The sequence below is a fragment of the Dromiciops gliroides genome, chromosome 5, assembly GCF_019393635.1.
Source record: "Dromiciops gliroides isolate mDroGli1 chromosome 5, mDroGli1.pri, whole genome shotgun sequence".
Classification (NCBI taxonomy): Eukaryota; Metazoa; Chordata; class Mammalia; order Microbiotheria; family Microbiotheriidae; genus Dromiciops; species Dromiciops gliroides.
The window spans coordinates 65,549,609-65,693,787 of record NC_057865.1 but is presented as its reverse complement, the minus strand read 5'-3'; the positions used below and the strand labels follow the sequence as shown (position 1 = coordinate 65,693,787).

At 40.0% G+C, this 144,179-nt stretch overlaps 1 protein-coding gene across 6 annotated transcripts; it reads left to right on the top strand.

The window, feature by feature from the left end:
• Positions 1-34,932: 34,932 nt before the first annotated feature.
• Positions 34,933-141,198, top strand: MKX (mohawk homeobox). 6 transcript variants are annotated; one of them, XM_043965038.1, is made up of 7 exons: positions 34,933-35,601; positions 39,379-39,648; positions 42,058-42,217; positions 59,583-59,736; positions 60,511-60,846; positions 138,365-138,398; positions 138,527-141,198. In XM_043965038.1, the coding sequence occupies exons 2-7, from the start codon at positions 39,458-39,460 to the stop codon at positions 138,711-138,713; spliced, it is 1,062 nt and encodes a 353-aa protein (XP_043820973.1). In that variant the 5' UTR covers positions 34,933-35,601; positions 39,379-39,457; the 3' UTR covers positions 138,714-141,198. The 6 variants fall into 6 exon arrangements, with proteins under 6 accessions (XP_043820973.1, XP_043820968.1, XP_043820970.1 ...); XM_043965033.1 differs by lacking the exon at positions 34,933-35,601 and adding an exon at positions 35,616-36,358; XM_043965035.1 differs by lacking the exon at positions 34,933-35,601 and adding an exon at positions 37,098-37,208.
• The last annotated feature ends 2,981 nt before the right edge of the window (positions 141,199-144,179 follow it).

Sequence of the window (144,179 nt, the reverse complement as noted above, 5' to 3'; positions counted from 1 at the left end):
TCTCTGCCTATCTTTACCTATCAAAGTCCTGCCTATCATGGGAAGGGAATAGGATGGAGGGAAATAGTTATGATGAATGACTACAATGGCAAAATGTATGGTACCTACTTTGCTGGGCTACTGGGAAGAAAATTCTTTGTCAAGTTTAAGGTACTATATAAAAGTTATGATGAACAGGATGCTATCAGAAAAACCTGGAAAGACCTACATGAATTGAAGCAGAGTGAAATGTACTGTATACAAAATAACAGCAATAGTGTAAGGTGAACTGCTGGGAAGCACATGGTTATTTTCAGTGATGCAGTGATCCAATATAGCTCTCAAGGACTTATGAAGATTGTAATCCATCTATAGAGAAAGAGCTGGTGTTGTCTGAAAACAGATTGAAGCATATTTTTTAATTATAAAGTATTTTTATTATTTTCCAGTTACATGTAGAGATAGTTTTCAACATTTATTTTTATAAATTTTTCTCCCTTCCCTCCCTTCCCCCTCCCCAAGACAGTAAGTAATCTTATATAGGTTATATATGTATAATCACATTAAACATATTTCTGCATTAGTCTTGCTGTGAAAGAAGAATCAGAGCAAAAAGGAAAAACCTCAAAAAAGAAAAACAAGAGCACCAAAACCAAAAGAAATAGTATGGTTCAATCTGCATCCATATTCCACGGTTCTTTTTTTTCTGGATTTGGAGAGCATTTTCCATGATGAGTCCATTGGAACTATCTTGTGCTGTTGTATTGCTGAGAATAATCAAGTCTATCACAGTTGATCAACACATAATGTTGATGATACTGTTTACAATGTTCTCCTAGTTCTGCTCATCTCACTCATCATCAGTTCAGAAGCATATTTTCTTGACAGTTCCTTAATCTGAAGTTTTGTTTTATCTGTTTTCTCTCACAACCTAGCTAATGTGGAGATGTTTTCATGACTGCTCATGTATAGCTTATATTGAATTGCTTGAGTTCTTGGGGGTGGGGGGGTGAGAAGAAAGGGAGGGGGAGAAGTTGGAACACAAAGTTTTAAAAAATTGATGTCAAAATTTGTTTTTACATGTAATTTGGAAAATAAAATTCTAAACAGAAAAAAAGCCCTGTCTATCCTTACAGCTCAGGTAAAATACCACTGCCTCCATGAATTCCCATACAGATATTGATCCCTCCCTCATTTAAATTATGATACCATCTAGTTTGTACTTCTCAAATAACACTATGTATTGACCTGCATTAGAGCTATGTTGCTATTAGGTTACTTTTCCCACTAGTTCTATCTGAGTCTCTTCATATTCCGTTTACCCCAACCCCAGGTCCTAGCTTTGTATGCAGTTAGTATTCAGCTGTTAAGTCTTAAATGAAATGAAATATTGAGTTGAATGTACTCCCCATCTACTATCCCTCACCCTAAAAGTTTCATATAGTGAGGATAGGGTATTGGGCTTGGAGTCAGGAAGATTTGGGTTCAAATCTATCTCCAGATAATCATTTAGCTGTGATCCTGGGCAAATGATTTGAACTCTTGATGCCTCAGTAATATGAGGGGCAAGATTCACTTGGCTTCTAAGATCCCTTCCAGCTTTAAATCTAGGAATCTTTGATTCTCTATAAGTTCTTCCTGCTCCCATCATCAGTTTTCCTGAAGTTTGGGAAGATAGTTCATCCTCCCTCAGGCAATTGCTCAGCTGTGTTTTCCTTTGTTTTACTGTTGCTCCAATTTGAACTGTAAACATTTGTCATTTTTCTTTTCCATCTTCACTCCAGATTTATGATCAACACAGAATGTAGCCATAAGGGTTTCTTTTTGTGATGCCCAAGCAGAATTGTGTTGCTGTTACACACACTTCCCAGGCAGTGTCATGCCACTAAAACTTTTCCAGAATGTTCCTTTGGGCTTTTTTTGTTTAGTTACAGCACATAAACTAAGAGTTAACCACGTTGGTGATCAATGGCTGGTGAAAAAGTGATAAGCCACAACCTATCAAGGGAGATAGAGACTGGAAATGCCATTTCTTTGCTAAAGGGAAGTCTCAGATAATAACTCCCTCTACAATGCGGGGCTATTCTTTCTCTACAACTTGTAGTCTTATAAGCACATCCTAGAGAAGTGAAAGGTTAAGGAACTTGACCAGTATGGGACTTCAGGTCTTCCTGCCTCCTAGTATCCATTACACCAGTGGAATCACTTGAATAGAAATGGGGACCCCCCAAATGGTACATAAGGATCTCTGTGGGTCACATATTGTCTTAGAAAAGTACCAATGAAAATGGTCTATGTTCTATTGTATATTTATGTATTTTGTTAAATACTTCCCCAGTTACTTTTGAATGTAAGTTCAGGCCACACTTAGGAGTGTTGTAGTCCCCAAATATGGCCAACTGACTTCTTTGCCACCTTTATCAAACCAAACCATTGAGTAACTTTCAAATTATTTTGAGGATACCAAAGTTATCAAGGGACAGTTGTTGAAGAAGCTCAGAGAGAGATGATTCTTGATGGAAGTGACACCAAAAGGTCAATGTTCAGGATCCTAAAGAAAGAAAGTAGACAAGAAAATCCACTTCAGAAAAAGCAGATTTCCACAAGCTTAGGGCCTAGACCCCAGAGGAAGAAAGTCTTCAGACAAAGGAGTCCCTGCAAATTGAATACTTTTAAAACAAAGAGTGCTTTGGTCCCAGAAAGAAACTCAGTGCATGGGAAGAACAGGAAGGTAATAAGATGCCAAGTTGGCCAAAAAGAGAACTGGACAGAGACCTGAAAGGCAAATAGGAAAACCATTAGAAGTGGAAATTTGGCCAGGTCAGAAGGGAGAAATACAAAACAAGAGCACAATACCCCAGGGACTACATCAAGGGTACTGAAGCAAGACAAGAGATAGCATTCCAGGGCCACCAAAGGAAAGATGAAGAAAATCATTGTAACAGGAGGTGAAAAAGGAGGAGCAAGATAAATTCCACACCTTTTCAAAGTTTAGGAGGCAAAAACCTGAAAATCAGTAATTTCAAAAGTCAAAGGCTAAAACCTTTTTTATTTTGATGGAAAACACAGTTATGATTAGGGAAAGATCTCTACCAGTTATGGGAAAGCGGGAAGTCAAACTACAAAAGAGAAATGGTCAAAGAGTAATCAAATTATTGTGAAATAATCATGTCATCAGAAATGATTTATTATACCTAGTAGTCATTTGTTTTGATAAACAGTGTAAGAGGCACCTTTTTTTTTTTAAGTGAGGCAATTGGGGTTAAATGACTTGCCCAGGGTCACACAGCTAGTAAGTGTTAAGTGTCTAAGGCCAGATTTGAACTCAGGTACTCCTGACTCCAGGGCCGGTGCTCCATCCACTGCGCCACCTAGCCGCCCCATAAAAGGCACCTTTTGAAGAAGAAAACAAGGCAGGGGAAATGTAGTACTCTGTGTGTGTGTGTGTGTGTGTGTGTGTGTGTGTGTGTGTGAAATTATATATGTCTGTAATTACAATTATATAATTGTATATATAATTATATATAATATGTAACCATAATATATAATATTATATATACATTATATATAAATCTATTTTGAAGGGCACAAAATTTGAGTTAGTAGCTTAAAGAACATTGAATTGAATCAACTTTTTTTTAACTAAATATTTTCTTGAAAACCAAATATTGAATATCAGTACAACCAATTCTATTTGCTTAATAGGTACTTATTTTCAGTTATTTAATTTCAATCGCTAGCATATCATTATAACTTTTTAGGTGCTCCAGCTCCCCATCAAGGCTTTATTTATTGTCATCCATTTTTCCTCTTATATGGCCATAGTTTATACTTCATTCCCTTGTCAGTTTCTTTTTTGCCTTTGCGATATTTTATAAAGGCCAATCCAGTTTTCTCTGTATTGCTCACACTCATTTATCTTAAATGCACTGTCGAATTATAGTATTCTATTGAATTAATATAGTACAATTTATTTAATCACTTTTCTGTTGTTGAACATTTATGTTGCTTGTTGTTGTTTGTAATTATGTAAAATGCTACAGAAAAAAATCTTTGAAGGCATGCCTCTGAATATTTTACTAATAACAGAATGTTGGGGTCAAGCATCATAAATTCTTGGAATTTAGAGGTACTTTGAAAGTGTTCTGAACCAACTACCCTCCCAAGGTAGTAATCTTTTCTATATCATTAATGACACATCACCATCCAGCCTCTGTTTGAATATTTCCACTAATAAGAGAATCATTACTTTGAGATATGCCATTTGATTGTTGAACATTTATCTCACCAATAGTTCTCCCTATGATGTCTACCAATTGATCTGACCTTTGCCCTCTGGAATGTGGTCAGTTAGATAGCATTTATTAAGGCTTTACTATATGAAAGGCAATGTGCTACATACTGTTTTAATGGATAAGAAAACATGGAGAAAAAAACTGTGTTCAAATAAGATATACACAGGATAAATTAGTTGTTGTTCAGTCACTTCAGTCCTGTTCAAATCTTTGTGACCTCATTTGGGGTTTTCTTGGCAAAGATACTGGAATGGGTTGCTGTTTTCTTTTCCAGCTCATTTTACAGATGTGGAAACTGAGGCAGACAGGGTTAAGTGATTTATCTGGGTTCTGAGGCCAGATTTGAACTCAAGAAGAGGAGTCTTCCTGACTCCAGGTCTAGTGCTGCTGTGTCACCTATTTATCCTGTAGGTTAAATTGGAGATAGTCTCAAAAGGAGGGCACTAGAATTAAGGGGAATGAGAAAGGCCTCTTGTAAAAGGTGGGATTTTAGCTGAGAAGTGAAGGAAGCCAGAGAAGGTAAGAGGCAGAGATGGGAGAGAGCCAGTAAAAATTCTTGGAGTAGGGAAATGGAGTGTCATGTTCAAGAAACAGCCAAGGAGGCTGGTATCACCAGATCAAAGGGCATGTGGAATAGGCTAAGATGTAACCAGACTGGAAAGGTCGTGAAAGGCCAGGTTATAAAAGGCTTTAAAAACTAAATAGAGGATTTTATATCTGATGCTGTTGTTGTTGTTTGTCCTTCATTCTCAAAAAGGACCATCACATCTGGGTGATATGACCTGCAGTGAATTAGATTTAAGTGAGGAAGGACTGTCAAGGTCACCAACCTCACCCTCTCTTCTAGAGCCATCTGGGGCTAGTGACAAGATATACATCAGGATGACTGAAGATGGCCCTGGATATTTTAAGGCAATTGGGGTTAAGTGACTTTCTCAGGGTCACACGGCTAATAAAATTTCTGAAGTGAGATTTAAACTCAGGTCCTCCTGACTCCAAGACCAGTGTTCTATCCATAATCCATTGCACCACCTAGCTGCCCCATTTGATCCTAGAGGTAATAGGGAACCACTGAGAGTTTATTGGATGGTACTAGGGTGGGTAGTAGTACATGGCACAATCAGATCTGTGAGTTAGAAAGATCTGTGATGGATCCATGGGAATGGGGAGAGACTTGGGGAAGGGAGACCAGCCAGAAGACTTTGTGCAGTAGTCCAGGCATGAGGTGATAATTTCCTATACTGGCGTGGTACCAGTGTTAGAGAAGAAAGGGAGCCAGATAAGAGAGAGGTTACAAAGTAGAAACAACAAGCCCTAACAATCCAATGAATATAGGTAGTGAAGGAGAGTGAATACATACGATAATTGATCATCTACATGGTAGCCTTTCAAATATTTGAAGATAATAACTTTTATGCCTTTTCTTTGCAACAATATAAATGTAAGAACAGCAACGACAAAACAATGCAAATTCAATCCTGTGCAATTGTAATGGCCAAGCTGGAACCTAAAGGAGATATATAAGAAGGAACATCCCTCCCTCCTTTTTTTTGTAGAAAGGAGGAACTGTGGGTATGGAACATCATATATAATGTTGAACTCGATTGATGTGTCATACAGTTTTGTTAAACTGCTCTGATATGTTTTCCTTCTTTGTTATAAGAGATGTCTATCTAGGATGGATATGGGAAATATAGGTGATATAAAAACAAAGAATATTCATCATCTTTTTTTTAAAAAAGAGAAATCCTCCAATGTTTTCAAAATTATATGACCTATAAAATGGATTTCTTATGTGTGTACTCAGTAGACCAGCTGCTCCTTCTGGCTTCATTTTCTTAATTGCCAAGGCCATATTGCAAGTGGTGATTCCCTGGTCATTGTTGTTGAAAATAGTCTCTTTCAAAAATGTTAAAGGATCTAGTCCATTTTGCATCTGTTTTTTAAATCATTTTTGAAGACTCTAAGGATGATTTTGCTCAGTTTAGTTTCATGGGGAGCTTTATGTAACTTTGTTTCTCCTTCCATTTGCATCTTGCTATTTTATTAGTCAATACAGCTCATAACCTATCAATCATCTTTATATGATTTTATAAATGATTGCATTAACAGATGTTTTTTCTTGACTCCCATGAATCTGCACTTGCAAAGAGATTAAGCATTTGTTGGCTGGGGCAATTTCTGAGCTTGTTTGGCCTCTTTGTTATGACCATTGCTTTATATTGGTAATATTTCTATGGGTTCATCGGTTCTATAGCTCCTGGAAGAGAGCTCCGAGATCATCTAGTCCAATCTCTTCATTTTCAAGTGGATGTGATATAGCCCACATTGACATTTCTTGTTCGCCCCCATATTGTTTGGCATCATCATTTTATTTGAATAAGTAAGGTTGGAGCTTTTGAAGTTGCCTGCAGTGTCTTCTGGGTATGCTTCACCAGCTGCCATCTAGAATAAGACTAGAGGGCTAGTGCAGTGCTGAATGCAGATTCAGTCTGACCTGGGAAACACAAACACTAAGTAGTTATGGACCCAGATCCTCTGGGAGAACTCCCTCCTGCCTCTCCTCCCCACCCCCCACTCCCACCCCGCCACTAGTAAGTTTCCCACTGTTTGGAGTGCTAAGTCATGGAAGTTGTTACCACCATACCTGCCTTGCTAAACCATCACAGGACCCTGGAAGGTGGGGCACCTGATCAACTGGTCCTTCCCCCAACCTAGAGCAAGCCAATTCTCATTTCATGCTCCCCTTTTCTGGTGGTACAGATTCTTCATTTTCTAAGGCAGAAATCCTTTTCCTCTGATGCCCCTGCCTACTCTCTGTTCTCTATCCACTCAGCTGTAACTCTCAGCAGTCTGCATTCTCCTCTGCTCTCTTGTTCCCTTATGCCCTCTGAAACCTGCATGTTGCATTTAGCAAACTCCCCTTCATCCTTAATTCTTCATTTCACATGTCTTACATCTACTGGTACTCATAGAAGCCTAGCTCCATCCAGAAGATGCTAATTGCATGGTCGACTCTCTCAGATATTATATGTTCCTTTTCTTGTGACTTCTGATACACTAAATGTGCATGTGTCTGCACCCCAAGAGAAGGGGTAGACCTATCCTTCACTCTTCACTGCTGCTTTCAAATTATTATATAACCAAAAACCACAGTAACTCCTCCTTCTTTGAGGTTCATTTGCTTTATGGGTACCTTCCATTCTAGCTCTGCATTGCTTGCTCAACTGTTTCATGAATCTAATCTAGCTTGTCATTCTAGGTCATTCTCCTTCCCTTTGCAAGGAGGTCAGCACCTCAATGAGCAGCCTTCCCACTCTGTTCTACCCCACCCTCATACTTGGGGACTTTTATATGCATGGTGAGGCCCCTTTGAGAACTCTGAACTCCCAGTTGATTGGCTTCCTCAGTTCCTATGGTCTACATCTCCACTTCATGTCAGCCACCCACCGAGATGGTCGAATCTTTGATCTCACTATCGTCTATAACTCTTCTATCTCCACCATCTTGAACTCTGAAATTCTTCTCTCTGATCATAATCTCCTATCCTTCTACCTCTCTTTCCAGTACCTGCATCCCTTCCTATTCTACCCCTATTCTACCATTTTATCCCTGGACTTATTTTTCCTCCCTTAATAGTAGTAACCCTAAGGCTGATCAGTTCAAGTACATGGTATTCATAGCAGGCATTTAATAAGTATTTGTTAAATTAAGTTGAATAATCAATGCAGTATTATAAGGACACTCTTTATTCAGTATGCATGCTCTACATTTTATTTTTTTTAGATTACCAAACCCCAGCTAAAATAGAAAGCCCTACATAACAGTGATGGCAGCTTAAGCACCAACAACCATTCTTAGAGCAAATTAGGAGAATCTAACATCCTCAGGCTCTGTCTTACTGAAGAACTCCCACAGGGCTGTTTGTTAGCCTTTCAGCCGGGAGCCTGGCACCCCCTCTATACACATTCCCCAGTCATAACATTGATATTGATAGGAGAAGGATACCAGGGCCTTTTTCCTTCATCAAAGGACTCAACAGCTTCAACATCGGTTGGGAAACGTTTGCTCTCTAGCTTTTCCTTTCTTCATGGGTGTTTGGCTTCCTGATGAATTCATGAGCACTCCACCAGACCCTTTCTGCTGCTCATATTCCCTTTAGCATATTAAGTGACAGTTTTCCATAAACTCCCAATTCAGTGATATCTAACTGCACAATTTATTCCATTATGTCTCAGAGAAGGAGTCTTTCTGCCCTGATCAGGCTGATCATCAGAAAAGATTTCCCCACTGCCCTCTCTTCCTGTATAGTTTTCTCTGCAAAGTCAAAATCTTACCAACAATTGCAAACTAGTTCGTTTTTGATCATGAACTATGTCATCAGCTGGGAAGCCCTGCTCATTGGCAATCTCCTCAAAGCAGCAGCATGTGCACAAAAGAACTTTGGACCACAGCACTAGTCAGGAGCCCAGTTAGTCTGGCATTGGCAACAGTAACTGTGTGACCTAGGGCAAATTGCTTAACCTCTCTGAATTTGTTCCCACATTCTTAAAATGAAGGCATTGGAGTATAATAAGAGCTCTTAACTTTTTTGTGTGCCACAAACCCCTTTGGCAATCTAGAGAATGTTTTTAAATGCATGAAATAAAACATGAGGATTACAAAATAAAATTAATGATATTGAAAGATAGTCATCAAAATGTTTTAAAAATAAATTTCATGGACCCTCTGGTTAAGAACCCCTAATAAAATGATGCCTAATGTCAATTCTATCTATGTTTCCATGAATTTCTATCTCATCACCTATGAATTTTAAAACATGATGATGAAAAATGAATAAGAAGAAGCACTATGTTAGATTAAGTAAAATGTTTCCAGCATAAGTCAGCTTAGGCAAATATACAACACACAGTTCAGTATAAGAAGAGAAAGCATTGTGAATTTTTTATGGATATATCCAGATTGAGTTGTAAGTCTCTCAGAGAGACAAGACATTTTCCTATCAGTTAAATGAGCATGACAATAATTTCCTACATTAGGAGAAAACGAGTGGAACAATTTGAGCTCCTGTTAGTGAGGCACACTGTAAAATGGTAAATTGCTATTTTTATTACTATAAACTTCTTTCTGTGGAAACTTTTTAAAAGATGCAAAATTTTTCACGAATGGTCCCAGATATCAAAGACTGACCTTACACCTGATTGCATTGATTTTCTCTTTCTGTCCCGGTGGTCTATAGTACGGTATACTCTAATGATACATAAAATGAAGCACATTTTTGTCTCCCTTAGTACAAATTTACATATTGGGTCTGTGGGCTGAGAGAAAGAATGGGCTCTTCATGAGCACATTCCACAACAGTCATTTCATCTTGGTTGGCTAATTCAACATTGGCTCTCCAGGACCCCCATTATATAACCTGGGATTTCCACATTGTTTTTGACAGCAAAGTTTAACAAAAATAAGTTATAAATGCTGATGAAATTGAAAACACATGATGTGGAATTGAAAGGATTTAGTGATGAAAACATTGTCTGATTTTGTGGTAATTAAATCTTGAAATAGGTTTCTTCTTGAACAAGCAAACAGTTCTAAGTATCTGGCTATGCATCAGCATTTTGCAAGCTTCAAAAGATCATGTTGCTCCATCTTTCTCCTATAGTATGCCCACAGCTGTGCTGTGAAATTGATGCAGTAAACATTAAACTCTTATTTCCAACCATGGGTTACAGGATCCAATAAGCAGCCTCCATGAGTCCCTGGCTTTAACATCCAGATGCCAAGCACAGCTCTGTTGTCTGGAAGAAAAAATAGCAAGTCTTTGGAAGCCATGGAATGTTGCAATAGATGCTCTGCTTTGCTCATTCCAACAAGACGAGACTTCTGAATCTCTCTGATCTCCTTCCTTTGTCTTCTGATGTTGTGAGAGAGTTCAGCTTACTTCAGTCCCTGAGACTGGCATCTATTCTATATGTAGTCAATAGCTGGGCTCCTAAGAAGGCTCCCCAAAACAAAATGAAAAACTCAACAAAAAGCTTTCTAGGGGCAGCTAGGTGGCACAGTGGATAGAGTACCGGCCCTGGATTCAGGAGTACCTGAGTTCAAATCCGGCCTCAGACACTTAACACTTACTAGCTCTGTGACCCTGGGCAAGTCACTTAACCCCAATTGCCCCCCCCACACACACACACACACCAAAAGCTTTCTAAAAGATCTGGGTGAACTATATTCTCTTCTTTCTTTCCTGCAAAGTTACTTTAATGTATGTGGAGAAAAGATAAGGGAATATGCAGTTAAAGGGGAAAGGAGAAGAATCTGGTAGTCGAAAAGCTTTTTGTTTTTGTTGTTGTTGTTGTTGTTGTTGTTTGTTTGTTTGTTTATTTTGAAAGCCTTGAATGTAAAGGTTGTAGGAAGAGTTGTTGTTGTTTGTCTTTCATTCTCAAAGAGGACCATGACATCAGGATGGTATCATGACTTGCAGTGAATTGGATTTAAATGAGGGAGGACCTATGCAAGGTCACCAATCTCACTCTCTCCTCCACAGCCATCAAGATATATCTATATATCTATATACATCTATCTATATCTATATCTATATATCAGGATGAGTGGAGATGGCCCCAGATGTTTAATGCAATTGGGGTTAAGTGACTTGCCCAGGGTTACACAGCTAGTAAATATCTGAGGTGAGATTTGAACTCAGGTCCCCCCAACTCCAGGGCCAGTGCTCTATCTTCTATACCACCTAGTGGCTCTAGCAGGAAGGGAAGGGACTATATAAGAGAGTTAAAGGAGTCAAAGGGGTATTGATGGGGGGAGGCACATAAAAGCCATTGAACAAGACTAGGAGGTTAAATGCATTAATGCTGTCAACTTTTCATCTGGCATGCACCAGAGAGTGTGAAAGCATATTCTACTATTTTTCAATTCCTTGACCACAGGGATGTCTTAACTGAATTTTGTACCTCCTTTACACCTAAGATGGGGCTCTACACACACTAGGTGCTTAATAAATGTGTGGTCTTGTCAATTTACTAGCCCCTTCTCCCTAATGGTGCATTCTACTTCCTCTAAAAGCAACCACCCAATCCTATTGACTAGTTTTAATAAGTTTAGCAATAAACTAGTTTTAACAACTTAGCAAGTGAAAGTCAATTTCTCCTTTTGTAAATGTCCAATGTTCAAATTTCTCTGAAGATATTAGCATTGCAAAATAATGAGACTGAACCAATGTAGCTGAGAGAATTTGTAATAAAACAGCAAAACTGTTTCCTATTAAATTACCTAGATCAGCAATGAATAGTGTGTTTGGAGATTCTTGAGGGAATAAATTCATTGTAGTCAAATGACTGCTTAATTTAGATACTGTTTTACTTCCCTGAATTTGTCATTTCAGCAATTAACATGGAGATGTTGGCTAATCCAAAGGGTGAACCATGAAACTGTTTGGTTATAAATGACATGATGTAATATGTAAAATCATAAAAATGTACAGGCTACGCTACCACTAGTGCATAGAGAATCCAGAAACCTGACAACCCTCATAATCCTATTCAGCAATCTTGTCTTTTTTTTTTCTCCTAGTCTCCCCAGCCTTCTCTTTAATCCTGTTTATCTCCTTAGAAACCAAAATAAAAGGTCTCTTAGATTTGCCTTTTCTCCTTCAACACCCCCAAATTTGTGCTGGCTCTTGAACTGAGTAACCAGATACAGTTTTGTTACATTGTAAAAAATGTTATGAACTGACAAAGGTGCTTTGATACAATCTGGGTACCTGGGGAAATCACAACTTTGTTTTGGAATTTTGGAACCTTACCGACTTGTTGCCATATGAATGTTGAGACTACTCTCTCTTTTGATCCTATTACTAACTGAAACAAAGAAAACAAGAAACCCCTCTTCCTACTAATCACCACCTTTTCTGAAGTTGTGCTGGATCACAGAAGGTAGGAATTTGCAAAACTGGCTTAGAGTAGAAAAAAGAATATTTGTATCTTGAAAGATTCGTGATTTCATTGGAATCAACACTCCCTTCACCAATGCAGATTACAGCTCTTCTTTCCCTTTTCTTCCTGGGCAATCACAGTCTTGTTTTACTTTGAATCTTCTGTAGAAAACCTACCCAATATTAGTTTTTTTGAGGGTGCTGCTGTATGCTTTGCAGTGTTCTTGTGTGGTCTTGCATTCTCACTTCATTGATGATCTATTGCCTTTTACTGGTCATAGCCATCCTCTATTATGTCTTTTATACCACTTTTTGCACAAAAATCTTCACTGGAAACTTGATTCTGGGATGGTGATATTCAGATTTTTAGCATCAATAAACTCAGATTTTCTTTTTTTAAATGTACATAAATCAGGGGTAGAGCCAAGATGGTGGAGAAAAGGCAGTGATGGAGCAGCTAGGTGGCGCAATGGATAGAGCACTGGCCCTGGAGTCAGGAGTACCTGAGTTCAAATATGACCTCAGACACTTGACACTTACTAGCTGTGTGACCCTGGGCAAGTCACTTAATCCCAATTGCCTCACCAAAAGAGAGAGAGAGAGAGAGAGAAAGCAGTGATTTGTCTGAGCTTTCCCCCAAGACCCCTCCAAATAGCTTCAAATAATGCCAGAAGGCAATTACTAGAGCAGCAGAACCCACAAAAAGACAAGGTGAAATAATTTTCCAGCCAAAGACAACTTAGAAGGTTGGCAGGAAAGGTCTATTGTACTGGGGAGAGAATGGAGTGCAGACCAGAGCAGGCTGTGCCAGTACAAACCCAGCCCAAGTGCAAACCCAGCCCCAATCACAGCAAACCGGGAACAGGCCTTGGGAGCCTCTGAATCAGCAGCTGCAGCAACTGCTTCTGGAACTCAGTGCACAGATGGTAAGGGGGTCGAACAATTTGACAGAAGGAGATTACAGGGATCTCTTTGCTAGCAGTGAGGCAGGACTCTTGTTTTGCCCATACTCGGATACAGGTCACAGTCTTGGGTGGTGGTCCCAGGCCAGAGAGGAACACAAGCACACAAAAGCTTGCAGTCACAGTGGAGCAGAACTCTGTTCAAAGTTACAGGGCAGAAAAGCAGACCTGTGGTTGTTTGCAAACCAGAGCATAGGCCAGGAGAGTAGTAAACATACCTCTCCATAAATCATACCACCTTGGAAGAACTAAAAACTTACAAATTCCTAGAAGTATCTCTGAAAACAGCTGCACAAACCCCCTAAAACTTGGGACAGAATGCCCTGGAAGCAGGGCCCCACTTTAACAAAGAGTTAAAAGTCAAGAAATAGGCTGGGAAAAAGAGCAAAAAGAACAAAAAAATTCTGACTCTTGAAAGCTTCTATGGTGACAAGGAAAATCAAAGTGCACCCTCACAAGAAGATAATAAAGTCAAAGCTCCTACATCCAAAGCTTCCAAGAAAAATATGAATTAGTCTCAGGCCATGGAAGGGAACAAAAAGGACTTTGAAAATAAAGTAAGAGAGGTATAGGAAAAAATGGAAAGAGAAATGAGAGTGATGCAAGAAGATCATGGGGAAAAGTCAACAACTTGATAAAGAAGACACAAAAAAATACTGAAGAAAATAACACCTTAAAAAACACACTGGGGCAACTAGATGGAGCAGTGGATAGAGCACAGGGCCTGGAGTCAGGAGTACCTGAGTTCAAATCCAGCCTCAGACACTTAACACTTACTAGCTGTGTGACCCTGGGCAAGTCACTTAACCCCAATTGCCTCACAAAAACAAACAAACAAACAAAAACCACATTGGGCCAAATGGTAAAAGAGATACAAAATACCAATGAGGAAAAGAATGCCTTTAAAAGTCAAATTGTCCAAATGGAAATGGAGGTACAAAAGCTCTCTGAAGAAAATAACTTCTTAAAAATTGGGATTGAGCAAATGAAAGCTAATGACTTTATGAGAAATTAAGAAACAATAAAGCAAGGAGCAGCTAGGTAGCTCAGTGGATAGAGCACTGGCCCTGGATTCAGGAGTACTTGAGTTCAAATCTGGCATCAGACACTTGACATTTACTAGATATGTAACGCTGGGCAAGTCACTTAACCCCAATTACCTCACCAAAAAAAAAAAAAAAGAAAGAAAAGAAACAATAAAGCAAAACCAAAAGAATGAAAAAATAGAAGGCAATATTAAATATCTCATTGGAAAAACAACTGACTTGGAAAATAGATCCAGGGGAAATAATTTGAAAATTATTGGACCACATGAAATTTGTGATCAAAAAAAGGGCCTAGACATCATCTTCCAAGAAATTGTCAGGAAAAATTGCCCTGATATTCTAGAAGCAGAAAGTAAAATAGACATTGAAAGAATCTACCAATCACCTGCTGAAAGAGATCCTAAAATGAAAACTCCCAGGAATATTATAGCTAAATTCCAGAGATCCCAGGTCAAGGAGAAAATATTGCAAGCAGCTAGAAAGAAACAATTCAAGTATTGTAGAGTCACAATTAGGATGACACAAGATTTAGCAGCTTCTGTATTAAAGGATCAGAGGGCTTGGAATATGATAATCAGGAGGGCAAAGGAACTGGGATTACAACCAAGAATCACATACCCAGCAAAAGTGATTATAATCCTTGAGGGGGAAAATGGGAATTCAATGAAAGAGAGGACTTTCAGGCATTCTTGATGAAAAGACCTGAGCTGAACAGACAATTTGACTTTCAAATATAAGACTCTAAAGAAACATAAAAAGGTAAACAGGAAAAAGAAATCATAAGGGATATTAAAAGGCTATACTGTTTACATTCCTACATGGGAAGATGATAGTTCATAAGAATTTTCTCAATATTAGGGCTAGTGGATGGAGTATATTTAGACAGAGGGCACAGGTTTGAGTTGAATATAAAGGGATGATATCTTTAAAAAATAAAATTAAGGGGTGAGAGAGGAATGCACTGGGAGAAAGGGAAAGGAAGAGGTGGAATGGGGTAAAGTATCTCACATAAAAGAAGCAAGAAAAAGCTTATACAGTGGAGGGAGAAATGGGAGAGGTTCTGGGGAGTGAGTGAACATCACTCTCATCAGAATTGGCTCAAAGAGGTAATAACATACACACTCAGTTGGGTATAGTAATCTGTCTTATCCTGCAGGAAAGTAGGAGGGGGAGTAGATGGGGGGGGTGATAGAAGGGAGGGCAGATTGGGGGAGGGGGCGGTCAGAAGCAAAACATCTTTGAGGAGGGAAAGGGTGAAAGGAGATAAAGAATAGCGTAAATGACATGGGGGGAGTAGGATGGAGGGAATTTCAATTAGCAATAGCAACTGTGAAAAATTTTGAAGCAAGTTTGCTTCATAAAGGACTCATTTCTCAAACACATAGAGAACTGAGTCAAAATTGTTAAAATAAGAGCCATTCCCCAATTGATAAATGATCAAAAGATATGAAGAATTTTCAGAAGAAATAATCAAAGCTATCTATAGTCATCTGAAAAACAATGCTCTAACTCACTATTGATTAGAAAGATTCAAGTCAAAACAATTCTGTGGTACTACCTCATACCTATTGGATTGGATACTAGGACAGCAGAGGAAAATGACAATTGTTGTAAGGGATATGGGGGAAATGAGATATTAATGCATTGCAAACTGATTAAACCATCCTGTAGAGCAATTTGGAACTATGGTCAAAGGACTATTAAACCATGCATACACTTTGACATAGTAATACCACTACTAGGTCAGTATCCAAAAAGGGATAAAAAAAACCAAAAAGTTAAAGGACCTACATGTACAAACATATTTATGGAAGCCCTTTTCTGGTGTAAAGAATTAGAAATTGGGGAGATGCCCATCAATTGAGGAATGGCTGAACAAATTGTGGAATGAGATTATGACAGAACAGTATTGTGCTGTAAGAAATGATGTGAAGGATGCTCTCAGAAATACCTGGAAAGACTTATATGAGCTGATGCAAAGTGAGATGTACTATATACAAAGTAACAGCAATATTGTAAGGTAATCAACTGTGAATGCCTTGGCTATTCTCAGCAATGCAAAGATCCAAGGCAACTCTGAAAGAGTTATGAAATATATGATCCATCTCCAGAGAAAGAACTGATGGTGTCTAAATATAGATTGAAGCATAATTTTTAGTTTATTTTTGTTAAGTTTTTTTTGTCTGTTTACTTTCAAAACCTGACTAATGTGGAAATGTTTTGCATGACTACACATATATAACTTATATTGAATTGCTTGCATTCTTAAGGGGGCTTGGGGAGGGAGGTAGGAAGAAAATTTGAAACACAAAGTTTTAAAAATTGACATTAAAATTGGTTTTACATGTAATTGGGGGAAAATGAAATTCTATTTTATTATTTGAAAATAAAATTGTAAATAAATAAAACAAACAAAAAAAGAAAAAATATACATAAGATGGAACCAAGTGCAAGTAATAGTATCAAAACAAAAATGCCATGGACCTGTAGGAATGATATCAAGAAGGCTAAACATAAAAATGAGCTGAGGTTGGAAAAGAATTCAAAATAATTATAACTGTTTGTGGATCAAAAAGTGCTTTATACACATTATCTCAATTTTATAGAGCAGGGAACTGAGCCTCAGTCAGGTAAAGTGATATAAACATGACAACACAGCTAGTAAGTATCAGAGATAGAATTCAAACCTGGCTTTTTTGATTCCAAGTCCAGTGTTCATTTCAAAGGACAATTTTATCCATTTGGGGAGCAAGAGGGTGATCCAAGGGAGGGATGTACCATTGCATAGGGAAGATATTGCAAGGATAATGGATAATGAAGAAAATGCAGAACTATTTTTTTAAAATAAAAAACCCTCTGTTTGACTTTTTTGTATTTTTTTTGCAGGGCAATGGGGGTTAAGTGACTTGTCCAGGGTCACACAGCTAGTAAGTGTCAAGTATCTGAGGCTGGATTTGAACTCAGGTCCTCCTGAATCCAGGGCCGGTGCTTTAACCACTGCACCACCTAGCTGCCCCCAGAACTATTTAACTCTGTATGCTTCTGTTCTCTCTAACAAGGAGAATGATCTTTAGGAAAAAGAAAGCAAAAATGGTTGCAGGGGACTTGAAATAAAAAATAAATAAGATCAACTAGCTGCTCTCAATGAATTCAAGGCCCTAGGCCCAGGTGAACTAACTATATTGCAGGACTTTAAATAAACTTGTGGTTGGGATGGCTAAATTTCTGTCAGCTATCCCAGAAAAAAATCAAGTTGTATGAGAGGGGTCCTGCAAGACTGGAGATAAGCCAATGTCCCAATTCTGAAAGAAGTCGGAGCAGGGAACATCTTCATATTACAGGCTGGTGAACTTGAATTCCATTCCTGGTGAAATTCTAGAAAGTATTATTACTGGATAGGTTGTGAGAACTTAGGAAAGGAAAGTGTGATCATGATGAGCCAAAAAAGAACAATCATTAAGAACAAATCATGCTGAAGTAATCCTCCTTTTTCTTTTTTGATAGATTGGAAAATTGACAAATCATGGAAATGCTATAAATATATTATAGTTGAAATTTTCAAGGCACTGGGCAAAGATTCTAATGAAATGCTTGCAGAGAAGAGGAAGAAATGTGACTGACTGATATTGTACCATTCCTCCCACCCTTATCCAATGGCAAGGCGATCCATGGGTTTCTCCATAAGCTATGTGCACAGTCTGAGAATTGATACAGACTGAAGCTTCTTTATTTTGGCTCAAAATTTCCAGGTCATTTTCACAGAGCCATGGGTTGGTTGCCAGAGAAATAGGGAATAAGCAGAGAGGCCAAAGATAGGAAAAAAGGGAATCTAGATCAGAAGTGTACATAGATACCATGAATTTCAAGGAGTGAGTGAAAAGATGTGGTCTAGCTTGAAAAAGAATTTGCAGTTGCTAGGAGAACCTGAAAGATTCCTAGATAATTTGCCATACACATCATCCTGTGGGAAGGAGAAGTTGTTTTATCATTGTCATTGTTATTTGCATGACCAAGAATGTGAAACTGGCAGCTGGCTTGCACTATTTCATAAATGAGCTTCAGGGATGGACAGCTCCCTGCTGACACTAGTATTACCATTGTGGGGTGGGGGGATAGGATATGGAAGGAAAGGGACAAATATCCACCCCTAAACTACAGCAAGTAGTTTGTATACAGTTACATAGATTCAAAATTAACTGAATAGATGACTGATGTGTCAATGTCAGCTTGAGTGGTTTTGTCCTTGGCCCTACTTTGTTCAACTTTTTGTCAATAACTTGTATAAAGGCAATAATGTATACTTATCAAATTTATGGATGACAAATTTCAGAGGACTAGCTGGTACCTTGGTTGACAGAATCAGTATGACTACAGATTACAATAGGATGGAATTATGAACTGATTAATGTAAAGTCATACATTTTGGGTTCAAAGAATCAACTATGTAAGAATAAGATAGGAGTGAGGCTTTTTCAGACTATAAACTCAACATTTGACAATAAAATAACAACCTAAATCTTAAATTACATCAATATTCCTTCTGCACTCTGCCCTGGTAAGATAACATTGGTAAGATATTGTGTTTAATTTGGGGTCTAACATTTTGTAAGATGTCAGAAGATGAAGGGCCTTCATAGGATGATGACCTGAAAAATGAAGGAATAAAACAAACACAAGGATTAATTGAGGGAACAAGAAAGGTTTAGTCTCGAGAAGATATAAGAAGGGACATTTTTTCTGTGTTCGTGTATTATAAATGGATGTCACGGAATAACAATAATAATGACAACTAGTATGTATATAATGTCTTTAAGCCTCACAAACGTGATCATATTTGGCCCTCCCAACAGCTGTGGGAGGGTAAGTGCTATTATTTTTCACCATTTTACAGATGAGTAAAGTGAGGCAGACAGAAGTTAAGCAACTTGCCTGGAGTCACACAGCTAGCGGGATTTGAAATCAAGTCTTCCTGACTCCAAATCTGGCACTCTTTCCACTGTACCAGACTTGTTTTGTATGGCCCCAGAGGGTAGAGCTAGGAGCAGTGGATAAATGTTGTAAATAAACTGCTTTCATCTCAGTGACGGGAAAAATTTCCTAATAATGAGAATGATCCCAAAGTGGAAAGGGTAGCCTTATATCATCTTCCATGAGTTCCTGGCATCCTGATATGTGGGCACTGAAGTTGTGATGGAAGTGTTAAGTAAAGGCAGCTGCTGGAAAACACAGCTCAGAGAAACATAGGGATTATGTCTTACCTGATAAAGTTGGACCAGATGGTCCCTTCCAACTCTAAAATTGTAATATTCAAAGATAAAATAATAATTATAAAGCATGAATGAGTGGAAATTTGTTTTAGGTTTCCCCCCTTTTTTCACCCAGAACTTACTGTCTTCCAATGATGGGAAGGGCTCAGTTTCAATATCTCTGGTTAGTTCTTTTAGATCTGGAAGTAACCTTAGGTATCATTGCCACCAAACCCTTCATTTTACAGATAAAGAAACTGAAGTCAGAGAAATGAAATGATTTGTCCAATGTCACACAGCTCCTTGGGTAAAAAATTAAGGCTAGAACCCATCTCCTTCTTCTGTTTCATGTTTCTTTTATTCTACCTCATTGCCTCTTCACCTTACTGAAATGGCCCAACGGAATCTGAGACCTTGACTCAGGATCAAAATTAACACCTTCTCAGTACTCATTGGTCCTGGGGCCCCTCCCTCTGGGTGGAAGGGGTGGGAGGAGGGTGGACATTGGAGAGTTCCTCTCAAATTCTCTATCATTTAAGGAGGGCACCCAGGGAATCCACCTCATCATTTCCTACCTGACTATTCCCCTTGATTTCATGATCTTCGGAAACTCGTTGTGCAAGATGAAATAAACTCTAAAACACTCACCTTTCAGATCATTTCCCAGCCTGACTATAGGCCTTCATGATGACCCACAGGGATAAAGTCCCTCCCTCATCCCCTTCTGTTGTGATTGTTCTTTAGTCACATCCAACTCTTGGTGACCCCATGGACCATAGCACGCCAGGCCCTTCCATCCTCCACTATGTTCTAAAGTCTGTCCAGGCTCATGTTTGCTGTTTCCATGATACTACCCTTCTCATCCTCTGCTATCCTCTTTGCCTTTTGCCTTCAGCCTTTCCCAACAACAGGGTTTTTTCCAACGAGTCCTATTTTCCCATTATATGATCAAAGTATTTAAGTTTCAGTTTTACCTTCCAATTAATAATCTGAATTAATTTCTTCAAATATTGACTGATTTGACCTCTTCCCTGTCCAAGGGACTCTCAAAAGTCTTCTCCAGCACCACAATTTCAATGTGTTGATTCTGTGGGCACTCCAGCTTTCCTTACAGTCCAGCTCTCACAGCTATATATCGCTACCGGAAAAACCATAGCTTTGACTATATAGACCTTTTTTGGCAAAATGATGTCTCTTCTTGACTTCATACCTGGCACTCTATTTACTGTGTTACCTAGCTGCCCCCACACACACACACACACTCTTGGGCTTTTCAACTTCTTTGTATGTGTTGGCTTCACCATTCAATTGTGAGCTTCTAAAGGTCAGGGACTATCTTATCTCTTTCTTCATATTCCCAGTGCTAAGGACAGAACCTGGCACATAGTAGGTGCTTTAGTAAAAGTTTATTACTGGGGCAGCTAGGTGGCGCAGTGGATAGAGCACCGGCCCTAGATTCAGGAGTACCTGAGTTCAAATCCGGCCTCAGACACTTAACACTTACTAGCTGTGTGACCTTGGGCAAGTCACTTAACCCCAGTTGCCTCACTAAAAAAAAAAAAGTTTATTATTGACTCTGCCTCTGATTCAAGACCCAGAAAAGACTACTTGACCATCCCATTGATTAGTCACTTAAATGGATGCAGACCATGTCTTGCCACTTTCCAGGGCAAATTAATCTTTACCTATGAAGACATGGGTTCAAGTCCTGCTTCTGACATATACTGACTATGTGACCTTAAACAAATCACTTGGTCACTCAGTGCTCTATACAACTGACTATAAGCTGCAGAGGTGTTGACCTGAAATGGTGAAGGGAATTTCCTCACTCTATTATAGTTTCTTATACTACCAGAATTATAGGTCCAGTCTTTATCTCATATAGAATGTTAACAGGACAATAAAAAATTCAAATATATATACATATATGTATGTGTATACATGTATATGTATGTGTGAGAATATATATTATTCTCCCATCAACACACACACACACACATATTCTCCCAACAACAACACACTGTAATTCTGATCTGTAGTGTGAGGATAATTATGGTACCAATATCAGTAACATCAAAGGACTAATGATTTTCTACGAGAGAAAACCTGGGCTCAAAAACTACCTTTTACATGTAGTGGTTGTGTTACATAGGAAATCACCTAACCTCCAAGGGTCCTAGTCAATTCTCTAAAACTAAAAGTGTAGAAATGGCATGAGCCGGGGCAGCTAGGTGGTGCAGTGGATAGAGCACCGGCCCTGGAGTCAGGAGGACCTGAGTTCAAATCCGGCCTTAGACACTTAACACTTACTAGCTGTGTGACCCTGGGCAAGTCACTTAACCCCAATTGCCTCACTAAAAAAAAAAAAGAAAGAAAAAAAAAAAGAAATGGCATGAGCCAGGTGTTCCCTGTCCCAATGAAATCAAAAGTCCTGTTCCCATCCCTATTTTAAGATTTTATTACCAACTGATCCATCCCACTTTGTCATATTTGTATCTTTTTAAAAATATTGATCCTCTACTTGTTTTTGAATGATTGCAGAACGTTCAACCATATCTAATTTTGGAAGCACATTAATGTGAAATCACTTAATTCTTGGGAGAATTTGTTGATGTTGCATTTTTGTTGTTGTTGCATTTTGATGTTGCATAACAAATTAAAGTATTTCACAAAAGTAGCAAGGCTAGTATTTATCTCAGCCACTGTCTTCGCACCAGGTTGCTATAAACATCTTGAATGCCTGAATTGATTTTAAAGAAACTAGGTCATTTAAAAAAAACTCAGAAAGTAAGACGATATGGTTGGACTGCAAATGTTTCAGACACGGATTTATTTGACCTACATATGTAGAATACAGCAATTGCTGGTTTTGATTCCCTTCCCCCTTATGCTGGTGGTTTACTTTGGTCATTTTATACAGAGAACAAATGTAGAGGTCTCTCTACCCACTCCTGGGAGCATCATATTAGCACCCCAGGGAAGGAGGTGTAAGAAATGGCACCTCTTTGTCTTTGTAAAAGGGAAGGGGGAAGACTCACTCACCTTATCTGGATGGATATTCAAAAATATCAAGGTAATGTTACAAATTTGGATTTAAAAGCCCATGATTTTATCAAGGCTTGCACGGTGCAAATAAAATTGGCTCTTCTCTACCCCTCCTCCACTCCCTCACACCCTTTGTTACACAACAAACTCTCTTGCCCTTGTGAAAGCAACCATTATCTACACCTGCAAGGTCATCAATGAGGGTTCTGCCCCCTCAGAGAAACTATCTGAAAAAGTTCCAAACTTGAGCTCCCTGATTCAGAAATGTCAAGGCCTCAGACTGATGAATTTGTATGACATCTTCCAGTTTCAATGAATGCCTTGGTCATTTTTCAAGTTTTTTTTTTTAAATCTTGGAACCCAAAATGGGAAGGCCTCTTTTTAAAAAAATGTACTTCTTTTTTGGCCACCCGTCTTCAAGCATCTCTAAGGATATCAGGGTTCTAGAGATGGATTATTCTGGTTTCAGGCAGAAATTCCCCATGGCTACTCTTGTTGATCCCTCCAGGGTTTTTCAATAACTTTGGGACTGGTGGAGGACCTGCCTTTTACTGACAAAATTCTCCCTTTTGTCAACTTTTAGATTTGTAGGAAAAGGAGAGACTGAGCTAGAGGGAGCAAACAAAACAGAGGAGGGCAGCTAGCATGAGAACATTAGCACCATTATTCAGAAAGGAAATCGTGGGGACAAATCATACATGAGACACATCAGCATCAATTTTTCACTTCTGAAATATGGGCTGCAGAGATGCAGCCTGGTGACTTTATGCTTCTTTCCCTTCTTCCATATCTCTTTCTCTCTAGAGAGGTCTATGAGTCTAGTATTTCCAAGGGGTGTAGTGTAGAAGAAGAGGCTTATGTTTGTTCTTAAACATTTATCTTTCTGTATTTAAATGTTTACTTTGTCTTGTAGGCTGGTAAATGTGATCCAAAGTCTTAACTATACAAACTAACATTGTTCAAATGCAAAGGAGAGAGGTGTTTGGGAGTTCCTAGGATAATATAAAGAGATTTAAAACTGCTATATTTTGTTAAATCATGATTACTGGCTGGGGGCTCAGAGGTAGGAAATATGCAGTTAATGATTCATTTTTATAACTTACCAGTGAGTCAATCAACAAGCATTTACAAAAGGCAGAGACAATACTGATTCTCCAGAGTGATTTCTGGAATGAGTACTTCATTAACACCTGGTTCTTACAGTTGTAGCAGGTTAAAAGGACACCCAACCCCCAACATCACCACCATGTATAACAAAGTTTAGACATCATGTATGGCAAGGTTACAAATGATCAACCAACCTCATTGGTTGACCATCCCCCAGTGTGCTACTCTAATCATTCCCATCTTTAATCTCATCATCCTGCACTCTAGGACAATACAGGAGTATATCTGGATATTAATTACTAAAATTTCAACATATCTCTAAGTATATCAACTAAGCTCAGAGTCCCCACCCTAGTACTTCAATGATTTGCTTAACAAATTAAAGAAATCTCTTTTTGCCAATAGTAATAATATATTTTTATACATTGGATCCTTTAACCTCCAAGGATTAAATAAACACTAAAGTTGTTGAATATATAATTTATCAATGAAATTAATAATGAATTAAGTAATTATTTTCTGTATTTCAGCTATGAGAAAGAATACTGATATTTCAGATTCTCTCTGTTAACTATTGATGATTTTTCTTTACTTCTGAAGAGACATTCTCACACCATTAAGTTCACTCAGGATAACAAAAGTGCTCTCTTTTCAAGGATCCTCTTCATCTTTTTTGTAAGCTCAAGCTTCCCATTGTTTCACAAAGTAAGAAGAGTCTTCTTTGTCTCTGTTCTCTCTCAGTCTCCTTGCGATCCTTACAGGAAAACTTTATTTTCAACTTCTCTCAAACTTTCACTCTTAAAAATAGTGTCTTTCCACACTTATTCCTCATAAAATAATGTTTCTTCATAAAAATAACAGTTAAGAGTTCCAAATAAGAAAGAAATTTCTCTTCATCTTTCTCTGTTTTCTCCATGGTTTATCTCATAGATCCTCACAAATCAAAGCTAAACTCAAATTCTCTAACTCCAATGGGGAGAAACATCTTGTAGAGTGACATTTACAGCTAAAACCTCTAGCTTCTCTGCTAAAGAGATACTAATGGTATTTATAGCCTCAGTGAAAGAGGCTTTTGAACAGGCATGGGTTACATTGTATTGTACACTGGTCACATATTCCACTTCCAACAAGTTTTAAGGTTTACAAAGTACTTTTATATACATGATCTTATGTGATACTTACAAAACCTCTCTGTGGTAGGTAGTGTGTGTGTGTATGTATGTATCTGTGTGTATGTATATGTATATGTACATATATATACATATATAATCCACTTTTACTTGCCCGAGATCACACTATGTCAGAGTGTCAAAATGGAGTCCAGTTCTTTTAAGAGATAGGAAGAGGAGAGAGGGAGAGAAGGAAGAAAAGAAAGAAGAAAGCAAGTAAGGAAGGAAAGAGAGAAGAAAGAGACAAGGGAGGGAAGGGGGAGTGAGAATAGGAATTTTGTATTTCCTGTTTTTTATCAACATTCCTTTTCCTTCTTTCCACCAATTTCATTATCCTATAACATACCTGGTGATGATGTATGAGGCTCATTTCAAGTACTGGTTACCTGGAGTTGCCTACCTGAACATGGAGGACAGGAATTCCCCATAGCATCATTTAAACAGATATAGAAAGGCTGGGTGGTTTTACCAAATGGTTTAAGGTTTCAGCAGACATCCCCAACTGAGGAATAAAGTGACTGAAATAAGCAAAGGTCTTCACACTCTCCTAATTGACAACAATGTTCCATATGGTTAGAGAGTCTCAAGTTATGGACAGTTTCTGAAAGCTGTCCCAAGGAACTCACAAGTTTCTTCCAAGTTTTAGAGGGCCTGTTAACACTGAATCACATGAAAAAACCCCAATACTCTAGAGGGTGGATTTTGCTGTGTGTCATATGATCAACATCTGAAACTATTCATATTATATACTTCTAATCAAGAAAAACTTTCACAGAAAAGTGGTCTCCTGCATCCTAAAGGGATCCGGTGGAACTATAATCTGTGACTGTTATTGCCAGCACAATCTTTTTTTCTTCTTCTCAGTTTTATTCTGTAGGGTTTTTCAGTGAAATTGTTGGCTATGTTCAAGCTTCAGACTGTTGTCTTTCACATTGGTCATGGTGGATGGTGGAATGCCCTTTTAAGCATTACTCTAAGAGCAGTTCTGGTCATCTGATTGCAGAGCCCATGATTTTTCCATGCCATCTGAGTGCCTTGATACAGACTGATTCCTGGACTTTGTACACCCACAGTTTGCTTCTCCCTTAAGCCCGACCAGGCTTCACCATCTTTGGATGTTAGGTTTCTCTTTTAAACTTTCTTTTCTTCTGAAATAATGAGGGGACTGGTCTCATTTGCCTCTTAAGGTTTATTCCATCTCTAAATGTATGATCCTACAATTTCTGTATGCTTTGTCCCAGAAATTCAATATAATTTGGCTATTCAGGCAAAAGAAAAGTGAATTTAAGGGGCTTTCATGTTTGATATAGTCTTTTTCACTTTTTAGGGTGTATTTTGTGTTCAACTATGCTAATAGATGGAATTGGAGGCATGAATTCAGTTATACAGATGTTTTCTGAATTAAGAGATTCTTCTTGTCTATTTCTGAACCCTCTATTATCTTCTAATCCAATCCAACAAGCACTTATAAAGCAGTTACTATATCAAGGCACTGTTCTAGGCTCTCAGTCTACAAAGACAAAATGAAACCATCCCCATACCTCAAGGAATTTATATTCTGCTGGAGAATGCAACATGTGAATAGATAAGTGAATGCAAGATGATTTGAGGAGGTAACAACACTAGTAACTAAGTGGATGAGGAAACGTGTCCTAATAGGAGACTGCATATGACCTGAGCCTTGAATGGCCCTAATGATGATGAGAGACAAAAAGGAGAAGACAGAGTGCGTGGTAGGCATGGTGGAGAGCCTGAGAGAAGGCATGGATTTAGAAGATAAAGTGCTGAGTCTGGAAAACAGGAAAACCATTTTTTTAAGGCTCTGAGCCCCTTTGGGGCTTACAGCCTCAGGAAGGGAAGAGGGGAGGGAGAGGAGGGATAAAAATTGGAACTCAAAACTATAAATAAAAATGTTTATTACTTTAAAAATTAAAATAAAAACAAGAATAAAAAATAAAATAAAATAATAAGACAGAGATCTTAAAGTCCAAGAGCAGATTGACAATGGAGAATATTCAGGTACGTCATTTTATCTGTTGTGCCACTACCAGGTATTACAATGTAAAATTTGTTAAATACTGAAACCAATTCTAGCATCATGATGGTCTACTTCAGTACCATGTCCTTAGAATTGAATACGTGTCTTCTTTTAGTTTCTTCCAACCCTCAACTTTCTAAATGTTATTACAGGAAAAGATTTCCAATAAGTGGCTAAAGATAATGAACAAACAGTTCTCAAAAGAGGAATTTCAAACTATGAATGACCATATGAAAATATTGTCCTAAATCATTAATAATAAGAAAATGCAAATTAAAATAGTTCTGAGGTTTCATCTCATACTCAGAAAATTGGCAAAGATTACAAAATAGGAAAATAGGACTAGGGGGCGATAGTAAGATGGGAAGGTTGTTGGTGGAGCTGTGAATTGGTCTAATCATTTTGGGGGGCAAATAAAATTATGGGAGGAAAGTGATTAAAATTTCCATTCCCTTTGACAAAGAGATACTGCTTTATATCCCCAAGGAAGTCAAAGACATCATAAAAGATCTCACATGCACTAAACTAATTCTAGCAGAACTTTTTATGGTGCTAAAAAGCTGGGGAAAAGTAGGTTCCCATTGATTGGAAATGGTGAAACATATTGTGGTACATGAATGCAATGAAATGTTACTGTACTGTAAAAAAACACAATAAATGTGAATCATTCAGAGTATCATGAGAGGACTCATACAAACTCATGCAAAGTGAAGCAAGCAGAACTAGAAAAAGTCTATCCATAATGACTACAACAATGTTAACAGAAATAATATAATGTAACTGGATGTATCTTATTTATAATGACCGAGCTTGGCCTAAGAGAAGGGAGGGGAAAATGTGCATTCTTCCTTTTATTGGAGAAATGGGAGGAGGGTTAGGTTTATGAAACATTATATGTGTACAATGTATAGGTTAATGTTGCTGTATTTTAAAAAATCTTTGTTATGAAGGAAATTATCTGGATAGAGGGGAGTGGAGGAAGTGAATATGATATAAAAGCAAAAACCATCAATAAAAAAGAAAGTAGGAAAAAAGGACAAAATTTTGAGCTGAAAAGCACTCCTAAGAAACACTAACTTATACTACTCTATTGGCTTATTTAAACTCTAAGACTATCAGAAATATATGTAGTTCCATCTCCAGTTATGAAGAAGAAATTAAGGAGTTGTGTTACAGGATCTTTGGATACCCACAGATTAAGAGATTTTTAAGGTCTTTTTTATATTTATTATTTCACTTCATTCATTGGGACTTTAAAAAATTCTTACCAATTAGACAACCTATCACCTCACATCTGAAAAGTCTGAAAGCAAGACAAATGCAATCATTATTTAATGATTGTCTGAATTGCAGAGTTGAATACCATCAGGGACAGAATTCAGTACTGAATCTCTTGAATCTAAAATGCTATTATCATTTCCCTATGTGTTTAGGTTCACTATTGGAATATCAAATATCAGCCAAACTTACCTGACCTGATAAGAGTTTATCTCTCAGGTCAAATGCTACAGGATTTGCTCAGCTAGATTTTTCCTACAATTGAGTCAGGAAATTCCTGAATATCACCATAACATAAATAAAAATTGTTATTACCTTTCATTTAAAAAATGTATCATCTTAGGTATTTACATGTTCTATACCTATGGATTTCCACAGGTAATACCTATACATGTCCACTTTTCCCACTGATGGTATGTCTATTCGTGTGGGAAGGTATGCACTAGATTTATAAGAGGGATGTTCCACTGCTGTTTTTCTGCATGATTTAATTAAATACCTTACTTTGAATCACCTCTTCAGGCTGATTAGTAAGAGTAAATGTATGTATGTGTCTCTCCATGTGTATACATACATACATACATACACATGCATGCATACATACACACACACACACATACACAGACTTTTTTTTGGTGGGGCAGTGAGGGTTAAGTGACTTGCCCAAGGTCACACAGCTAGTAAATGTCAAGTGTCTGAGGCCAGATTTGAACTCAGGTCCTCGTGAATCTAAGGCTAGTGCTTTATCGACTGTACCACCTAGCTGCCCTCAACACACACAGACTTTCTAAGGTAAGACAGGGGTAGGATTTAGTGTATAAGTAGCTACTGAGTGAATGCTACAGCAGAATATATAATTGCCATGAATAGCCATTCCTCTGATCCTCCCCATTTACTTCCCAACCATAGGCTATACCCCTGTAAATGACCATGTGACCCACATACTCATGCTCAGAGCCACTGCAGTCACACATAGGATTGGGGAAGGGGGAAGGGAGGAGGATTCTCCACCCACAAGCCTAACAAATACTTCACTGGACATCCAACATGTTTATATATAGTCCAACTCCTCTCATTCCCCATCCCCACCCCCATTCCCAGGCGTACATATGCATGCAGTGGAAGAGGGATAAGGTGCGCAAAGTAACCCTGATAAGTGTCACCAACTTTGAACTTGAGTAATGGCATCTTATGCAAATATTAGCCCTGCTATATAACCCCAGCAAGTCACTTCCTCTCCCCCCCCCTTAGTTTCCTTATCGGTAAGAAAGAGGTTGTACTTGATAACCACTAAGTTCCATTCCATTTCTAAAAGAAGGTTCCTATAATGTATGAACTCCTTAGACATCCCTTGTGAAACCCAAAAGTTCCTTGGAATATAGCTTGAAAAACACTGATTTAAGAAGCAAAAATGCTGTTTTTAAATCAGGTTCAAATTTCTGGAGTCATGTTTCCTTGTCACATGCTTTCAGGAAGGAAACTGATAATAAGTTTATAAAACTTTATGTGCCCAGGCACATAAAATGGTTATGCTATCTTTGCTTTTCCTCATGTAGTTCCACAGATGAGTTATAGATTTGCTATATTAGATGGAATCATTATACCAGATACAGTATAATTTTTAGATGCAAGTTTTATTTTTGGGGGGTCTTATCCACAGAGTGGTGTGCTGAGGTAGTGATACTCAGTGGATGTAGTGATGGATTTGGAGTCTGAAATACCTAGGTTCTCCTCTTCTCACTCATACTTACTGAGTGATCCCTGGAGAGAAATCTTTGTACCCCAGGCACATCTCTGGCTCCTATTTCCCAAGTCACACATGGGTTTGTGGGGGGGAGTTATCCCCTCTGTGATGAAATTCCAAGTCATTCTCTATAATACCCTTACAAGTTCCCAGTAGACAAGGATTGAGTCATTTAAATCAAATTTTGTGCACTTCCCATGCAAGAATCTCACATGAAATTACTCCCAAAATATTTGTTAATGATGTTGTATAAGAAGAATAAAAACTATGGAATAAGGCAGCATCCTATACATGGAGTTTGGGTTTGCTGAATTTTTAAGTTAGGAAGAACTGTCATTGAGTGTAGAATACTGTCATTGAGTGATAAGAATAATATTTTACCCCAAGAAAGATAAATATCAATACCTGAAAGTCAATACTATACAAAAATTCTATCAATCCCCATAAATGACCTTGAAAGCACGGACATAAAATGTAATATAAGGGGAAAATAGGTAAGTTTGTTTCCCTCCAAACTAGCCTGACTCTCCAAGTACCTGATATATACCTTATCTAACATGGAAGAGAGAAATTTTCCCTTTCCTTTCTTTTTTTTCTCATCTCCTGTATTATGCCTACAAGCAAATGCCTCTGCATCCATTCATTAACCAAGTATTTTTCTAGAGCTCATGAGTCAAGAAGCCATCTTAGTAATTAGAGGAACAAAACATTACACTTATTTTTTTTAATTCTATTAAATGCCTTGAATCAGTCAGATTCCAGAAAATTGGGTATTCTTAATTACCTTCTGTTTCAAAGGCCTTCCCTCTATTTTTAAAATTAAAATGCTTGGGAGCAGGTAGATGGCGCAGTGGTTAAAGCGCTGGCCCTGGATTCAGGAATGCCTGGGTTCAAATCCATCCTCAGACACTTGACACTTGCTAGCTGTGTGACCCTGGGCAAGTCACTTAACCCCCATTGCCCTGCAAAAAAAAAATTTAAATGCTTGATTTTATAAGGGCTAATTTTATTTTATTTTGTTTTGTTTTTTTGCTGGACAATGAGGGTTAAGTGACTTGCCCAGGGTCACACAGCTAGTAAAGTGTCAAGTGTCTGAGGCCGGATTTGAACTGAGGTACTCCTGAATCCAGGGCCAGTGCTTTATCCACTGCGCCACCTAGCTGCCCCAGGGCTAATTTTTTTAACAACTCAGAATAAACTGCTCAAAATTATTTTAGAGTTCTAACATGCAATTTAAGTTTAAAATTTCTTTTAGTTTCCATCCTTTATTCCTACATCAAGTAAAACCCAACAGCAGAGGTAGTGAGGGATGATGAAAAAGAAACCCAGATCCTCTTCCTGGCTTTTCTACTACTAAATGCTATTTAGGAAATCATTTCATTTTTCTAGACCTTAGTCTCCTCATTGGTAAAACACAGGATGTAGACCAAACTTCAAGGTTCTTTCCAATGCTAACCTTTAAATCATACACTGTTCTGATTTTATTTGTTTCTTATCTTATTTTGGAGAGTGCAGAATGATGGTGGGTAAAGTAGATGGGGTGGATAAAGAGATGATCTAAGAGATGGTGAGAGCTAAGTCAAGTCTATCAAGCCTCTGACATACACTGGCTGTGTGGACCTTGAGCAAATCAGTTAAGCTATTAGTGAACTAGGCAGCTTTCTTCGACTGTAGGTTGTAGAGCAGATGCTGGGCTGTAACTGCAGTGGTAGAAGGAATGTCCTCACTAGAAGTTTCCTAGATAAGGGGAATCATGGGTCTGGTCCAAAAAACCAAAGATGTCCTCAGTTCTTTCTCACACAATTTGGTCAGAAGTAAGATTTCAGTGGCTGTTCATTGCTACCATACTCTGCTGTAGGAAGAGAACCATGCAATGAGGGCAAACGGGACCTTTCACTTGCTCCTAAACTGATCTTCAGTGGTTTGCACTGTTAGAAAGGAGCTGGTTCAATCGTTTTAATTAAAGCCATAAGCAGCCAATGTGCATTTCTAATTAGATATTTAATGTGCTCTGAAAATAGTAACAGAACAGCCTTCATTTTTATTGGAAATTTTTGGAATGGGAGTTGAAAAAGGAAAGTAAGGGTGAGGATGAAATTTACAGAGACTGGTGGCCAGTTCACATAGGGCTCAGCTCTTGAAGGCTTGTTAGATGTTTCTCTGCCAGTGGCTTCCAAACCTCCACTCATGTTGTTTGGCTGGTCTTTTCACTTTTTAGCCTTCTGTGTTTTCCCAGCCTTCCTTTCAAAATGCAGATTTCTAATGGTCTGATTAGCCAGCTGGAATGGGAACCTGCTGTCTATCCATCTGTCCATCCATCTAGTAACTCTTTTACCCCCTATGGGGAGGAGAGTCTAGGGGTGGGGGTAGGGGTGGGAGTGAGGGTGGGGAAGAGCAGTCACATCAGTCTTTCAAATGTGTCATCCTTGTTTTTGAATTACTTACTGACGCCTGGGATGGGGCCTAAAAGATAAAAATTGCTTTCTGAAAGCATGAGTGGAAACAGTGACCACATACAGCAAAATTCTCAAGTTAAATGTCAAATTTCTAAAACAAAACCACTCCCAACAGAAGGTAAAAAAGTGCTTCATTTTTTAACAGCTCTGACTTAAGTCCCATGAAGTAGAGCATGAGACACAAAGTTATCTTAATTTGATATCTGTGCCTCTTAAAATAAATTCTACTACCACAATAACAACTCTACCTTATGCTTTCAGGAACCTGTTCTCATCTGATCCTCACAATGGTCCTATGAGGTTGGCATAAAATGTTATTGTCTCCCATTTTACAGATGAGAAAGCTGAAACTTGGAGCAATTAAATTATTTGCCCAGTGCCACATCCCCATACAGCAGTAGGACAAGGATCAGAATTATACTACTCCTGGGGCAGCTAGGTGGTGCAGTGGAAAGAGCACTGACACTGGAGTCAGGAGTACCTGAGTTCAAATCCAGCCTCAGACACTTAACACTAGCTGTGTGACCCTGGGTAAGTCACTTAACCCCCATTGCCTCACTAAAAATTAAAATTTAAATTTAAAAAATAGAATTATACTACTCCTGGTACTGTCCCCACCAAACTCTTCATATTTTCTAAATCTATTAGTGTTTCCCCTAAAATTCTTGATTTCAGAATGATAATTCAGATAATATACATTTTAAACACTGAAGCTTATGTAGTGTAGCAAATTTCCTGAGTAGAATTTACTTTCCTACGAACTAAAATATGATACAGGAATTAATACAAGAAGTTAAGCTATAGGATGGGAAGTAGGAATTTTTAACTTATTGGCTTTGTTCAGCTGAAGACTGCAAAAGAAAATATTTTAGTTTAGAAAAAATAATTCTACGTTTATTTTTATTATGGACACTGACCCTCCCAGTGAATTTTTCATTTTAAAATGTACCATTGAAAAATAAGCTCATATTTATGTAATACATTACATACATTTGAACCTTGTTTCTTCCATTTTACACCTGGGGAAACTAAGGCTCTGAGAAATTAAATGGCTTACCCAAAGTCATGCAGTTACTGAGTGTTTAAATTAGGATTCAGACCCAAGTCTTCAAAACTTGGAAGCCAACACTCTATACCATAAGTCAAACTGTCTCTTATAACAAAGCATCCTTCAGGTGAATAAATCATAAATCAACATTTCAGTGAGTTAACTTGAGAATTGCTAAGGTATGAGCTATTCCTATACTCAAAACAGATGGGTATTTTGAAGAAAAAGTAAACCCTAGAGCTTACACCAAGACTTGAAAAAACAAATCTTACATGAAAAGATCCCCTAATGTGTAAATTTTGTAGATACACTGACAATACTATAACCACATTAACTCTAGTTCTTATTTTAGTAAAAAGGCAAAATATGTTTCCCTCAATTTAACAGTACAATGAATGTGTCAATAAGATGAGAATAATTGCACACCAAACATCTGTCTACAATATTACTGATGTTTTTACCAACTAAAAATATGCCATCAGCATGCTGGTCTATTTTCATCACATACAGCAGTGAACATTTTCAATCATCTTATAAAACAAGGACTGAAATTATTTAAAGAGACTATGAAATGTAAGGTTTCGCCAATAACCTCATGTGTAGTCTGTTTTTGTTGAAACATCTGGCAAACCTGTCCAGTGAAAGTTAGTAGCTCAGACAACAAGGTGTATGTAACAATACAATTTAGGGCATGGTGATCAAGGGCATATTGGTCTTGTAATCAGGTCTTCCTCCAGGTCTCAGTAAAGCATCCTTTTTAGCTATTTATACACGGAGCCAACAGAGCTTCACCAAGGACCTGCTTGGGCGAGTGTGTAAATGATTCCACATGGGATTTCTCTAACTGGGTTATGAATACAACTGGGGAAAGGGGGAAATTGGGAATATGATCAAGATGATGGTTAACATTTGGCTGGCGTGACATCTTTTCTAATTTGGGGAGCAAGTCTTTAATTTTTGCCTTTCTGCTTAGATTACATTTGAGGCCCCTTGATTGTCTGTCCAAGATCGTGTGGAAAGTATTTTAAATTCCAGGGGTCTTCCGAGACTAATAGTCTCAGAAATAACATATTAAAAGATGAACTTTGGGGCCACACAAATCTAACATCTCTAGGCGGCCTTGTCTTGGATTTGCATAAGTTTAGAGGGGGGAGAAGAACTAAAAATCCTCCAGGTTTTTTATTCACGAAGTAATAAAAGGTGTCTTTGCCTTGGAGTTGACGGCCCATCCAGAGGAAGCCAAAGAGAGTCAACGCAGGCGACTGGATGAGCCAGGGTGTAGGCTGATAAGGAATTTTTGAGCCCCCTTGCTTGGGCAGTTTCGGCGCTTAACCCTCAGGAGCTGGCGTTTGGGATGGGTTCTAAGTATTTAATTAGTTTATTTGGTGAATTAACTGCCATTTTTTTCGTGATCATTTTTCCCAGACAGGCTCTTGTTTATTTCTCTATTTGTCATCGGTGCTCCATGAGACCTGTTGGGAACTCCAGAGTTTTCCCTACTTCACTGCCCTTGTCCCCTCCCAACTCCATCTCAACCAGCCCAACCCTGCCCCGCAACCGTAAATCCTGGTTTCCTAAAACTAATTTCGTACTCAGAACGTATTCCCTTCGAGAAGTCGGAGACAGCGTGGTTTGGTGCAGAACCTGCAGCGAGGAAGACCTAGGTTCAAATCCTTCTGGCACTTCCTAGCTGTGTGAACATCTCTCCGAACGTCAGTGTTCTCATCTGTAAAACAGGCATCTTTAAGCTTGCAGCGAGTACCTCGCCGGGTTATTGTGAAGGTCAAATGTGGTTTTCTATGTGAAGCGCTTTCTGAGCTCTAAAACCTTATCTAAATGTCGTTATTATTTTAAGGAATTGAATTCCAGTCTTGCGCAGTGTCCCCTGCCTGGCTGACGCTTAAATGACACCCACATCTCCACAGATTTTCCCTTCTTTTTTTCTCCCTAAGACATTTCCCGACAGTCTCCTATTCACTCCGAGACAAGTGCCCGCACATCACACTTTTCGTAGCTCCTTTAGCGCAGGCAGCCTGGGAATGGCATTGACTGTCTGCCTGATGCCGGAGATGAGCATCCCTGAAGGATAACTTAACGAGAGCAGTGTAATCCCCGGTGCTAGAGGGTACTAGGATCCCGAGTAGATAAATACACGTCCTGATTTTCTGAAGGTTCTTTTGTGACAAAACGTACAAGGAAATGCGGGCTGTGTCCTTGGCCGGCCGAAAAGCTCTAATTCTCTGGTGATTGTGTTTTCTGCCTCTTCCCATCTCACCCCTGTCCTTTTCCCCTTTCTTCCCACTATTGCAGATTGGACACTTAAACAAAACCCATCTCTCAACTCAAGGAAATCCCTGAAAGGAAACATCGCCAGACGCCCTTGGCTAAAATTTGTCCTGGAAGTCGAAGCACTGGCGGACCTTGGTCTTCGGGGGGCAACTCGGCATGGTAGTGAGCTCCCCATCTCTTTAGGAGGCCTGTACCCAGGGCCCACGAGTGATTTGAATTCTTCAAGAAGAGGATGGGGATCAACTTCGCTTGATTTGGGGGTAGGGACAGGGGTGGGGATTCTTTATCTGGATTAAGGAGCCTACGCTAGGGTTCCTTGGGGGCCGCAGGGACGCCCACCCGGGCTCCCCTCTCTTAACCAGAAAGAGCGCCGGCCCCGGAGGCTGCAGACAATATCCGAGGGAGTTAACAATCGCCTCCACTGTGTGGCCGAGCGTCCTCCCCTCGCCGCCGCCCGGGAAGGTGGATTCCGCAATGGCAGGATGTTCATGAGCTGAGCTCCGCAGCTGAGAAACATGAGAAGGTCTTTCTATTCATGTTCCGGGGCTGCGCACAGCCCGCTTGGTAAATAAAGCGCAGAGGCGGACGCGGTTCGTGTGGTTAGCGCCCGGGATCTATGCATAGAAAACATGTGGTGGGGATGGGAACGGGCATAGCAACCAAGCTGGATTATTACCCGCGGAAGAGAGCCACCCGAGCCCGCGGCAACAGGTACTTTGCCGAGGTTGGGGCGAAGAGGGGAGCGAGTAGTGGCTTTCGCTAAACCAGGCTCGGCTGCTGGGGCCGGCTTTGGCTGGGGAGCGGGCGGGGCAGCAGCCGGTGCGTGACGCTGGCCTGGGAAGGTGAGCGGAGGGTACCCCGCGCCCAGTCCGGCCTGCCTCGCTGCCTCGCGCCTCGCAGAGCGCCGGGCTGCATGCGCTGGACTGGAGGGCGGCCCGGCGCGGGGGGCGGCCGCGGGCCCCCGGGTGCGGGGCGAGGCAGGACTGGCCACGCGCCCGTTCGAGCTCTGGCTGGCCGCGGGCCCCAGACCGCTGGTCCGTAGCTTGGAAGCGGAGGAGGTGTCGGGGGAGAGGTCGAGAGGTCCGTGGGTCCGGGAAGTCGAGACCGCCGTCTGTGGAGGCTCTATCTCAGATGAGTGCCTCTTACGGGACGGAGCAGCCGCGGGCTCTGGGACCCAAATCCAGGGCTCAGGTGAACCCGCAAGAGTGCCAGGAGCGATCGGGAATAAACCACCTGGAAATCCGGTGGGGGGCCGGGGGTGGAGCGCAGCCATCCACTCCCGGGAGACCCCGACTGGGCATTTCAGCGGGGAGCTGGCGGGCTCTCCTTGGGGCACCTCGACGTCCCCGAGGCAGTTAGCTTATGCGTCCCTTCTCTTCGGGACCTCAGGAGTTACCCTCCCCCCCCGCCCGCCTTTCACTTTTTCTCAATCACAACCCCACCCCCACCCCTGTTGCGGCCACCTCCATCCTCACCTGCACCTCCCGGCCCGCTTCCTTGGTCAATGGGAATAAACCAACCCACCATCAAAAGGCCAACAAGTCTTCTCACCCCCAGCCAGGTAGTAGTGGTCGGTGAGGGGTGTGTGGGTGTGTGTGTGCATGTGCGTGTGCGTGTATTGCTTTTAAAGTTGCGGATTTTCCTTTCTAATCCTTTAGCCCGGGGCGGGGGGGGGGGCGGGAAGAGGCAGCTTGTAGCGCAGAGGCAGCAAACCGTGGAAAATCTGAGGATGTGACTTTCTTTCAAACATATATCCAGCGCTGCACACACACACACACACACACACACACACACACACACACACACACACACTCACAGGGTGATGTACCTGTCTCCTCCTGGAAGACTCAGACATCAAGTAATGCTGTATTTTACAGTGCAGCCAAGCTTACCGTCTGAATTACCTCCTTACAAATATTGACAGTGGCCATCTTTTAATTTCTGTGTGCAGTGTCCTAAATACCGTAGAAGGGCTGCCGCTGCAGCTGTGGCTGGGGGTGATGGGCCTGGAGAGGGTGGGCGAGTGTGAGTGTGTGTGTGAGTGTGTGTGTGTGTGTGTGTGTGTGTGTGCACTCGCGTATAAACGGGGTGGGGGTGGGGAACGAGTTCCAAAGCGACATCCAAGGCAGCCCCAGCCGCTACAGGAAAGGAGGTGGGGGCTGATCTTATGAAACAAGAGCTGCCCAGAGACTCTAGGGAAGGGGGGACGGCGAGAGGGGAAGGGGGGCAGTGGCCAGCCGCACGCCGTTCGCTGTTCAATAATACAGCTCAAGGTTGGGCGATGAGAAACTTTCCCTAACGTTTCCCTGGTGGCGGTCAAATGCATGCTAGCTGCAGACAAAACATCACGCCCCTCGGAGGTGAGCGTGGCGGTCTGTTTCTGTTTCCACGAGGCTGCAGCCGGAGCCAACAAGCAGCGGGTCTGCCTGCCTGGGGGGTGGGGGAGGGGGAAACGGGGAGGCGGCTGCAGCTCGAGTCAACTAAGCTTGGGAGAGAGAGGAGGAAAAGGCAAAGGTGGGGTCCCGACAGACCGGGGAGCAAGCTCCCTGGACTCATTCTTCCCCTCATCACGTCTGCAGCCTCTGAAATGCTAACCGGGTGCCCAGGGGTAAGGCCTCTAAGGAAATGGGAACCCGGTTTCGCCGAATGGCTCATTGGTAGGCAAACAGCTGGCCAGGGTCCTGTACCTTCCCCAAAGATCTTAGATCTGTGGCTGGTGTGGGGTGTGTGTGTGTGTGTGTTGTGTTGTGTTGTGTTGTGTCAGGGGACGGAGCAAAGAAGTGGGGGCTGATAGAGTGTGGAAGCCCCGGGAATTCATTGTCCAGAGAGAAAGAGGGCTTGGCAGGATATTCTGGGCACTGCAGTGCCTGCAGAGATGCAGAGAGGACCTTGCCCCAACCCTGACAGACTCTCCTTTTCAGGTCTAGCGTCAATCACTCTTCATCCTTCAAATTCAGTCCTCGGCCCTGATTTCTTAGTCCAGGATTGAGTCCAGTATGAAGTTTGTGCCTAAAAACATCCGGAATTAGGACACAATAAAAATCCCCCAGTCCTGGTTGGTCTCCTGATACTTTAGGTTATTCATTCTCGTGATTTCTGTTCTCCCAGTTGCAGCCTCTACTTTAACTTCCTCGGGAATGCTGGGTCTAGGGGAGATTTGAGGCAACAGCCTTTCCCTATATCCATTTTCGTTTCACCCCAATCTTTCGCAGTGTACTTTCCTAAGAATGAAACCGCTGGAGAGGATGGTTCTTTTCTAAAATGTAACCACCACCACTACCCCCCACAATGGGGGGAGCACTCTAAATTATTCCCCGATCTTCACATCAAATGCTTGGAGGAAGACAAGGTGGGGGAGAGAGTGTTTATCAGCGACTGTTCACTGTTCTGAGGGATTGCTAGATGATCTCAAGAAAAAAACAGAGTAGGCGTAGTCAGTAGCCCTGTTGGGATAGTTTGCCCAAAAAGGGGGGGGGGGATGATCACTGATCACGGAATGCCCTGACAAGGCAGGTTCCCCGTCCCGCAGCCCAGGTGCGGTGTGGTCTATTCATAAAGTTCTCCCATCTCCCTCCTCCTCCTACTCCCCCCTCCCCAACCCTCAGCCCCAGACTCTCTTCTGAGCCAGATCTCTGGGCCAAACTAGCCTCGAAATCCCTCTTTCAGCCCTGGGGACTCACTGGGATGTGAGCTGTTTCCTCGAGTAACCCGATGCGCCTTCTTCTCCGCAGAAATCAAGTCATCTGGACTTCCAAACTGCACGTCTCCTAGTCGCTGTGGCCGCGAAACGCCGGCCTCCCAGCTTGGACCATGAACACCATCGTTTTCAACAAGCTCAGTAGCCAAGTGCTTTTTGAGGACGGCGGCACCAAGGAAAGGGAGCGGAGTGGTCGACCCTACAGCGGAGTGCTGGATGGGGCCCATCACCACCATCCGGAGGTGGTCATTCCCGACAGCCCATCAATCAAAGATAACCTCAGTCTCAGACACAGGAGGACAGGGTATGTCCCCAATCCCCTTCTACTAGCCCCCATTCTCGTATGTATGTATGTATATGTGTGTGCGTGTATACGTGTATACGTGTATATGTATATTATATTATGTACGCATGTGAAATTGCACTGGTGAAAGAGCACAGGAGCTGGTTTTCTATCCCTCAGTGATTTGAACTAGCTGGTTTTCATCTCCAGGGACCTGCGCTTGACATTTTAAGGTTTTCAATGCCTGCTTCTCAAGACAGGGTCAGCTTCTAACCTGATTTACTTTCTACCCTGGTCTATCCCAGGCTCTTAAATAGGCCTAATTTAGGGATTCCATATGCCCTCAATCCCTCATTCCCCTTCCCAGCTCAATTGCGGCTGAGCATCCTAGAAGCAAGCCTGGGAATGGATAAATTGCATTCCGAAAGCGAAGCCAAGGGAGAGAGCCGGGGAGAGCTTTCTTTGTCACTTCTCCGAGAATTCTCTTTTTCGGCTTTGATTGGACTATACCAGGGGCAATCTCTTTCTAACTGATTTTTTTTTAAAGAAGAGATTTTTGTTGTTGTTTCAGTTGTGGCTTACCCTCCTTCATTTTCTTTCTTTTTTCTTTCCTTTTCTTTGCTTCTTTCTTTTTCTTTTCTTTCCTTCCTTCCTTCCTTCCTTCCTTCCTTCCTTCCTTCCTTCCTTCCTTCCTTCCTTCCTTCCTTCCTTCCTTCCTTCCTCCCTCCCTCCCTCCCTCCCTCCCTCCCTCCCTCCATCCATCCTTCCCTCCCTTCCTTTCTTCCTTGTACTTCCTGTAAGCTAAAGACTTTTGCAAAGGATGACTCTTTGGAGAGCATCCCTTTTAAGCCCAAACCTGCAGAGAGCATCTGGCCAGCTGTGGGCGAGTTTAGCAGGGCAGAAGGAAGGGCAACCTTGGGGTGGAAGGAAACGTGTGTTGGCGGATGACCGCACTTGAGCTCTAGCTAAGTGAAGGGGCTGCTGTGGGGGAAGGGAGGGTCGGCGGAGGCCGAGAGGAGGTTCTCAGGTTTGGAGCCCATCAAACATCCCCGAGAGAGGGACAGACGCACCGACAGAAGCCTAATAGGGTTTAGCGCCCGGCCAGCTGCGTTAATCTGGAGCATGTGCGAGCTTTCCTTCTGCTTGCACCTTCACAATTGCAACAGCTCCTGCGCTCCGTGGCGTTGCTGGTCGGGAGACTCGAGGTTAAGTTTCATCAGAAGTTTATTACCCGCCGATTCCGACAGAATTGGATTTCAAATGAAGTCTTTTAAAAGGCAGAAACCCGGGGCAGCAGAGCAGGCGACAATCCGGAGACAGCAGCCGGCGGCTCCGGGCGGCCCGCGGGCGACACCTCCCGGGGCCGTGGCGCAGCACAGCCACCCTGCGCCTGCTCTCTGCCTTAACAGGCGTTTTATTGGAAATGTTGCTGGGTCGCCTTGGCTTCTTCTGGTCTCCTGTTCCCCCAGATCTGTTTCTTTCAACAAGTCCTTTCCTCCACCATCCGCTCCCCTTCCCCCAAAGTCTTCCTGCTCTGTTGGCTGCTAAACAGAGCTAAATAGGCTCCTCATTATTAGAAGCCTACCCAATGCATGCTCGCATTCCCACCTTAGTGCCGAGAGCAAGTGGGGCCTGTACGCTCTTATTCTCTCCCAGTTTCTGCTTATCATATTTCTGCTGCATAGGCTTGGGAGTAAGGTTGTTCTTTCCTATAACCATAAGGAGTAAAATCGGATGCAAGAAACCCGGGACGCCAAAATGTGGGTTCCCTGAGGAAGATATAAAGAACCAGCCAAGGTCCTAAACCCTTAATCCCCACACAGACTGCTTAGAATACCGTGGTTGGCAAAAAGGACCGTGCTGCAGATGGGCAGTCAGACGCTGGCCCCTCCACATCCACCCCTCCCTCCACTCCAATCAATCCCACACATTTCCCTTCCCCTGTAAGGACATGCAAGCACACTGGAACACATGCTTGAGAGCCCTACTCCCTACCCCAGCAATAAAAGGTATTAACTGCCATTCGCCTCACCTTCCCCCACCATTATTCATCTTTTTGCTTCCAGCCTCTTTGTTCCCAGTGGTCTGACATGGTGATTTTACAACTACCCCAGCATTTTCTTCCAGTTTCTATCCCTGTCCACTTTGATCTCTGTGTGGGGCTAACTATTCCCTGAGTCTGGATCTGGGACAAAGCAATGCATACTTGAGAAAGGACCTACCCCTTGGAATGGACAGGCTCATCCCAGTGGACTGGGATAAGACTTCCTGGAAGGGGATGGGAGAAGTGGGCAATGGTGTCCATCACTCTCCAACCCTTTCTGGAGAGAGGAGACTGGATATCTGGACAGGGGAAGGAACTTAACAGTATTTCTAATTATTTGTCATGCTATAGTGATCAACCTTGCATCTCCTTTCCATTTTTTCCAGGGCTCGGCAGAATGGAGGGAAGGTGAGGCACAAGCGGCAGGCCCTACAGGACATGGCAAGGCCCCTCAAACAGTGGCTTTACAAGCATCGTGACAATCCATACCCCACCAAGACTGAGAAAATCCTCTTAGCCCTAGGCTCCCAGATGACCTTGGTGCAGGTAAACCAGGACTTATACTTGGGCCCATGATATTCTAATGGCTCTTGCCTGTGCCAAGAGATGAGTCAGCTTGGTTTAAGAGCAAGCTCCTTAGATTTGGAGCCTGAAGACCTGGGTTCAAATCCCATCCTTACTATCTGTGTGGCTTGGGCAAGTCTCTTCACTCAATTTCCTCCCCTATAAAAGAAGAAGGTTGGCCTTTAAGGAACTTTTAAACCAGGAATTCTATGATGAAATCAGTTATTTCATGTAAGGCAAGACCAGCTTTTAAAAGTAAGGCTGGTTGAAGCAGCTGCCTTCTTGGCCTTCTTTTTTAGAGTGGAAGGAAAGGAACTGCAGTGGCCTGTAGCAAGGGGAAAGGTTTGTTTGAGTGCATCTGTGCTCAATTGAGTGCTCAATATAATCCTGAAAAGAATTGGGATTAGGAGAGTCAGAGGAAAGGAAGGCTTTTGGATCATAAATATGAAGCTGGGAGGGACCTCAAAGACTATCTTGTACAATTTCCTCATTTAACTGATGAGGAAATTCAGGGCTTAGGATGTAAGTTGCCCAGAGGTCACCCGGGTAGTAAGTGGCAGAGGCATGTTTTGAACCCAGGTCCTGTAACTCCAGAATCTGTGTTCTTTCTGTTGTGCCATACTGTATCCATAGTCTTGGGTCTAAGACATCATTTCACCAGTTACTTGTCCCATCCCTGTCCCATCATGGAGAAGCCCATTGGCCTACTCCCAATTGTAAATCGAAAATTTGGGTTTCTCAGGGATGTCATGGAAGGTTGATTACTAAAATGTAACCTGGAGGTCATACACATCCCCATGTGGAATAATGCAAAGAACAATAGACAAGGAGAGAATCTGGAGAATTCCATTTTCATCCCTTTAGGATTCTGTAACCGTTGGCAAGCCATTTTTAACTTTTTGTATCAGTTTCCTTATCTAGAAAATTGGGAAAATACTAGCTGTCCCATGGACCTCACAGGGTCATTAAGAGAATGAAATAAGATAAAGTATGTGAAAGTGTCATACAAACATTAAGGAGTCACAGTTGAGTTGTTTTCCAGCTGTGGTGATTATTGTTGTTGTTTGTTGGGGAGTAGGCTGAAGAAGAGGGATTTCTTCTGCCCTTGTGGTTTTATGGTGCCCCTTCTGAGAGATCAGGAATGGAGAGTATTTCCTACATCGTCACAAGCATGGAAGAAGGGTAGGGAGAAGTGGTGTGTGTGTGGCAGTGATTTTCATGAGGTGTGTAATAAACAAGGAGTTGGAATCTGTGGTCCTGTACCATCTATAACCCCATACAGAAAAAATCCAAACTTTAGAACCCTTCGATGAAAGTCATGTAACACAGTAGAAAATTTTCTGAATGATCACTTCCCACCAAGTTGGGTGCATATAGTGGGTCCAAAGTTGGTTTGTAGAATTTGTATGTGTGTGTTATGGGGAAGGGTTAGGGTACAGGAGAACTGCTAGACTTGTTTCCTATGGGAATCTGTTTTGGCTTTGGGGGAAGGAGGATTCTGTTAACATTCCCTTCATATGTTTGAGTGACCTTGTTATATCAGGAAATTGGTATAAATATCTTTTTTCCCCAATGTAGATGGTACCATGAGCTTTGTCAAAAATAATCAAAAGTAGGAGGAGAGAGAGAGAGGATAATGGAAAAGAAATGTAAACATAGCTCAGAAATAGGGCAGTCTTGTCTCTGTGAAAACTAGGTATGTGCCTAAAGACTGGGTTTCTAGTAAAAATTAAATGCCTGAAACAAGTATAAGATCAATAAAAAGTAACATCCTAAAGTATTTGGGAGTAAGCATAAGAACATTCAGAAGTATGGTGTGAGTCCTAGTTTATACTCTTTTTTCCTTGAGAGTTAGGAAACAATATGTTTGGAATACAACTGGACAGAAAAGATCATTTTCAGTGGCGTCTTTTAGCAAGAACTTTTTTTTGGTGGATGAGAACCTTAATAAGAGTCCACATCACAAGATGTATGTATGAATACTTTTTCAGTTTCTTAAGAAATTATTCAAATCAGAAAATAACAGCTTCTGAAAACAAATTCAAATGATCAAATATTAGCATGGCAGGTGCCATTTATTTTGAGTTGCTTTTAGAGATGTCTGGGCACTAGGCAGTGATGGGAACAGTACATTGGTTTATTTTCATTGGTTTAAGCCAAACACAAAAAAATACTTTGAATAAAGCCATATGTCAACATTTGGTATATTTTTCAAGTTGTAAACGAAGAAAACTTATGTTTTTATTTAGCCTTTAAAAAAAAAAACAACTCAGCAGCGACTAAAGCTACAATTTGTTATTAGCGAGGATATTTAAGTTTGGTTGGCCCAGTCAAATATTTTGATTGGAGCTGGAATCAAAGCATTTGTCATTTTAATCAGGAGTACAAATAATTTGACACACATATGTGGTGGTTCAAATCCACATTACTAGCATTTTTTAGGGTAAATGTCATGATAGCTAATTTATAGGAAAAATCCTTTCCATTCAAGATGTTCATTTTTCTTTCTCTTATATGTAAGCCCCAATAAATCAAAATTGGCACCGAAATGGAGAAGGCCACAGAATGTCTCACATGGGTTTCTAAATGAAGCAGAAATCATGATTTATGGCAACAAATAATACCTGTTTCATAATATACAAATTGTGTGTTTAATATAGTTGGTTTCAGAAACTTTGAAGTGGGAAAAATAAAAGTTGAGTTAGAATAACTGATGGGCTCTCTGTCTAAACCAAACTGACATCATTTGGGTTTAGCTCTTCTCATATAGGTCTCCTTGGACATCTGCACAAGAAAAATACATAATACATAGTCTGGGCAACCAAAGCAGATCTTGAACCAGGAAAGGGAGGTCTATTACTTAAGTATTTTGTAGTGCAATGGCCAAGGAAACCGACAGAGTTTGATTCTTGTAAATCAGAGAGTAACTTCCAGGGGGTGTTAGGATGTCCCAGTGAGTAAATTAGTTTATGTATAGTAATTCTCCTTCTCTCTCAAAGAGCTTAAAGAGCTTACTCCAAAGGAGTAATGACCAAGAGTAATTTTATTCCTCAAATTGTTTTCCAAAGCGTCTCTTATGAACTGAGTGAATCTGACTCATGATGTCCCAGTTTTAAAACATTCTGTGTCTCAGGGATTGCAAATGCAGCATTTCATTGTTGTTATCATTGTCAGTATCATGTGAAGACTTTGTTAATAGCATAGAGGGCCAAATGTCAACAGTTTTTATTATCCTTCTAATATGTGGAAGTATGTAGAGATTTAGAGTGTAAGTGTGTGTGTATGTGAGTGTGAGTGTGTGTTGTGTGTATGCATCCATCCAGAGGAGTTTCTCTTATCTCCATGCCTTTACTCTCTTGTCATTATATATCAACTTGACATATGATATAAGCCAACTATGAAGTCTCTGCTCATTCTTTTGCTTAATTGCCTTGTAGAATGTCATGCATTTTGATATTTCCTTTTCCTTTTACAGCTTCCTTTTGGGTGGGTCTTTCAAGGTAGGAAATTTAAATCCTCAGGGTTTTAGAAAGAGCAGTTTTTTCTACTTTATCTACTCTTGGATAATAGTAACTTTCTCAATGGATTGCCTCTCTCCTTAGAAGTTAAGAAGAGAGAAGCCAAAACTTAAATAGAAGTAGATTAATGATAATTAATAGTAGAAGACATTTATTCTATATGCCTGATCTCGTTGGGTACTTGTGACACTCCTGGGAGACAGATGCTATTATTATCTTCATTTCATTCTGATAATGACTTTTTGTACTTTGTTTTTGTTTTTGTTTTTGAAATCTGGACCTGTGATGTCAGGTACAGCCCCGACCGGATTAAAGTGTAATTGGGAAATATTTTTTAAAGTAAATTAAAATATGATAAAATGTAGATGTTACGTTTTAAAAACCGTCAGTATGTAGCCAGCAGGAATCCTTAGGTATGGTTCGTGCCCCTGGTTCTTTTTGAGTTTAACACCACTTGTGTAAAGAACTCCTCAGCAAGAAACACTCTCTACCAAAACAGATGAGGAACGCTTATGTAACTTAGCCTCTTGCAGTGTTGTCTGGGTCCACGGAGAAATTAAGTGGCTTGTCTCGGGTCCCATAGAAAGTATATGTCAGAGGTTGTATTTGAATTTAGGCAGATGACTGACTCTGAGGCCAGGGGTGCAATCCATAGTGGCAGCCTGCCTCTCTTTCTGATAGCAGTAGGATAATAAATCAAAACCTATACTCTCAACAAAACAAAATCAGACCTGAACATCTCAATTAACTTATGTTTCTCCATTTTATCCCTCCCATTAGAATCAGCAGGCTGACCTAATTGGCCATATATTTATTATACTTTCATTTGCATTATTAGTCTGGAATATTTTTATTTCTTATTTTTACCACTTAATTTAGATTTAAGCATTCGTGTGTGTTTGTATATATTTTGTATGTAAAAAGAGACAGCAAAAGAATTTCCTTTCCAAAAGAAAATAGTAATAGCCATTTTGTGGAGTAAAATTGATTTGCTTTTACACGATCAAGATCATGAGTATATGTGACTGAGATTTTCATAATATACAAGTTTATATGAGAATTTCTCTGAAAGGGTAGAAATTAGTTGATTCATCTTCCTTCTAAAGAATTCTTAGTTCTTCTTGATCAGTAACATTCAAAAAACTAGGCTTGAAGCAATCTTTTGAGAGAGATGGAGGCAGGGATAAGTCTAAGAATCTCAGTACTTTTATGAATGTGTCTTTGAATAGGAAATAAATTAATCTAATGTACAGTCTGAACTCCCACTTGTTGGGATTCTTTTTTTTCTAATGATACTAAAGTATAGTGCTTATAGGGTCCAAGATTATACTTGAAAATGGAATGCTACAATTCTTTTATTTTTTGTTAGAAAGTTCAAAATATGAGGGTTTTTTGCATGGAATTAAAAAAAATATTAAGAATGAATACATAAAAAATGAATGCTGCTACCTTTTTAATAAGGTAAGGACATGTCCATGTAGCAATTCTTGTTAAAGGGAACTGATTTGATACAAGGTTTACCCTGTACTGTACCCCATTTTGTTTTTTTTCTCTATGCCTGCCATTTTGTTAATGTAGTTCGCTCTCTGTCTCTCTGTCTCTGTCTCTTTCCTTCTACTGAGATGTTTGCAAAGTCAGTAGTTCATAGGCTTCATGGTAACTGGTAAAATATTTAACTAAAGCCCAAATCAATCTATTTGCATTACTCCACACATAAATCTAGAGTTCTGTGCCATTGTATGGAAGTCAGGTGATAAATATTTCAGCTGAATAATCTACAATAAGTTTGTTAGTTTTAGTGTATTATAAGATGGACAACTTCCAAGCTAACTCTTTAGGTTTACTGTGATGATTACCATGTCAATATGATGGATGCAAAGAAGCCCCATTAAGAGTAGCATGAAAATTACCTAGTTTTCTCTGCCAGCTCAAGTCTGGGGCTTCTAAGCCGTCACTATAAAATACAGGGTTTTGTAAACTATGAGTTTGACTTGAAAATGCCAATTCAAAGACCACTAGACGCACTCTGGAGCCCTGTTTCATGTAAAAAAGGCTTTAAGGAAAATCATAATGACACACTGAAGGAGTCCCCATACTAAATTTTAGGTAAAAATTTTGAACCACTATTTTTACTATCATTAAACTGGTGAAGTTTTCTTTCTTTAGTAGAAACTCTATACATGAACATTTTATTTCTCCACCCTAGTTAGCTACCTTTGGATGACTGTTTGCATCTTGAATTAAGCACTGGAGATAAATCCAGGTCTAGGGTTCACTCTGAATTTTAGGTAATAGAATGCTGATGTATTTGACTTTGTGAGCATATTAACAGATCAATCTTGTTGAAATTAGTTTGGAAACAGCCCTTCTGGGGTTGTAATAGACTCACAAAGTCTTAGAGTTCTCGGCTTCTCGGAGATCATTTAGCCTAATGTCTGTCTAAAATATAAAAATTTCCTCTCCAGCATCCTTGGCCAGTGGTCATCTAGCTTTTCCTTTTGAATGCCCCCAGAAGTAGATGATTCATTAACTCTCAAGACAATCCATATTTTTTAATAGCTCTAGTTGCTAGGAAGTTCATCTTTACATTAAGTTAAAAATTGGTTTCCTGTAACTTGTAGCATTTCTTCTGGGGCCTAAAAGATCAATCTAATCCTGTTTCTCAACAATTTATATATTTAAATGCAATTTTTATCTATGCTTCCAGTGCCCCCTCCCAGCCCCAGAAGTATTCTTTTATGGAGGCTAAAATATCCTAATTCCTTCAACCAATTCTTGTATAATTTGGTGTGAAGCCCACTGGTTATCTTTGACTTGACCTATACTAGCTTGGTGATATATATTCTAAAATGAGTGTCTAGGATTGAACACTGTGATACAATCAGTATCTACTAGGGTTCTCCTCCACCCTGCAATGTTAGGCTAGTTTTTTCCTAAAAGGGTTGCCATTTCCCTAAAATTCAATTGATAAAGAGCAAAGGCTCATGCCATGCCTCCCTTGATCTCGGGCTTCCTGGTCACCTAAGGGCATAAAACACCCCCCAAATGGAGGTTTTCAAGCTCTTCAGACTTGACACATGTCCCAAGACCACAAGTCACCATATCCTGCCCTGCTGACCAGATGCTACCATATGGAGAAAACCATATATCTACCCAAGTTAAATTCCAGAGTATCCTTGTTGAATATTCTTTCAATGCTAAGGCTAAGTAAGCCTCCTTGGTCAACTGCTAAATGACTTCCAAGAACCTAGTTTCTTCCCAACATGAAATAGGAATTGACAGGGGCACAGAGTGCTGGCCTGAATCAGGCTCACCACTCACAAACATCATGATCCAAATGTAGGATTATCTCCTCTTTCATTCTGGATATTCTTCTTTCTCAAATACAGACAAAGATCATGATAGCTTTTTTGGCTGCCAAGTTATCATTTTGATTCATGTTGACCTTGCAGTTACTGAAAAGCCCTTAGTCATTTTCATGTGAATAAAAGATAAGCTAAATGTTCTAAGCCTCTGCTGGTAAAGCGGACTTGTCTTCTCATCTACAAGCAAAACTTGACGTTACATCTGGGAACAATATCTTGCATGTACTTAAATATTTCAGTATGTTGGTTGATGTATCTGTGATCTCCCTGGTATGGATACTCACTTCACTGCTGCAGGTTGCAGCCCAACCATGGCTGGAACTCTTGGCCTTTGAGACTCTTGTTCATGTCCTCCAGTAAATTTGTCACTGAAGACCAAATAAACATTCTAAAGGCCTTCAGCCAGATCTCTGAACATTATGTGGACATGCAGGTGTTTCATCACTTACCCTTCTTTCTCTATGTCACTGGCTCACCTTCTTTCCTGACTGCATATTTCCATGCCAACATCTTTTCTCCACTTTTCCTATGAAATGCCTCATTTGTTTGTTGTTGTTTTTTAAATTTTTTTTTTGGTGGGGCAATGGGGGTTAAGTGACTTGCCCAAGGTCACACAGCTAGTAAGTGTCAAGTGTCTGAGGCCGGATTTGAACTCAGGTACTCCTGAATCCAGGGCCAGTGCTTTATCCACTGTGCCACCTAGCCGCCTCCGCAATGCCTCATTTGTAATACATGGCAGCCTGCTTGTGCCCAACATGCACTTCTTCATTTGCCCTTTGGGTAATCCTCAACTTCAGTTCTTTGGAATCTGTGGAATGCGATGACTTACCATGATATATCACAGAAAGAATATTGTTAAAAATAGGTACATTTTAAAAAGGAGAATCTTGGGGTCATTGAAAGAACTGTAGTTTGCCAAAGGGAATTCTGTCCACTCTCTTCTATCTCATTGCCAATATGTAATATCTTTCAAAAAAGTTATTCCTGTTGTATAAGGCATGAGGCTTTGGTGTAGACTAAGAACTTTTGGCCTTTCTCATTTTTTATTCTTGAAATATATTTTCTGAAATTGTTTTACAGCTTTCCTAGTACCCACCTTTTCTTTGAAATCACTGAGTATCAAAGGATATATCAGTTTAATTGGAGTGTTTTATTTATTTTTTCAGGGCAATGAGGGTTTCGTGACTTGCCCAGGGTCACACAGCTAGTAAGTGTCAAGTGTCTGAGGCTAGATTTGAACTTGGGTCCTCCTGAATCCAGGGCTGGTGCTTTATCCATTGTGCACCACCTAGCCGCTGAGTAATTTTCTTTTTTGTTTTGTTTTTGTTTTACAGGGCAATGGGGTTAAGTGACTTGCCCAGGGTCACACAGCTAGTAAATGTCAAGTGTCTGAGGCTGGATTTGAACTCAGGTACTCCTGAATCCAGGGCCGGTGCTTTATCCACTGCGCCACCTAGCCGCCCCGCTGAGTAATTTTCTTAAGAAATTATAAAACACAGGGGCAGCTAGGTGGTACAGTGGATAAAGCACCAGCCCTGGATTCAGGAGGACCTAAATTCAAATCTGGCCTCAGACACTTGACACTTACTAGCTGTGTGACCCTGGGCAAGTCACTTAATCCTCATTGCCCTGCACAAAGAAAAAAAAAAGAAAATTACTTTACATTCTGCTGTTCTGCCACAGATATTGATGTTAAAATGCAATTGGTCTCGGGGCAGCTAGGTGGTGCAGTGGAAAAGCACTGGCCCTGGATTCAGGAGTACCTGAGTTCAAATCTGGCCTCAGACACTTGACACTTACTAGCTGTGTGACCCTGGGCAAGTCACTTAACCCCTATTGCCCCCCCAAAAAAATGCAATTGATCTCTTAATGATATTTTTGCAAATGCTTTATTAACCTGAATGCTACAATGCGAGATGACCAAATTTCCCATGAAATGATGTTTTTTATTGCCTTTGGATACATGATAAGACTAATCCCACCAATTCATTTAAAATGTAGTGCCCAGAACTGAATACAGTACTCAAGGACAAAAATACAGTGGGAATATTACTTTCCTTACTCTGGACACAATAACTCTGTGAATTCGGTCTCAGATTGTATTAGGTTTTTGGTTGCCATGTCACACTTTTAACTCACACTTACCTTGGAGTCGATTAGAACTTTAAAAATGTGTGTGTGTGTGTGTGTGTGTGTGTGTGTGTGAGAGAGAGAGAGAGAGAGAGAGAGAGAGAGAGAGAGAGAGAGAGAGAATCATAGTTAAGCTAAAACTTCCCCATCATCGTCAGCTGATATAATTGATTTTTAAATTTTAACTAGAATTTTACATCTATTCCAAGTAATAGTGTCTTGCTTAATGAGTGTTTGAGTTCAATTTCATCTTTATTAGACTCAGCTTCCATTTCTAGGCTGTTTAGATCTTTGGGGAATCTCAATTTTATTATATTGTGTGCCAGTTATCCTTGCCAAATTCATGTCATTTGAAAATTTGATTAATATGCCATCTTATTTCTCTCAAGTCATTGGTAGAAATGTTAAACTCATCAGAATCAAGGAGAGAATCCCCAAACCCCGCCTATCAGAGACCTTCCTCCAGGCTGACACTGATCCTCTTAACTAATAATCTTGGCTCTTGTTATTCATCTGGTTCTGAATCTACCTCACTGAACTGAATCACATCTCCTCATGTTGTCCACCAGGATACTCATAATAGCATACTCATTGATATAGTCCTTTGGGGCAGCTAGGATAAAGTGGATAAAGAACTGGGCCTAAATCCAGGAAGACTCCTCTTCCTGAGTTCAAATCTGGCCTCAGACACTTACTGGCCGTGTAACTTCTAGGCAAGTCACTTCAGCCTGTTTGCCTCAGTGTCCTCATCTATAAAATGAGTTAGAGTAGGAAATGGAAAACCACTCCAGTATCTTTACCAAGAAAACTCCAAATAGGGACAAGAAGAGTCAGACATGACTGAAACAATTGAAGAACAAAATATAGTGCTTTAAGTTTTATAAAGCATTTGTTCCCCTCAACAACAGCCTTGTGAGGCAAGTGCTATCTATTATTATCCCCACCTGAGATCTGAGTCTGAGAGAGGTAAAGTAATTTGCCCAAAGCTAAGAAGTATCTGAGGCTGGATTTGAACTCAGATCTCCTGACTCCAGTTCTAATATTTTATCTACTATGCCCCTTAGCTGTTTCAATCGAGAGGGGCTTTGTCAAGTTTCTTGCTTAAATCCACATATTGTCATTTCCCTGACTTGTCACTCTAGTTGTAATAATAGCAGACATTTGAATTGTGCTTTTGTGGTTTATAAATGCTTGACAAATGTTACTGTATCTCATTGGCTTCCATAGTACTTAGAATGGTACTTAAAAGTATGGGCTTACTAAGTGTTTTATAATGCATTCCTTCATTTGATGCTAACAACAGCCCTGTGAGATGGGAAATGTAGTACAGGGAAAAGAATTACTGACTCCACATCCAGGGATCAGGATTCAAATCCCACCTCTGGTGCTTACAAATTGTATGACCTTGGGCAAGTCAGTTCACTTCCTTGGGCCTTAGTATTCTCATCCCATATCATCCTATAAGTGTTAACTCTGCCCATTTACAGATGAGGGAACTGAGAATTCATGTGACTTGCCCAAGTGTTTAGGAGGTGAGAATTGGGACTTTGACTCCTGCGCCATTGTTCTTTCCCCTATATCACAGTAACACAATCACAAATGGAAATTACTTTAGCTTGGTATGACTTTGTCCTTAACCTTGAGGCCTCCTAATGACCTCCACTCCAAGTTCTCAAGCACTGTCCTTTTAAGAATTTGTTCCAGAATTAGGCCAAGGATCAACGTGGAGATCATTGACCTCTAGTTTGCAAAATCTACCTTCTTCCCATCTTAGAAAACTAGGGCATTTGCCCAACTCCAGTCTTGGGCATCTCTCCCATTTTGCATATTTCTGCAAATGTCACTGGAGCTCTGTGTCCTGGACCTCGAATCTCTGCTTTGTTCCCGACATGGTTCTGTCCTGAGAACCTACCACACCCGCAAACGGTCAAATTTGAAGCAGCCTTTTTCATTCCACTTCTACAGTAAGGGTGACAGAATGACGGAAGAGGAAAATTGGGAACTTTGACCGGGAATAGTCATTGAGTTCTTGTTATTTTTAACGTGTGATATTTGTCCGGTGGCCAGCAAGTTCACACACCTTGAGGGCCTGCCCCATATCAGTGCAGACATTCTCACAGTAAATGAAACCAGAAGACAAAAGAATGTCGGCCAAATAGAAGGCCAGCTTGCACAGGCTCCCTTTGGAAACAGAAACAGAATGAAAGGGCTGGAGGAGCTGGGATTGTTCTACCTTCCAGTACTCTATGAAATGTTGTTTCCTGATACATTTGGTCACTAGACCTTACTGTGCTCATGATGAACATGAGAAAGCAGAAAACTGAAGAGCATTGCAGCTTTTGTGCCAACAGACATTGAAGAGCATGAATGAGAGAAATCCTATGTTGAACTTGAGCAGATCCTCCAAAAAAAGTTAAAATGTTCCTTAATATTCAGTGACCTCAGTGTGAAAGTGGACACAGAGGAAGATGGCAAAAACTTTTCTGGGAATTATGGTTTGAGGTCAATAGATGGAAGAGGCCAAAGGCTTGTCAATAATAATGACATCATCGTCATCCCCATCCCCATCATCATGAAGAGTATTGTAGTCAGAAAGACTTGGGTTAAAATTCTACTTTACAATTGTTAGCTTTGTGATCACTGGACAAGTCATTTAATCTTCCCTTGCCCTGGTTTCCCCATCTATAAAACGTTGAAGTTGGGTTCAATGGTCACTAAGGTCTCATCCAGCTCTAAATCAAAGAACCTACACAGAAGCCTCGTGCCTATACAGAGTTAGTGTAATTGAAGGCATTGAATGTGTTAAGGACCAAACAACAACATGAAAAGTTAAATTAACTACACCCCCCTGCTCCTTTCTTTTTGTCTATCTTAGACCTTTGATTTCACTAGTATGGAGAGTTCTTGGAAAGGGGAACAGATTGGCACCTTCCCTGCAGTTTATAATCTTGGAGATTTTGCTTGAGGAATTGACACAAACTCAATGACTTGCCTAAGGTGACATGGTCAGAAGTAGGATTTGAATCTAGGGTTTTATCAATAGCCATCATGGAGAGGAACAACATTTTCTCCACCACCAAGTGAAGACCAACTGCCATCTATGGGCAGGTAATCCCAAAAGCTTTAGGACTAGCAGCACTACCACCACTATCTGCTCCTCACCTCCACTCACATCAGGGGCCTTGCATCCAGCCTGCCTCCCCCCTCCCCAGCCACTGTCCAGGGGAACAACTCTTATGGAGGTGAGACCTGGCAACTGTTTCTGATGATGCTATATCTCCTACCTTCTCAGCAGCCATAGCTGTTGGTGAATCAGGAAGGTTCTCACAACCAAAATGCTTGGCTTTGCCAAATGGCTTAGTGGATATTATTTGACCAATAGGAATGGCACCAAGATTCTTCACCATCTGTTTTGCCACTTCATATCTACTGGGCTTTTCCATTGGCTTTGTAACTGAAGCTCCTTTCATATGTTGTCTCCCTCTATTAAAATAGGGGCTCCTTGAGAGCAGAGAGACTGTCTTACTTTTCTATCTGTGTGGCTAGCACTTAGCCCAGTGCTTTGCACATGATAAATACTTCTTTTCATTAATGAAGACCTTTTCATTCACTTGTTCTTGATTCCAAGACCTGTTTTCTATCTGCTATGCCACATTGCTTTCTAGGGAATATATAACAAAACATAAAAAAAGACATGCCTAGCCCTATTCTCCAAAAGGAAAAAAACCCAGCCATCATGCTGATGGACAAAGAATATTAAATCCCATCACAATAAATTTCAAGGTTTTGTTAAAATTATTTTATGCTGCAACAACAAGGTAGGTTCAGAATTGAACAGGAGAGTTAATTGGGGGGCTTGCTATAAAATTGGGGTTCAGAAAATAATGAGGGACCCCTAGGTCCAAAGTTTCCTCCCCTCTGAACTGTCTTCTCAGTAACATTAAACATGTGCTCAGTGGGGAAGACAGGCTCTCCCATGCCATTATTCCAAAAATTTTTTACTGTGTGAATGAGGAGGAAACCAGTAATGCTATGATGGAATATTGAATATGTCATTTAAATTGGGACACAGTGAGAGGTAGAATGGTGGAGCAAGAAACAGATGGATCGTGAGAGGGAGCAACGATTGGGAACAACAGATTGGGTAGGGCTAATTTCTCAAAGATACTTGAGAAATTTGAGTCCTGTGGATTTTGCATAACATTCACAGATCAGAGAATATTAGAGTCAGAAGGGGGTCCATAAGGGTCATCTGGTGCAAATGGCTGATTTTCCAGAGGAAGAAAATGAGACCCAGAGTCACTGAGTCATTTGGCCAAGGGTATCCAGATAATCCTGGAAGAATGACCACTAGAACATTCCTTTTCTGGTAACTGGGGTCCAATGTAGGATTTGAAGCATTGAAAATCAGGCTGACATGCCTAACGTAGATGAATTTGAAGTGAGGAGGAGAAAAGGAATAAGCATTTACAAAACACCCACTATGTGCCAGGCACCATAATAAACGTTTTCTAAAAATTTTGTCTCATTTGATCCTCACAACAACCCTACAAGGTATATGCTATTATTATCTCCATTTTACACGTGAGAAAACTGAGGTATACAGAATATCATGCAACTAATAAGTTTCTGAGGCTGGATTTGAGCTTAGGTCTTCCTGAGTCCAAGCCTAGCACTTTATCCACTGTGTTACTAGTTGCCTCTAAAGTGATGTTTGAGGGTGAAGAGGAAAAAAGATTAGAAAGCAGTTATTGTTCAGTTATTTTTTCAACTGTGTCCAACTCTTCATGACCCTATTTAAGGCTTTCTTTGTAGAAATATTGGAATGGTTTGCTATTTCCTTCCCAGCTCATTTTACAGAGGAGGAACTGAGGCAAATAGGGCAAGGTGACTTGCCCAGGGTCACACAGCCAGTAAGTGTCTGAGGCCAGATTTGAACCCAGGAAAATGAGTCTTACTAACTCTAGGCCTGGCACTCTATTCACTGCTCCACCTAGCTACCTTTAGAAGGCAGAGACGCAAGCAAAGGGGTCTTTAAAAATTCCTGTTCAAAATGTGATATATAAAAAGTTTAAGATGCGTAATTTCTGGGTAATTAATCATTTTATTAACTATGTCTAGCAAATAATTAATAAAAGTACAGTCATTGGCCATCTCTTGTGGAGCAAAGATCCCTGATGGAGCCCACTCAAGGACTTATATGCCCTTGGAAGAGTGGGTGTTCCTGAGGATGGAAATGAACTCTGAGTGGTTAACAATGAGAGAATGAATATTATAATGAAAGGTGGGCTTATCCTAATGAGGAGCAAGAGGAGTTGTGACTTTGCCCACACCAACCCCTGTGTAGGGCAATCTGGACAAAAGAGAGAATCCACTTCCACTCTGACTAAAACACGTGTTGGAATTCACCAATTCATTAAGACTAGAATTTCCTTACCTTTTTTACTATTATTATTTTGTTTTGTTTTCTTTGCAGGGCAATGAGGGTTAAGTGACTTGCCCAGGGTCACACAGCCAGTAAGTGTCAAGTGTCTGAGGCCGGATTTGAACTCAGGTCCTCTTGAATCCAGGGCCAGTGCTTTATCCACTGTTCCACTTAGCTGCCCCCTAGAATTTCCTTACCTTTTAATCAGACCTGAATTTTTCTAGTTGGATGTGTCTAGTTCAATATCTAATCACCTTATCATCAGCCCTGCCTCCCCAAAGATGGCTGTATAACCTTCAGGTGCTGATTTCTGAATGAGGAGGTAGGAAGGAGAAAAACCTTAATTCTAATTCAGTAATTAATTATTAACATAATCATTTCTCTCAAAAATTAACTATAACAAAAAAAACCAAGTATAACCTTATAAGGAAAGGGAAGGAGAAAAGAAAAATTTATTAAGGACCTACTCTGTGCCAAGCATCATGCTAAATGACTTACAAATATTATTTCATTTGATCCTAAGTAGTTTTGGTATTGAAATTAAAGAGAAGGGAAGTTGTTCTAGGAGTTGTAGTAAAAGAAGCAGCAGCCTCTGATCTGTGTCCTTTCCCCTGTGAGGGATGGAGAAAAGTCAGAAATATGGGGAAATGAAGCTCTCATCCAGGAAGGTAGCAGAATGGTAGCTGTCATAGGAGAGTAATAGTAGGAATGTTCAGTAGGGAACAGATTCCAGCAAAAGGTAAGACTTTTGTCTTCTTGTGTTGAGCAAGGTGTGAGAGGCATTATTAGCATCTCACAGCAGTTTAGAAGAACAGAGACTAAGATGTGAAGGGAAAATATTGAGCTATTCTGGCCTCCCCCAACCCTCCTCCAAAAAGTAATGCTTCCTAACCGTTTGGCAGAGAGAGACAGCCATAATAGATCATTTACTTCTAACTGGAAGATGGCTTCTACAGAATCACTTGATGGTAAGCCTTTAAGCATTATGCTGATCTGTATAATTACAGAAGTAAATCTAGAAAAGTGAAGCTTCCAATGCAAGCGTTACCACCTAATGCCTTGATAGTAATTTAGGACCATATTCTGGAACACAATTTGGCAGCAGAGACACCTAATGAGGATTCCCCATGTTTCATCCCTTTTAAAGAACCATGCTACCCTTTAAAACATTTTGCTAGAAAGCCATTACCTTGATCTTCTGGGGGGAAACAGCATAACCTTTCAGTCTGTAGAAATGCAATAACCTCTTTCCCCTGAAAAGAATGGAAGGCATGCTTCCTTGTTTTAAAGGGGGAAAAATATCCCTAATTTCTTTGCTAGCACTTACTTGCTTAGGGAAGGTTTAACGCTAAGCTAAAAGGATAGTCCATCCTCTTGAGAATCCTGAAAAAAAAAAAAGGTTAGTCAAACTTTAAAGCACATTGGGAGAAATTAAGTTTAGATTAACATTCTAATCTATATACCATATACCACAATAAGCTCCAAATGAATACTTGACCTAAATATAAAAGGTCACACCATGAAGAAATAAGAGAACATGAGGAGGTACTTTTACAACTATGTGTAGGGAAAGAATACTTGACCTGTTGAGGGTGTTCTGTACTTCAGATAACTACCTAAAGTATGATTCATGCCATAGCCTTTGTTAACTTTTTAATGGGATCTAACTAGGGGGAAGAGGAAAGGAACAAGTATTTCTTAAGTGCCTACTGTGTGCTAGGTGTTGAACTGACAGCTTTACAGATATTGTGCCATGTGATCCTTAACCCTGTGAAGTAGGTGTCATTATTATACCCATTTTTCAGTTGAGGTGACTGGGGTAGATAGAGAGTAAATGACTTACTCAGGGGTCACAGGACTACTGAGTGAGACTGGAATTGAACTCAAATCTTCTCAACTCTAGATCCAGCACTATCCACTGCACCACATGGCATTATTTGATTCAATTTAATTTAAGAAGTATTTAATGACTATGTGTGTGTTCCCCTCCATTTGAAATCTCTCTATTCTCTCAGCTTCTGAGACACTTGCATTATCATAGTTCTTCTATACAACTAAATTGTTACCACTCACTTTCCTTCACTGGAAACTCTTCTTCCTGCCCCATTAACACAGGCTTTCCCCAAACTTCTTTTCCAGTCCCTCTGCTTTTTTTTCCCTCCGTGTTCTCTATCATATCAACCTCTTCCATTTATTACGAACAAGATATAGATGAGTCCTAAAAAGTTTCCAACCTTGACCTTTTCTCCTGAGCTCAAGACTTGCACTTCTAACTGTCTACTCAATGCCTCCGTCTGGATATTGTCATTATCCCATTCCCATCAAGATCTACATGTCCCTAGGGGCAGCTAGGTGGCACAGTGGATAAAGCACCAGCCCTGGATTCAGGAGTACCTGAGTTCAAATCCGGCCTCAGACATTTGACACCTACTAGCCCTGTGACCCTGGGCAAGTCACTTAACCCTCATTGCCCCACCCAAAAAAAAAAAAAAGATCTACATGTTCCAAACTCAATTAATCCTATCCCTCTCCCAAATCTATGCTTCCTGTTGACATCCTCTTTTTCTCTCATGGCCCCACTATCATCCCAATAACCTAGTGTCAAGCCTCCAATTGCTCTTTGATTGATCCTTTGTTATCGTGTGCCATTTGATCCTCCCAACAACCCCATGAGAAAGATGTTACAGGGATTAAGCTAAGGTTCAGAGATGCCGACATACCTATACATAAATAGTAGTTGTCAGAGATGGGCTTTGACTCCAGCTCTTTCCTAATTCCTTTTCTAATGCTGTTTCCACTATTTTGTGCTGACCGTGTTAGCTACTCACCTTCTCCTCGTGAAATAATATAGGTATTAATAGGGAAAGTTTTAAAATTTTCTAAAAGGAGACATTCTATTTGTTTTTTAGGTGTCAAACTGGTTTGCTAATGCAAGACGTCGCCTTAAGAATACTGTCCGGCAACCAGATCTGAGCTGGGCTTTGCGAATAAAACTCTACAACAAATATGTGCAAGGAAATGCAGAAAGACTTAGTGTGAGCAGCGATGATTCATGTTCTGAAGGTTTGTTAGATTTTTATTTTTTTTATTTGCTCCTGGATTTAGGTTACCTTGATTTTTAATTGTTTTTAACAAGTTAGTGATCTGTCCCATAAGACCTATTGGTGCCATATTGGTTCTTTTTTATTGCATGAGGTAACTTTGCTGTTGTAATGTTATAAACGACCAACAGATTTGTTACATTTTCCCCTTGTTTAAGGAGTTATGTGTCAGAATAACACTCTCTGAAAAAGTCATTAAAATGGAATTAGCATGGCTGGGGGGAGGGACATACACAAACAACCTCGACTTTTATTTTGGCAAAAGATTCAACTTATTTTTTAAAAGAATTTTATTTCAATTTTTAAAAAAAATCTATTTTCTCTTCCCCCTCCCCTACTGTTCAGTGGGAAAAAACCCTTATAATAAATATGCATTATCAAGCAAACCAAATTCCCTCATTGGCCATGTCCAAATATAAACTCAAATACACACACACACACACACACACACACACACACACATCATTCTGCTCCCTGGGTCCTTCACTTCTGTCAGGAGGTGGGTAGCCTGTTTCTTCATGGATCCTTTGGAATCTTATTTGGTCATTGTGTTGATTAGAGGTCTTATTTCTAAAAGGTTCAACATTAAGCCCTAAACACAAAAATAAATTCCATATTGTTTTTGAGGAGTTGACCTTTATGTGTCTCTGTTATATTTCACAATTGAATGGTTAGATAAAAGTATACAGATTTTACTACCTTCATTTTACTACTTAGAACTTTTTGCCTCCCTCAGATGGAGAAAATCCCCCAAGAAACCACGTGAATGAATCAGGGTATAATAACCCAGTTCACCATGCAGTAATTAAAACAGAGAGCTCTGTGATCAAAACTGGAGTGAGACCGGAGCCCGTCCCCAATGAGGACTACGTGTCACCCCCCAAATACAAGAGTAGCTTGTTGAACCGATACCTTAATGACTCTTTGCGACACGTCATGGCTACAAATGCGGTGATGATGGAAAAAACGAGACAGAGAAACCATTCGGGGTCATTTAGTTCCAATGAATTTGAGGAGGAGTTGGTGTCTCCATCATCATCAGAAACTGAAGGCAACTTTGTCTATCGAACAGGTAAGTGGGTGCTTAAAAAAAAAAAACATTTTAGCTGCCTATTTTGGCGGGAATTGAAATGGGGCCCAAATTTTGTTCTCCAGGCATGACTCTTGCTGTTGTTGTTTTGTGTGTGCCTCAGGCAGAGATAGATTGTACCATTAGTTACGATACTTGATTTGGGTAGGGTGGATGGGGAGAAATGATCCGTCTCTAAGGAGATACAGGTGAACTTTTTCATTTAATGAAGATGTGCTTTTGGAGGCTTGGGTTACTACTGGACAATGAGCTCTGAAAAAAGTCACATAGTAACCTGGGTTTTCACCCTTGCTTTGCCACTTACTCTCTATGTCATATTAATCAATAGTGATAATAACTGACATTTACATAGTAATTAGAATTTTCAAAGTATTTGACATACAGTATCTCATTTAACCCTCAATGAGCCCTATAAGGCAAGGACTATGGGTATAATTATCCCCACTCTGTAGATGGGCAATCAGAGCTTAAGGAGATTAAATGACTTGCTACTAAATCAGTGGTCAGTTGACTACAGTACAACTCATCAAAGAGTTCAAGAAAGAGAATGGAAATGGGGACCAGACCTGTGATTTCACTGATATGGGGAACTCCCAGGTGAGGAAACACCCTACCAATGCAGGTGTGCCCCTTACTGCAACTTACCATCAAAACAAATAGAGGCTAGAGGGGACTGGCAGAAAAAGGATTGAAATGGGCAGATGAAGCTGTTGAGAAGGATATCATGAGAAAGGCTGAAATGATGAATGAACTCAACTTTTAGATAGAGGGAAAAAAAATAAGCAATGATAAATTTTAGTTTATTTTTTATTTTTACCTGGACCCCAGTTCCCCTGAGTTTTTAGAAAAGCCTCATATTAGAAAACATTTGCACAAAGGGGCTTGGGGTTTGTGTTACAGGGAGTATACTTAGAGCCCTAAATCTGAAAATGGTCAAGTCACACATTGAAACAGAATCTGCCCTAGAGGTATTAAGGAAATGTAGATAAGGGTAAGTAAAGGTAGAATAATATGGATGCATGCTGACTGGCTTAGAAGCGTGTATGTGTGTGTGTGTATTATGTATATATGTATATACATATTCAATGTGTATACACATATACACACACTTCCAAACCAGAATGTATATATGTGTGCATACACACATATACACATGTACACTTCTAAACCCTCCAAGATAAGTCTATATGTGTATGGGTTCTCATACAATATGTTCGTATAGTTTTTAGGCTCAGTACATATATACACACTCACCTATAAACACTTATTCTTAGTGTTTTTTGGAGGGTGGGTTGGGTGGATCAGTCTTTCTGATGACCTTGTCAGATATTTTATCCAGAGACCAATTTTTCCATATTAAATACTGGAGCTTCCATTTAATTGTTTAGTTAGCACTGAATTTAGAATCAGAAAACCTAAGTTTGAGTATCTTCTCATAGCACTTAATGATCCATGTGAAGGAGAGAATTGGATAATCCAGGGGTTCTTAACTTGGGGTTCAGGATCTTCTTTTTTTTTAATTTTGATAAGTATAATTCAATATGATTGTTTTCCCCTGAAAAAAACCTATATATTTTATGCATTGAAAAGAGCATTATTCTTAGAAGAGGTCCAGAGGTCCTACCACACTGCCAATGGGTTCCTTAACACAAAAGAGGTTTAGGACCCATAGACTAGAACTCCAAAATCTTTTTCAGCTCTGACATTCAATAGTTTAAGGTCCCTTTAAAAAAAAGAGAGAGGGAAATCATGACATCATTTGCCCAGTATGCTTACTGTTTGGAAAAAGCATACTACTTTCAGAGGTGGTAAAATATAAACTCTTAAGAACATGAGGCAATGTGCGTGCATTAGGGACTACTTTTCAAAGTTAAATGTCTAGGTCATTTAAGGTTTGGTGTTGTTTTTTTCCCCTTAAACATTCCAAATGCATTTGGTCCATATTATGAGTTAATTATTAGCCAAGTTTTATTTTTAAATCAAAGCATTTTTAGTTACACAAGCCGAGAGAAAGCAGCTTAGACATAAAAACTTATTCCCCCTACACGTGTGTAACTAAATTTTCTGTTGTAGAAGAAAAAAAAATCATGCCCCAGTGCTCTAAGACCTGATTGCGAAGTTTCAGACTGACAGATTATATGCTGCTTGAGGACGGGGACTCTATTTTTTTTTAAACTTTGAATCCCCAGCACCAACACAATATTCTGCACGTAGTAGGCATTTACAATGTAACAAAGCTATCACAGTTCCCACAGGATTACCCTAGGTGCCCCTCACCCTATGCAAGCTTTTAAAAGGAGTGTGGCAGTTTTCCTTACTAGACATGACTTGTTTAGAATTTCTTTTGATATCCTTCTATCTCTTACACAAAAATCTTGGAAATTTCTCCGTGGCATAGTATAATAAAGTGCTAGATTTGGAACTTGGTGAGACACGGGTTAGAATCCTGCCTCTAGGACTTGGTAGCTGTGTGACCTCGCACAAGTGACTTTATGTCTCTGAACCTCCATACTCCTGTCCGTAAAATGAAGGCAATCTTTCCTCTATTAATACCCCCTCAGAAGTAAGTGAGCTGACAATAAAAGCTAACATTTACATAGTGCTTCAAGGTCTACCAAGAATTTGACATCTGTCATTCCACACTGATGCATTTGCCTTTGACCCAAGCTTGGAGTCAAAGGATTTGGGGTGGAATCTCACTCCCATTACTTGCTACTTCTGGAATGTTTGTACTTATTTTTTGCTTATTGTTTCCCCAGTTAGATTGTGAGCTCCTTGAGGGCAGGGGCTGTCTTTTGCCTCTTTTTGAATCTCCAGCTCTTAGTACAGTGCCTGGCACATAGCAGGTGCTTATAAAATGTTTGTTGATTGGTTGGCACATAGTAGGCACTTAAATGTTTATTGACTGAAGTTGGGCAAGTCATAATCTCTCTGGGTCTCAGTTTCCTCATATTTAAAATTAAGGGGTTGGATTAGATGACCTTGAAGGTACTCATCAGCTTTAATTCTATGCTCTCATTTGATCCTAACAAGAATCCTGTGAAGTAGACAGAGCAAGTGTTATTATCCTACTTTTCAGGCGATAAAACAGAATTTAGAGAAGGGAGATGACAAGTAAATGAGCAGTGATTCCAGGATTAGGTAGAGCCCACACCTTCTGACTCTCAGTCCAATATTCTCTCACTTCCCAAGGGGGGGGGGTGAGAGAGAGAGAGAGAGAGAGAGAGAGAGAGAGAGAGAGAGAGAGAGAGAGAGAGAGAGGAAGAAAGAAAGAAAGAAAGAAAGAAAGAAAGAAAGAAAGAAAGAAAGAAAGAAAGAAAGAAAGAAAGAAAGAAAGAAAGAAAGAAAGAAAGAAAGAAAGAAAGAAAGAAAGAAAGAAAGAAAGAAAGAAAGAAAAACAAGCTGTAGCCCAAGACCATAGTACTAATTGGAGATGTTACTGGAACCTACCAGAGCAGAGGCAAATTCTTTTTTTCCTGTGAGTTGCCTGTAGGTCTGAAGTTTGAAACATTCATGAGAGCAACATCTACAATTAGAAGTGGTTAGAATTAAGAAGATAATTGTACAACCGTACTTCTAAAAATAAAGGAAATGTGTTCACTCAGCATTTTGTTTTGGGTGAAGTCATCCAAATTGAAGTTCGCCAAATGCCCATGTAACAGGCAAGCTCTGGTTATTGTCCAGAAACATTACAAGCCACTTTCATGATGTCAGATTATCAAATTATATTTTTCAGATGTAAGAAGATTGGTTATCCCATGAAAAGCTGATTAGCCAAGGAGCCCAAGTGAACTTTTTAGGACACAGCTTCAAAATTTACTCCATAATCCCTGGGTGGGGTCCCTTTCCCAAAAGGTGGCTAGATAAGGACAGATTTGAGTTTACACAAAAACAGGCCTCTCCTTGTTCCATCCTCCAGAGTCCCACCCACATTCCTTGTAGGACACATAGACTAGCCCTGCTTTACCTTGTCTGGGGAATAAACTATTTCCAGCCCATCTGAGAACCAGGAGAGCCAAGTACTGCATCATCTGCAAGAATTAACACACTGTATCTCAGAAATATAGCTATAGATATGCAAGTATAGATGTACATATATACACATGTGGATATGTACACACATGCACACAAATATATACTCATGCATATCTGTACACACATATGCATATATACTTATGTATTATACACACATGAGTGTGTGTATGCTTATTTTCTCCCAAGACCAACATTGTTGGTAGGTCAACTTCCCAATTTCTCTGTCTACTTTCAGAATTCTAGAGATACCCCTGAGGAGCTGTGGGGTTCTTCTAATGCTATCGTTTACCATCTTCCATTCCAGTGTGCTCCCTTCTCCTCTACTAACCTGTTAGTGCCTGTTAGTATCTTCCCAATATCCATTTGACTATTTGCTCTCTCAATATCAACTAACCATTTGACATCAATTAGCTTTAACAAACGTATATTTACTGAAAACATATAGCAAGGTTCCCAAATAAAAATGTTCCCCCAGAATGTGGGTACTTTCTACTCTCTACATCTCAGTCTATGGGGAGAGTGGGCTCAGACTTAATTTGTTTGCCACTAAACTGATTGCCCAACCAAATTCACTTCCAGCTGTGTCATGACAGCTGGATAAGTTATACCCATGTCTATAGGACAGAGTATCCTTACTGAGTGTATTCACCTGCTGGGCTGGATCTCACAAGTATTTTCTTTGGTGCTATGCTGGTGCTAATTCCACTTGGCTGTGGTAGCCATGGCAATATCTGATATGGACACTTGTCATTGATCTTCTGATGGTTCCTATGACCTTTTGAAACTCACAAGGTCTGCTTATCTTATCTTATCTGCTTATCTGATCTGCTCCATCTCTGACACTGATTCACCCAAGAGCAGGATAGAATAGGCCAATAGAGACAGAAGAAACTAAAACACCATGTGATCAAGGTCACATTCAACCCAGGTGGGAAGAGTCAAGCATTGACCCTACTTATCTCCCCACCCAAAGGTATACATACAGCATGTCATGTCTCACTTTCCACCGGGGAAAGAGAAATCTTGATACGGATGTCTTTTGTGTGGACACTCAGCTCTTTGTCAGCAGTGAAGTAAAAGCCATGGAGTAAACAGACAAGAAACAGTTACAGAATAATTATGAGTACTCTGAATCAGGAAATAGGGCCCCTCCACCTCACTTCATTGTGCATTTCCAGATGCACACTCCCTAAGCTCTGAGTGGCCATTTAGCACCCAGAACACAGTACAGGACACAGTCTCCAGGAACTGGGCCTGCACTGACCAGTCCCCCATTACACTTAAATTGGACTTCCCTTGAAAACTGTGAAAGGGAAGTCTGAAGGATGTAAATTGTTGAGGGAAAACCTACCCACAAGCTTGTAAATTTTGAAAGCAAAAGAGTAAATGAACCATGAACAGGAAGAAAAGGAAACTTTGTAGGACCAATGTAACCAGCTCAGAGATCCTGTTGCTACTTCAGTCTTGGAGTGCTTATGACTCACAGACAATTCTGATTTGATGCAAACAGAATTGTTCTTCAGTCATGTCTGAATGTTGATGATCCTCCTTGGGTTTTTCGTGGCAAGGATACCAGAGTAGTTTCCAGTTTCCCTCTAGCTCATTTTTATAGACGAGAAAACTGAAAAAAACAAAAAACAAAACAAAACCAAAAAAACAGGGTTAAGTGACTTGCCTAGGGTCACACAGCTAGTAAATGTCTGAACCTGCATTTGAACTCAGGTCTTCCTGACTCCATGCCCAGCACTGCCCTAAGGATACACCCTACCAAATGTGTTTTAGGGAAGTGATTCCAGTACTAGAGGAAGTGGGTGATCACAATGCCAAACAGGTTTTAAAGCTGGAGAGAGGTCATGTATGAGGACTGGGAAAAGATTGAGCAGCTAAGAGAGCTTTGGTAACCTTTGAGAGAACAATTTCAATTGAATGGAAGAGTTGAAAGCAAGACGCTGAGAAATGATTTGTTGAAGAAGTAAGTGAAGGCAATCCATACAAAATCTTAGATATAAGAAGATAACTTGAAGACATGGCAAGGTCAGATGGTTTTATTGAAGAATAGGGAAAGCTGGATATATTTATAAGTCACAGGGAAGGGACAGGATACTCAGGGTGAAAGACAGAGGAAATTATCAATGGGGCAAATTTCCAGTGAGATGGAGGGGAATGGGATCAAGGGAACAAGTAGAGTGGTTGGTCTTGGTAAAGAGAACAGCTATCTCCTCCTCTGAGACTCAAGCAAGGAACAGACAGGCCCTGTGGCAATGATACTTGTGAAACTCTTCCTCCTTTTCTTTTCCCCTTCTGTCTTCTTTTCCTCCTATCTCTTCCTTTGTTTTGTGGGTTTTTAAAATTTTTTAAATTGTTTTTTTTTTGGTGAGGCAATTGGGGTTAAGTGACTTGCCCAGAGTCACACAGCTAGTAAGTGTTAAGTGTCTGAGGTCGGATTTGAACTCAGGTCCTCCTGACTCCAGGGCCAGTGTTCTATCCACTATGCCACCTAGCTGCCCCCTATCCCTTTCTTTGACTACCATCGTCTCTTTCTATTTCCCCCTTCCAACTTATTTTCCTTCTTTCTAGGTCCCCTTCCTCTAATTCTCCTCTCTATTGGCATATATACCCCAGCCCCATCTCTCAAGACCAAGGACTTACATTAAGAGTATGAGCACATAGTTCAGGTGTATAATGATGTAAATAAGCTAGCCTAGAAATGGTATTATACCATTTATAATGTTGTTTCTAAGAGAGTTACAAACAAAGAACTTACACAAACTTTTGGAACACAATCAGTTGATTAGTTGGGGATTTTCTAAAATATATAAATCATGTATATTTGTAAATCAAAGCTTTTTTTAAAGTCTGAGCTATTGAAAGGAATTCTATGGTTAATCCTTTTGTAAAGTGAATAATCACTTCATAATGTATCTGTGTATGTGTGCGTATACACTTACTCAAAATATATATTTCATTTGTTCAAAACTGGGTAGACCTTCATGGAATGCAAGAATGGTCTCCATAGCTAGTTACTAAAGATGTTAAGCATTATATGTGCCTGAACTTCCTCTTGAGCATTAGCCTTCAAATACTGTTCTCTCAATTCATGGTCCCCCACGTGCATTATACACCCTTATTTTTAGTGAAAGAATTGAGTATTTTCTATTTGAATTCTCAGACATTCCATTCCAGGCACGAAAATTACTGGTTGGCTCTTCAGTACAATAGAATAACATCCTCACTAGGTGGCCCAGCTAGTTATATTTAAGGAAAACTACGAAAATTGTCAGAGTCCTTGGTTCCGTGTATGGAGTACAACTCCTCCTCACTCATGAATTATTTAATTTTCCCAATTTAATTTTCCAGATAATGGGAGTTTACCCTTTGAGCATCAAAACTTTTTCATAGGAACCATTTCCTACACCTGTGATTTCATTGGTATAGGGAACTCTTGATAAGAAAACTTATCTTGACAGATCTAACCTGCCCTTTAACATACTGTCTCAGAGAATTGCTGGAGGGGGGTAGTGGTACTGGGCTGAGAAGTTAAATGATTTGTCCAGAATCACAGAGCCAGTGACTTGAACTGAGGTCTTCCTGACTTCTATGCCATGCTGAATATGCTGAATGGAATTTAGCCTTTCCTCGATGAATCTGGGTCATCATGATGACACATCAATCACCCATGGGACTAGGTTATAGTAGTGATATCCGCAGGAGTTATTTAGCCATTTACTTCTCATATTTGGTTCTGCTGCCTTGGATTTCTCTTCTCTCACCACTAATTATCACATCTTAGTATTTCAGTTTCTAGGATCTATGGGCTTTTATTGCTTCCAATCTTTTGTCCCAAGTCTATAGATTAATAAGCTTAGTTTAACACACAATTTTACTCAAATATCCTCTCTAGCCTCACAGCTCTATAATCTTCCTTAAACACCGCTCTAACCATATTACCCCTGTTCAAAAAACTTCAGGAGCTCCCTACAGCCTATCAAACGAAGACTTTACCCCTTATCCCAACATTCAAGGCCCATCCATGATCTGATCCCAAATGATCTTTCCATTTTCATCTTCTATCCTTTGTGCCAGCCAAACTGGACTTACTCCTGAACATGGTCGTCATTTTCTATTATCTCTATATTTTTGTCTTATGTTATTTATTTCACCTGGAATACCCTGCTCAATTGCCACCCGCACAGTCTAGTCATGCTTTAAGGTCAAGTGGAATGCAGCTGTTTCTATGATGCCTTATCTGATCCTTCTTCTCCCCTCAGCTGGAAGTATTTCCTGTCTTCTAAGCTCCCCTAACACTTACTTTGAACCTCTCTTATGTTACATGTTCTGTCTTGTATAATGGTGTTTTTTTTCATTTTGCATTATAGTAAGCTCCATGAAGCAGTCACTGCACCTAATTCAATTTTGTGTCCCCAACAATACTTTACATATGGCAGCTACTTAAAAGACTGGGTGATCTCTAAGATTTCTTCCAGACTATATCTGAATGATGAGTATTTATTGAACAAATGGAGAGAGAAATGTCCCTAGAGGTGTTTTTCTTCTCTCTTTCTGGTTCAGAACTTTGTTCTTAGTGGTTGAGGTTGCCGGAAGTCTATCATCTGGATAAGTGGGATGATCCTATAGAAGTGCGAAAAGTTAAGTCAAATAGAGTTGAGTTGTGTAGTATGCCAAACAGGATTGTCAACACCCTGGTCTTTCAGTAAGTGTGAAGCAGTGATGTTGTTGACTTTGAAGGGCCTTCCTAGCTCTACCTCTATGGTCCTTTGATCTGATAAGGAAAAAGATTATATTTATAGTTAAATTCATCCCAGAGCTCACAGCACAGGATTCAGTCACAATCATTCACCTCTTGAAAACAGCATTTCCTTTGTGAAGGGTAAGACAAGGAATTTACATGAATTTCCTCCATCCTTATATATGCCATTCCGAATTGGTTGTTTAATAGTAAATTAAAATAGAACACAAACACACATTTGATCAGAGATATTTGCAGGCTTATTCAGAGATGACTGTTCATCCTCTGTCCTTTATGTGTGGCTTAGCACAGTCTGAGTGTACAGAGGAAACATAGGCCTATTCCAGACAAAAAAAAAAAAGATGTATGCAAGCTCAAAGGCTCCTCAGCTTAGAAAATGCATACAGCATGTTTCCAAGCACCTTTCTGATTATCATGCTGCTTTTCTGATCTTTATGTGGTGACTAGGAAATCAATGTAATGAAAGCAGAATAAATGTTGAAAAAATCTCAAGTCTGTTATGAAAACAAATAGACTCTGGGGCCCTGTGTCTGTCTACTTCCTCTTCAGGCTCAAGTATTTTACTATATACTATGGGTATATGACAAGAGAAGGGTCCGAAATAACTCTAAAACATGATTTAAAAGCAAAGAAGGGAAACAATAAAACTTAAAATGTAGAGAAGTAGTAAATGGCACATCTTTTGGTGGGGTCAATAGTAATTTTTTTCCAATTAACAGAATTGTATTTTCTCCCTTCCCCTTTAAAAAAAAGGAAACCATAACAAATATACACATTCACGCAAAATTAATTCCCACATGGGCCATATGCAAAAAAAAATAAATGTCTCATTCTGCATCTTGAGTCTATCACTTCTCTTGCAAGGAGATCAGTAGCATGTTTCATCATCAGTCATCTGGAATGATGGGTGGTCATTGTGTTAATCATATAATGCATCATTCAAGTATCCAGGCCTATAGATTAGGAAATGAAAGTAAGCATATTGAAAAACCAAGTACAGTGATGTACAGGCTAATTTGAAAAAGAAAAGCATAAAAGTAAGATAAATCACCATGAAAAAAAAAACAGGAAAATTCAAGTGAAAACTCAGAAAGACCACAATAAAAGCTCACGAATCTTCCATATCTTGGCTGCCCCAAGCAGCTCATAATTTCTAATATTCCAAGTCCTATTTCAGGATATATATTTTTTAAAGTTGTCATATACACATGTTCTGGTCTCGGGTTCTTCTGGGTGATATTGAAAAGTTTTCCCCAGCCTTTGCAAGATTACATACGCTAAAATAGCATGACAAGAATGACTGGACCCAAGGCTGGATGAAGGCAATAAGTATGAAAGCTTAAGGAACCTACAAAACTTAGCATTTTTCTGAGGGAAAGAAAAAGCAACTGTTTAGAAACGTTGAAACAGTGATTATGTTTCTGTGCCTCCTCGTCTTCACAGTTCGGCCGTTGTATATGAGTAAAACAATTGTTGGCGATTTTCTGATAAATTCTGTGCATTTCAACGCCTTCTGCAGTGGCCACATCCCTTGTGCAGTTTTATAGTGGGGCCGTTCATGCCACTATATTTAAGACTGTGTCAGTGTTTCCATTAAGAGACTTTTTCATTCCCTAGGGCTTCTAAGTCAGTCGTAAAAATCCAAGCCAAGTGCAAAGCTGGCACAGAAAGGGATTTATTCTCCTTCTGTGTGTAGGACATTTAAGTGGGTAACTCCCAGTAACACTGAATTGAGTTAGTTTTGTAAACCCGCTACACCGAGATGTGACCAAATAAACTTTTCAAAGATGTCCTCTGCCTGGGAACAGAAACTCTGTGAAAGCATTTTTCCCTGTCAGTGAAAACAGCAAAGCATTCTCTTCACTGGTCATGGGAGTATGTTTTCTTTATTTAGTTTGTAGCTGTTTTTTCCTCTCTGTCTCCCCACGTTGTTTCTAAAATTAAACAAGAATTTCTCTAGGTGAAAATTGGTCTCGTAGATGTGAAAATACTCTTACCCAGGAAAAATCCAAGTCTCGTTCCAGACCAGAGTTTTGATATTTTTAAATTATGGAAAGTTGTGTTTTTGTTTACTATTGGAAATAATATAATTTATAATTACCATAGTAAATCTTAAGGAAGCCAAAAAAAAAAGGACAGTTTTCATTAACTTGTCCATTTTTAAAAATAAAATGACAAATTCCATAATTGTTGTTTATATGAAGCATGGCGTGTTTAAATGACAACTGAATAATAACTCCTTCTTTCCAATCCTCTCCCTTCTTAATAATAACTTTGGTACCTAAGTTCCCCTTCCCTGATGATATTGAAAAAGTAATTAGAATCATAGATCCATAGAATGTGGATTAAAAAGGGCTTCTGAGATCATTTTGGCCAAGCTCCTCATTGGACAGATGAGTAAACTGATGGAGAGTCTTATAATCACATATAATATATATTACATTACATAATACAGGATATATTATGTTATAATTTTATAATGCTTGTTTTAAGATAGTGATTTCTTAATTGGCTGGATGTATGATCCTTACTCACTCTATGACACATCATACTGCTTTGCTTGTAGATATTAGTTTCAGGTGCTTATTGACACATGCTTAAGGAGATTTGGTTCATAACTTTAGAATTATTGAAATTTCAAGAGCTTGGGGAGCAGTTGGGCTTCTCTGGCATTCCTTTGTTTTGTTCTATAGCTGAAAGGTCCTTGCACAAGGGGTAATGTGTGGCTTCAGTCTGTAGTCTGTAAGAGAGAGACAGTGTCTGAGGACTCCCCATTGGTTAAAAAAGGGAAATAAGGATTGTTTGGAGAACCCAATTCATTTGACAAACTTATATTACTATTCCTGAAATCTGAGCTTAACACCAGGAGAACAAATCCCTCTCTTCTACTAAAGAGGGAGCACGGTGTAGTAGGAAGATCACTAGATTCAGCCCAGAAGCCTTGGGCTCAGATCCTTGCCCTGGTATTTTACTACCCATATAACATGGGTGAGATCACATACCTTTACTGGATCTTCGTTTCCTCATCTGTAAGATGGGGGCATTGGGCAAGATGATTACCAAGTTCCTTTTGGGTTCTCAGACCTATGAACTTTTGCTTGTTTCTTTTCTGAAATGGATGGGATTCTCCCATCCATTGACCAAGAGGCCTCCTTTGTAGGAAGGGCAAAAGGCATATTACAGAGGTTATCATTGGAAAGGGATTTAAAAAAAAGATCAGTGGTGTTTTGCCTGTCTTATGCCTGGCACTAAAAATTGTGTTTAAAACTATCATATGCTTATTTATGGAAGTTGGGAGTTATTTTACTCTAAGTATTTTTGCCCAGGCCTCCAATGTCTATAGTCAGGCCTAGACAGGCAGAGCAGGACTATTTTAAGGACATCATTCACTGACTTCCAATATTAACAGACCAGTAGTCCAAAAGTAGCCTGTCCCACTGAGTTCTGTACTTAGGGTAACTTGGATAAGATGGTCAAAGGAAGTAACTGCTCACACAGAAAGTAAATGTGCTCATTTTGTATATTTAGGACAGATGATTGATCTACCTTCTTAAATATGGGAAAAATCTGTGATTTTGTTATTAGGGGGAACCCTTGGTGTGGGTCTTCCCTTCACCTTACCCTGCGTCATATAGCTAGTAATTGTCAGAGGAAGGATTTGAACCCAGGTCTTCCTGACTTGAAGCCTGGTCCTTTATTCACTATACTACACTGCCCTTTTATATGAGGTTTTGAGAAAGAAGGAAAGAAAGAAAGAAGGAAGGAAGGAAGGAAGGAAGGAAGGAAGGAAGGAAGGAAGGAAGGAAGGAAGGAAGGAAGGAAGGAAGGAAAGCAAGTAAGCAACCATGCTGAATGCCAAATAATGGTTTTTTAAAAGAACTATTTCAGTACAAAGTAGAAAAATAAGCTAAAATAACAGATGCAATCATAAAGAAAAAGAGGAATGATGAGCACAAACAAACAAAAAAATTTAAGTAGCGTATCCAGAAAATGTGTTTTGTTTTTCTAATGTTTCACCTGGTGGTCTGGATATTGGAAACTTCCTTCTAGCCAGAGCCTCTGGTTGGGATGAACAGATCCATCTCCCAGTATAGCAGAACCATTTCAAGTCAGATTGTCCTGTCCTGCCAAAAGTGTCACGATGACCCTAAAATATGCCCCTCTCCTAAAGGGCCAAGCTCTGGGGTCACTCCCTCCAGCCTCCCCCAGCCCCCTGATTTAGACAACAGATGCATAGAAGGCATGTCAGTATTCTGGCTCATCTGTCTCATGGCCAAGAGAGAAGGGCTGGCTGGCTGGCAGAGTCCAGAATTCCTTAAATGTTACTATGTCTTACACTTCTAAATGTAAAATCTCCAGCCAGGATGGAGCCTTGTGCCAAGTGCATTTGCTGGGATGTCTCAGCAGAGCACAGAGTTAGCTGCTTGCAATATCAGGGTAGCTAGCCTCTGACTGCTGACAGACTTAGCTAGTCTGCACTTAAGGCAAAAGGAGGAGTTGTTTTCCCTCTCCTATTATTGTCTTGGTCACCACTATTCTTTGATTTTTTTTCCTATCATTATTTCCTTTTTAGTCTCTCAGTCCATCCAGATGGACCAAAGAGGAAAAACAGCCCTTTTTCTCTGTAACCTTATCTGTGTGAAGGTCTCTTCCCCTCCTAGATCAGTTATTTTTGTCCTTTTTCAAAAAAAATCCTTGAACAGATACGTCTCTGTGTAGCTTAAATATTTGTTTTCATGCAGAAACCTTCAGTTAACTATTTCTCACCAGAAATTTGAAACATTTTGAGCTGCTTTCTTAAATAATGCTTTTTTCTTCCTACTCCTCCCTACAATACACTGAAAAAGGAAATATCCCAACATTGGAAAAATAGACCCCCAAACCTCTGAGAGATCATTTGGAGAAGTAACAGGGTTGTGTTACACACTATTAAAGTAACGGAACAATTAGTGCTTTGGTTAGCAAATCTTCCCTCTCACTAAGCAAATGTCCAAAAGTTGGTGATTATGATTTTACCAGATTATGCAGGTATTTTTTCCCTCCAGAGCCTGCCTTGATTAGATGCTAAAATGGCATCAAATGGTTTCCTATAAGGAATGTTAAATTCAGGGTTCTTGCATTTCTCCAGTTTTTCTGTCCCTGGAGTGAAATGATCAACCAGCCAACCAATCAATTAATCTACAAGTATTTTTTTTAAGTGCCCTCTAAATGCCCGTAATTCTTGTAGACCTTGGGAATATAAAAGGGAAAATTAAATAGTCCCTTCACTTGAAGAGCTTATATTCTATAAGGGGAAGAGAATATGTCTATAAATTATGATTATTTTGATTCCAGCATAACAGTTACAAATAGCCTCTGTTTTAGAACAGTGATTGACTTTCACAGCTATCTGTTCAAAAACAAACTAATAGTCCATTTTCTTGTATTAGTTCAAACTTTGGTTGTAGGACCTGAAATTCTAATGTTGTAAATTTTTCATCATCAAAAATACTCTGAGTAACCTTCACAGGTTAAAATTTTGCAATTTAGTTCTCCAGAATTGTCTTATTTCCAAAAATTAGGTGCTGACCATGAGAGGCAGTGTGGTACAGTGGATAGAAAGCCAACCTTACACCCAGCCAGATGGGTTCAAGCTCTGCCTCTGACTGTGGTTGTGTGACTCTGTAAAAGTCCTTTCCCCCCTCATGACCCCCAGGTCACTCTCTAAGACCCTAAGTTTCAGAGTCATTGCTCTTCTACATGGGTAAAGGGGCTTTCCTCACCAAGACTTTCCGGTGCCAATGAAAGTACGGGGGAAAAGAGAAATGGTACTGAATTTGTGTGCTGAAGACAAAGGCCCAGAGTTCTGTAGAGAACCACCCGAGCTGGAGTCAATAAGAACTGGATCAAGGCCATCTTTAACTCTTCCTACCTCTGTGACCATGGAAACACTCATTCAAGTTCCTTGAAACTCATTTTTGGAGCTAGTAATACCTCTAGAAGTTAGCCTGCTGTGCAGGTCAGATGAGAAAATGTATATAAAGTGCTTTAAAAGCTTAAAAGTGCTACAGAAATGTCAGTTAATAGCAATCACAACAACAACAATAATAAAAGCATGCAGCAAAATCCAACCAACTTCCATCCGTGTTACACCCCCTGCCTCAAATATTGAGTTTTTGCTAAAAGACTTGGGGGGCTATGGAGGGGATGAAATAGGGAGGAAATTCAGCAGAGATAGCAAGAACTACCCTCCCTCCAAATATGAGTATGAGCAGGCTATGCATGGGGAGAGAGTCACAGGAAGGGCGGGCCCTACATTTACGTCAGATAGGGTGGCTCCTGTAATGTGGTGTGATGATGAAAGGCCCAACACCTGCCCCAGTGTGTTGTGTCTGCCAACCTGGCCTGAAATGAGGACCACTTGATTAGACCTAAGAGGCAGCATATTGTGGTGGGTGGGTTCTCATCCTCATCCTGCTACTAAAAAGCAAGGAGACCTTGACTAAGTTAGAGAACCTCTTTAGACCTAGCCTCGCTTCCACCTTTAGCATTCTGTGGGTCTCTGAATGGGAGGAGGCAGAGGCTGGCATTGTCACAGTTCAAGTGCACCTGTGTTGGTTTCATTAGCATCAATTAGTTAAGAGTTCACAGGGCTCTTTGTTACAAAGAAAGGCTGAATGGATACCCAAAATACTTCTAGTTTCACTTTCCTCAAGTCACCTAAGTAGTAAGTAGCAGAACCAGGGGCAGAGCTGGCATTTATTTTCATGCCTTCCCACCATAAGTGCAGTGGTCTTCATACTATCCTGCCTCAGGATCATTTTTGTTTTGTTTTGTTTTGTTTTGTTTGTGAGGCAATTGAGGTTAAGTGACTTGCCCAGGGTCACACAGCTAGGAAGTGTCAAGGGACTGAGGTCAGATTTGAACTCAGGTCCTCCTGAATCCAGGGCCAGTGCTCTATCCACTGCACCACCTAGCTGCCCCCTCAGGATCATTTTTGCCCTTTTATGGATGAGGGAAATGAACCTCTGAGAAGTTAAATGACCTACTCATAGCTACAAAACTAAGTAAAGTGGGAGGCAGCATGGTCTGGTAGATAGTGTGATGAACTTGGAAGCAGGAAAAACTGAATTCAAATCCCATTTTGCAAATTTACTCACTGTGTTCCCCCCCCCAAAATTTACTGACTGTGTGACCTTGAGCAAGTCACTTACCCTCTGTGGTTCTCAATTTTCTCATCTATGTTATGGGGATCATAATAATACCTTACTCAAAGGATTATTGTGAGATTTAAATGAGATAATATAGAGAGTCCTTTGTGGAGCTTAAAGGACCTCATAAGTGTGAGCTATAGTCATTATCATCAGGTTGTTCTTGTCCTTTTTGATAGATTGTGAATAGAAATAGTCCTGGCATAGGTCATTACTCTGGAATTACTCTTTTATATTTAGTATTCTGTGGACAATTACCCAGGTGGATAAAATTATTGCTTTTTTGTGAGTGAATAAAAGTATTAACATTTAAGCTCACTTCCTTTTGGATCACTGAAGGCATCTTCAGAAGTGGACAGGATAGCTTCCTATATAGGTGGATTCTTTAGGCTAGTTCTCTATGTTTTGAAAACTTTTCATTCCATGTAGGTTGGAGATTATGAGTATTTAGTATGGTGGTGTAATTATTATTAGTATCACTCTCATGTTATTTGGTTCTCATATTTTTCAATGGAGTTCAGATAAAATCAGTGCTGGTAGAAGTTGCTATCCTGCTATTATTCAACATTGTACAGTCTATTGCTCAGGATAAAAATAGGTACGTTTTGTAGTTGAATCATAGTCTTAGGAAGTAAGATCATCCTCTGTCAGCTCACTGAAAGCATATTCTTTACAATAATAATAACAAAACTTATTGTTGTTATTGATATTAGTAGTAGTCAAAGCTAGGAGAAATTAGATCTCATCTGGCTTCAAGTCCAGGGCTCCCTCCAATATAGAGTTCTGCTGATTGATAAGGTGGGTCCTGAGATATCAGACTTAGAAATTCTGAAGAGAAGAGGATCAGGGCATCAGCAAGCCCTGTGGCTGAGTGTAGCATCAAGAGTATCAGGACAAAGCAAGGGTGGCTGCCAAAAGTGAAATTAGCCATAAATAAGTAAAGGGATGGAATTTATAGGAGAATTCTGTCAAATTTTTAACTACCCATACTTCACAAATTATTCTCAAAAATTGAGAAAGACCCCTCCTAAAATCCTTTTATGAGACAAGAAGAGCTAAAACTATTCCTATTTGTTGTTGATATGATGGTTTACTCGGAATATCCCAGGGAATCAACAAAGATACTAATTGGGACAATTAATGACATCAACAAAGTTGCAGGCTACTAAATCCTCAAAAATTGAAACAGCATTTCCATATAATAATAACAAAACAGAAGATTCAGTAATATAAAGGGAAATTCTATTCTAAATAACTACAAATTTAATAACCTCCCACAATGTTTAATCTCCCAAAGAACACAAAAGACTTGACCAGATTCAAATTTCCTTAAAGAAATTTAAAATTTTAAAAAGAAATTTCCTTAAAGAGTTTTTTAAAAACCTAAATAGCTGGAATATTCAGTGCTCATGGATAAGCCATGCCAACATAATAAAAAATGACAATTCTATAAAAATTAGTTTATACATTTAATGTTACACCAATCAAATTATCAAGAGAATACTTTAAAGAATTTAATAATATAATAACAAAATTCATTTGGAAAAACAAAAGATCTAGAATATCAAGGGAAATAATGAAAAGAAGTAATGAAGAATAACACTTCCAGACCTCAAACTATATTATAAAGTAGCAGTCATCAAAAGCATCTGGTATTGGTTAAAAAGTAGAGAAATTAATAGAATAGCTTAGACAAGGGAGATTCAGAAACAATAAAACTCAATAATACAGTATTTGATAAAGTGGAAAATATAAATTACCTAAGTAAAAAACTTCTCTTCAATAACAATTGATGTCTAAACTCTTCACTCTGGCACTCAAAGTACTCTAACAGAAATTAGGTTCAGACCACATACCACAATACATTATAAATGGATATGAGGCCATTATTACTATTAGAGATCAATCATATTATTAAAAAATTAAAAGATAAACAGATCATACAACCCTCATGCCTATGGGTAAGAAATGTATTCATGGGGCAGCTAGATGGCACAGTGGATAGAGCACCGGCCCTGGAGTCAGGAGTACCTGAGTTCAAATCCGGCCTCAGACACTTAGCACTTACTAGCTGTGTGACCCTAGGCAAGTCACTTAACCCCAATTGCCTCACTAAAAAAAAAAAGTATTCATAACTAAACAAGAGATAGATGCAATTACAAAATATAAAATGACATTGGTTATTGAAACTGAAAAGCTTCTGCCCAGAAAATATTAATGCATCTAGGATAAGAAAGGAAGTGATCAAATGGGAAAACTCTTTGTATCTAATTTTTCTATTTGTAGATAAGGGTTTGGTATCTGAGATATAGAAAAATATGTATATATACATATATACAGACACATATGTCTATATGTATATGTATGTATAAATATATATATGTATGTGTGTGTATAAAGAGAATGCATGCTAATAGTCATTCCCCAATAGATAAATGGTCGAAGAATATAAATACACAATTCTCAAAAGAACTGCAAAGGGGCAGCTAGGTGGCGCAGTGGATAGAGCACCGGCCCTGGATTCAGGAGCACCTGAGTTCAAATCCAGCCTCAGATGCTTGACACTTACTAGCTGTGTGACCAACCCTAGGCAAGTCACTTAAACCCAACTGCCTCATCAAAAAAAAAAAAAAATTAAAAAAGAACTGCAAAGTATTCACGACCATCTGAAAAAATACATCAATCATTAATAGTAAAAGAAATGCAAATCAAAACAATCTTGAAGTTTTACCTCATACTCTACAAATTGTCAAAGATGACAAAAAATAGTAAGTCAGTTTTGGAGGGGTTGTGGAAAGATGTTGGTGGAGCTGTGAAATGAAACAACCATTTTGGAAAGCAGTTTGAAATTATGCAAAGAAAGTGACTAAAATGTCCATGCCCATTAGTGGGTTTATACCCCAAGGAAGCCATTGATAAGAAAGAAGTCTCCATATGCTCTGAAGTGTTTATAGCATCACTTTTTGTAATAGCTAAGAATTGGAAATAATAGATGCCCATCAGTTGGGGAATAGCTAAATAAATCATAATAAATCAGTGGATTGGAATATTACTGTGCTATAAGAAATGATGTGTATGATGAATGCACAGAAGTGTGGGAAGATTTTTATGAACTGATTTGAGCGAAATGAGCAGAGCCAAGATAACAATATATACAATAATTACAATAGTGAAAATGGAAAAAACAATGACACACCCCAAAGTCAAAAGCAAATATAACAAAATTATAAAGCTCAAGTGAAACTTAAATAAAGAGAGATAAAAAGACACTCCCAACCTACTCCCCCTTTGTGGAGGTGGGAGGTCCACAAGTGTCTTTTCAATGTATCAATCAGTTGTGTTGACTTTTTTTTTTTTTTTTTTAGTGAGGCAATTGGGGTTAAGTGACTTGCTCAGGGTCACACAGCTAGTAAGTGTTAAGTGTCTGAGGCTGGATTTGAACTCAGGTACTCCTGACTCCAGGGCCGGTGCTCTATCCACTGCGCCACCTAGCTGCCCCTGTGTTGACTTTTAAAAAAAATACCCTCTAAAATACTACTTCTCAAATGAAATGGCTCTCAGGGACGCAGAAAGGCAGGGGAGGGAAAATGGGAGAGTGTGATGATGTAAGAAACAGAAAATATCAGTAAAATTTTTTTTAGTAAAAGAAGAATCACTAAAAGAAAACTGCTACCTATTATAGACATAATTTTGCTTTGTGTAGACTTTTCCCTTGGCTGAAATTATATTTGGGAAAGGATGGCACTGTACAAGGGCATCCTGGTGACTGCAACACTATCTTTTTCACGAAGAAAAATCATAGAATTTTTCGAGTTGGAAAAGCCCTTAGAGATTTCACAGATGAGGAAACTAAGGTTATCTATAGAAAAAAAGGGGAGCAGGGAGGATCAGCAACTTCAACTAGAATTAAATTAATTAATTTAGATCTAATATGAGAAAGCCTTCAACAGAGGACCTCAGAATCATCTTAAAATACTTCGGGGGGGGGGGGTGCAGCTAGGTGGCGAAATGGACAGAGCACCGGCCCTGGAGTCAGGAGAACCTGAGATCAAATCCGGCCTCAGACACTTAACACTTACTAGCTGTGTGACCCTGGGCAAGTCACTTAACCCCAATTGCCTCACTAAAAAAAAAAAAAAGATACTTCAGGGAAATGTTTTGAGTGATATAGATAGGTATAATAGTAGAGAGAGTGCTGGGTTGGAGTCAGGAAGACCTAAATTCCTGGGCAAGTCATTTAACCTCTGTTTGCCTCAGTTTCTTCATCTTTAAAATGGAGATAATAGGGGCAGCTGGGTGGTGCAGTGGATAGAGCACCGGCCTTGGAGTCAGGAGTACCTGAGTTCAAATCCGGCCTCAGACACTTGACACTTACTAGCTGTGTGACCCTGGGCAAGTCACTTAACCCCAATTGCCTCACTTAAAAAAAATTTAAAATGGAGATAATAATCACACCTATCTCCCAGGGTTGTTGTAAAGATTAAATGAGATCATAGGCTATAATCTGAAAGTTATCCTTTTGAATGAGGCCTGGATAGAAGCTTGATTTTTTTTCTCATTATTTGCTGTCTTTTGATGGGCCTGGCATATGATAAACACTACAGAATTGTTAGCTATTATTATTCTTCCCTTCCCTTTCATAGGATCATAGATTTGAGAATGAAAGGGACTTAGAGGTTACTAGTCCAACCCCTTTGTTTTAAAGAAACTGAGGCAGCCAGAGGTTAAGTGACTTGCCCAGGATCACACAGCTAGCACCTGGGACTAGATTTGGACTCAGGACTTCCTGACTCCAAGTTCAGTGTGTTATCTACTGCTCCTTCCTAGCTGACCTAGGTGACCAGGTATGGTATAATATTCAAGGAAGGATTCTATATTGTATGCTTTAGATCTGTGGACTCCAAACATCTTTAGCTGTATACCCCAGGTAGTTAAATTTTTTTTGTAACATGCATCTGCAATATATGGATATTTGTTTCATTACTGTGTAATCCTGGACAAGTCAGTGCCCTCAGCCACACTCCAAGGCAATAAGTTACAGAGAAATCATTGATGTGCATCAATAGAGAGAGCCACCTTATCTAGGAGGTTTCCTGGACTAATGATATAATACTAATCCTAATACCACTCCCTATAATTTTTATGTTACTACTGTATCAATATATTAGATATACTATAAAATATAAAAACAGACTTTAAAAGGATAATATAAAGACAAAATAAAGAGGTTTTTAAAATATTTTATTTTATAGTATCTAAATATTTTATTTACTAATTAATATTAATAACAATTTTAGTAATAACAGTGTGACCAAATATGCTTTATTATTTTTGAAAAATGTTTTTTAACACTTTGTGGTATGGCCATACGAAGGTCTGGTTTGAACTTCAATTATCTCCATACTTGTTTTTAAAATGACTGTCTCAGCTGAAAAGATAGCACACAAAAAATTGGTAGATCCCACTGGAAGGGGCCTATAATTAGATATACTTAGTCAATCACAATATGCATTTTCCAATCTTCTCCACCAATTATGCAAAGCTTTTTGTTGAAATTTAGCTAGCAAATTTCTCTCTTCCCTGATGTCACTTAGTTATTTTTGCAAATGAATCAGATGTTGTGCTTTTAAAATGTTTGATAAATGGATCTAAAGCCCACTGGAAATACTCATTTTAATAGGTTAGAAAATATTGTTTCTAAGCTTTTTAAGTATGCAGAGGTGAGTTTTTACAAGCGACACATTTATACCATTTTGAGCAACAAAACATTTAGTTTTCAAATGTTTTGCTAATTGTAAAGGTGTCATGCTACCGATCGATATCTCAATGGACAGTATGCATTTGAAGTGAGATTATCTTTAACATTAGTGGATGCAAATATGTATTTCAAACAATCTTTTAAAATTTAAAACCTTTTTAAAGCTAATATCTTGCCAGATCTAACTAGATATAGGATTCGTAACACTTTTGTGTGCCACAGACCCCCAGTGAAGCCTGTAGAACCCTTTCCAGGATAACGTTCTTCTGTGCATAAAATAAAATGCATAGGATTTCAAAGGAACCCAATTAAATTGAAATGTAGTCATCAAAATATTTTTTAAAGACTAATTCACAACCTTCTGGTTAAGAACCCTTGAATTTGATTGTCGTATTTTTCACATAATGTGGCCAAGGGAAAGAGGTTGTATTAGGAGTAGAACCGTCTGCTTTTCTTGTTCGTTTGTACTTATGTTATCAGTAGTTTCTTCAATCCACAATTTACAGAAGTCTTTTTAGGCCACTTGTCCATTTTGTGAGGCTTAGTTGAGTTAAAACTCAACATTATAAACCACAAAAAAAAAAAATCATTTACTTGGGCAGAAGTACATCACAATAAACTGAAAGTGAATGAATGAGTGATGAATAACGCCACTGTGAAACCCCCTCCCTCTACCCCCCACCCCATGTTGTGGAGCTCCCATTCTTCCCACAGGATTCCTTTCATATTGTAAGTTGCATGACCATCTCACATATGGACTAAATGAGAGTATTAGCACCGATCTTCATTTTAAATATTAGTAAAGCTTATTTTTTCTTATATTTTAGGTTTAAAAATATGAATACAAGTTCTGATATTTTCAAAATAAATATAAATACAAATGCTAGTGCTTCCTCCCCAGGGATCATCTTACATATATCCTACTTTGGAGAACACTTCTATTTATGCCCTATTTTTAAACCGCTGCCATTTGTAGGGTGGGGGTGGGTAGAGGTAAGGAAATAGAACCTCTTTAAAAGACAAACAGCAATTGTACAAAAGCAAATGAAATATCGTAGCCAAGAGACTTCTCTTACATATGGGGCCCATGGAATTTTTTCATGCGTAAAGAAATAAGAAAAAATAGCCTAATCTTAGTAAATTAATCTCAAAGAGCCATTTTGCATTAAAATCAGTTTTGGTTTGGGTTGAAGGAGAGGTGGTCCCATTAAAGCAAAGTCTTGATAAACTTGACCATAGGCATTAAATTTCTGGCTAATAAAGAGTTAAGCAGAGATCTCTTTTTGGTTCCTCCTTAGTTGTTGAAACTCTTTCTAAAATGTGTTACTCCACCTTCCCAAGCACAACTTTGTGAACTTAACCGAAACTTTCTCTAGTGATCTAGGATCTTTCCATGCTTTGGGGTAATTCTGACAACATGCTATCATTATAAAAAATGAAACAAAACAAAACAAAAAACCTTGTACTGACCCAAGGCTATAATCTGAAAGTTATCCTTTTGAATGAAGCTTGGATAGAAGCTTGATTTTTTTTTCTCATTATTTGCTGTCTTTTGATGGGCCTGGCTTGTTGTAGACCATTTTCCATATGAGTTCTTCCTCATTGCTCAAGAAATACTTGTTCACTCATTGATTTCTGTGAAAGTATGTTATAGTTTGGTTTTCTTTTTTTTTTAATTAGTTAAATGAGGGTTCTAATTAATTGGTTTTTGATAAAGTTTTACTGAAAAATGTTAAGGCTTACTCCTTTCCAGGATTTCTGTGATAAACGACTATGTCAGTTTCACTCTTTTCATTTTCCAAAAGGAAAAACTAAAATACCTAGAATTAGTGAAAAAATAGCTACAGCATAACTGAACATATTTTATAAACCCAGTTTTTGATATAGAAGCAGAAGTCTTTTTGGTAAGGTGGACTGTGGGGGATAAAGTAGGGGTTTATGCCCCCAAATGCTTTACCATAAGATCCAGACCTGTATTTTTCTTTCTTTCAGTTTTCCCTCTTTATTTATTTCAATAAAATCCCAATTCGTGATGAGGTTCATTTCTGAATAATTAAGACAGTACAATTAGTATTTGTATTTGTAGGTAGATCCTATTTAAAACATTTCATTTTTTTTTTTGTTCAGTGGAAACAAAATAAGTATTTTACCAGAATCGTAGTTTGAGTGCCTTTATAATTCCATTTCAGTCAACTTTAGCTCTACTATTAAAAATACCACTGACTTTAATATTTTTCCCAGGCAGTATGTATTTCTTCCCTGTCTTTATAATATTTTCAGGTATCCACATAACTGACATCAGTGGTGCTGGCAAATATAAACAGATAAAACTCCACATTCTTGTTATATCCCTTGTAGTAAGAGAATGATAATAAATGAAAGTGTAGATTGCATTCTAAGTTGAAAATGAATGTGGATTTTACCTCTTTTATTTTCTTTAAAAAAAAAAAAGTTGGGAGGTGGCGCAAAGGGGCCGTATGTTGAGTAGGATTCTGAAATGTCCTAATATCGTTTTTGGCACACATAAAGGGACACATTCAGAATTAGCATTAATTAATGCATAACAAGGTAAATGCTTCAAGATTAGAAACATACAATAATTGCTTACGGAGAGGAAAAAAAACTGCGATAGATCGTACATCACACATATGTGACACCTTATGATGATGAAGCCTTTCCAACCTACAGTTCTTAAAGTAAAGAGCTATATATAATTTAGTTAGTAAAAATACACTGTAGTTATAATAATATGATAATAGTGGAACTTGGCAGTGGAGAAACTAATAAATACTACACTTCTGAAATGTGACTAGACTCCAAGTACATGGTATTTTACGGTGCAGTTAAGTATGTGGCAGGACATGCTAGACCTCGATTTTCTTTTTGTCTTTCCAATGGAAAAGTCAAGTTCTTCGTTTAAGTGAGTACTGTGGGGATTTTTTTTTTTAGTAAAAACAAGGAACTAAAGAATTCCATTCCTTTTTGCCAACCTTTTTTTCCCCAAGTCAAATTATCGATTAATGGGGCATTAAATAGCAAATGCTACGTTGCTATTTTCTTATTCTTTTAACTTAGGGTTACTTCGTTATTAGCTGGTGCTACAAAGCAAAGTGAATTAAAAGTTGGGCTACAGATTTGAAAGATACCTACATAAATAAGGAATGTTCTTGTTCAAAGTCACTCTGGTATTCCTTGAACAATTGGATTCAATAAGCATTTGTTGTCAGGCAGCTCTCTCCATCAAAAGCTTGTATTGTACTGAGGAAATAATACACCCAGGGATAAGTGTTTATAAGCAAAGTGTATACAGAGAATCACTAAAAATTGGCAGACTCAGAAAAGGTCTCCAGTACGAAGTGGCACGTGAATTGAACCTTTAAGGGAGACAGACATTCTAAGAGGAAGGGATGAGGAATGAAAACATGGAAAAAACATGTGTGTTGGCCTATGCAAAAGCCCAGAGGTGGGAAAGTAAGCTGGAAGGCTTGCCCTAAATTTTTATATTTAATTTCATTGTTGCAGATTATCAAAATATCCTTCTTATCACTTTTTTTACCTACTACTACTATTTTTTGAGGGGGTCTCCCTTTTGCTCCCTTTAATCAGGCTCTGGATCCATTTGTGGCTCAGTTGATAGAGTTCAGGGCTATACTCCTTTGGCTCTGCCTAACATGGGCCTGAAAATCACTTTTCTCTGGGTTTTCCCTCTTTCCTTGGGGAATGATATTTCAAAGTAACTTGCTTTTCTAGCATAGGAACATGTGGAAAAGTGGTTGCTTAGACAGTAATGATTTTCAGACGATTGCTGACTATCATCCCAGGGCAGCAAGCATTTCCCAGTTCTTTGGCAGCTCTTCATTTGCCCCAGGTGAGGGCACTTGGGAAGAATCTAGGTGAGCATACGTATAATAGAGTATATTGATAAACGACAACAGGGGGTTGTGAACCCTTTTAATCACCAAGAGGCCTGATAACCTTTGCACCAATATTTATTAATAGGCAGATAGGTAGCACAGTGGATAGAGTACTGGGCCTGGAGTCAGAAATACCTGGCCTTAGATGCTTACTAGCTGTGTGACCCTGGGAAAGTCACCCTGTTTGCCTCAGTTTTCCTTATCTGTAAAATGACCTGGAGAAGGAAACAGCAAACCACTCCAGTATCTTTGCCAAGAAAACCCCAAATGGGGTCACAAAGAGTCAGACATGACTTAATAACAGCTAGGTGGCGCAGTGGATAGAGCACTGGCCCTGGATTCAGGAGGACCTGAGTTCAAATTTGGCCTCAGACACTTAACACTTACTAGCTGTGTGACCCTGGGCAAGTCACTCAACCCCAATTGCCTCACTAAAAAAATTTTTTTTTAATTAATGACAATATTTATTAAGCACTTAATTTGTCCAGGACCCAGAAGGGTAAGGGGAGAATAGTTGAAAATCAATGGAGGGGGGGCGGAGCCAAGATGGCGGAGAGGAAGCAGCAAGCTGCCTGAGCTCTCCTGTTCCCTCAAAACGAACATTAAATCAAGCCTCTGGACGGATTCTGAAACTACAGAACCTGCAAAGAGACAGAGAGACACAGTCCTCCAACCAGAGATAATTTAGAAGACTTCAGGAAAAGGTCGGTCTGACTCGGGCAAAAGGAAGGCCCAGCGCAGGGCAGCAACCCAGCGCCGAGGGGGTCGGGGCAAGTCAGCAGGAGCTGTGGGCCACAGCCGAACAACTGAGGCTCCCGGAACCTGGTTCAAAAATCTGGTGGCCAAGAAGGACAGTGGAAAAACCTACCTGCACCGGCCGAGAGGGCCACGAACGGCGGGATCAGACGCCAGGGTCTGGCGCCTGGCTGGCGGAGCACAATCAGACAGGAAGTGCAGGGCAGGGGATCTCCACACACCATAAAGGCCTCAGAGTAAAAGCCCGGTCACACAGCACCTATACACCTGCACAAGAAGCCCAAAACAGGGACCCTGGTGCCCCCAGAGCAGACCTCAACTTAAAGAATAAATAAATAAGCTGCAATAATGAGTAAGAAGCAAAAAAGAGCCCTCTCCATTGAGAGCTTCTGTATCAATAGGGAAGAAGCCAACACAAACTCAGATGAGGACAATAGCCTCAAATTGTCTACATCTGAAGCCTCACAAGGGAAGGTGAATTGGTCGCAAGAACAAAAAGCCTTCCTGGAAGAGCTCAAAAAGGATTTTAAAAATCAATTGCAAGAGGTAGAAGAAAAAATGGGGAGAGAAATGAAAGCAAAACAAAAAAACTATGAAAAAAGAATCAGCAGCTTGGAAAAGGAAGCTGAAGAAAACAAAGCCTTAAAAAATTCATTTGGCCAAATGGAAAAAAAGCTACATAATCTCACTGAAGAAAACAATACCTTAAAAAATTCACTTAGCCAAATGGAAAAAAAGGTGCATAATCTCACTGAAGAAAACAATGCCTTAAAAATTAAAGTGGGACAGTTGGAAGATAAGGAATCCATGAGACAACAAGAATCAGTCAAGCAGAATAAAAAAAATGAAAAAATAGAAGAAAATGTGAAATACCTCATTGGAAAGACAACTGATCTGGAAAACAGATCGAGGAGAGACAATTTGAGAATCATTGGACTGCCTGAAAGCCATGACCAGAAAATCAATGGAGGGGCAACTAGGTGGCACAGTGGATAAAGCAGTGGCCCTGGATTCAGGAGGACCTGAGTTCAAATCCAGCCTCAGACACTTGACACTTACAAGCTGTGTGATGCTGGGCAAGTCACTTAACCCCAATTGCCCCGCCAAAAAAGAAAAGAAAATCAATGGAGGAGGGAAACAGAAGTAATTTTGCCTTGGGAATCTACTACAGAATGAATACCTAGAAATAGTGGATGTTGGGAAACAGATTATAAACCTAGCTCTCTCTTTCCCAAAAGCAAAGCTGCTAATCCCTTCTTGACTCACCTTAGTGATATTTCTTTCTGGAAGTTATGAGGGACAAAAGACTAATCCCTCCTCAAATCTGTGATAAAGAAGAGGAAATCAAGGCTTAGTCTGACCTGTACTGGAGATTCTAGGAACGCTGACATCAAAAGCTTAAAAGGATCAAAGAATCCTTGCACCTAAAATTAGGGAAATCAGTCCAGGAGTGATAAGAAATGCTCAAAAATGAAAACCTGAAGATACTAAGATAAAAATAAAACAATCCTTGCCCTCCGAGAACTTACATTCTATAGGGGAGACAAAATGTATACAAAATAAATATATAGTAATTTGGGGGCTGCTAGTAAGGGGATGAGAAAGCTGACTTTTCTGCCATATTGGAGCTAGCCACCACTCAATGTCAGAGTTAAATTAGGGACAAACAGGCATTTCAATGTTTTCCTACCTGTAGCCTACTGAAGGGTCAAGGCCCAATTAGATAAGAATTTAGGGACCAGGGCAACCTCCAGGTGCTGGTGCTTCTTTACTTGTAGTTCTGCCCTGGCAGCTCTGCTTTCTGACAGTTCTCTCTTTGTGACTGGCTAGTGAATGGAACTCCAGCTAGTCTTCATAGACTTGCTAAGTATTTCCTTGGAGCAGAATTAATGGCAGGACAAGTATAGGGAAAGAGTCCATTGACTGCCAGTCCTCCCTCTCCATCTTGAATTCCTTGAAGCTCATTAAAGAGTTGTGCCCCCAATGGGCATCTATCAGAATATAGATTTAATAAGGATCAGGATTCCCACAGCTCACTGCAAGGAAACATAGAGCACTGGCCCCAGAGTCAGGAGGATCAAAGTTCAAAGGTGTCCTCAGAGACTTACTTAGCTGTGTGACCCTGGGCAAGTCACTTCCTTTGGTTGGTTTGTTTCTTTTTCTGTAAAATGAGCTGGAGAAGGAAATGACAAACCACTCCAGTATCTCTACCAAGAAAACCCCAAATGAGGTCTCAAAGAGTCAGATACAACCGAACAACAGCAACAAATCTCTTACAATAACCCTGTAAGTTTAGAACTATGGGCATTATTCTCCCCATTTTACAGATGAGAACAGTGATGTTTAAAGCATGTCACACTAGTAATAAGCTTTAAAGATAGGATTTACACTCAGGTATTTCCTGACTCTAAAATCAGGTCTCCATTCACTAAATCCTGTTACATTCTCTGGTCTTCCTTCACCCTGCTCCCAAGGTGGAAGTAATTTAACTCTCCTCACCTCTCAGCATTTTGCTCCGTTATGCGTACTTGGAACGTTCTGATTTCTATTATAGCTATTTGTCTACCTTGTTTATAATCTCCCGCTAAACTTGGATTCCCCATCCCCACCCCTCCCATCCCTGAGCCTGGGCATGAAATTGTTTGTGGAATCCAGTTGGCAGGCCCAGTTTGCGTCAAGCAATCAAGGACAGAGGTGGAGGCTCTGAGTTAAAGGGTCAGGCAGAACAAGCATTTCAGGGAGTTTCAACAGCCACAGACTCTGAAAGTGAATACAATCACAAATCAAACAGTCTTCCAGCTGTACGGGGAAAAGGTCTTTTAGCATGCTTTGTTTTGGTCTTGTCTACCTCAAATTCCAGCAGATTGAGATAATGAGTACCATCAGTAGCCTTATCTTCTCATACCAAATAAATGTGCAAAAAATATGTATTTCATATGCCTTAGCTCTGCCTAATCCATTACTTAAGGTACTCAAAACCAATAGAATCGAGAGTTAACTATATTTGCATAATTATTTACATATATCAACATAGAGGTTTGTATCCAGTCTCTTTCTGAAGGGAACTGAGTCAAGTACAATAAACCTTACTTTCCTTAAAACTTTTTTTTTTTGCATTTTTTGCCTTTAACCTTTTCTTTTTATTAAACCGCAGCATGTTTAAAGCAACTCTGCAGCACGTGGGCCAAAGACAGCGGGGGAGGTGATTTTCAGTCATCCTTGGCAGATGCGTAAAGTATAAATGTTCTGTCTTTGGTGCGCTTTTGTCCCTTCAGGTCAGTGATATCTCCTAGCTAGGCTTTCCCCAGCCCGTGGCTACTCAGTTGGCTTTATGCTTCTGACTTCCCAAAATGTCCAAGATGATACTTCACATAGACCTCCCTCAAGGATATTCTTCCTTTGCCCTAATCCAAATTCTAGTTTCTTAATCCTTTAGTACAGACTATTTCGGGAAATTAACTTCATTAAAGAAATTAATACTGATGTGTGAATATCTGATAGGGTTACCCATGAGCAATAGGGTTTTTGCATTTTTAAAAGGGAACCTGAGAACCTAATTGATTCTCTAAGTGATGTACTGGTTTATATATATATATATATATATATATATATATATATATATATATATATTTTTTTTTTTTTGTCAGAGATCTTTCTAGATGCTCCTTTCCTTTTCTAGGTAGACCTAACCTCAACATCAGCCTTATTCTTCCCAGTCTCCTTTCTCTCTGTCTGTCTGTTTCTCTGTCTCTCTGTCTCTGTCTCTGTCTCTCTGTCTGTCTCTGTGTGTGTGTGCGTGTGTGTTTCTCTCTCCTCTAACCAGAACACAGGTCAGCAGCTCAGCACCACATTTCTGAAAAGTTGATAAATGCCTAGTGTATGGTGGGCATCCTAACCAGTACCCTGACCCAGGCATCCCCAATCTAGAACAGACTTCGAATTCTCGATCTCAGCATGTTGTGAATAAAACTGATGGCTTCAGAAGTTCTTCCTGGGGCACAAGAAATATGAAGGGTCACGGACCCTGAAGAGAAAGCATTGAGCATGACATGAATGTCGGGACCCTCATGTAGCCACAGACAGGGAGACAGGCTTATGTGCCTGTGTCTAGAGAACTGCAGAGAGGAAACACACTGGGTTGAGGGGTGATTATTTGAATGGGGAAGTGATTAGGGCTTGAGGCAAGGGAGACCAAATTCTTGCAATAGTCCAGGTGACAGTTAATATGGACCTGGACTAGGGTGGTTTTGTAGTGTGCATGGGGAAGAAAGTCTATATGTGAGAGGTATTGTGTGATAGAAGCAACAATATGTGATGGATATATGAGGTGAGAAAGAATGAAGATGAAACTGAGGTTGCAAACCTGGGCGGCTGTCAGTTGTACCACATGCTATTTTCACAGACGACACCCCATTAGGAGCCAAAATCTCACTCATAATTGGTTTTTCCAAGAGAACAAACCTGAAGTCTGGGGATGGGGTGGGGTAGAGGCTAAGCCTTGTTGCAATTTGATTATAGACCTGAGACATTGTACCCCTGATGTTATTGTTGTTCAGTCATTTCCAACTCTTCATGACCCCATTTGGGGTTTTCTTGGCAGAGATGCCATAGTGGTTTGGCATTTCTTTATCCAGCTCATTTTACAGATGAGGAAACTGAGGCAAACAGGGTGAAGTGACTTGTCCAGGGTCACACAGCTAGGTGTCTGAGGATGGATTTGAACTCAGGAAGATGAGTCTTCCTGACTCCAGGCCTGGCACTCTATCTACTATACCACCTGGCTTCCCAAGTATATCTCTGGTGCTGTCCTATAAATTTATGCTTTTTATTTGTAGTGGATAATGTCAGATTTATAGTTAAGAAGACCTGGATTCAAATCCCCCCTCTGATTCTTACTAGCTCTGTGATCCTGTTTAAGTCAGGCCCTCTGAACCTCAATTATAAAGTGGAAATAATACAAATAACTATCCATTTCAAAGGGCTGTGAGGTTCCAATGGGGTAACCCCGTGTAAAGCACTTTATATAAACCTCACTTCTTATTACTAACATTCCTGAAATATTTTATGTAAGTTACCACATTTTTTTTTCAATGAAACAAAAGAGGGCAATCATTGAGCCATTTGGTGAATCCTTTTAGATCACTAGGGGCAAGCTTGACAGAAGTAACAGTGATATTTGGTATGTCTAGATATTTGTATATGAAGTTCTCTTCAAGTGGGACGTGCCAAGTTCAGCTGCTGGTTTAGGGTTCTTCTTTGGATGAGTAAGAATGCGGGTTAAAACCCCAATCATGAAATAGGAATGAAATCACTGGAAAATAGAATGCTGAAACCATGAACCACTCTGGTGGTTAAAAGACACAAGAGCCCACAAATGGTCTGACTTGGACGCTATTCGCCCAGTCTCTGACCTTTAAATACTTATGAAGACTATTGTCTGAAGTTGGTGGTAGGAGAAAGAGAAATTGCACATTTCGGAGACTTTGTCTCTTGTGCTACTCAAAAACACATTCTTCTAAAACAACTTTCACTTTGAATCCATAATTAAAGCCAAAGTTTTCTTTTAATTTTAAAAGCTTGTCCTTGGACTAAAATAACACGGAACATTTTTAAACATGGATCCAAGCTGCTGTAGATACATTTTATTTAAACCACAAAGCCTGCAGCCCGAGCCCTTTTTGCCAGACAGTGTACAAATTGTAACTGCGGCAGCAGTGACTGTGAAATCCTGGATGCGGTTGGGTCGTACCAGCGAGGCTGCTTGTTTTTTTGGAGCCGTTCCTCCCGTTGGGCCCTCTTCATGAATGACTTAATCCCTGTGTAGGATCGGATGTCATGCACGTTGCCATGCATAGAAAAAAACCAGGCGGAGCCTCTCTCCCCCTTGTGCCTACTAGACCCTTGCTCAGAACTGATGTGCTGGGCTCCAGGGCACAAGCCAGGGAGGGGCAAAGGAAAGGGAGGATGTGAGAGCTGGATGCATGGCTGCCATCCATCTTTGGAGATGGAGTTACCCAGGCCATGCTTTCTTTATGACAGAAACTGGAAAACAGTATGTATGTATGTATATGTATATAGCTGATGTGGTGGTAGAGTAGGAAATCCCATTTCAGTTCTGTAATATAATAAAAATGCCTCTTGTTTGAATAGCACTCTCACTTTTCAAGGGCATTCACATCTGTTATCTTGTTCGATCCTCAGAAGGACAGGATTCATGATGGCGGCTACTGGCAGAAGACAACACTGGGCTGGAGTTGGAAGAGGAGAGGTGGTAGTTTAGTCTTTACAGGTGTGTCCCACTCTCCGGGAGCCCATTTTCAGGGTTTTCTTGGCAGGGATACTGGAGTGGTTTGCCATTTCCTTTTCCAGCTCATTTGACAGATGAGGAAACTAAGGCAAACAGAATTAAGTGACTGGGCCAGGTTGCCACAGCTAGCAAGTATATAAGGATGGATTTGAATTTAGTACTTCTAACTCTGGGCAGATGATCTATCCACTGATAGATCTAAACTCAAATCTGGCCTCAGACACTTACAAACTGCATGACCCCAGGCAAGTCACTCAACCTCTTTCAGCCTCTGTTTCTTCAAGTGTAAAAAAAAGAAGATAATAATAGCACCTACCTTCCAAGATTGTTGTGAGGATCAAATGAAATAATATAGCACTTAGCACAGTGCCTGGAACATAGTAAGTGCTATATAAATGTTTCTCTCCCTCCCTTCCCTTCCACTTCCTCTTCCCCTTTCCCTTCCCCTTCCCTTCCTTTCTCCTTCCCTTTCCTCTTTCTCTTCCCCTTCCCCTTCCCTCCTCTCTCCTTCCCTTTTGCTTCCTATAATGTCCATCTAAAGTTCTGTGTGCCTTCTAGAAATCTCTCAACATTGGATGGATACCAATAGAGCAGGTGGGTTAGCCATCCATAATCCCCTCATTTTTATCATTTGATGACCCCACCCTTTTTTTCTGTTCATCTCTGTGGTTATATCCTTTATGCCACGTATCTATGAAATAATTAATTATTTGTATATCCCACCTTTGGAGATGAGGAAATAGGAGGGGGGCTGTCACGTAGTAAGTGCTTGATAAATTCTTGTTAATTGAGTGATTGATTATTGATTGAAGTGATTACAAAGAAGTTACACAGCTAATTACTGGCAGACTCAGGAAAAGAACCCAGTTCTCTTGACTCCTGGTTCACTGCTCCCTTCCCCACTCTCACTCTTGGTAAATGTTCACACCTATCAGGCATTTCCATCCCCTGTAATCTCTAAGCCCTGTAGGATCTTTGCCTACTACGGAAGTTACCTCAGGTTCTTTACTCTTCCTGGGAAGACTAATGTTGAGTGACAAAGCTAGCTCTTCAAGGATTGTTTCAGAAGGGAGGCATCTGAAATGAAAGTCTTCTCCCGGCACCCAAGGAGTCCAGGCCAATGAATGTATTGTCCCATCCCACTGACTGGTGCAGTTATGGTACCCAACAATTCAAAGAAAATTTCCTTCTCTATGCTTTTCATTCCAAAATTCTTGTTTTAATGGTACATTTATTATAAAAATAAGTGAAGCTCAAATGATTTAGAAAAATGTTTGTCTAAACCTCTTTGGAATAGACATCAGGTTTGCGATTTTAGGAGAGGAAGTTTTTTTAATGAATACTTCTCTTGTTCAAACCCAGTCATAAATAGAATGACAGAATATCAGAGTTGGAAGGGATCTCACACACCATCTGGTCTTCCCCCCACCTCCCCTTGCCAGCAGATCATTCAGCCTCTCCTTGAAGACCTACCAGATAACATGGTCCATTGAACCCATGGACCTTTCGACTTATTTAGGAAGCTTGTCTTCACATCAAATCCAAACTGGCCTGTCTTCAGCTTCCACTCACTTTTGCCCTTTGGAACTGAGCACAGCAAGCCTGAGCTTTTTCATTACGAACAGCTTTCAGATAACTTGAAGACAACCATGATCTCGAAGCCTTCTCTTTCCCCTGCTCAATAGCCCTTGCTCCTTCAACAGATCCTCATATGTCATAATGGTTACCAGTTCTCCCAGGTTTCTGGTTGCCTTGCTCTGGATGAACTCTAGCATGTCAGTGTAACACCCAGAATGGAACACAGTATTCCAAATGTGGTCTGGCCAGGAATAGAATGTGGCAGGAGTATTCTTATTTCTGGACACCAGGCATATCTTCCTACAGCCTGGGTTAATATTAGCTTTTTTTGATGGCCATTTCACAGTGCTGATTCATTGATCTTGCAGTCCACTAAAATACCCAGGCCTTTCTCTCAAGAACTGTAGTCTAACTGTAGTCCTCCATCTTATACCTTGGAAATTAATTTTTTAAACTCAACTATAAAAATGGACATTTATTCCTAATAAATTTTATTTTATTAAATTCTGGCTATCATTGTAGCCTCTCAAGATCTTTTCGGATCCTGTCACAGATGTGTCAGCTACAACTTCATGTTATCCAAAGATTTATGAGGCATGCCCTCATTCCAAATCATTGATAAAAATGGTAGGGTTATAGGGCAGTGGATAGAACACTGGCCCTGGATTCAGAAGGATCTGAGTTCAAATCCAGCCTCAGACACTTAACACTTACTAGCTGTGTGACCCTGGGCAAGTCACTTAATCTCAATTGCCTCATTCCCCCCCCCCCAAAAAAAAATGGTAGGGTTATGGCTGGATCCCTGGAGCACTTCACTAGAGCCCTCCCTCCAACTTTATATTGACCCTTTGGATCTAGCCATTAAATCTGTTCAGAATCCATTTAACTATACTGCCATCTAGCCAGAGATATGGCCTGCGGCATCCCAGAGTACAGCAAGAACCTTATTCAAATGTAATTGGGAAATATTTAACAAAACAAACACAAATACAATAGAATAATGTTAATATGTAATTTTCTAAGTCAATATGCAGCACAGGGATCATTATATAGGGTGTGTCTAGTTGAGTTTGACACCACTGCTCTAGCCCACAGTTTCTATCTTGTTCAGAAGCATAGCATGAGGGATTAACCTTCAAGTGCTTTCCTCAAATGCTATTGGATATCCCTTCTAACCAGATTTATCACTTCTTTCCTCAACAACCCTTTCTGTGATTTCAGAGGGTATGTTTGTGAAGATCTGTGGCTCCCATGAAGGTAACGCTATGCCTTAGGATCTTTCCAATTCCAGTGGTACCTTAGTGTTTTTAGTTTGGGACTTGCCCAGAATCAGGTAGCCTGTGATTTCCCACCTTCTGATTTAGAGATGAAAAACAGGGGAAAGTCTATCACTGTCTTCCTAAAGAAAATAATCTCTACATATTCACCCAGTGACTCAAAAATGTTAGTTCCAGAGACAAGCTCATAGCTTGTATATCTTCTTTAGAAAACTTCCTCTTCAGGGGCTGCTAGGTGGCTCAGTGGATAAAGCACTGGCCCTGGATTCAGGAGGACCTGAGTTCAAATCTGACCTCAGACACTTGACACTTACTAGCTGTGTGACCCTCAACAAGTCACTTAACCCTCATTGCCCTGCCAAAAAACAAGAAAAAACTTCCTCTTCATATCCTTTGACTCTTCTCTATTGGTGAATGCCTCTGGTCCTTAAATATTTGCATTAATTCCCCATATACCTTGGTTAGCAGATTAAGGATATTTACAGCAAAGAATGTTTTTCCCCCTACGAACTTCTCTTATTATTCTAGCATCAGTAATTTTGTCCATGTCCGTGGAGTTGAGAGTGGAATAGAAGAGAGAGGAAATCTTTGTACCCACTGCTGTCCCAGACAGCCCTGGGTGATAGGTTGGAAACTTTAACCCCAGAGAGCAGAGCCATGGGGTCTTTTCAATACTCAGATTTCCAAGAGGGACCCCCATTCCAACAACACTGACCTCCATGTGCCAGTCAGATCCAATCTAGCATAATGCTGAACTGACACAGAGAAATGATTCCCTTCTAGCCCTTCTTAATATCTTATTGCCACTTTGCCTGGCCCCTGCAAGTCCTAGGAAGGAAGTTCTGAGCTAGTGAAGGACTCTCTGGAGGCACACATGAGAACAACCAGGCCCTTGATTCATCACCTCTGATCTCCTTCCATTCAGAAATACCACCTGTGTTTACTACGGTGAACACGGATTTTAAATGGATGAGGCAAATTGGTCTCAGCACTGGATGAAGGAAGAGAGAGGCATTAGAGTTCAGAGCCCAACAATGCTTCGTCTGTGACTTACACCACTGAGCCACACTGCCTCTCCAGGTGGGGATTACAAAGCTGCACAGACATGTGAAGGGAGAGCATTTACTGAATGACTTCTCACCAGAGGTTCAGATGTGAGTCGGTTTCATTGGTGGGAGAGGAGGGGGGAGAGGGAGGTGAAAGTTTAAACTTACTTTATTTGAACCAGAATTTGCCCATCCCTAATTTATTGTGGCCAGTATAAGAAAAATTCCACATTCCTGTCCATCCAGCTTCCTCTCAAAGTATTGATGCAGTGTGGATCTCATTACAAGTCCATATTTGGTTTTATGATTCTCAGTGAAGGCTCCATGGCATTCGGGGGAGCAGGCTAGGATTATGACTTTCAGAAGTAGCATTCTACAGGCCTGTGTGTCAGCAGCAATGGGAAGAATTAGAGCTCGATGGTCTTTGTCTGGGACCAGGAGCCAGAAAGAGCAAACACAAGTCATGGACTAGATGTGGAACCTCAATCGGTCTGTCTTAATTTCTGTAAAATGGGGAGAAGGGTCAGATTTCATAAAAACAAATGCTATTGCAACCAAGACCCTATTTTATTCAAATGTATTTCTAAACCCCAGCCAACAGCCAACAGTAGAACACTTATTGAATGCAACAAAATTCAGAATAGTAAAAGAACAGGGAAAGTTTTCCTATATTGTAACATTTTCTTCATTCCATAAGGGGCCCATGTATCTGTCAGTTAGTGTTTGTGAATTCTTTGAGAAGTCAAAGTAAAGCACGTGTATCTTTATTTTTAGCCACTGAAAACATAGATATGATATATGATCCTACTATTTTTTCCCTGAGAGGAGGCTCTGTGTGCTAAAATTTCAGATTCACAGAGAAACCTGAACTAATGCAATCTACTCTTTCCTCTCAGAGATGGGGTTAGTGAGAGGAAAGAATACCAATGGTTAGAAAATTGGAGGGTAATTAGGATAGGAAAAAAGTGTAATAGTCAGTATATCTAGATATCTATTGAGAGCAAGGGGGAGAGAGACAAAGAGACAGACAGAGACAGAGATGAAGAGAGAGGACATTGTAAAAGAAAGTTTGCGTGTGAAAGAATGCTGGGGTATAATAAGAAAGAAGTAGGGATAAGGGGACCAGGAAGATAGAAGAGACAGTAACTAACAGAAAAGAATAATCTTGTGAAAAGTAGGGAAATGTGGATTTTGGAGAAAAGACAACTTGGACTGCCTGTTGAGGGGAGGAAGAAGAAGATTATTAGTTTTGAGATGAAGTTTCATTTTGTTTATTTCAGGATCAGACTCAGGAGTTTGGGGTTGTACTTGAATATATTAAACAGAAGGAAGAATTTTGTGAAAGGGGTTTCTTGAAGAAATGATTAGCTCTCTATCCCTGAAGTTCTCAACAAAGACAGCTTCTTTGTTAAGGAGAGTTTGTATTGTTCTCGCTGGAGGTGGGAAAGTAACCTGCATGGGCTGCTTGTGGCTTCTCTAGACCCTGGTTCTCAGGCCTACCATTGAGCAGGGTTAATCCCCTTATTCTGGGTGGGTGAGTGTACAAGGAGGAAAATTATTCAGGAAACAACATCATTCATTGAGCACCTTATGTGTATAGGGAAATCTTGAAAAAGTGTAAAATTCTAAAACAACCTTCTCTGATAGGAGAAAAGGTAAAAGTATACCTCACAGGAAGTGGGGTGGGACAACCCACATGATAATAATTGCCCTTGTATGTGTGGAGTCCAGTGGCATGTACTAGTAGAGTAGAGCATTCATGGAGTTGGTTGTTGTGACTGATACAGAATTCAGACACCCCTGTCTGATGAACCTGGGCCCATAGTTGGGGGGCTCCTTTATCCATCTCTCCCTGGGAGATGGAAGAAAGACCCTGAATGTCTAATCGGAATTAGAATCTGGTGCCCCAGGGGGCAGCTAGGTGGGCACAGTGGAAAAGCACTAGCCTTAGATTCAAGAGGACCTGAGTTCAAATCTGACCTCAGACCCACTCGATATTTACCTAGCTGTGTGACCCTGGGCAAGTCACTTACCCCTCATTGACCCGCCCCCCCCCCCAAAAAAAAATCCTGTGCCTTCCTGGCTCCGGTACTCAGATCTCCCACAAGAAGGGGAAGCATGCCCAGCCTATAATCTTGACTTTCCAAAGGATTGGAGAGGACCTTGGGTGGATCTCTTCTACACTGGGGGGGAGGGGCTAGAGCCCATCCTTTCTATTGCACCCATGGTTCCCACTAAGTGCGCAGGACATCTCCAAAAAGAGAATCCAAAAGCCAGTTTCTTGCTGCAGATTGCTGATGGAAGAGGCAAGAGTCAGAGGAAGAAAGAGTCCTCTGTGTGCTAGAGATTAGGGACAAAGAGGAAAGGAACCCCTAGCGCTTCTATTCCAATGATACACAAGAGACCTTGCTCTCATTCCCTAGTACTTTAGTATGTGATATAATGAGCACACTCCCAACTCACCTGTCTTGGTTATTATCGATTTACCTGGCAGGGCTCCCAGTATGTTTTGGAGGTCAGGTTTGTCCTTCCTGAGTAGTTCAGAATAATGACGATGACGATGGTGGAAATGATGATTATGGCAATGATGATGATTGTTGTATAATGTTCTAAGGTTTTTAAAGCACTTTAAAGAGATTAGCCCACTGGATTCTCATAACAGTCCTAGGAAGTGGGAACTATTATTATCCCCATCTTACAGATGAGGAAAGTGAGGTTAAATGTTAGAGAGGTTAAATGATTTGTCCAGGAAGTATCTGAGGCAGGATTCAAACTCAGATCTTCCTGACTTCACATCCAGCATTCTATCCTTCAAACGACTGGTTCTTTAAGTGTGATACAGAGACTCTGATGGGTCCCCAAGATCCTTAAAATGGATTGGAGAAGGGGCAGTTAGGTGGCACGGTGGATAAAACACTGGCCCTGAATTCAGGAGGACCTGAGTTAAAATCCGGCCTCAGAAACTTGACACGTACTTTACTAGCTGTGTGACCCTGGGCAAGTCATTTAATCCCAATTGCCTCACCAAAAAAAAAAAAAAACGCTTGGAGAAGTCAAAAGTGTTTTTTTTATAAGGCTAAGATGTTTTCATTGCATTCTCTCTGTCTGCCTTGAATACCTGCAATGCTCTCCTTCCACTCTGACTGCTGACCTCCCTGGCTTCTTTTACATCTCAACTAAAATCCTCCCTTCTACAGGAAGGCTTCCCTAACCCTTCTCAATCCCAGGACCTTCTCTCTCCTAATTAGTTCCTGTTTATCCAGTGTATAGCTTGCTTTGTATATATTTGTTTGCATGTTGTCTTCCCCATTAGATTGTAAATTCTTTTGAGGACAGGGACTATCCTTTGTCTCTTTTTATATCCCCAGTGCTTAGCACAGTACCTTGCACATAATAGGTGCTTAATAAATGTGCATTGATTGATTGATGAATTGATAAATAAAAGCCCTTGATAGGTATCCTCAGTAATCGTTAAGAGTATAAAGGGCTTAGGGGCAGCTAGGTGGCGCAGTGGATAGAGCACCGGCCCTGGAGTCAGGAGTACCTGAGTTCAAATCTGGCCTAAGACACTTGACACCTACTAGCTGTGGGATCCTGGGCAAGTCACTTAGCTCCCGTTGCCCTACAAAACAAACAAACAAACAAACAGAAAAGAGTATAAAGGGCTTATCCCAAAAGAGATCAAAAGTTTGAGAACCTCTGCACATCTAGCTGCCTTGTCAGGACCCAAGCCTCTAAAACATTGGGGAACATTTGTTGAAGATAATTGGATTCATCTGCTGGTGAATGAAACCTACATTAGAGAAAGTATTAGCCTTAAAGATCTATAGAGAATGTCATCTTCTCTTTTCTTTCCATGAAATGTGAGTAAAAACGCAAAGGTTATCGGGCTTTCTTTTCTACCAACCAGAGTTTCATAGAAATTTTAGAGATGGAAGGGATCTTAGAAATTGTCTCCTCCAGCCCTCCATTTTACCAATGCCAAGAGAGGATCAGTGACCCGTTCAAGGAAAACTACCTGGGCTTGTTAATGTCAGAGGAAGGCCTGGAACTCAGGGCTGGCTCCTATGACATCATTCTTACTTGTCAGCCACACTTTCTGTCCTTTTCTCCTCTGTCTCCAAATGCTCAGGAGGGAAGTTAGAGAATACTGGGGTCTAAGGGAAATATTCATCTGCCTTCTTCAAGGAAAGAAATAATAACCTGGTAAGGCAACAGGGGGGCAGCTTTCCCCAGTATCGCTAGGCTTCCCCCTTTTGGGGTGCGGTATTTGCACTGGTTTGACCTGTATTTTGGTATCCTAGAGTAGAAGAGTACTGATTTCTAAATAACTTTCATTTTTAATTCTCCTTGGGAGACCGTATGTACAGAGCATGAATCACTCCATGCTTTCCAACAGAATGTTTTTTGTGTTCAGGATATAAACTTTCATTTAGCTGGAAAAACACATTTTTTTTTAAACAAAATTTCTCCTGAAAATGCAAATGGCCTTAACTTGTGGGGCATTCAGGGTAGGTTAGAGAGGTATTTCAATTTTATTTTATTTTATTATTTTGTTTTGGTAATTTAAAACTTCCTAAGTGGATTTTGCAAACTCAGAATGCCACAGACCTCTCCTATACCTAGTGCCAATGAAAGAGAAGTCTTGTGGGAAGGAAAAGCTACAGAAGGCAGAGAAATGGTGGACTGGAATCACAGCTGGCCCTTGGCAAAACTATAAAGGAGGTGAAGTTGGGCTTTGTTTTCCCTTCCTCTTCTTCCTAGTACCCCTTGTCCTCATGTGCCTCCCAACTGGGCAGGACCTCCCACTTTGGTGCTCTCCCTGGGCCTGCTCTTCCCAGGTAACCCACCATGCTCAGGTGCTTTCCTTTATTCCCAAAAGGCAATCAGAATCTGGTGGTGGTGGGGGGGAATTGGGGTTAAGTGACTTGCCCAGGGTATCACATCACTAGTAAGTGTCTGAAGTCAGATTTGAACTCAGGTCTTCTCAACTCTAGGGCTGGTACTCTATCCATTGTAGCACTTAACTGCCCCAGAGCTCTTCTTTCTACTTTCTTCAGAAGCTAACTCTCAGCCACTCAGATACATGAGTCCTAGCTTATAAGGGCTTCAATGGCAAGCTCCCCTATTCCCATTGATAACTAGCATCGGCATTTCAAGATTCTCTGACTTCCATAGAGGGATATGTCCTCCTCTGAGACAGATCACAGCCCTTTCTACAGCATAGGACACCATCTTCATGGGTTTCTGGGGAAGAAAACATTTTTTACATGGCAATTGACCCTCTTACATTTGGCTTCAGAATTTCATCATCACACTCCTTGGGTCATAGACACTTAAAAGGACTTGCTAGAGCTTGAACTCTGCAATTAGAAGGGGGACTTTAATGGGGGACATGTAGGTGCATTTTAATAAGGGTCTTTTGTAAACCCAGCCTTTAAGCCAAAGAAGTGATTATTATGGTGGAAATCTGAGGCACTGGAACAAGCCAGGGGAGGAGATACTTTTGGGTGGAAAGAACTTTATGGTGCTCTTGCATATCACACGACCACTAAACTTTTTATATTATAAGGATCCCAGAAGATGGCATGTTGACTTAAAAGACCACAATTAACATTATCTATGTTTTATTGTATTTGTATTTATTTTGTTAAATATTTCCCAATTGCATTTTAATCTGGTTTCTGACCTTCAGGAGTGTTGTGGGCTATATACATTTGACCCCTGTGCTCTAGGCCTGCTCTGCCTTCACATGTGACAAGCCCTGAGGTGGACATGTGCACAAGCAATTTTAGTAGTTACCTAGAGAGATATAAAGGCCACCTGTTTTCCTATCAGAGTTCATGAATAAGATCATCTTTTGTTACTGCAGAACTCTTTCTAGGCATATTAAAATTGCTATTTTTTTTCCCTGTGGTCTAAGTGGTCTTCACCCGGGGGTCCATGAATTCATTGGGGTTGTTTGGGATAGATAGATACATACATACATACATGCATACAATCATTGTATTTAAAATAATTGATTTCCTTTGTAATAGTACATATTTGTTTTATGTGTTTAAAAAACATTACTCTGAGAAGGGAATCATGGGGTTCACTCCATGCCACAAAAAAAGCTAAGAACTCTCTGTTGTGTTGGCAATGAGATACCCCCCAAGTGGAAGGCAACCTTATATCAACAGCTGATCCCACCCCTTTCTCCTTTACAAGTGAGGAAATTGGTGGCAGTGTAAGTGACTTCCCTCAACCTAATTAGTGGCAGAATTCAGACCAAGATCTTCAGTCCAGAGTTCTTTTGCACATCATTGGAAGAGAACAGGTTTGGTTGGTTTGGTTTTTTGTTGGTTTTGGGGGGGGGGTTGCCTTTTTTTTTTTTTTTAGGGATGGATGAGTTACTTTTGGGGAAAAAACAACATTCACCACCTGACTGACATTTACCCAAAACATACTCCAATCCTGAACTTTTTTGGAAGCCTGGGGAAAATGTTGGTTACTTTCTTTTAAGAAATGACATGAAAAAAATGTTTTGTGTACCTTAGCACTTCCTGATTGGAGCTGGAAGAGAGTACCACTGATGGGTTGTTCCAAGCTGCTTCAGTTCTGGGAAAAGTGAGACCAGAAAAAAGAGGAAATCTTTCAAGAATCTTTTGTTAGGAAATTCCACCCACCCTCCCTACCCTGTCACCCCTCCTTTTTTTTCTTTTTCTCTTGGTTAGAGTTGAGAAGTCCATTTGAGTTTTGAGTCAGTCACAGAACAATCCCATAAACTTCCTAAGGGCCAGTCATCCACTACTAACTGTCTTTTTTTTTCCCAAGTGAAATTCTGTGTTTCATAGAATGGTTTACAAGGATAGATAGCCTTCCCTTTTCCTTAACCCTCATCAGACTGAATCATACTCTAGATGTAAAATGCTTGGCCAATTTTGCATGCAGGGAGGGGTGGTTGGATCGACTCCTCATCAGATAAGCTAAATCTAATTTTCCTGTGCTCTAAATTGTGCAGTCAATGATTCACCCCAACCAAGGGTGTTCATTATTTTGATCAGCATAGGCACAATTTTAAAAAGGGCAGGCTTCTCACTTTGAAAATAGAATCTCCAGTAAGGGTTGGGGGGAGCTACTGGCAGTCTGGCCTGTGAGTCGGTCTGCTGCTTTTCTTTATTTGCATGGCGGCCACTGGGGCTTGGGGATCAAGCTGTGAAAGGTATTTTTTTTCTAACAGCAGCAGCAGCAACAGCAGCATTGCTCTGTTTGGCGGGCAGCTGGATCAGTGGCTTTGGAGATGCCTCTGGCTCTGTCATGTGGCTGGGCTGCTGATGAGTTTTCTGAACCGCCTCATTTTTCCTGGATCCAGTTTCTTTGACTGTACTTCGATTCAGAGGAATTTGCTCCCGATGGAATGACTGTGGATGCAGTTTTGCATCAAAAACTGATGAGGCCTTAATGCATTCTCTCTGTAGAGACTAATAGAAAGAGGAGAATGCATTGGGTTCTCCCACATGGTATGAATCTGTTTGTTGACCTTACGACCACACACATTCGAAAATGCATTCTATTAAAAAAAAATGTCCTCTTGGTGATTAAAAACATAATGAGAAGAAACAATCGATGGATGAATGTGCCGATAAGAGACATTCTCCCCCCCTTCTATGGTAAGCAGCCCCTTCTAGGTAAATGCTTAAAGGCATGGCTTAGAAAAAGAAAATAGGTACAACTAACTTTGGGCAGATTGAAGATGGTTCAATCGGTAGCCATCTTTTGGCTCCTCCTAGAGAAATCCTATCACAGTGGATGTAGTGAAGGACAATAAAAGCCAAAATAGAAAGCATTATATGAATCAGTCAGAAATAACTAACCAGCTTAAAGACCCAGCCAGAACTAACAAGAGGAATCTGGCACCCAGAGACATAGGCTCTCATGACAAACCACCATCCCAACTCAAAGGGTTGGTTCCTAAGCTAATTCAGTAATAAAGCCCAGGAGACAGCAAACGGCAAGATCGTTGTTTCAATGGGAGGGCACTTTTACATACAGGAGCCCCAGATTTATAAATTCAAATGAGTAACTGAGAGGAGAAGAAGGAATATAATGCTTCCAGAACAAACAGCAAACTGACTTCGTTTTGACTCCACGGTCCAGAGAAGCAGACAGAGCATGTCCATTTTTCATTGTGTAAATATAACAGCCAGAAAAGTAACCAGAATGGGCCAGAAATGGCTCTCAGGAAATCAGGCACAGCCCCGTTCTAGCCCGGAGTGGTTCCCCAAACTCCAAAGTGAAAATTCTTATTCTTAATGTTTAAGCTATCAGGGCCAAACCCCTAGCCCTTGCTTTCTCCTGATGGAGTAAATATCACTTGGAGATGTGGTCTCTGGAAATAACTGAGTTAACTCTTCTTATAGTTCTTTTTTTTTTTTTTGGAGGCTTGTTGCTAAAACCAATGGAAAGTTAATTCTTTAAGTGACATTTTGTTTACAAAAATTCCTTGAAACCTCGATGGTCATGCAGGTGATTGAAAAGGTTGAAAGAAATACAGCCTCTAAGCCATCTATTATAACCCAAGTACTCTAATGCTACCCAACCACCACTTATTTGTTGGTAAATCACCCCCTGATCCATAAAGGTCATAAAGACCGCTCTCTCGGCTAAATGGAAATATTTATGTTTGGATCTCAAAAAACATCTTATGAATCATTTCGGTGTCTTAAGTTGAGGGTGCATAGTAAATTATTCCAAAAATTATGGTAGCCAAATGTCACTCCCTCCAAAAGTTTGTGTAATATCTATTTATCTGTGGGTAGATGACTGCTATGTATAATCAGAGGCAGACTTTGTCAAGTTAGGTCTAAGTAAACACAGCTGAACATAAGCAAGTTGGACTAAAGGTTTTTTTGAACTCTGCCAAAGCTCAGAGCATATGACCTTGGAGATGGTTGCTTTTTTTTTCCAGTGCAATCTGCTTTCAATGAAAGAGAGAATTCTTTTTGTTTCAAATTAACAAGTGTTGATTAGGAGCTTGTTATGTTCTAATTTTTAGATGCAAGACAAATGAGCCATATGCACGCGCCTTACCAAGAGCATCCTTTCTGAGGGATTGCTGTTGTTTTCCTGGGGAATCGGAGTTAGGGATGCCAGAACCACTTCAATATTCCAACCCCTAACTATATGAGGTTTCTTTCTGAAAGAATCCTTTCTTGCTATTCCCAGGCCATTTCAACAAATTAAAACATGGCACTACCTACATAATACTTCTGTGTGACTTCTCCCTTCTTTAAGTGGCATTGGACCCAAAAAGGGAACTTCAACTTTATGTATCGATTTGTTTTTAGATTTCCAAGCGCAATTCTGATTTTCTGCTCCACTACTTTCCAAAAAGATCCTCTTAATTTTTTTTTATTTACTATATTTTTTTCCAGTTACTTGAGTCCACAGACAATTCTTTGTGAATTGCTGGTGGCTCACTTTTAAGGGTTTGTTCTTTAAAATGTCATTTTGTGGCTAAGACATTTCATGTCAAGAAGCGACATTCTAAGTTGAGATTTTTGGTAAAAACAGATTAGTGGAGATTTGCCTGAAAATGTCTACTTTACAGTTGTCTACATTTGGGAATCATCTACCCTTAGAGCCTCTGCTGCTTTCTACTCACTTACGGGATCCATCTCTCTCCTGTTCCTTTCCCTGCACGTTACACTGTCTGCTGCCCCCCACCCCCTCTGGGGTGTACGTTTCCTCAGGGAGTACATCTCAAGATGTATTCAAGTGTGTGACTAATACAAAGATTTTAAAATAATTCATCTTTCAGGCCTTTGGTATTTCACACTATGTCTAAAAAATCACAGTTTGAATTATATTAGCTGAGCATATGGCAGAAGATTCGGAACTCGAGTATAGACTGAAATAGTACTCTGTAATTAGGATCACACAATAGCCGTTTTTTTTTTTTTTGCATTGCAGTTCATTCTTACAGGAAGCCCCTCCCTTTTTGCCTATATGCCGCTAAATTTCCACTTGCAAAGGAATGTTTTAAGTAGAGAGTACCAAAACCTCTCGAAATATTTTTGCTAGAATAGTATGGTGTTTTGCATATTTCTTACAGACAATCCATTAAAAATGTTAATAGCAGCAGAACAGCGTCAATATGGAGTAGTGGGGGGAAAAATCCCTAGAGAGCCCTGTCTGGATTCAGATCCTGCTTCCAACAATTATGTGTTCTGTGACCAGAAGCACATTGGTTTCCTCACTGGCAAAGTGGAAAGAATGTCCTTGTATAGAACCTAGCTTACTGAATCAGATAATATCATGTGTATAAAACTTTACTGGGGGTCAGCTAGGTGGCACACCGGCCCTGGATTCAGGAGGACCTGAGTTCAAATCTAGCCTCAGACACTTGATACTTACTAGCTGTGTGACCCTGGGCAAGTCACTTAACCCTAACTGCCCCACCCCCAAAAAACAAAAACAAAAACTTTACTGAAAGTATTCTAAAAGTTAGAGGTGACAGACTAGTGCGTTCATACTTGGAACTTGAAAGGATGTGACATGATACAGATTAGTTATAACAAGAATAAAATTAAATATGCCTTCTAGTAAACCAAATTTGAATTGGGGCTGGGGGTAGGGTAGGAGAAGAGATAACAAAGAGGACCTACTCTAGAAAATTTGAAGTTCCATATGAATTTGTTGTTCACTCGTTTCAGTTGTTCCTGACTCTTTATGACCCCATTTAAGGTTTTCTTGGCAAAGATACTGGAGTGGTTTGCCATTTCCTTCTGCAGCTCATTTTACAGAAAAGGAAACCGAGGCAAGCAGGATTAAGTGACTTGCCCAGGATCACACAGCTGTTCAATATCTGAGGCCAAATTTGAATTCAGGAAGATGAGTCTTCTTGACTCTAGGCTAGGCACTTTATCCACTAAGACACCTAGATACCCTCTTATATGAATACCTTCTGTTATTATTATTCAGAGTAGCAACTCCATTAAATTTCTTGTTATTGAGACTGGCTTAGCAGACTGGACAGCAACATAGAAACTCAGGGCTTCAAATCAATTGATCAAATATTTATTAATCACCTATTCTATACAAAACACTGCTCTACATGCTAGGGAAAACAAAGGTAAATGATTAATGAATCAACAAGCATTCATGTAGCACCTACTGTCTGCCAGTTACTGTGGTAGGTGCTAAGGATACACAAATAATTTTATTTTTATATATATTTATATGTTTTCTATATTATGTTATTTAATATTATGTGTTATATATAAATATATTATTTATATATATTATATATGTATACACAAATAATAATAATAATAATAATAGTTAACATTTAGATAGTACTTACTCTAAGCCAGGCACTGTGTTAAGCACTTTACAATTATCATATCATTTGATCCTCACAATAACCCTGGGAGGTAGGTGGTATTATAATCCCCATTTTATAGAAGAGGAAACTGAGACAAACAGAGGTAAAGTGACTTGCCCAGGGTCACACAGCTAGTTATTACTGGAAGTCAGATTTGAAATCAGGTCTTCTTGATTCCAGACCCTGGTGCTACCTAGCTGTCCTAATATATATGCTTTACAAAAATAAAATAGACCCAGCCCTGCTTTCAAGGAGTTTGCTGTTGTTTTTAGTCCTGTCACTCTTTGTGACCCCATTTGAGGTTTTCTTAGAAAAATACTAGAGTAGTTTGCCATTTCCTTTTCCAGCTCATTTTACAGAAGAAGAAACTGAGGTAAACAGGGCTCAGTGACTTGCCCAGGGTCATACAGCTAGTAAGTGTCTCAAGTCAGATTTGAACTCACAAGATGAGACTTCTTAACTCCAGGCCTAGCACTGTGCCACCTAGCTGCTCCAGGAGCTTACACTCTATCAATGGAAGTAGCATGTTCTCTTTTTAAGTTTATACCTACTGTTTTAAAAATCAATAGAGGGTGGGGCAGCTAGGTGGCGCAGTGGATAGAGCGCCAGCCCTGGAGTCAGGAGGAACTGAGTTTAAATCTGGCCTCAGACACTTGACACTTACCAGCTGTGTGACCCTGAGCAAGTCACTTAACCCCCATTGCCCCACCAAAAAGAAAAAAAAAATCAATAGAAGGTAATTGGGGTAGGAGAGGCACTTGCACTAGGAAGATCAGGGAAGGCCTCATGAAGGAGGTGGCATTTGAGCTGAACTCTGAAGCCAACTGGGAATTCTAAGAGGCCGAGATGAGAAAGGAGGGTGTTCACACCTCCCCTTGTGAGTTTTTCATCTAGAAGGGATGTGGCCTATACCCAGTCACTTGAATTCTAACAAGGATATACTTAAAGATACTTCCTGGTCCAAAGAGTTTGAATGGGGTGGGGTGGAGCAGGAAAAGATTGCCAAGTGGGCAGGTCTGGGGGGAACATGAGGTTGTGTGGGAAAGCCGTCCTCCCTCTGGCTCATTGAGAACCCTTGTTTCTCAAAGGTCACGTACAAGCTCTGGCAGGCTCTAAGAGGCTGAGAAGCCTGTAAGTGTGGGCCTGGTGATAGACAATATGCCTGTCATCAAAGCCCTAGCTTAGTCAGGAGAGGTTCATCCCAAGTCTCATTCATGGATGAAAAGTGTTTCTGCCAAAGCAGCTCACAAAAATGGTTTATCCATGAACAAAACCAGAGCCTATGCTGATGAAGACTCAGTTCCTAGAATAACGGAAGGAATGATAACTCACCTTCACAGAGCAATTTTTTGTGTTCAAGACAGCCTGGGGGGGGGGCATGGTAGTGGTCATGGAATGTGATCATCATCACTCCAGTTTTACAGATAGGTAAACTGAGACTCAAAGAGCTTCTGATACTTGCTTAGTCACTTTCTAAGAGGCGGACTTGAAACAACATTTTCTGACTTCAGATTTAAGGCCTTTCCCATGACAATGTGCTGTGCTTGATAAATGCATAAAAGAGTGCTTCCTGTTGTTTGGAGAAAGGAGGGCCCACTTCTGCCTGGAGGGAGGAATCTGGGGAAGCTTCCCAGAGCACATGGCATTTGATCTGGGTCGAGAAGGATGTGTAGGATTTCCAAAGGGACAGATAAATGGTAGGGACAAAACATTCCAGAACTAGAAAGTTATGTGGTCTGTTCTTTAAAAATCTAAATGTGGGTTCTAATCTGTGTCCGCCCCCCCCAGTTTTGGGGGGAAACTGGCTAAAATCACTGATAAATTCACCAAGAGTTTAGGTTTTTAAGGATTTATTAAAAGATATAAGATAGTAAAGAGAGAAAAAGATTGAGAACAGATTTCTTATAGCATGGAAATCCTAGCTTTCCTACTAGCCCACGTGAAATCCTCCCACCACGCCAATATCTTGAACCAAAAGAGGAAGTCACCCCTCAGCCAGCGTCTGCTTCCTACTTCATGTTCTCCTCCCAGAAATGGGTGCAGAGGGTGAGTGGAAGGCTTGAAGGCTAATTCTACATACACACACACACACACACACACACACACAAAGATGGTGCTAATTCGAAATGTAGACACACTGCTTATGAGCTCAGGTTTTCCTGACTCTAAGGCTTGTAGTCTATCCACTGCATCATCTTTTTGTGTGTGTGTGTGAGGCAATTGTGGTTAAGTGACTTGCCCGAGGTCACATAGCTAGTAAGTATTAAGTGTCTGAGGCCAGATTTAAACTCAGGTCCTCCTGACTCCAGGGCCGGTACTCTATCCACTCACTGCACCATCTCTTATTCAGCTCTTGTTGACCCCCATTTGGGGTTTTCTTGGCAAAGATACTAGAGTGGTTTGCCATTTCTTTCTCTAGCTCATTTTACAGATGAAGAAACGAAGGCAAACAGGGTAAAGTGATTTGCCCAGGGTCATACAACTAGTAAGTGTCTGAAGCCAGATTTGAACTCAGGAAGATGAGTCTTCCTGACTCCAGACCTGGCTCTCCATGCACCATGGCTCCACCTAGCAGCCTCCACCTACATGGCACCATCTACCCACCTATCTTTATCCCAGATAATTGAATCAATTTCCTAATTCATAACATTTACCATTTAAGAAGACTTGCTTGAAAAACATTTTGTGTTTTACTCAGCAAACATATTAGTCTCCTTGCCTTAAAGGGAGGTGGCTTTAACCCCTTTAAATATTTTTGTTATCCTAACAAATGTACTAAAATGAATAAAACCCAATGCCTTGTTTCTCATACACTTTAAAATAAACGTCTCTACTACAGGCCGTCTCTACATACAACGCCATTATTCTCTTTTGAATATAGCAAGAGAAAAACTGTAAAACAGAGGGCATGGTTTTAAAACCAGCCACAGAAGGCTGAGGGGCCCAAATCTCTGCATCATGGTGATTTAGGGTTGGATTTACAGTGGGAGGTGGTTAATCTATAGAATGTGACTTTGGACTTTCTAATGAGATCATTCCCACATCATAATCTATTTTGGGAGATGTTCAGCAAGGAGAACCCTGTGACATAGGTAAGCATTTATCAAGCACCTGCTACTCAAGGACAAAACAAATACACACCCAGTTCCTGCCCTCAAGAAGATCACATTCTACTACCACTTCTCTAAGTGTGAAGCATGGAAATTGACTCTGGAAACCTTGATGATATGATGTCACTTCTCTAAGGGTGACTCATTTCTATACTGGAAAGGTTGAGGTGTCCAAGGATCTCTCTGCCTACATTTACTTCCAAAATATTGCATTGATAAATGATGGCTTAAGGTACCTATTGGAAACCATCCCTAACCCAAATTTTGCTGTCAGTTGGCCATGCCAGTTCTAATGATGGTAGTGAATGTGGCTCATGACTCTGCTAGATAACTTGATGTATATCTTTGCCTTGTTCTAAAAGTAGTTTCTTTGGTGAGTTGGGGCAAATTAAACAGTTCTCTAGAATTGTGATTCATTGAGTTGCCCCTTACGAATGCCAAAACTAGTGAGACATTAGATGCCAAGTATTCCCTGAATGGGATCAGTTAGCCTGAGAACTCCATTTCCATTTGACACCCAGAAACTATCCTTCACTTCATTTGGACAAGCAGGTTCATTTCCCAGGAGTGAGTTTGGTTTACTTCTGTGGAATGACAAATTAGCTCTGACTCACCACTGACCTTGGGGGGGGGGGGGATGATAACCCTTTGCCTGACAAAGCACCTTTGATCCAAAGATCCAGAAAATAAGGGAAAATGGTTTATCCTTCTTTGTTACTTGTGAAGAGAAGAGGATGCTAGTGTCAAGAGTGAACAGATTTTTCTAGAGCACTAGATCAGCATAGTGAAAATGACTAGGTAAACATACATGAGCAAAAATATCATTCTTATGAGAAAAAGAAAGAGGAATGGCAGCTAGATAAATCTAAACAGTTCCTGTTTGTAACTAGCGGCAGAGAAAGAAATAGCTAAAATAGAGGATTATGTTAAAAACTCACTATTTGACAAAAACTGTTGGGAAAACTAGAAAACAGTAAGGCACAAACTAGGTATAGACCAACAGCTCACAATGTATGCCAAGATAAGGTCAAAACGGGTACATGATTTAGACATAAAGGGTGACACCATAAAATAGAGGTTTATGAACTGGCCAAACTGGAATCCCATATTCTGTTCAGCTAAAATCTTCATGTTTAACTTTTTCTTCAAGTGGCTCCAAGTAATAATATATTTATTCTCTTGAGCATTGCAAGAGATTAATCATGAAACCCAAATATAACTCGTTACCCTGCCCTTCCCTTGTCAAAATCCCCTTAAGAATGAATCACACAGGAAATGATGTCGACAGGATCCTGGGTGGGAGGGTTTGTTTCTTTGTCCTTGTTCTTGTTGGAGATACCACCCCAAAGCTTCTCAGGCTTCAGCCATTGAGCAGTTCAATCTGTTTTCTCCAAATCTTATATCCCTGAAGGTTCTGCAGCATGTGCTATCTTGCTGCTTCTAGACTTTCCCACAATAAACTCTCATAGACACAATATTTGGGACCATAATCAGTCTAATTTTGACAGGTCAAAACACAAAACAATTTCACATTTTTTGATTAACTTCAAAGTAATTACCCAAAAGCCATTGAAAGGCTACTGTATCATCTGCAGAAGAACCAATGCAATTTTGGAGAAGGAAAATTAATCAATGGCTACCCTACACAATTAGTATGGATTAGGAGCAAACCACTGGGGGACCAGGGCCAGGCATGGCAGAAAGTATATGGAGGCCATAACGAATCAAGTCTTGGTATTTTGAGGAGTTGGCTGCCTCCCCTAATGTGTCCCTAAAAAACCACTGAAATTGGTGTGGTCTCTAACTTGAATAAAATGAGAAACAGGACCAACAGCATCCTCAGGAATTAAAATAATAGATCCAGATTGAGAAAAGATCTTAGAGGTCATCTAGTCCAAATATATCTTACAGATAAAGAAACTGAGGCCCAGGGAATTAAGCGATTTGCCCTAGTTTACACAGGTCTTGAATTCAGGCCTTATAACTCCGTGTTCAAGCTCTTTGCATTTTATTTTATGGATTATGAACCCTGACTTTAATTCTAGCCTAATGGACCTCAATCCTTTTTAGTTTGAGCATACCTTTTTTTAAAAATTAATAAAGTATTTTTTTCCGTTACATGTAAAGATAGTTCTCAACCTTTGTTTATACAAGATTTACAATTTCAGATTTTTCTCCCTCCCTCCCCTCCCTCCCCCCTCCCCTAGACAGCAGGTAATCTGATATAGGTTATATATATATATACACACATAATAACATTACTCCTATTTCTGCATTAGTCATGTTATAAGAGAAAAAAAATCAGAGCAATGATGGAAACCTAAAAATAGAAAAAAAACAACAGCATCAAAAACAAAAGAAATAGTATGGTTCTTTTAGCATCTATACTCCGTGGTTCTTTTTTTTTTTTTTCCTGTTTTTGGAGATCCTCTTCCATCACGAGTTCCCTGGAACTCTTCTGTGCCATTGCATTGGTGAGAAGAATATAGTCCATCACAGTAGATCAACACTCAATGTTGATGTTACTGTGTACAATGTTCTTCTAGTTCTGCTCATCTCACTCATCATCAGCCCAGGCAAGACCCTCCAGGTTTCTCTGAACTCCTCCTGCTCGTTGTTTCTTATAGCACAATAGTATTCCATTGTATTCATATACCACAACTTGTCCAGCCATTCCCCAATTGATGGGCACCCCCTCAACTTCCAATTCTTTGCCACCACATAAAGAGCAGCTATAAATATTTTTGTACATGTGGGTCCCTTTCCCCCTTCCATGATCTCTTTGGGAAAGTGGTATTGCTGGGTCAAAGGGTATGCACAGCTTTATCACCCTTTGGGCATAATTCCAAATGAGCATACCTTTTTAATGTCAAAAGGTTTTGAAGCCCCCAAGTGTGAAAGTAAATGAAGAAAAATTTAGAATGACAAAAGGCTACTCAATTCAGTAATGCTTTTAAATGAATATGTAGGTTCTTTTAAATGAATTTGTAGGATCACAAATGAATCCATGAACATTTGGAAAATATACATATATGTTGCAAGAAATTAATAATTCTGCCTATGGAATTTATTTACTAATTATGTTTAGTCACTTTTCAGTCATGTCCAACTCTTCTTGTCCCCTTTTGGTGTTTTCTTGGCAAAGATACTGGAGTGATTTGCCGTTTCCTTCTCCAGCTCATTTTATAGAAGAGGAAACTGAGGTAGATAGGTTTAAGTGGCTTGCCCAGGGTCACACAGCTAGTGTCTGAGATCAAATTTGAGCTCAGGGAAAGGAATCTTTCTGACTCCAGGATGGGCATGCTCTCCACTGTGGCATCTTTACTGTCTCTTATTTATTATACGATCACTTAATGAGTACATTCCACTACAGTACCTGTAGGGTCCCCTAAGCATCCAGGTCCCATTAGTTGGGATCTTCTAATGGATTCCTCCAGATGCTTGCCCCCCTTTGCTTCATTTGGCATGAAATGCCCACACTTTGAAAGGCTTCCTTTCTCCCAGACTGAGCCCACCTTGAACATTTCTCCTTCTACTGAATTTATTTTACCAGTATGGATTTTTAATTAAACTTGTCTTCCTCTCTAAGGCTCTTCACCACTACCCAGAGTTCCACTCTTTTGTCATCTCCTCCCATTATCTTTATTTACTTCCTTCAAACACAGATCTTTTGTTTTCCTTCTCCTGGGAAGATGCTTCTCCTATAAGATTCTGTCTATCATCCCTTGCTAAGTGATCCTCTTGAAAGATTTCTTTCCCTCACCCATTTTTTCTTTTTCTTTCTTTCTTTCTTTCTTTTTTTTTTCCTTTTATTGGGGGGTGGGGTGGGGCAATGAGGGTTAAGTGACCTGCCCGGGGTCACACAGCTAGTAAGTGTCAAGTGTCTGAGGCTGGATTTGAACTCAAGTCCTCCTGAATCCAGGGCCGGTGCTTTATCCACTGCGCCACCTAGCTGCCCCTCCCCTGTTTTTTCTTTTTCTTTTTGTAAGGACCTTCTTCATAAAAGCCTGCCGAAGACAGGTAAATGAGATAGACTAGAAAAAAGTTCTGGATGGTATGTCAGAAGGCCTGGCTTTGAGGTTCAGCTCTGCCGCTAAATAATCATCTGCACAAACTTGGGCAAATCATTTTACTTCTCTGGGTCTCAGTTTCCTCATCTGTAAAATTATGGAGTTAGATTATTTACTAAGGTTTCTAAGGATTATAAGACTGCATTTGATCATTCCCTGACCTTGTGTTTCTTGCTGTTTATAATTTGACAGTGAGAGGAAAATACTACTGTCGTAGTAATCTTGCTTATACATCTGTCTGCTCATGTTACTCCTGTGTTCTGAAATAAAGTCCAGACTCCTTTGTCTGGCATTCAAGGTCCTCTGCAATCAGTCATTCAAGGCCCTCCACAATCGGGTTATTTTTCTCCCTGTTCTTGGAATGCTCCTTTTTCTGCTCCTCTTGGTCCACTGAAGTCTGCCCTAGTTGTCTCCCAGTCAGTAATGACTCTTTCTCTCATGTCCTTACTTTGTTTTGATTTCTCAAATGCCTTCATAGATTGTTGAATACTGTAATTATCTAGGATTTTCTTTTTATCTACTAAACTGTAAAAAGAAGAACAAGGACTGTATTAGTGTCTAAACTTTCTGTCACCCTTCACTCTTAACATGGGGTTTATCCAGGCATTAATAAATCTTTGTACAATTTTACTGCATTGAAATCTGCCTCCCTTTAGAGTAGGGGTTGTTAACTTAGGGTCGTTGTTTTGGGTGGGGCTTGGGGGAGGTTTATTTGTTTTTTTATAATTGTTTCCATAGAGACAGCCAGGTGGCACAGTGGATAAAAAACTGAACATCGAGTCAGGGAAACCTGAGTTCAAGCTGTGGCTCAGATACTTGCTAGGTAGTTGTGTGTGTTTTGTCCTATAACCTCTCCTAGCCTCAGTTTCCCCATTTGTAAAATGGAGATAAAAATAGCACCAACCACATAGGGTCCTGTGAAGATCAAGTGAAATAACCCATGTAAAGCCTTTTGCAAACCTTGAAGTGATAAAGCTCTTAAGCTGAAAACAACACTAAGACTTTGGGGACAGCCGGTCTAAGTCCACTGTGATCCCAAGTACTTTATCTTGTGCATCTAAAAGCTTTGTCCTGAGAAGGACATCACATTTTCCTTAGAGGTAGATTTTTTTTTTTTGCAGGGCAGTGAAGGTTAAGTGACTTGCCCAGGGTCACACAGCTAGTAAGTGTCAATTGTCTGAGGCTGACTTTGAACTCAGGTCCTCCTGAATCCAGGGCCAGTGCTTTATCCACTGCGACACCTAGCTGCCCCAGAGGTAGATTTTTAACTCCATGGTCTGTCCAATTTAAGATGTGGATTCCTTGGGCAGGGCTCCTCATCTCACCTTCTATGTTACCCATCATGTAATGGCTATTGATTCATTTTTTAAAAATATTTGAACTTCAGTGCCTTTTAAATACCTAAATGTGGAATAATGAGAATGGACATGAATTGAATGTGAACAAAATTGTATATACACCCCTAAATCACATACAACAGAACCATATAGCCAGGCAGTGGCACTGGAGTCTAGCTCGTTTGATGGTGTAGAGGATTCCCAATTCTTCATGGGAAATTCTACCCCGACCTGGACGTTGAGCCCAAAGGGGTTACAGAAATAGCTGGGAATTGCCATCCAGGGTCGGTGGTGGGGCTCTTGGAAGCTCCTAGAAGAAATTAATGAGGTGCAGGAAAGGGGGAACTTGAGGGTTGCAAATCCCCAGCTTTGTCACTGACAACATATGGTAGTTTTGTTTCCTATGTAACAGATTTACAGTTTGTGTGTATGTGTGTGTGTTCGTACTCGAGTGTGTGAGTGTGAGAGAGAAACAGACAGACAGACGGATAGACAGACAAAAAGACAGTGAGAAACAGACACAAAGAGGCAGAGAGATGGAGACAGCAGAGACAGAGAGAGAGAGAGGGAGACAGAAAGGAAAAGAGACAGGCAGAGATGTGGAGGAAAACCTGCACCCAGGTTTTAAATGCAACACTTGCATGCAAGGTTTTAACCAGTACACATCCCTCATTGCTACTTCATCTTTATGAAGAGAGGATATGTGGGGAGCATGGAACGGGAGGATTCCATCCTAAAAAACCACTGCCCATAATGTAGCATCTATTCTACCCCCAAAGTCCCAGGGGTGCTGATAAAGTGTCTGGGGGTAAAAATCTGGTTTGAGCTGCTTATGCAAACTTTATTTTTCTTGAAGCCTCTCTCATTTTTCCTTCCTTCCCTCCCTCCCTCCCCCCCAATTTCTTTTGGCCTTGTTCTGTCTTCTTGCCTTTTGTTTATTTTTTTTAATCCTGGTCAACATATGTTATTTATTGTTAACATGTTATTTATTTGTCTTCAAAATCAACACAAGGTGTAGGACAGGGGAGAAAAGACAAGGAGCCGTGGAGAAACCACTGTTGTTATAAGAAGTAAATTAGGTGCACAGCTCCTTTCTTAGAATCAACAAGTAACTTTTAATAAATAAAATATGGGACCAGGAATTTCCTTTTTTAATTCTTAAGGTGTCTTATTTATTTGTTTATAAACCATATGATATTCACAAAACCTCTGTTATTTCTTGGCATGGAAATATATTGAAGTCACATGAGCCTCCCCTTCCTTTATATCTAAATTTCCATGAAATTGCTCTCCAAGAGTTTGTTTTCAGTATTTCTAATCTGTATGTTATCCTTATTCTTCCTCCTCCATTGCCAGTGGTCATCTGGGTTTGGTTTGTCTGTCTTAGAACAATAAGTGGAATTCCTCAATATTCTCACTGTGGGCTTTTTCCCCCAACACACACACACACACACACACACACACACACACGTATGCACACACCCCTGAATCATCCTTGCATACTGTCTCTTGTAATGAGCCATGTCTTGCCAAAATAAATAACTTTCTCAATTACTATCTGATGAGTTCCAGCCCTTTTCTCAAAGCGGTACCTACAATTGGCTCTGCTTTTCATTTTGTATCACCTTGGAATTTAGTCAAGGTCATCTACTCGTAAAGATTGTTGAAGTATTGAACAATTTACTATAAGCTAGAGAAAGTCAAAATATCACATCGTACTTCAAGAGATACGAGCCTTAGGGACCCTCGTCTTCTGTGAAGGTTGAATGTTCACGCTGCCCCTTTTTAGCCCATTCATTGGCTCCCCCTGGTGACTGTACCAAATGACATGAGATATTAAATGTCCAGGTATTTGTCTTTAACAAATCCTCAGTTTCAAAGATAATGAAGGAAGGACAATTGGTAAACCAGGGAGATAGTTTCTCAAAGTGGTACTTGTGAAAGCAGTTTTAATACTGTTTGGCGATTTAATTCTCAATTATTACCAATCATGCTTAGTTGTTGTAACTTGTCATGAAAGAGTTAAAAGATTTATGTCTGATAATTCTCCCTTTTGGGTCCAGGCTTGCGTTCTGTGTCTTGTCTGAGGACCAGCTCAATTTGGAAAGGTTCTCCCACAGGATGGCTTCATGGTAATTAACTTATTTTTTAGTCTCTGCGAATTCAAAGACATACCATTGAGTTAGAGGAGTTGTCACCTGAATCCACAGAAGGAGTGTCCACACTGGTGAAATCACAGACCCTTTTAGTCTTAAGTATCAAAGTTCTTCAGTTCATAAAACTCTGGGTCACCTCCAGAGGGATGTTATAGAAGTAACACATGAAAAACAGCTAAGAAGCCCTTTGTCAAACCTCACACATTTATTATGGAAATGTGTAATGAAATAACCTGCTTTCCTTATGCAGAACTGGATGAAATATTTTGCTAAGGGCAGCAGACACAAAAATGACTCCAATTTCGAAAGCTTGTTATCCTACTCAAGAAGGAACCTATTAGATTGGGATAATTTGTTTTTGATAAACCCATGTGGATTACTATTTGTCACCTTATTTTCCCAAAGGAAAAATAAAGCCTCAAACTCTTCGACTCTCACAGAGGCCTCCGGCTGTGTCTGAAATGTTGAGGCAGCCCCACGATGTTTATTTTTCAAACAGAGAACACAGATCTTGTGACAGTGGATTATTGTAACAAGTGTTTCGATTGGGAGGGGAGGGCGATTTGATGATTCTGAAGTCTGTTCCAATTTATTCTAATGAAAATGGTGATTTCCTTCTGAACGTCAGAGGTTTCTCTTTTTTGTGGGTGTCACTGAATTAGCTGCCTTCAAGTATATGAAATGTGAAGGAATAAGCCTCGTTATGTTTAGCCCAAGAGAACACCAATAAAAGCAAAGGGAAGAAACCACAAAGGCTTGATGTAAGAAGAAAAACTTCTTAACAGTACTATCAAAAATCGTCTGATTTAAAAATATATATTCTTAAGTCCTTGTTTTTCTAAGAAGTAATGTAGAAAATTGGGGGGATGAGAACTGTCTTCCTTTACTTTTTAAGAAATCAGATGAAAAAAAGAAAAAGAAATCCAATGCCAGCCCCTAAAAAGGCAATTAGAAATATCCAAAAGTGAAATGTGGCATCTCAGGAAGGAGAAGATTCCTCCACAGAAGAAATCTTCAGACAAAGGCTGGATGGTCTTTTACTGGAGATTTAGTAAAGGAGATTCTTGGTCAGGCATAGATTGGACTAGATGATCATGGGAGACCCTTCCAACCCTGAGATTCTGCTACTCTCTCAATGAGATTAGTCCTGCCACATTGGATGGTAATTGGCTTTAGTAAAGACAAATATTGCAAGTACAATAGATGGGTTTTTTTCTAAAAAGATTTTTTTCAGAGGAGCCATATACATGTCTAGATGACAACTGATCAAAGTGTTTTCTTTTTCAAAAAATAAAATAAAATAAAAAGGTTGCTATCTTTTGTTTTTATATCACCTTCACTTTCCAGAATATCCCTTCCTTCCCCCTTATCTCAGGAACAAAAAAGCAATCAAAAAGAATGGGGGAAAAACAGTCTAGCCAAGCTAACCGACCAGTCCATCACTGAATGGTATTTGTCCTGTCCCATACCCACAGTCTCTCACCTCTGTGTGTTATCTTGAATGCCTTACTATTTTGTGAGTTCTTGAAGTCAGAGAATATTGCCTTTTATTGAATTTCTTGCCTTGTCTTCCATATGAATTGTCTGCTCTACTAAACTGTAAATCCTTGAGGTCAGGGAAGGTACCATTTGTCTTTTTGTACTTTCTAACCATCCATATGCCCCTCCCTCAAACCATCCCTCATACTTAGTACAATCCCTTGCACTCAGTAAGTGATTAATCAATGTCTGGTGGTGAACAAATAAACCAATAACAGGTAAATGGAGGTGTCTTTCATTAGAAGTTTTCTTATGCCCGATTTTTATATTCTTAATATAATAATTCTCAAGAAGTAATGTGATATAGACAGCTGACCTTGAAGCCAGGAAGAACTAAAGTCCTACCTCTCAAGCTCAAGGCTCTCCTCTCCTCATTGGTGACTCCCTCCTTGGGACCCCCATTTTAGGAAGGACCTTAGCCATGTTTCACCTCATTCATACCTAGTGTCTGTCTGTCTGTCTGTCTCTCTCCCTTCCTCCCTTCCTCCCTTCCTCCCTCCCTCCTTCTCTTTCCCTCCTTCCCTCCCTCTCTCCTCCGCCTCCTCTCTGCCTTCTAACTTGTCCATTTCTACTTTTTTTTTTTAAACATATTGTCTCTCCTGATTAAAATGTAAACTCCTTGAGGGTAGGATTTGGCTAGCTTGCTAGCTTGTATTTGTATCCCTAGCACTTAGCATACACAGTGCCTGGCATATAGTCATCATTGAATAAAAGCTTTATTTATCTATCAGGGCCAGGCTTGCTCATGATAATTACACAGCTGAACTAAATTTTTTCAAAGCCAGAGACACTGGTCTCTGGACAGTATTTTGTGCTGAAATTTTTATTTCTGTTTGGAGTACTGTGGCAGGCTTAGAACTAATTGCATAGATAAAAATCTAAAAAAATGGACTTGATTATGGTTGGGTCTATTGGAGTCCAAGATTATATGGAAGAATTCTTATAATAGTAGTGGGCAAGGGGTAGATTCCAAGGTAAGGCATTACCACCATTACTTTCTCTCTCTCTCTCTCTCTCTCTCTCTCTCTCTCTCTCTCTCTCTCTCTCTCTCTCTCTCTCTCTCTCTCTCTCTCTCCCTCCCTCCCTCCCTCCCTCCCTCCCTTCCTCTCATATGTCTTCACAAGAGATCTGGGGAAGATGTATCCTTGTTGAATCTGGAATCAAGAAAAGTCATGCTTCCTCTCAACTCCCCTGGAAGTGTGGGCTATGGCATACTTGCCTCCATCCAATATACTAGCCTTTCTTTTCAGTCATCAGAGCACATGTCAAGCTAACAACTTCTCCTTTTATTCTACTGTAGTCCTAGCCTGTTCCCATACCCTCGTTTCTCTTTGAATTAATATATAATAAGAACTAGATTATGGTGTATAAAATGTTGACAAGAGACACGAGCAATTTTCTCATATGAACCAACTGGGAAACTGAAGTAGCTAATTTCCTACTTTTATCTCACATTCACTTCTATTCTAAATACTAACCATGGGGCAGCTAGGTGGCACAGTGGATAGAGCACTGGCCCTGGAGTCAGGAGTACCTGAGTTCAAATCCAGCCTCAGACACTTAACACTTACTAGCTGTGCGACCCCGGGCAAGTCACTTAACCCCAAATGCCTCACTTTAAAAATAAATAAACAAACAAGGGGCAGCTGGGTGGTGCAGTGGATAAAGCACTGGCCCTGGATTCAGGAGTACCTGAGTTCAAATCCAGCCTCAGACACTTGACACTAGCTGGTGACCCTGGGCAAGTCACTTAACCCCCATTGCCCCACAAAAAAAAACAAAAACAAAAACAAAACAAAAAAATAAATAAACAAACAAATAAATACTAACCAGATTTGTGCCTTTGCCCACAGTAGGCAATCACCAAATGCTTATTGCTGCATGAACAAAATTATATAAATGAATGAATAAATGAATTAGAGAGTCAAGTGCTAATTATCTAATGTTGGTTATCTCAGTGTGATATTCCCTGACACCTATTTGTCACTTTGTTTAACTGTGTTGAGGTGGAAAGCACTTCCCTATAGCCAGGAAATTTGCCCTGGTAGGAAAGATCCAGTTTTGACATAGGTGTCTACTAGCATTTCTCCCATTCTGGTGGATACACAGATGATTCTTAGAGACTCCACAGCCACTCCTGGGTTTGGAGTATAGACTGGGGTCTCTGCCACCAAGCAGCAAGCCTCCCATCATACATTTCAAAGGGGGGGGGTGTCCTCTTGAGTGCTAATTTTCCATTTCTTCCTGGAGTCCTGTTCATCAAAATCTGAAAGTTCAAGCAGCTCTGCCTGCTAACTGTCCTTGAGGTCCTGCTCCATCACATCTTGTGCCTGCTTCTCTTTGAATTCCACCTCCTCTCCCTGCTAAATTCCAAAATCCAATTCATCAAAGCAGTCAATAGGCATTCATTGGGTGCCTGTTATCTGCCAGGCTAGGTGGAGGAAATAGAAAGACAGAAATGAAATAGTACCTTCTCTCAGTAGGCTTACATTCTAATGGAGAACAAAGTCTGTATAGAGTCATAAAAACAAAATATATGAAGAAATAAACTCCTCATAATTAAAGGGGAAAAGATACTAGCAAATATCAGCTAGATATCAGCAAAGTCTTCCCATAGATGTGTGTCGTTTGAAATTATTTGGGGGTGCCTATCTCTGTCTCAAGTTTTAGGGAATTTATCTGGGGTTTCTAATATAGTGGTACTTATAAATTAGAGGCTATTGCACCAGTTTGGGGCATTAAGCATTTATTAAAGCATAGTAAATATTAGTAAAGAGAGAGCAAGGCCATGTGGCTGCTCCCTCCAAGTCCCAAGGCCAAGAGAGCTTCCTGCGGGTCCAGAGGAGAGGCGGCCCTTCCACACTGCTCAAAGCTAATTGGCTAGCATCATTCAAATATATTGGTTTACTGGACTTGAGGGTGGTCTATGGGTAGTACATGCTGAGGTCAGAGTCCAGAGGACAGACCCTCTGGAGTGAAAGGCTTTCAGGTAGGTGTGGTTTTAATCTCTATTGTCTGTATTCAGAGTCTTCGGTCCAACTTGACTGACTCTGGACTGGCCTTAAAAAAGTCAGGCAAGGCTCTGGAGTTAGGCCCTCGAGTGGAGGGGGGAGCCTCTAGGAGCCCCAAAACTCATTATTTTCTCACAGAAGGTAGCTGCTGGGCTAAGCTTTGAAGAAAAATGGGAATTCTAAGATGCAGAGGTGAAAGTATGATTCATGCCTAGAAGATGACTAGCCAGGGTAGCACAGTGACCAGAGATAGTGTCAGGCATGAGGAAGCACGGGAAAGCCACTTTGGTTGGATCATAGAGAAACTTATAATAAGGTTGAGGGAGAGTAACATAATAAGGTTGGAAAGCCAGGCTATGCTCATTAAGCACCTATTAATCAATCCAAGAGTTATTAGTCATATACTGCTCTCCAGGTGAGAAAGTGAGGTGGAGCAGTGGATAGGACACTGGGCTTAGGGTCAGGAAGACTCACTTCCTGCATTCAAATTTAGCCTCAGACAATTACTGTGTGACCTTAGGCAAGTCACTCAACCCTATTTGTTTCAGTTTCCTCATCTGTAAAATGAGCTGGAGAAGGAAATGGCAAACCACTCCAATATCTCTACCGAAAATTTCCAGGCACCGTGCTAGGGATACGAGGGAGGGAGGGAGGGAGGGAGGGAGAGAGAGAGAGAGAGAGAGAGAGAGAGAGAGAGAGAGAGAGAGAGAGAGAGAGAGAGAGAGAGAATTCCTGTCCATACCAAATCAGCAGAAATTATACCCAATTTTAATTTATTTCCCTCTCACCTCCTCCACTCCTTCCTCAGTTTAGACCTTAATTAGTTTGGTGGTAAGCTAAAAGCAGAAAATTTAAGATATCCTTCAACTTAATAATATATGAAAACAACTGTAATTTTTAAACTTGACAAGTAGAGTTGAGTGTATGAGAAGATGTATCTGTAAGATGGGCTCTGAGTTGGCAGGTAATGTTCCACCTCTTATCTCTACAATCTGGACTTTTTCCATTAGTAAATATCACAGATGGGCTGTGAGTGGAGTATTCACCAGTATTCTCCACATATCCTAAACAGCTGTGAGCATGCCAAGTTTGGAATTAGCAGCAGCAGCACCTTTTTTTTTTTCTAATGTCACTCCCAGTAGTAATGCAGGCAGACAGGTCCAGCACTGAGATTCTAGAGTGTCACTTCTGAAGACAGTCATTTGTGGAATGTTGAAATGCAAGGTAGCAGTGTCAGCCAATTCAAAGATACAGTGTGGTTCATATATCAAAGGCAGAGCCCTTTTTGCAATGGTTTTCAGAGACACTGGAAGGGCTGGAAAGGATGCGTAAGAGCCAGGCCTTTGGCAGCCAATTTCTAGATTATTATAAATACATATTTTTTTTTTCTCTGGACTAGTCCTTTGGTGCTGAAGAAAGAAGTGTTAGCTCTCTGCAGCCTAACACCATACAGCTGTCTGTTTACTAAAAACAAGTCGGGCCAGCTAAAGCTGCAACAGCCTATGTTAACAGACTAGTCCAGTCTCCATAAGGTACTAAGAATAAAGTTGACCTCAGTGGAAGATCCACTGACTTTCCATTTTAGTCCTTGTTCCTGAGCCCAGGGGAACTATGAATATCCAGATTGAGTTGGGGTGGGGGCGGGGGAGAGAAGGAATGGGATCTAGGCTCAGGACAGAGTCAGAGTAACTTATGGCTAAAGATACACTTTGCAAAAGAAGCAGGTCAGGGTTGCCAGTGAAATCTAGTGCTCATATTAAGCTACCCATTGCAACACACACACAACACACCCCACATGCACACACACACACACACACACACGCACACACACACACATACTCGCATAGGTTACTCATTCCCCAGGAGGTCATTTTCTGAAGCCTTGGCTGGAAAATCAGCTTCCATGGCTTAAGTTTTTGGGGTAACGTCTGAAATATTCCTCCTGAGAAAATGAAGTAACGAAAACCCATCAGACACTTAAAGCTAATAGATGCTCTCTTTAATGTGGTTCCAGGGCTTTGTCTTGGCATGTTATGGTTCTTTGGCTTGGGAAAACAGATCAGCATCAGAAGAGCTATGTCATCCTTGAAGATAATAGATTCTGCACACTTAATCCATTAATCCAGGCAGATGGGCTTTGCTAAGCTAATCAGGCTACTAGAAAGCAACTAGGAATTAAAATATTTTGCACTGAGCATCTTTCTCCTTGAAGTGCTATGTGCCATTCATTTATACAGTAGCTGTTTTGCAGTCCCATTATACAGATGGGGGAAAGAAAGGTGAGATTAATGTATGCCTTGTTTGGGACCACCCAAGGAGTTAACAACACTGCTTGACTAGAACCAAAAATGATCAACATTTCCAGACCCCCTTCCTGGTCACTCAGCTGCAATTTCCTAAACAGAGACCACACACTAATCTTAGTAGAAATATTGGAATGGGGGGGGGAGGGGAAGGAAGGGTGTGGAAAATAGGGGAAAGGGAGAAAAATGGATTCAAATAGAGCCTTTTATAGATCACTTAGGATCAAGGTAAGTAGAAGTGACTATATATGAAAGAGTTCAATATCAAGAATAATATTGTATAATTGATATCTAATTGCCTCCTCAAGGGGGTGTAGGGATAGGAGGCAGAGAATTTGGAATTCAACATTTTAAAAAATGAACATTAAAAATTTTTTACATGTAATTGGGAAATTTTAATGAAATAAATAAAAGTATATTGGGGAAAAGAATACTACATATTAAAAAGTTAAAGCTGATAAAATGAATGGATGGTGAGACATTTTAGTTGGGTGGAGCTTTATTTATATAGAAAATAAGTTTTCAAGTTACAAATCCCATTTCCTGCACGTCCTTCTGTCAGCCCAGACTGATGAGATCAGAATAGAACAAAGACACAAATGGAAATTGATGCTGAGCTCAGAAGCCAGGGGCTCTTATGTCACACATAATAAGGACTAGCTCTGGAAGCTGTAATCCCCTCCTAATTGACAGAGAGAAAAGCAAACTGCCGTTTTGCTTTGCGTTGTGTTTTGGGGTTTTTTTGTTTTGTTTTTTTTAAGTGGGTCTCCCCTCAGGCAAATGGAGTGTGGGCTACATTTCTTAGAGAAATTAACCTGTCCCCAGGCCTGAAACCCTTTGGGTTGAGCTACCCCATCTCCTTCCCAATGGGGATGGTGAATGAGAGAGGAGGACATTGCTCCGGTGTCCAATCAAGGAAGGAGAGAGCTCTTTTCTTTTCTGATCTTTTTATTATTATACATGCAAGGGTTAGGAGGACCCTAATGGCAGCTGAAGGCCTTCGGGAGCTGGTGCAGCTGGAGATCATTAGTTATAATGTGGGGCCAGCCCACATGAGAAGGTAGCAGGAAAGAGAGAAATCTCTGGCCAGATGGTAGAAGTCATGGCTGGAGGAAATACTGGCTTAATTTTTGGAAAGCAAATGGTTTCTTGGTTCAAATGCTGAAAAGTGTTGGAGGCCACTGGTTTTTAAGGCCCCAGGATGAATAACTTGAGCTGGTTGCCTTGCAAAGAAACACTAAACCAATATAAACAGTCTCAACCAACCAAGGTGAAGTAGGAGGATTTCCCTTTTTACTTGGTTTTACTTAGCAGGCCTTCAAAGACCAGCTTCAAGTTCTAACACTGTATCTGTAATCAATAGCACTGATGGAGTCAGAGATGCCATTGTAGTTGTCTCATCTGGGAGATAGTTTGGTATTGAACAGACTCCATTCATGTCATGTCATGTCATTCATTCATTCATTCATTCAGAACATATTTCCTGAATGCCTATTGGATGCTAGAGACAATATAATGGTAGCCATTACAGCCAAGAAGACCTGTATTCAAGCCTAGTCTCTTACATCTACTTACTATAGGACCTTAGTCAAGTCAATTCCCCTGGCAATCTTCTAGGCACTCTAAGACTAAGCTGCAGAGAAGGTACCAACTTACACTGTTTGAGAGAGTTGCCTTACCTGAGGGTTCTTCTTCCCAGTGAAATTGAAGGCCCTTTCCCTATCCCATTATGTACAAACCCCCATGCCCAGAGATGCTTTTTGGGTTTCCCTCCTTTGGGGCTAAGTCCCATTGACATAGTGACTTAGTTATTCTCTCTTTGGTTCATAAGGTGTTTTGGGATGGAGGAGAATAAGTCACTATGTTTCCTCAACAAGTTTCCTCAAGGGGGGGACATGTTGGCTACACCTAGAGAATAGCTACCAAGCAAAAATACACCCAGGGTAGTACAGTGATTATAGGAAGATTGTGTCTCCTTTAAAATATCACATCTCTTTAAAAGTCAAGGAAAGCTTAAGGAAACTGATTTACAGTCCCAGGCTGAGATTTGGACAAGTGCCTTGATATTTCAGAAACACAACTCTTGGGGATGGAAAAGAAAAAAAAAGGCTTTGCGGAATCTTTACTGACCAGACGGCTAATAAAGCACAAGGAAATCGTTTTTTATAAAACTATTACCATTCACCTTCCTTGTGTATGAAAGAAGTCAGGTTTTAAACCAGAACACAGGCCCTCTTTGGGCACAGGCACGCACCGTACACCAGAGTAGGCATTTAATAAGTATCTATTGAATTGATGTCTGGTCGGACAAACAGATGACTACATGAGAGGCTTTTGTTTTTTAAATAACCAGTTTCTTGATAATTAGAGCCAAGGAATATGGAGGCCTGAACTGGATGCCAACACGTCCTCAAATTGTATTCATTTCTTCCTCCTTCAATAGCACAAAGCCTTGTACAAATAATTGAGGCCACTAGATGTGGCCGTGTAGAGGGTTGCTGAAGTTGGAGCCAGCAAGACCCAGGTTCCAATCCAGCTTCAAACACTTTGGGGTCAAGCCACTTAATCTCTGGGCTTCAGTTTTCTGTAAAATGGGGGTAATAATAGCACCTACCTCCCAGAGTTATTGTGAGGATAAAATAAAATAACATATACAAAGCACTTTGCAAACCTTCAAATGCTATGTAAATGCTAGCTAGCAGTAGTAATAATAATACTAACTAATTTCCATAGCAGGAAGATCAGTTAGCAGAAGTATAAAGAGGTCGGTGTTACTCTTCTTTTACTTTAAATAGGGTGTTTCAACATTATTAAGAGCCTCAGCTTATCTGTGGATGAACTGCCTGCCCCCCCTCCCACCAAGGATTACAGAAGGTCCCTTACTAAGGCCAGAGATTGCTTTTGTTTTGTCTTTGTCAAGACATGTCAAGTCAACAAGCATTTATTAGTGCTTACTAAGCTCTAAACACGTATAGTAGGTGCTCATTAAATATTTGTTGAATGAATGAATGGTAATGTACTTAAATTTATAATGTGATATTTTTCAGCACAGCTACTTACACCAGTAATCAAAGCTTGCAGTGTCCTTAAACTAACAAATCAATCAGTGAGCCCTTATTAAGCAACTGCTGCATATCAAACACTGGACTGGGTGTTGGGGAAAGAAAGAACCAGCCCCTGCTCTGGATAAGCTTTCTTTCTATTGGATTATCTTCTACAATAGAGATCTAAAGAGAAATCCCTGCTTGTGAATTTGCATGTTGTTCCTCTCCATTGCCAACATTAGCTTGGGTTGGGTCTTTGGGCAAGACCCATAAAGTCATGGAACATTTAGTCCACATAAATTGGTCTCTGTTTTTAAAGCCACCAAGAAATATGATTCTTCTGGACTTTATAGTCAAAATGGTTCTTGGAACCATTCGCAGCTGTTATCGAGACACAGTCTATTGATGGAGAAGCAATAGGAGCTAAGCATCAATATTGGGAGTGGGTGGAGGAGTGGGAATTAAATGTGGACCAAACAATGAAAATTGGGAGAAAACCAACATTTCAGCATTTTCACAGGGCTATTCTCACACCTTGCTCCTCAGGCTGTGAGTTGGTTCCATTTTATTTTTTTTCATGCTTTGTCACCTACCCTGAGCTGATGCAATGGCCAAATAAACCTTGAAATTAACCACAGCTCCCAGGAGATCTCTGATCATCAGAGCATCCAGAGTGTCATTAGAGCCAAATCATTTTCTATCTCTCTGAAAGTGGAAAAATGACTTTGGCAACCCAAGAATGGACAGAGTGTCTAGGGGCCTAGGGAAGGAATGTCTGGAGGTCTTGTCATGTGATTGATTATAACCATTCTAAGAGTTTACATTGTTATAGAACTTCAAGGAAGTGTGGTAGTGTAGCTAGAACTAGCCTTGAAGGCAAGAAGACCTAGGTTCAAGGTCAGCTCTAATAAGTACTGGCTGTCTCACCTGGACAAATGACATAATTAGCCATTACTCTAGGCAACTCTAATACCAAATTGCAGAGACAGTCCCTAAGTACCTTGTTATGGGGATTTTCTTCAGTAGGCATTTCTTTGTATCAGTGAAATAACAGGTCTGGGCCCTACCCCTTCAAGTTTTACAAAATGATTTCCCTGCAATGAGCCATGAAGTGTAGGTATAGTACAAATATTATCAGCCCTCTTTTACTGATATGAAAACCAAGTCTCAGGTTGTGACTTGCCTAGGGTTACACCACCATCCACCTCTCACAGTTGGAATTCAAACTCCCTGACTCCAAAGTTCAGAACTTTTCCCACCATCTCTTATTTTAACCAGCACCCCCAATTTATTTTTTTCAAAAGCTACCCTAAAAACTGTCAACTCCTGTGGTTTCTAATTAGTGAAGGGATATTCTTCATCAATGAACTGGTTCTGAGTGGCCTCATTGGCTACAGAGCTGTTTTCCAGATCCATTTTTCACTCCTTTTTCCCCATTGTCCCCTAAATGATATGCTCCTTAGATGGCCCTTGTCCCCCACCCTCACCCCAACCCCTCCATCATAAGATCTGGAGATTATGCACTCTTAAAAAATTATCTATACCTCTGCAGTCCTCCTACAATATAGATAATTGAGGATTATCCATATTATTATCTATTCTTGGTCTCCATGGTTAGATTGGTTTAAAAAAAAAATCCTGACCTTGAAACTTTTAAATGAGAGAAACCACAGAGAAATACTCTGCCGGGTGAGCCATATTTTTGTCTCTCCCTATGAATATAAATGCCACTTTCAGGATGTTGCCCAGAATTAGGGCGTTTATGAATTTCATTCACTGAAAAGAGATATGTGACACTGAGCCCTAGAAGCTATGCCTCCATGTGCAGAGTGGTATTTGATCTAGATGATTTGGGGTAACAACCTCAATTCCCTCTTTGACTTTGTGAGGAACATGTCTAGCCTAAGGATATCTATTACCACTTTAACAGTTTCATCATGATTTGGGTTTCTCGACATCCAAGATTTCTCTAACTACCCAACCCAACTTGCTTCCCCCATCCCCATCCCCACCCCCGCCTTTTATTTTTAAATTTTTTTTTTTTAGTCTTGAAACACTCTCCCTTGGCTGGTTTGCTAAATGACTCCAGCCAACTAATTATTTTTATAGTAATTGACAGTGCAGTTGATTTGGGGATCACTAGAACTTGAAAGGCATTTTAAGTGAAGTTTTTTGGAGAGGCTGAGCTGAGGAGCTTGCCAAAGGGGAGATACAAGGGAGCTGAATGTAGGACAGTCAACTCTCAATTATGCGCATACTGATTAACTGCCCCTGCAGATCAGCTAGGAATCGGGGAGGCTTGAGGCCTGATTTCCCCACTTCCCAACAGTGCCCTGAAAGTCTGGTTAACTCAATGTACTTCTGGGGGAGGAGAGATTCAGGTAAGACTACCTGCCTTCTGGGGACAGGCTCTAGGTGGTGATAACAGTGGGAACAACAGATGCACTGCCATTTTGTCTTCATTGACCAAAGTGCTAGGCAATGTAAGGGACTTTTAGCTTATCTTTAGTGCCTAGGACACTAGGCACTAGTAGACCATTTAATAAATATTTGTTGAATTGAATTGGCATATGGACTTTTTACAGAACAAAAGGAATGTGAAATAGATTAGGACAAGAGAGTTTAGCAGCTTGGAGAAATGATGGGAGGGAAAATTCTCTAAGAAAACTGAAGGGCATTTAAGGGCTGCTAAATGGTACAGTAGAAAGAGTGCTGGGCCTGGAGTCAAGAAGATTCATCTTCCTGAGTTCAAGTCTGGTCTCAGACACTAGCTGTGTGACCCTGGGCAAGTCACTTAACCTCTTTTGCCTCAGTTTTCTCATCTGTAAATGAGCTGCAGAAGAAAATAGCAAACCACTCTAGGATCTTTGCCAAGAAAACGCCAAATGGAGTTACAAAGAGTCACGCACAAATGAACAACAACTCTCCAGTCACTATGCTCGGGGTACAAAAAACAACAACAACAACAAAAAAGAAACAATTTTTTAAAGCTCTCTTGATCAAATTTTTAAGACTAGAAAAATCTATTTTTGTTGTTGTTCAGTCGTCTGTCAGGTTTGACCAAAAATGACTGAATAACAACAACAAATTGAATTTAAAATGAGAAGGGTGGGTTTGTTGATCCCCCTCCCCTCAAAGGCTGCCTGTGCCCTAGAAGAAGTAGGACATTTCCTTAGATTTTATGTTAAAATAACAAATAGCAAAACTCTTCATCCTCCCAGTTCTCTTATCCCTTGCTTTCCTACAAGAGCACAATGTTTCATTCCTGAAGGGCCCCCTGTTTGCCATCTATGACTTTTGCCAGGTCTTTGAAAATTAGATTATACTATGTCCCCAGGAGATTCCCCTTGGATGCATGATTGTCTGGCAACACTGGGAAATACACCAACAACAGCAGAAGGGACAGGATGCCCCCCTAACTCCAGTTTCTTTGTGAACCCAGAGCCCCTTTGACACAGGGACCTCCCCCCCAAAGTAGCCCAAGTCAGCTGTCTCTAGAGCCTTGTTCTGTTTGAGACTTTTGAGCCTGAACTTTGTTGTCAGGACCTTGGTTTTTAGCAACTGACTATTGACACAGAAGGGAGATGTTTCCTCTATTCATTCCTCCTTACAAAGCCTTTTATTTTCTTACTGGAAAGGGAACTACAAGCCCATGCCGAGACATCCACTGTGTTCTACTTCGAGAGCAGAACACTGACTTCTGTGGTTTGGACGGTGCCTTGTACAAGGGAAGTCAAGAAGTGCTTATTCTGTTCACTTCCATCAACAGGACACCTACTGTGTGTAAGGCACTGAGAAACATTCCAAAGGATTTAGGGATGTTTTTTACCTGTCAACGGTCCTTCTAAAAGCACCAGGCTTTAAAATAGAGCAGAGATAGATTAGATACAAGATAGACATACGGACACAAATATGATATAGTGTATGTTTATATATACATACACATATACTTGTTTTATTCCATAAATTAAAAATAAAATTAAAAACCAAAGGATGAATAACAACAACAAATACAGCAGGAAAAAAACATTTTTTAATAGTTTTGACATAGGATCCAGCCGACTTGCTTTTCAATGGAACAAATTTAAGGATGCAGCCATGAGGACTGCTTAGGGGACCCAGGTGTTAGAGTGTGTCCTCAGAATGCAGCCACTCATCGTCCATCCTAAAGGGAAGCATTAACTGGCCCCACGTGGTAGATTACAAGTTCTGGCTTCCTACTCTATCGACATTCACTTATGGACCTCCTGATCACTGTGGCACAGCACCCCACTGACAGCTAGCTCCATATCCCCCTACTGTCATCAGTAAGATGCCTGTTCTCCACTCAATCAGTCAGGTAGGGGATGTGAAACCAGATCCTGGTCCCCTTTTGTGCATGTGAGAATGTTTCATTTGCAAACCATGGCATCGGTTACACAGTCTTTTTTTTAAAAAAAATGTTTTGTTATTTCCCTAACGTTATTCAAGCTTCATGGAACTTATTTCTCTTTTGCCAAGTCTTTCCAGTGAATAAATATCTCCATAAATCCGTTGCTTCACTTTGGCAACTGAGATGCTGCAGTTAGTTTGTGGGCAAAGTTAAGCCAAAGCCCAGCTCGTTTTCTTCCTCTTCTCTGTGAAATGGCTAATGCTGCTGGCATACAGCCAGCTGGACAGAGCCCTTGCCTGGCTTCGTGTCCTGGTAACACCTTGACCCCATTGTTCCTTAGGAGGGTTGAACAAATAATGGTTCTACAGCAAGAATAATCTCTTGCAAGTGACTATAAGAAACACTGTGACTTTGCAGAGAATTAAGGCTTTCTAGTGTGCACTGTGAATAAAAGTTTTCACTCCAAAGAAGATTGATAAAATTCTCAGTTATCAGTGAGAGCAGAAACAGCTACCACTCAGAGAACCCTTGCAAAAGTTTGGGGTTTCAGAGATGGAAGACTCCCCAGGAGATAGTCTGAGGAATTGACTGCTGACCTGCTCGAAGATTCTGCTAATTCCTAAGGAATTTTCTTGCATAACACCATCAGAACCCTCCAAGGAGCCAGGGCATGTGGCATTTCTATGTGACACTCACTCCAACCAAAACCTTTTCACCCATAAGCAGTCCTACTTGACTAAGATCATATTCATCTTGAGATGTCTTAATCAGATATTTGGGTTCTTGTCTTCACTGAAGAAGTCAGAAAAGGCAGTGGTCAACAAGCTTGAGTATGAGTAAAAGAATAAATCCCTGCCAGCCATCATGATTTCTTTGTTCCCAAGTTTTAAAGATTGCCCCAATTGCCATTGCATTGCCAGAGGAACAAAGCTGTCATAATTTTTACCATTTATAAAGCATATGGTTATAAACAATTTCTGGAATTTTTGCCCAGAACCCAAGATGTTCTAATGTGCCAGCTGCATTATAACCGAGGTGAATAAACAGTTCAGATTATATGGCAGGTGTGTGAAAGAACAAAGAAAAGGCATGAACTCCGTCCAATCTTTTAATTTACTAACTGGATTTTAAATTTTTTAATAGGATTAGATCTGGAAGGAAAATGGGAGCTCATCTAGTCTAATCTCCCTTATTGTATAGATGAAATTGAGGTTGAGGGTTTAATGGCTTGCCCAGTATCAACCATTGAGTAATTGGTTGAGTTGGGATTTGAATCCAAGGCTCCAGATTTCAAAGGAATTGCTTTGGAAGAAGGAGGAGGAGGAGGAGGAGGAGGAAGAGGAAGAAGAGGAAGAGGAAGAAAGAAGAAGAGTTATCTCTATGGTTAGGTTGGTTTAGGTTGGAAAAAATAAAATACAATTATCCCTCCACATCATGGGGATACTAGTACAGGTTCTAAAACCATGCCTCAATGACAAGGATTTTTAAAAAGCCATTTAGTTAAACTATTTTCAAATGAGTTAATAAAGCTCTTGGCTTGCTTGTTTTTCTCCAAACACGATGTTCCATTTCCTGGATCACAGATTTAGATCTCAAAGAGGCTTTAGAGGCCACTGAGTCCAAGTCCTCATTTTACTGATGAGGTTCCATAGCTAGTAAGTGTCTCAAGCCAGATGCAAACTCGTGTCATTCTGACAACAAATTCAGTGCCCTGTCCAGACATAAACTGGCTGTGTTTCTTTGCACAAACTTTTTCTTTTCCAGTACCCGGGATGCTCTTATTTCTTACCTTCAACTCTTGACATTCCTCTCTCTCATCAAGTTCATCTCAAAGGCTACCTCCTGCATGATCCTTTCATGACCAACTCCATCAATGTCCCAAATTATACTTGGTATTAACTGGTCTTTATACATCCTCACCCAACCAGCAGAATATAAATTCCCTGAGGGCAGAGATTTGCATTTTTATCTTCATCTCAAGTACCCTCACAAGTAACTTGAATGCTTCTCTTGGACCAGACATGTAGATTGCCTTGATATAAGTAACACTCATTGAAGAAATTCCATATGCCAGTGTAGATGAGTACTTCATCTACTATTTAAACCAATCAAAAATCAGTTATTTGGCATTTACTGTGTGTCAAGCACTGTGCCAATTGCTGGGGATACAAAGACAAAAGTAAAACTGTCCCTGTCCTCAAAGAGCTTAGATTCTAATGGGAAGGCAACATACTCATATAAGTTATATGCCATAATGCACACAAGGTAGTTTTGGTAAGGAGGATGCTAGCAACTAAAAGGAAGAGAAATGGCTTCTGATAGAAGGTAGTATGGGAACTGAGCCTTGGAGAAAAACAAGGAAAGTTGCATGGGTAACCAAAGGGTTAAGTTTCTTGTTTCAGGGTCCTACAGCTTGACTTTAGATAGGCTCTATCCACTGTGCCTAGTTGTCTTTATGGTGGATGGTGCAAAACAAGCACTTGTTGACTTAAAGTGTTCATGATATGCAGTTCTGAGATGCTGGGGTAGTCTGCAAGGATTTGTCCTCTTTTATTTTTCTATCAGAAGCTACATTTTCCATCATAGTTTTTACTGTTTTTTTCTGCTTTTGTACTGAAGTCATCAGATAACAAGGGGGGTGTAGTAACTTAGAGTCTTGTCAAGTTCATCATCAGATGTCTCTGCCTCCCAATCCTTGCTGGGAATAGGGAGTGCATGAACTGCCGCTCTCATCATGCTCATCTTTAGAACTAGAAGTCAAGATGACCATGAAATGTGTCTTAATCGGGGCTGCATGAGAGAGGTGACCCCATCAGCTCCTCTGTTGGCTTCTCTGAGAAAAACTTGGGAGCTTTCCTACCCTACAGCTATAACTTCTTTTTGTTTTCTAGTTCGTTCATTCAGGTCATTTAGTTCCATTTCACAGTAATGTTGGGAAACATTCAGCTATTTGGATACAGCTCACATGTTAAAAGGACCAATAGTTGTATTGATGTTAGTTTACAGTTTAAGGGTTGTGTTATTCTGTGCTTTCTTTTGACCCATTTCTACAACTTTTTTTTGGAGGCAATTGGGGCTAATTGACTTGCCCAGGGTCACACAGCTAGTAAGTATCTGAGGTTGAATTTGAACTCATGTCTTTTTTTTTTAAGAAAAACTGGGGGCAGCTAGGTGGCACAGTGGATAGAGCATCGGCCCTGGAGTCAGGAGGACCTGAGTTCAAATCTGACCTCAGACACTTGACACTTACTTTGCCTCACTAAAAAAATAAAACAAAAACAAAAACAAATAAATAAGAAAAACTGTATTCTAATTTATATGGTCTCCATCTTTTACTTGTAAACTTGTTTGGTTGTTTTTTTTTTCTTTTTAACCAAATGACTTGACTGGCCTTTGGAATTCATTTCCTTTCATTCTTCCTATATGAGCCTTTTTCACAGTCACACAAAGAAACCTGCCAGAATGGTTATGGGAGTAAATTAGAGTCTGGTTTGTGCTCCTTTTGTCAGGAGATGAGCTCTCTATAACTAGTTCCAACATTAAGGATCTTCAGGACCTGGCCAGCAGGAATAAAATCAAAGGTCTGGGCTGCAGAATTCTCAGGGTAAAACTCAATCTCAGGGTAAGGCTCAATCTGTGATATTACTGCTGTTCAAAACCATAGAAACTGTCCATTCCTTATATGTACCTTGACTGTCATTCGAAGATACAGAGAGTAGGCAGCTAGGTAGCACAGTGGATAAAGCACCAGCCCTGGATTCAGGAGTACCTGAGTTCAAATCCGGCCTCAGACACTTAACACTTACTAGCTGTGTGACCCTGGGCAAGTCACTTAACCCCAATTGCCTCACCAAAGAAAAACAAAAACAAAAACAAACATACAGAGAGAACTCTGGAGGAGAGAAGCCTATTGGGGATTTATCCAGTCTTTCGATTAGCTATCTAGACTTTAAAATTCCCAGTAGTGGCCCGAGTACTAATCAGAAGTACCATTTGCTGAGGCAAGAACAAATGAATGTATCAAAATTATTGTATCTAGCTCTAAGTGGGCAAGGCCATTTGTCAGGATTAAAAAACTCTTCTCCCTCTACTTAAAGGATCAGGCACATGCTTTAATTTAGGCAACCTTTGAAAAGACACTACAGCCAATTAAACCTCAAATTCATCCACATATTGTAAATATACAAAATAAACCTGCTTTGTGTCTGGTTTGTACGTTTGTTATGTCTACTTATCGGCATCCCTGTTCTTTCCCTCTTTCAGAATGGAAGCCCCTGGAGAGCAGGGTCAATTTCATTTTTGTCTTTGTAGCCCAGTACCCAGTAGAGTCCCTTGCACATAGTAGGTACTTTAAAAATGCTTGCCGAATCAAACAGAATTATCTGTAAGTTCTCTATGATTCTACATATCCTTCTGTTTGGTGGCACTTAAGTCTTGGCATCTTTGCAAAGAAATTTTGATAATCTTATCTTTATGAAGCACCATCGATCATTTCCAGCACTTTACCCTTTGTTTTGTTTTGTTTTAAGGAAAATAACTGATTTTTTCTTTTCTTTTTCAGACACTCTGGAAAATGGATCCAATAAGTGTGACAGGTGAGGAATCTATTCTCGAGTATCTCCCCCCCCCCCCCAAGGCTATAGTTGATGATTAACTTGGGAGAGCTGGGTATTGTGGCCACGTGACACTTAAAGACTTTCTGTTTTGTTTTGCTTAACTCTAGCGCAGCTAACAGAAAGGGAGCAAGTAAAGATGAAACCTACTGGAAGGAGATCAATGCAGCTATGGCCTTAACTAATCTGGCACAGGGAAAAGACAAACTGCAGGGCACCACAAGCTGCATCATTCAGAAATCATCACATATATCAGAGGTCAAGACTGTCAAAGTGCCACTAGCCCAACAATTTTAAGCGCTTGTTGCCCGTGGGATCCGATGAACATTCCTCACGTCATTTGTATTTCTGTAAAGAGAGACCCCGAAACCTGGAGCAAGCGCGAAAACCGTTCCCTCCCCGACATGGTCAGTAAAGCAGTTACTCCCTTCAGACTTTTTGGTATTCTTTTTTTTAATTATATGAAATAAATTGTCCAGTTGCTTCTATAAAAGACATATAAATTATAAAAAATCAGTTTTTATCAAAATATTAACTTATTTTATGTTACTCAAACTATGCATAAAATGTCTGCATTGCTATTACAATAAGTGCCTTGCTTTCCAAAAATAAGCTATAACGTGGGCATAGCAGAATAGCTATGCCTCAAAATAACAATGCCATAAGCTTATTAGTCTATGTATTATTCCAGATGGGCCTGACCATTCCAGGGCTGAAACCCTAACTGCTGAACGCCCTTGAAATGTATTCAGTATTTCACGTTTTGAAAACTTACAGATCTGTTCAGCCTAAAGGAAATGTCCACCTTTAAAAAAATATTCCACAGTATTAAGTATGGTCCAATGTATCTTTCAGAGTGGCATTAAGGTTGTTGTGCATGTTTCTTGCTTGTCTATGCAGTACGTTATCCACTACCCCCATAACTCACTTCCTTGAAAAGTGCAATACTCCACATAATGTGTATATTTAAGAAACAGTGTGTCCAAATTAATTTAAGAGATTAAACTATGCACCATGTTCAGTAGATGTCTCTTGTGGCAACCTTCACCAGAAAACTCCCTCCACCCAGCTGAAATTTTACTTTGGATTTTTTTTTCTTTCTTGAGCTTTGCTACACACTGTTTAAAGTCGTTAAATAAATAACCAAAAAAAAAATCTTTTTTGTACAGAAGTAAATTTGTAGTCCTGTATTTTGCTTGTCTTGGAACTCAGTCTCTTGCCATGATGGAAACACTTATTAGAGCTATGGTATGGTAGCTCAGCGTTGGTTTGATTTGTGTGAAACCAGGGAGTCTAATGGATAATCTGCCTTTCAAGGAGCAAAAAACAGTGTGATAAATATTTGTGTGTATGGATGTGTGTATGCACAGCCAAACACACACACACACACACACACACACACACACAATAAAGTCAACCCGCAAATTAAAAGCATATGGTCCCTGAAATATTGAAAGGTCATTACATTTTGCCAAGGAGATTAAGGGCCGATATGAAATCATGCATTAAAGAAATGACAGCTCATATTGTGAAATAAAATTGACATTGAGTGAAAAGAATAAATACAAAAGTAGGGTGGGGGGAGTAACACCATATTTTTTTTTTGGTCAAATAATAATATCCTAATCAGCTTGGGAACACTTGAATAAACAGTGGAAATTCTGAATATGACTTAGAGTATACCAATTACAGGAAGATGAAAAAGGTTTGATTATTTGGGGGATGGGATAGGGATTTATTTTTTCTATTTGTAACCTTTTTTGTTCCTTACCAGAAACAAAAAACCAAAAACTGGAATAGTATGTATGTGTGTATGTGTGTGTGAGAGAGAGAGAGACATCACACAAACACCCCAATAATGCATCCAAATGGTACAATTCTCCTCTGTGTTTCAGAATACTTTTACAAAACCTTGTCTGCTCCATTGTACTAAATTATTTGAGAGACAGAAAAAAACCCAACATCCATCTTGTAACTTATAGGACACTTTTTGTTGTAATATAGCCTTGGGGGGTTGGGGTTATTTAGTGTGTGATAAAGATAATTTGATATGAAAATATTTTGTATATATATTTTTTACTTTGTTTTTCTAAATTGCTGTTTGCAATGACATTTAAGTGCCACGCAAGAAGTATACACCACGACTGTATGAACAAATGGAGTATGTGTTTTGTGGTTTTTAGGTAGGTAGAGTTCCACGATGCTTTTTTGATAACTTTACATCCAGAATTTTGCCATGATATGAACGGGTAGCTGAAAACTAACGACAAATACTTCACTCTTGTTCATACTATCTATCATAAGTTATTCAGGCATTAAGTATTTCGTGACGATACTTTGTTTTTGTTTTGACAAACATTTCAGTTCAAGGTATGCGGAGTGTTTTCATTGGAATTACTGATCATTCAGCACTGTCATCTTTTTTTTTTTTTAATTTAGCAGCAGTAAATTAGTTTTTGGATATAAGTGTAGAAGATAAGCCATTGTTGAACATGTGTTTTTGGTTGTTGTTTTTTGTTTTTTAATCGCCGAAGTGTGGAGATTGGTCCGTAAACACGTTAAGTCCATTTTACAATTAACGAATACTTGGCATTATTTCCTACTGTAATTATCTTTAATTTATTTTTCCTTTTGCTGCTTAACATTTTCTGGAAATGCAAATGCTTCTTCTCTCCCCCCAACATTTCCTTTTAAAAGAAGAATCTAGAACAACGCTGAGCCAACAGCTGAAAATCAAAGTCATAATTTATATTGTAGAGAAACGTTATTACCGCTGTTCCTTGTTTTGCCATATGTAATCATTTTAATAAAATTAATAACTGCCAAAAATCTTGACAGCTTTGGGATAAATGTTAATTTCTGTTCCTTAATCATCACATGAACACTATTTTCTTTTGGGGGCATACCAGGTTGGGAAACAGTGAGCGTGTGTTAAATGGAGACTTGTCTTTTAGAGAGGATTCATGGAAAAGCACTGAATTAAGTTGGCATTGCAGCTTTCATCACATTATGCCCCCCCCCTTTCAAGACCAGAGCAAGGAGAACATGGAATTGACTTGTGAAGCACACACAGAGTTCCCATTTTCCTGTAACTTAGTGAAGAACATTTATATGCAATTCAGTCCTGTTTAAAAAACATTTACTATTCCATGAAGAATTCTATACAAAGTCCTGAGGGAAATATAATTCCTGCCTTCATTCAACTTAATGTCCAGTAGAGGGAGATGACGTGAACACGAATAACTATAACACAGAATAATACACTATTGTTGGCATTTAAGGACTGCAAGGTGTTCTGTGTGCTTTTCATTGAATGGGAGGGGAAAAGAAAGGTAGTTAAATTATATAATGGATAGAGGGCTGGACCTATCAGGGAGACCTGGATTCAAATCTTGCCTCAGATGTGTGAGGACATTGGGAACTCACTTAAACTCTTTACATCAATTACCTCACCTGTAAAATGGGGTTGTAGTGAGGACCAAAGAAGGATAAGATATGTAAAGTGCTTTGCAAATATACCCTTTGAGTACTACATGGCTATGATGGTGGTGGTGGTGGTGGTGGTGGTGATGATGATCTCACCAATTCAGAGACTCAGGAAAGGATATGGTTACTGGAAAGAATGAGTAAATCGTTTTTCTACTACTGGGTTTTTTATTGTCTTCTATACTTGGGTGTCCACAAATGGGGATATTTTGAAATTGTACACAGAAATGAAAATGAGTTTCAGGGTGGGAATAAGAGGGAGATCTGAGAAAGAATGTTGACCAAAAAACAAAACAACAACAACAAACCTTCAGAGAGGAGAATGAGACTGAGACATTTAGAAAATGGGGTAGCCGTAGAAGTTCAGAACACTGAGAGATATGCCTTAATCTCCCTTTCTTGCCACCCAACAAGAGGTAACCCTAAAGTCCTTCATTACTGAGTGCTTGACCTGTGGAAAGACTCCTAATTGTTCTCCCTGAGATGAATCTCTACTCTCTTTAGCCCATCCCTACATGTAGTTGCCAAAATCATCTTTCTAAAGTATAAGTCTATGGAAGAAACTTTCGTGGCTCACTATTGCTTCCATGCTGAGGTCTGCTGATACCAGCTTAAACTGGAGGGCAAGTTTCAATTGTTCAATTTTCAGTATGAGCATTTACACCTCCGAAATTAGGGAACTGCAAATCAGGGCTTGATCTATCATTTTGTGGATTGCCTAGACTTAAGGAAGTGAAGGAGGAAATGTTAATAATGCAAATTAAACTTAAAAGCTTGTCAGGTGAGGCCTCTTTGTTAAACATCTAGCAGCAAAGCTAAACAAATGGATGAATGAATAAATAAATGAGTAAATGAACAAATTAATAAATACAGAAATAAATAGATGTAAATACATAGATGAATAATAAGTGAACAATAATAAAGTGAATAAGTGAACAAATACATGAATAAATAAATAAAATACAAATATCAATAAATGAAATGTCTTTCATCCTGCTCCAAGGATAGTATACAGACTCCTGATTGGCATTTAAAACTGTTCCCAGTTTTGCTACAACCTTCTTTCCCTCATATTTCATATCAGTCCCCTTTATACACTTTCGGTTCTAGCCAAACTCCCTTACCCACTTCCCTTTCATCCCCACTGGGCATTCCATCTACTCTTTCTGCCTGTTTCTTTGCTCAGGCTACCTCCTATACTTGGAATGTATTCCCTCCATATCTCCACCACTTAGTATCTGGGCTTCCTTTAAGTTCAGTTTATGAGCCATCTGCCACAGAAGTCTTTCTTCTGTTTGTTCACAGGTTCACAAATTTGGAGTTGGAAGGAATGATATGTAGATGAAGAGATAGATATATTCCAACCCCCTTGTTTTTATTCTTGTTGTTCAGTCATTTTCAGTCATGTACGACTCTTCGTGACCCCATTTGTATTTTCTTGGCAAAGACACTGGAGTGGTTTGCCATTTCCTCCTCCAGCTCATTTTACAGATGAGGAAACTGAGGCAGACAGGGTGAAGTGACTTTGTGTAATTTCACTTGCCCAGGGTCACACAGCTAGTAAGTGAGGCTGGTTTTGAACCTCAGTCTCCCTGACTCCAGGTTGGATGCTCTAAGAGTACATGAGCACCATTTAACCACACTTATTTTACAAAGGAAGAAACTGAGGACCAAAAAAAGTTAAGCGATTGCCCGAGGTTATAGAGATAGTACGTGGCAGAGCCAAGATTCAGACTTGTGTTTTAGGTTTTAGCATTGAAGGATCATCTCTCTGTAGCTGGAAGGAACTTCAGAGGCCATCTAGACACAGGACTGAATTTGTCCTTTGTTCTGTACCACAGTCCTTCCCCTTGTGTTCTCCCCCTCCTCAAATGATCTGGTATGTGCTAATCTGTTTCCATGTTGTATCTCCAAGAAGAGCTCAAGTTCCCTGAGGGTAGACATGTTTTTCCAATTTTGCCTTTGTAGGGCATACCCCTACCTAGCCCAGTGCTTTTTGTACTTTGCTCATGGGAGTGAATTGGATCGGAACAGAGAGCTAAAGGCACACTTCTGTACATTGTAAGAGATGAGACTGTCATATCTCCAGACACAGGTCAAGATGACCACCATGTGGGGAAGGGTTTCCCGGCGTCAATGATTGCATTTCTTCCCTTGGCTCGTGGAGAATCTGCTCAAGATGTTCTGGACTGAGAAGTTCAAGAGCTGCTTTCTGGCTTGTCCCAAGTAGCAGCAATGTTTAACAAACAAAGGCAACAGCCTTGAGCTACACGGAAA

Coding starts and splice junctions, on each gene's coding strand:
- MKX (XM_043965038.1), top strand. CDS start 39,458: ATGAACACCATCGTTTTCAACAAGCTCAGTAGCCAAGTGCTTTTTGAG. Junction 59,737..60,510: donor CGATGATTCATGTTCTGAAG/GTTTGTTAGATT, acceptor TGCCTCCCTCAG/ATGGAGAAAATCCCCCAAGA. Junction 138,399..138,526: donor GGATCCAATAAGTGTGACAG/GTGAGGAATCTA, acceptor GCTTAACTCTAG/CGCAGCTAACAGAAAGGGAG.